The sequence below is a fragment of the Aplidium turbinatum genome, chromosome 6 (assembly GCF_918807975.1).
Source record: "Aplidium turbinatum chromosome 6, kaAplTurb1.1, whole genome shotgun sequence".
NCBI lineage: Eukaryota > Metazoa > Chordata > Ascidiacea > Aplousobranchia > Polyclinidae > Aplidium > Aplidium turbinatum.
This window is the reverse complement of record NC_137477.1, coordinates 32,335,806-32,479,805: the sequence shown is the minus strand read 5'-3', so window position 1 is coordinate 32,479,805 and position 144,000 is coordinate 32,335,806. Positions and strand designations below refer to the sequence as shown.

The window sequence follows — 144,000 nt, the reverse complement described above, 5'->3', positions numbered from 1 at the left end:
GTAGCTGTGCAATCTTTTATTATTACAACCTAGACACGTTATACAGTAGATGTAAAAATTTAAATGACGTATGACATGGCATGAAAATGTATATTCTGAATATGCTGTTGCACCAACAGCAAATTCATTAAGACAAAAAATAACAAACCAATATACAACACTAAAGCACAACGGCGGGAACGACAGACTTATTTCCCAGGTAAAAGTCAAGCTAAACAAGCCACTAACATAATTTGTAGCTTTTCCACCATTCCATGGATGCAAGGTGTTTCTTTGTGGACAATGTAGTAGAGCCTAAGCCGTGATGGCGTTAGAGTTGCCATGAAACCGTGTTGAAGTATCGGTAAAACTGTATTGCTACCCAACACCTAACTCCATGTAATATTAGACTAAATAGGCTGTGCTTTATGAAATTGTGCGTCTTGGTTGTGACACATTATACTTATTTCCTAACGTAGTATGGACTGGACTTAGTACAATGTAATTTTACGTGTCAAAGTAGGCTATATCACAAAGCTGTTACAAATGGGAATTATGAAACATAACTCATCTGCTCGCCTGGAATCAGCAAAGTCCATCACACAAACTGGTCATGAACCAAAATCAAATGACTACAAATGCACAACACCAGAAAGTTGTTAGATCACTTGCTTTTGTTTAAAAATGCCACGTAGCCTATTCAACAGCAAAGATAGAAATGTACAATTGTACAACACCAACCATATTATGATGACGAACAAGTATTGATGACTAAATTCGCATAAATTGAAAGTTCGCTTTAATTTTCCATTTGTCTCAACATGTTCTGCTGGATTCAATTGCTAAAGTTGTGCGGTATTCGGTTGATAAATAGCCAAGTTTTAGACTGCATCTAATGTTCACAATCCTAAATACAGTACTTGTGAAGCAACGTTTTCTATTCCCATCACCCTTACTAGGCTACTGTATCCTATATGTAGCCTACAATATGTGTTTTACGCTATTTGCTCCATTGGTATGTACTTCCTTGCGCCAATGGCAGTGAAGCAATATTAACAGCTTGTAACTTATATTTCTGCTTTTACTTTCTTATTTATCAAATGAACATTTACAACTCTGCTAGTGAACGTTTACCCCTAATGAACATCTGAACTTTAATACTTATGGATCATAGATTTAAATGGAGTAGGCTATCTGTCGTGACTATAATAACATCGCAACCTAGCAAAGTTATCACGTTTACGTCAGAAACATTCCATGCGTCACAATACATGTACATGTATTACATGTAAATACATGTATTGTAATAAAAAGCAAAAAATTTCCAGCCGAGTGACGAAGGTGCTTAAAATACTTACATAACAAACTGATTGCAATTATCCCATCATTTTTTAATTTAGAAGTTTGGCTATTCCAATGAAGGTCTGCACAATGTACCATCCGCAGCCGCGGTCGGCAAAACTTTTAAATGCGGCCGTGAACGGTGAGATGACTCAAATATCTTTTATGAAACATAAAGAACAAACTTTCATGACATTTGTGTAAAACGCTTAAATTAGCAACAATTTTTCGTTTATTGCAATTACTTGGAATGTCACACGTCAGCAAATTCAGTTTGACAAGCGATGACCAAGCACGTCCGACGTGAGCACGTAAATCCCATTTGCTGACTTGGAAGCAGTTGAAATCTAATTGCTAAGTTGTCGCATGCCGAGTGGTCCGACGACCGAAAGAAGACATAACATTCTATGGTTGAACTCCCCCCTTTAACTTGCTAGTCGAAAACAACATCGACAAAGACTTTTTCAAACTTGTATCCAGGGCCGTGCGAGCACCATTTCGCGCCTCCAACTGAATAATAATAAGTTAATACATTGTTAATAAGTTAATACACAATCGTAACAAATTTAGTTAATTAACAATTAAATTGATCAACATCAGTGTTAACCCAATCTGTAGCGACACAGGGTTTTATGAGCCCCATTCTAGTAGTAAAATATTTTACAGAAGGAAATATGCTAAAAATGTGAAATTTCTTGATTTTTAGTTTTTATTCTTTGCGAATTTTCTAACACTGGTAATTTTTCTATCTTCCTGCCCTTCACAATAAGCATTTTGTCTCAGGTGGCGAGACATTTTCATGCAATGCTAGTTATATATATGTTAATGTTAGTGCAATTACTTTGAAATGTAAAAACGCTCAAAAATGCCTTATATTTATGAGCAAAAGTAATTTTTCGTTTAGTTTAGCATTACTCTATGTCAGGGATGGCGAACCACTGACCCGCGAGTCCCGAAGTGACCCATCACAGATTTTCAGTGACCCACTTGTCATTTTTAAAATAATAAAATTTAAACAAATATTTCAGCAAAGAATAAATGTTTCACTAAATATTTGTAATAAGGCCCCACCCTATTTTAATCTAGTACCGTACCTAATTGTCATATAGCAATCTGATACAACTAAAGCGAATTAAAGCGAATTGTTGGAAGAAGTACAACTTTTCAAAAATATCCAGAGTTAAGCTAAAGTACGTGGTTGAATGATTTACATCATTTCGCTGATTTCACAATGCATTATGATAAGTTAAATACTAAATTGCAAGGCTGTGGAAATATTGTATTATCCATGTTTGGGCACATCAAAGCATTTGAGAACAAACTCGCTATTTTTTTCTGTAGACCTTGAACAAGGTCAGCTGAAGTATTTTCCTCAGTTTTTGAAGCACTTTACCAGCACCAATTTAACTTATGAACAAAAGCAAACTGCACTCAACAAGTATGTTTTACTGACGAAAGAGGCCAAAAATGTAATGTCAGAAAGGTTTACCCAGTTCCGAAAGCTAGATACTACATTGCAGTTCATTCTTTTCTCGCATGCAATTCAATTTGAAAATCTTGAATTATCAAACTTCGAATGGCTTCGTCTTTACAATTTGGAAATGGAAATGATACACTTTCAAGAAAGTGCAGTTTGGAAAACAAAATTTGTAGACCTAAATCATCTCCTACAAAAAATTGAAATGAAAACGGATATGGATGGTTGTGACTTTCCTGCTGTTGAAAACCATGCTGAAAATATAATTCTCACACAGTGGAACTCCCTGCCAAATTCGTTTGAAACTATGAAAAGATTTGCGGTAGTTCTGTTAACGTTGTTTGGTTCTTCATTCGTGTGAATCTTTATTTTCGCACATGAATTTTATACAATCAAGCACACGGAATCGTCTCAGCTCAGATATGAGTGCTGCATGTGTGAAGCTAAAAACTACGGATTACCAACCAAGAATAATAAGACTTGCAGAGAAGATGCAGCAGCAAGTTTCGCATTAACATGTAGTTTCGCATTAACATGTAATTAAACGTATGACCCACTTTTGCTTTTTCAAGGATTAAGGTCTCTTTTGTGACCCATGCACTAAAAAAGGTTCGCCATCCCTGCGCTATGTCATAATTCAAAAATTTCAATTTTGAAGCTATTTTCGGGAAATTAGAATAAAAACCGACTTTCTGACGTTTTTTCATCTCAAACACTTTGTTTCAATAAATTTGTTGAGTAAAAATTTAATTTCTATCCGCATAATACACATGGCTATCATCTTGTAAAATATTTTGGCTCTGTAATTTTCATAACTCCGGTTATTAGCGATTAATTAGCACGGGGCTAAGATAGCCTATGACGTACTTTCCGCGTACGAAAACAGCTCGTACTAAGATAGGGTGAATTGAGATGGGTTATAAAGTGAAATGTGCCCTGAAAATATATATATACTAAAGGTGAAGATGGGGACTCCTCAGATACATTTTCGAAGTTATAACCGGCTGAAAGACTACACCACACTACTAGGTTACAAAGTTTCAAGAAAAAAATTAGTAAAATCTTGCAGTGGTCAGGAATGATTTCTTTAGATGGTAGTCTAACTTAAATTTTAGGCTAAACTTAACATTCTACCCAAATTCAGAATTAACTTGATGAATTTGGCTACATGCATAGCGACCTAAGGTTACAGCTATGATAATTACACACAAAGTACATCTTGATAAAAAAAAATATTGAGTCAAAATGAATGAAAAGTGACCAAAGCAAGATTATATTATTCATAGTTTTCCGTAGGCAAGCCTTCCCATTCCCCTTTAATCTTTGCTGCATCGGACATTACGTTTTGCATTGTCCATTTATTTTGTATCTTTTGTTTTGTTACAACTCTGGTCCTTCCCCAACTTTTTTCTAGATCTGCTACTGCATTGTCGGCATATCAATTACTTTTTTTAAATCAGAGAGCTGTTTACTCAGTTGCCAAAATGATAAATTTGAATATTTTTCTACATTGAAGAGTTTTCATCCCTCGCCTAATGCTTTCTTTAATGCTTTCTTGTGCTGTTTTTTAGCGTCATTACTAAACATAGGAGCCACTAGTGGGTTTCGGGGGGAGGCAAGATGGTGCTCATACGGCCCTGTCTGCAAGCTTTTCGGGGCACACAGTTGGAAACATCTGTTCAGGAATATAGTAAACAAATGTGGGCTACCTATTTAAATAGAAAAACGAATAAAGTATTGTCGACGGACAAAACAAAACGATTGGTTCAACATCAAAGTACAGTAAAAGACTTAGAAGCAATTGATCCAATTCACTTCTTTTTGTTGCTGCTCTTCTCAATGTAAGAAGCTATAGTCTCGGCCACAGGTTTACGTTTAAAGAAAACAAAGGGAACTGATTGTAGCAGTGTTTGTTTATTCAATTCATACTTTCATATTCATTTATTCATTTATCGTATTCATTTATTCATACAATAAATAAGAACTGCAAATGCGTGTTTGTACACTAACGAAGAAGAAGAAGTTCTTTATTTTGCATCATCAGCACATGTGAAAAAAAACAACAACAAAAAAAAAACAATACAGGATTATAATGTGTGCTAAGCATTTTGCTGATGATGATGGGAGTGGCAGAAGGACCGACTGGTCATCAAGTCTGCCACACCCGTGTGGTGTTTTAGCTTATTTGACATTGACTACTCAAGTGACTTTCCATTGTCGACGTATCATATAGCACTGGCCTACAAGTTTTTAGAAATCCACCCTTATCCTAAAGAGATGGGCTCAAAAAATTAATGAAATTGATTCTACTGAAAAGAAATCTATTTCTACAAATCCTGTGAAGCTTTTAGACGCTTTGTTGCTTTTCATGCACCTCAAAGTAATGCTGTGTTGACTTTTACTGGAAATATCTCACGACTCGCCATCCCATGACAGACACAAACGATTTGTTAGCCTTGATGACGATCTCTTGCACTATTATATTGCTGGCTACCCCGGGAATCTCATTGAGCTTGCATACTGAGCGTTCTCGGCCATTCCAGCAGAACATTTTTTTTAAATCTTAATCTCCAGCGTCAATGCAAAATTAAAGAAGTTTTAAAAAAATTCCCCCATTTTGTCGAAATGTCCGCACAAAAAGACGCTACCTGAAGCACAGAACATCACACACACTTAACAATGAAAGTAATTATGCTCCTGTTTTCTTTTGTTTGCATAGCGTATTTTGCCTCTAAGATTGCAAACACATTTTGACCATTTTCTATGCTTTTAACAAAATATTTGCTTTTTTGTGTTAAATCAGCATCTCTGTGATCAACAACCTTCCCAATTTATTTCTAGGAAACTTGAGATTTTGCAGAAAAAAAAAACTATCCAATTTTACTTGTTAAGATATTGCCCTCTAAGCAACTCTTGTATGCAAAAGTAATATCTAAACATTTAAAATTCAAAATCGCTGAGTACAAATCTAGACCAAGCTAAAACTGACTGAAAATAAAACACAATACTTTTCAATGGCGAAAATCATAATCGAGTAGCAAAATCATGGTGTTCTGCGATGTAGCCAAACACTATATGGAACAGGCGTATTAAAGACCGACATAACGATTAACCGTCTGCTGGTAAATGCTAGAAATATAATTATTGGTAGTTCAAATCACAGAAATTTGATGGGGCCATAGCCTCTATGCCCCTCTACCTCCCCCAAGCTCTGCCTATGATTTTGACCTTTATCATTAGGCTAAAGTGCTATAATGATAAAATCTGCTTCGTGGAGACAATATTTAAATGATAGTTTACTGGCAATTTCATATTTCTTTAAATTTCCTGGAAATGTAAGCTACTGCACAAGTTTAAGAATGTTTATTGCAACTGAACATCAACACGTTTCATTGAATTAAGCGGATCTGTTTCACTTTTCACAAGATCAGTACTTGATGGGGTTAGTTTCTCAAGTCGGACCTCTCCTGGACGACCGGTCTTAACTAGAATTCTAACAATCGAGCTCGACAGGCTAATTCATAGGCTAATGTGTTTCAGCCTCAATTTTTGTTGACAACGTTTTATCACAACAACAGTTGTCAATGTCATAATATCCTGACCGCTTTATATCCAAAACTTTTAGGATGCTTTGCCACTATTAATGTACTGTAAGTGCATTTTGAAATGACAGTATAGACTGCTAGCTGCAGGTTGCTAGCAGGCTAGAAAAAAGTTGTATTGTAGGCTCACAAAAAAAAGTCAAAAAGAAAAATCTAGACACTAAATTTCCCACCAAACGTAGCCTAATGCATGAGCTACCCTGTTCTACATGGTTCATGATATATTTTCCCATGACATTGCTCATCAGACAACTTTGCATCAGGTTAAGAAAGTAACTTACAGAGCATCTTTGCATGAGCTTGACATTTTTTTTCCATCGCAGCCTACTCACAGTTTTCAAAAAGGAGAAACAAGCGCAACGTTCCTCGCTATTATTTGGTACTACAGTACCCATTAGTATAATATACGATAATATGACTTAAATTTGGTACTACAGTACCCATTACTCGAAATCGATCACTGGGTAGTGGGTAGAGGCAATTACCATAAAGCTTCTCTATCTCTTTGTCCAAGTTTCTAATAGTAAAAACTAGTAAAAATATATTTTTGAGAGTATAGACAAAGACACACTATTTGCGTTCTAAGTTTCTCGGGCGCTTCATTTTCGTTTCGAACAAACAACGAAACGAAAATGCTTGAGCTCTGAAATGAAAGCGAGATAAGAGATCTTTTTGTGAAAATATATTTTGCACCAATCTCAAAAAGCTAAGTATCTCAACCCGAGACAGCACATTATTTCAATACACAAAACATAAATCGAACGTCTTCGAAACATTTCGTTTTGCGTGTGTGTGCGCAAAGATAATTTGAATTCGATTATGTTGCTTGGCTTTGGGTGCTTGTGGTATGTGAACTCTCAACCAAAATTCAATCACAAAAAGGGCGGTAACTTCAAAGTCGATTTTTGAAGTTTTTTCGAAATACTTTTGTTTGGACTACGCAACCTCCCATTGGCTCTTCAAGAATATTGATATGATATATGGGCTGCATATACACGTCAGTGGCCAGTGCAGTAGTTATCAAACCTGTTTCAAATTTTGTGCAACTTCAACTAGAACGTTTGTAAGCTTGACAATCATAACTGATCTCTAAAGCGAAGAGCACATGATATTTTTGCAAGCCGTTCACCATCCACAATAAATGAAACGTGTCCGGATTTGAAATACGCGTAGCTACCAACATGTATACAGACTAGTTCAGTTCAGTTGTTTTTATTTCTGACCATCATATCAAAACAATACACGTCAACATAGCAAAGGTCAAGAAAAGGGTAGAAGCGACAAAACGCGAACGTTTAAACGTGCTTGAGACCGAAGTAAGTTATTGATTTGAAAGAAATTTGGCACGGTCGCAACACCTTCAGAAAAATTTAAGATATAAAATAAAAATAAAAAAATAAAATGTTACAAAAAGAACAAACGAATAAACAACATATATTTAGGCTATAGCTTTTTTAGCCCACATAGCTTTAGCTGATATATTTAAGATTTGTATGGACAGTTGCTATGAAGATCAGCCATGGTGCGTTATCAAGAGTGCTGATGGTCGTAAGGGGAACACGTCTTGATGCGTTTAGCTCATAGCAAAGAAGAGCAAGGCAGGCAAAGAAAACCCCACAAAGAAATCCTACCACGGGCAAAGCCATTTCAAGCGCAACGCACCATAGGCCTTGCACGACTCACAAAATAGATAGGCTATAACTTGACGACAGGAAAACAATGACAAAAACAAATAAAACAAACTAGCAAAAACAACATCATCATCTTGCGGAAATTCAATTATACCCAGGGAAGTTATACCTTGAAGATATCAAGCGTGCTTTGATAAAAGTTGCGTTAATAAAGCGATAATTTTAGACCCCAGTCAGCTAAACTCGTCACCTCCACACTGATCCAACGTTAGCAAACGTTGAATTAATGCAAAAACGACAGGCATCGCCAGCTGGGATGTAGTAGTGGCGGCAGTGGCATGTAGTAGTGGCATGTCATACTTTAAATTTGCACTGTAGCAGAATAGGGCTCAAATGTATACTATATAAGATCGTGTTATACATTCATTTAAATGTAAGCAAATGTGCATGCAATAGAATGGCTCATCAATTTTATCACTTTTTTTTGGGAGAATATTATTCATCAAATTGATAAAATTCGGCACAAGTGCAACGATTTACAAATTGAAGTGGACCTACTTTGGATTGTTGAGCGTTGAAACGGAATATCACAATATAACAACATGAAACAGGAAAAGATAATTACCGTGGCATATACGTACTGTGTAGGATGGAATCCGTTAAACGCCTTATAACTCGTTGACTTTTTTTCGTGAACGTCTAGTGACCTATATATGTCTTATTAATCTCATATCACCTGCTTTAAATATTTATTAATTTAAAACAAAAATAATCAGGTAACAGACTCCTGATTGTAGCAGAATGGCGAATCACAGTCGTTGTTGGCTGATCGTCACGCATCACATGTTTCCTAACATAGACTATTCGATGCACAAGAATGCTGCGAATTCAATGTAAAACTTAAGCTCTAACTCAAACTCACGGCTGCGCTGTCTTCGGTTTGACATTAAGTGGTTCTACTGGGCAATTCTTTACACAATCTTCACGGTGTTGCATACCATCAAGCTAATCTGTTCCAACAATGCACTGATGGACATTTCGAAATGGACATTTCTAAATGGATTTAGAAGTTTTAAACCTAATGTTAAAATACTCCGGCATTGAGATGTATTGACAAGTGAATAGTTTATTTTACACCTTTGTTGATGGATCATTGGTATTACCGCAACTAGCACTGGGCCTATAAAGACATTTTTTAAATACCGTCAATATGGTTTTAGTAACGTTGATTTAAGCCAATATTGTGATGATTTGTAAACATAAACACATCTTCAAATAAACAAAAAACAAAACAAAGTTGGAACTGAATGATTTAAATTTTTTTCGATATTTTGTTGAAAGCAAAGTTTAATTTTTTTCTAAAATACAAACAGACATAGCTGAGCAACACTAAAACATTTAACATTATAACAACAAAAATAAAGCGAACGTTTTTGGCTACATATATAACCCTTATCAAGCCTAAAAGAAAACATTACATTTTATAAGAAGTAGGTTACTTGAAAAACATACAGTATAGGTAACAAAAATGTGGTCGGATCGGAACAACTGAACAAACTGCTTTTGTTGCTCACAAAAACTGGATTACGCTGCATAACGGGTCGAGTATTTGAAAGACAAAAAATTGAATGTTCATGAGTCTAAGCATATTCTGCAAGATGGACAGAAGCACAACACGAGATAGTTGCACAAACATAGCACAACCCGCGACAAATTAATTAAAGACGGTTAAGAGATAGGAGGCTTCGACGGCAAACAATTGCCTGTTGAAAGTTTATTATTTGAACATGATTGACAGTTCCGTATATGATGTTGAATAACACTATTTTTTCTAAAATTACTTTCAAGTGCTCTCCTATTCTGAGCATGTCAAGTGCAGACCCTCTGTACTCACACCCACATGCGTCATCATCAGGAACAAACCTGGTAAATTGAAAAAAAAAAGATTTTTGCCAAAACATCTTCCTGTCATAACTTTGTTGTACTGGATAACTAGACTGTTTAGAGCGAAAGCGCGCAACATACGACACGCGGTACCCATCTATGTGGCCCATCTTGTATTATAAAAAAAAACAATAAATACGTTATTTCTACTGCATAAATGTTCTTGTTTTTGTTTTAATGGTGTTTTTGACATTATATTTCATTTCCATGTTCTGAAGTTTAAACCACACCACCACATTATAAACACTCGCATTCTTTGAGCCAGCTGATAAAGCAAGTTTGGTTATGAAAAATTAAACTTCAACAAACAGGAAGGCGCAACATAATTGTTCCACAACATTATGAAGACGTAATTTACCTGATTCATCAAACTAGCCGAGCTAAAAAAGTACATTTCAACAAATTTGTCAAATATGTTTTCTCATTTCAAAGTTGTGTTTCCTGCAAATGCTGTTGAATAAGACATTTTGTATCAATACCTCAGGCATTTACAACAAGTTTTGTAAATTGTTAAGATTAAAAAGTCAACTTTCAAGGTTTTTCATAGAGTAGACGTTTACAGTAGGCTACCTATACAAAAGAATATTGGCCTGTTTGTTGTGAAGATTTCTGTTAATTAAAAAGGATATGTTTGCAATTAAATGAACAGCAAACAGCATACAATGAAAATATGATTTCTCACCAACTTCTTGCAGAGGCTACAGCACAGTGCAGCACATTTTGAAATATTTACCCTTAAAAGTGTTTGGTGTAGCTGTGTTGCTAAGGAAATTGATGTTTAGAAAGCTCCAGTCCAACCGTTAGCAACCGAATGCAAAGTTTGCAAAATGCGACCACTCAAGCTCAATCTACAATCAGCCCTGTCACCACTTTACAGGAAGATCAACAGAACGTTGCTTGTCAAAAATTTTAAAAACGTTGTGCAATGTGCATTTACTCACTCTTCCTATCTCTTTCCAATAGTTGTCTATTAATTGCGGTTAGAGCAATGAGTCACCGCTCAGCACGAAAGTAAAAACAGCTTCCAGTTTTGATATTAAACGATAAACATTCAGCTTTGTTTGTGAACACAATATGCGGTTGCTAATGCCAAGCAACATTCATGTTTTGTTTTCAGTTTGTAGATTTGCAATGTGTGGAGGAATGAAAATTTGTTTTATTTGACATTTACATACGGAAACCCAAACAAGACTTGGACAACACTCCAGATGTCATTTATTTTAAACCAGATTCTAAATAAATATTTCAATAAAATATTTATTACAGTTGGCAATCTATCTTTAAAGTTTGTTTACATTTCTGAAATACGCATTAAATTTATGTGTATTGATTAACGGTCACGTGGTATAATATTACGAGAGTTTGTTTAAATTAAGGACCAATATTAAAATCGTTTTTGCTGAAACATAAAAAGAAAAATCTGTGATGGAAACAAAGAAAATCGCAGGAAAAAAGAATAAAACTTCAAAAAGAAACGATCGATTGTCCTGTTCTCTGCTCCTGAACCAATGACGTCAGAAAGACAACATGTAGCCAATTAAAGGCCAATAAACAAAAGACAGAAAATGAAGATTGAGAATTAAAATTTTGAAAATAAAGTGGTAAAAAATTTAACGTTAAACATCAACAGACACCAAATCACAGTGTTTCGTGTCGTAAAAGCGAAAAATATATAATGTAATGAAAACGAGCAAAGGATCGCGACCCAAGACACGATTAAGATAAACACACCATGACTTCTGCACAACCAAATCGTAACAACAATATAAATAAATGACACGATGAAACATTGAATCTGATTTGAGCATATGTGTGGCGCTATATCTACAATATAGTCCCATGCCAAGTAGGGCCGGATTAACCAAAAGGCTATAGCCTTAGGCCCTGGGAAAATTCCGCTCTCAATTTTTTTACGGTTAAATTTTTGAAAGGCTGATAGTGATACATATCCAGTACCAGTACAGTACAGTTTTTGCTTAAAAACATTTCGAATTCAAAGATTTATTCCCATCAGTGATAAACGGATGCAGGAATTGTCGAAAAAGATTGCAGCTTATGACAGTATTAATAAAGTATTTGGGATCATTGGCAACTTTACAATAAATATGGCTACTGAAGACATTGCTGAAGTTGTTCGTAAATGAAAAATACACTGATGCTTTTAAGGAAGACTTCTCACAAGAATTTATTCAATTGGTGGCATATAGAAAAAATTGCTCTCTCAAGAAAAAAGATACTGAGACAAAATCCACGTGGCTATATAGAACCCATTGAGGCCAAGGCCAATGAGAGGTTTGCAAATGTTGAAATAGCTATACGCTTGTTTTTGACTCTCATGATCACCAATTGTTGTGGAGAACGATCTTTTTCCGTACTTAAACGAGGTAAGAACTATCTACGTTCAACAATGTCAGATGCATGCCTCTCTGTGCTATCACTGAAGCATAGAGAGTGGTGTTGTTAGAAGTTTGAATGTCGATGACATCATTCATACGTTTGCTAGCTCTAAGGCTAAGAAAATGTAATTTTAAATATATAGTGTAATACATTATGAGTTTATGCCACTTTATTACATTTAATACATGTTTTTATGTTGTGTTTATGTTATTTTGCAGTAAATAATTTCAATTTTTTATGTCGACTACATATTTTTATTACTTTTTGAAGCTTGGTTTGCAAAATTAGGCCTTTCTCTAGTAAACAGCCTCAGGCCTACAGTACCCTTAATCCGGCTCTGATCCCAGGCGCTGTACACAAATTAATCGAGTAATTTGAATAAGTTTGTCCTTCATGATTGCTTCGGAAAGTTAGGTAGCAATTGACTTGTTCGGTTAATTTGTGCTGCAATTACAAACGGCTTTGCTGTGATGCGTAGAGCATTTCTTGTGCTTGCTGCATCCCACTTAGTTAAAATAAAAAAGCAACTTTTCAACCCTTTGTATTTCCCGCTTCCTTTGTACAAATACAAAAATAGTTACACAAGAATCATATTTCCAAAAGACAAAGAAGAAACACTTTCTGGCACTATTTTGTGCAAACCCAGATATTTCTCTGTCAAGTGTCATTGTATGGTTGTAGGTTTAATAAACCTTAACGCAACTCTCCCTGCCACGATAATGCTTTGGTATTTTAAAATCTTCAAAGTTTAACATTAAAATTCCGTTAATGAACTTAATGTGCGTTTCCCTCGTGTAACACTAAGATCAGCTTCGCTTTATGCAGTATTTTCATTCTATTGCTTTGTTTAACAGTGGGCTAAAATCGTCATAGTAATTTCAACAGCAACTTTCAACTCGTCTTAGTCATTTCAACCACTCCAGTGAGTGGGGGGGTGATCAACCCCCTCACCCCTATCTCCCCCCTTGGATAGAGCTCATAGATATCAGCGTACATTTACTAAACCTTGTGTTTTCTTTTACAAAGTTAATAGTAAATTGTTTGTATGAATGGTATGAGCTACACGATATGTAGGAAATCCTTGGAGGTCAAAACTGCAACGACTGCTGATATTTTTGATTCAAAAGTTACACAAGTTCCCATATCCACAGGGAGACAACGAGACAACCATACGGTCTACTGGTCAATTGCCACCCTACGGAAATGACGATTTTGCCATTTAAAATACAAGAGAAAAAAAAACGTTAAAACGTTCCCGCGCTTCAACATACGCACCAAAATTTAAGCATATTTGAGATAACGTAAACACAAAATTCCAGAAAGCAAGCACTTTTGCTTCAAAATTGCTACTTCGAAGGTTTGCTGCATTTTTAGTAGCATTGCCTCACATGATACTGACCTCTAAGCACTCGAAGTCCTTCCTGATAACTTATCGAAGTCATGTCGGTTTGCTGAACGGACAAAATGAAGTCGCCGGCTTGCAGAAGTCCGTTGTCCTCTGCTGGACCACCTGTATACAGCATAATCAGTCTTGGTCAGCGGTTACAGAATGTCGGTGCACCAGTGTGCCCATCAGCAACAAACGAACAGGTAGAATGATTATTATGTTAGTCCATCACTAGAAACTTGAACAAAGCAAGCAACACAGTTTAATTTTAAGTGTTAACACGTAAAAAAGTGTTAAGCGGAAAATTTCTTGAGATTGTGAAAAGCATAACCTACTTCGTCTGTAAACCTGCCAACTTAGGTATACATTGGGTATTTCTGGAAACTGGATAGTGGATGAGTCGCTCATGTACCATCACCATGCTGTGCTGGCATATGGAAGTAAACTCTATAAAGTCAATTTTTTGGAGCTTTCTTGTTGAAGTATTTTACATTCGACCCGGCGTCTTATTATTATTATTTTTATGTTCAAAACAAGCACTTCTCTTTTCCCTGCTTTAGTGTGTGTATTTCAGGAGTGATACAATTACATGTTTTAGAGACGACGTTTTTTATTGCCAAACCATCTATTTTAGTTAAACTCCATAGCCCTTTGCATTGTTATGCAGTTAAAGATAAAGTCCTAACAGATTGTGGAGGTCTGATAATTTTAATCCGAATTCACAACCTATGGTTTGAAAACATTTTAGGCATCGTCACAAAAATAAAGGTCCACTAGACGATTTCGAGGGGGCGAGATGGTATCACACGGCCCTGGAGGGCTTCTTTTTCGTTATGTATGTTTAGAGTGCGATGTTTTTTGTTTAAAGTACAGTAATATGTTGCATTCGAAGTTTAAACTTTCACAGAAAAGTTCGATTCATGCTTTGAATAAGCTAAAGACATTGCCTGTCAATCAAACTATGCAGTTTTTCCTTATCCGTTTAGGACTACCGCTTACAACAACCATGCTTTTCATATCCACATATCTAATCATTCAATGCGTAAATAAAGTGACATACGTAAAGTTTGTAAAAGTTTATACTTTACCAACAGATAGCCTCAGCTATCTTAAACCTTATTTAAGCTATAAAGTACCATTAGGCTACTTTTGATCAAAAAAGGTAAAAATTATATCGAATGCTCTCCTCTCCAGGTAACCTTACAAAATCTTGCGTACGCCACTGAACGTGCCCTCAATACGGGTGATTTATTGGGTCGAGTAAGCCAACTACGTCGTGTACGTAAAACATTATATGCGACGTCAAGATTTTGACGAACATTCGACCGGTTCGTTAACTAAACGGACAACTACCGAAGTATCGAAAGAAAATTCACAAAACTTCAAGGTGCCATTTCAGGCGTTGTCCTCTATTCCATCGGATAGTCTCTACCAAAGCATAGTCTAAGAGCATCTCACATTGCTTGTAATCTCATCTCCACAGTTGCAGAGTCAGCGGAGAAGTATGTGCGTTGTCCGGTGTTAAGAAGAGGAACGTTACAAGCTCTCTTCAATTATGAACCACCCAAAACCATGCAAAGTGAGAACAGAATTCAAAGTATGTTCTTGATTCAACGCCAGTAAATATCTGTGTCGCAATAATTGTGCACCAATGAGCAATGATATCTGCTCGAAACTTCCGGCAAGTAATAACGCCAACGATCAAGTTTTGACCTTAGTTATAAGGTGTTTAGTTAACAGTAGCATAGGCTTTCCACAGAAGATCAATAAGGCAAAGCAGTGTATTGAACAATGGGAATCTCAATAACAAACCACCTCCGTTCCATCTCAAAAGTTTTCGTTCACCTGCAAATTTTGCAATTTTTGCACTTATATAACTTGTGAATTAAAGTGAAACTTTTCTATTATAGTGTAATTGATGAGGTGTGAATGTTATCGACTTCTCGTTCTTCAAGCTGCTTTGGTTCAATACGATCCGAAAATAGATTTGTTTTTATACAGTTTTAGAAGCGTAATCAAACGAAAACTTTTATTTTACTTATTTTACAAACTTTTAATGCTTTGACACGGTGCTAACACGTTCATGATGGAATTGAGATGAAAATGATAAAACACTGTCTTCCATCCAATCAGCCAAGTATTTCATCCCTTGACATTTTCTATCTTCCATCCCACAATCTATCTTTCATCGCTTTCCCTGATCAGCATCGTCCACCTGGCTCTTTATATTAAAACAACACCGAACAGAGGCAACTCCTCTAACAAAGCAATTCTCGTTTTAAAGTTATCTTGTATCTTATTTAAGTATCTTCCAAGCATTGTCCAGAAATGCTCTCGAAACACCAAACTTGATCAATTTGTTCTCTACTGCCACCTAGCGTTAAAAGTTGAAGCAATAACATGATAAGAGAATAATAAAAATCAAATCAATAATTTAGCCTATTAGGTCTACTTATTTTCTGGTTTAGTTCAATCGGGACGATTACGAAAGATCAACAGGTAGTCACACAGTAAGCAACCACTCTATATAATTTAGTTTTTTGTTCTCATACACTCATGAAGCTCACAAAGACAACAGTTTTTGACAACAAAAGGCTTGGTTGTTTTCACAGCCAATGACTTTGGAATAATGACATTTATTGCCAAACAAATCATCATGCGACGCCATCGATAGACATTTCAAGATAGTGTCCAGACGCAAGAGAACTACTGGGATAGATAAATGCGGAAAAATAAATAACAATATCACATAAGACGGGCAAAATAAAACTGTTTTCAGAAAATAATAATCCGTCCGGTACTAATTAAACCATGAGCTACTCTCATACGATACAAATTGTTGTATGATGCTGAAAATTCGCTTTTTTGAATGCCTTTTTAATATCGTATTGACAATCTATTTTGCAGAATTTTGATTTTACACCAAATAAATTACTAACACCACTTGTGCCTCAACAAAACCAGAATAAACAACGCGCAGGCGCAACTCATCAACAACATCGACGAAAAACAACAACAACCATGCCAGAATGCATATCGCCATCTCCGCTTGAAGCAGATTGTGCATCAACATGGGTTATCTGTTTCCATGAAGCACGGTGTTTAGCTAGTTCGCCCAGTATCGTCAAATTGAGTCCGGTCCATGCCTGGGTGTTGTCATGCCATGGCCTTGGTGGTCTGCCTCTTGTTCTCTTTCCGTTAACTACACCTTCCATGCAGATTTTGCTGACTCGGTGTTTTAATCTTTTAATATGGCCGAACAGTTTTAGAACTTCTGATTTTGTTTTATGGCCGCAATACGTGATAGAAAAGACAATACAAAAAGAGACTCTATTAAATAGATTATTAAATACAACTAAATAAAATATAACAAATTTTGTTATTGCCAATTTAAAGGAAGCTTGTTAATTAATTATTTACCAGTGAAAATCCTAAGACAATTATTCTCAGCAAAGCATAAGCTATATAATGAGCTCGTACATAGTTTGTATTATTGAATATAAGTAACAAGGTACCCATTCCTAAGTTACCTTTAATAATTTCCGAAACTTTAACATGAGGATTCGTTGGCGATTCAACGACCAGGAATCCCAAACCAACATCTTTCCACTTCTCCAGGGTGATCGATATTGCATCCGAAATGGATTCAAGGACCGTGTTACGTGAGAGCATTTTGAATACCAACAAACTTATATTCCTTATATATCTGCAAAATAAAGTTTTTACCTGTTAGGAGCTGTTGAAATATCGCATAACGATGTTGGGGAAGAACTGAAGGTTAGTTACAAGAAACTAAAACCTGCAGCTTCGAGCTACCATAACCAACCTTCTACTTGTAATCTTCAAGTTAATCAACTCTTAAAAAATACTTAGAAGTTATAGGCTAAGTTAGAAAATTGGAGAAATAAACGCCAGAGCTTTTTTAACAGCTTTGGTTTGTGAAACTTAAAAAGTGCAAAGAAATCTAGTGTTGTAGCTACACCATTTGCCAATCTTGGCCACTACACAGACGGTTTGTTCACTTTTCAGAAATATTGCAATGACTGAATCTTCTTGCCTTTTGTGGCAAAACAATCAACTAAATCAACAATCAACTTCAACACTTCTCTCTAAAAACAACATTAAGTTTAAACCTGTTTCGTAAGATTTGGCAAACCCATAAAAACGTCTTGGAATCATCTTAGGAGTGGAAATTTTTATGGTGAAAAGAACTCTTCCGAAATGAAATTAAATACAAAATTACACAACCACCAAATCATATATTGTAGACTAGAGGTATAAGACTTTCCTTTCTTGCATTATTTTCGAACTGGGATAATTCATACAGCTTAGACAATGTCAAAGCGGATTCTGGTTTAAACCGCCCAACTTCATCCAAAGCTTATAACTATTATTCCTTTCAATTCCATATGGACCAAATGTACCGACCAAATTATATCGACCTGTCATCGCATACATACTTCATCGCCAAGCTGTCAGATTATATCAGCTCAAGAAATTTGAAAAGGTTATTGAATCCAAGATTGCTCTATTGGAGAATTACATTAAGACTTATACATCAAATTTAATTAAGTTCAAAAGTATTCAAAGTCAAACTCAAATTGAAACACTTTGCTTTGTTATTATTTATTTATGATGTCAACATTTTTCCGTCAAGCGGTGGTCATAGCTTCGAAACACTCTCAAAGCTTCATAGCAGTACCAATAAAATGTTTGTTAGTTAAATTGATACACTATTTATTTTCTTAATTTAAAAGCTTTTGGAAGAGAGTTCGCCTTTTGGTTTGGTATGTTTTCATTAGGCCAAGTACTATTATTTCAACTCTGAAATTCAATTAAAATGCTAATATGAAAATGCAATGTTATTCAAAACCAACATGTAACAGAAATCATGCAACAACGCAACCTGACCATATCTGTGTGAGCATAAGAATTTAAGCAGTAAGCCTACATTGCAGGAAACGTTCCATGCACTGCAGTTTACCACTATAAGATGGGCTAGGATAAAAGTATCCCTATTCAGTATTCATCACATACAAGTTAGGTGGCTATAAAAAGAAGTTTTCCCTTATATGTTGACTACTCAGGGGCGTATCCTCAATGGAAGCAAGGGAAGCATTGCTTCCCCTGCTAAAATTGAAAAAAGAGAAGATGATATTTTTAAGTAAAACGATTTCGTAATTTCTTTACCTGAATACGAATTAGAACAGTTTCTAACTCACATCCCCGTATGATTTCAGCTCGGTTTTAATTTTAAAATAGTTGAAAGCTTATGGATGCAAAGATTGTATCGCTTCCTTTGCTCTCGTTTTTGCTATAAGGAGAAACAAGCGAGAGAGAAAGGGAAAAAAGCAGCGCAAAGTTTGCGAGATTTATGTTTCTTTTAACAAATCGATGGAAGCAATATTTAAATTGCTTTCAGAGTTGCCAGATTGGACGAATTCCTCGAATTAGGCTTTTTTTTAAATTAACTCTTCAAAATGCATAATCAATATTTCTCAAATATCGTAAGCTTACCAGATAAAACCATATTCACCATTGTTCAATACATGTTCTATACTTGTTTATACTCGTAATGTGGCCGATTAAAACTCATCCGCTACAGTCTTTTTATATTTGCTATTTTTTGGGCTACTTTCAGAATTATTTTTGCTACAGTTTATTAAAATCCGCTACAAGTCATAAAATATATGTAGCCTACATTTTATAATTTTTAATAGAATCAGGTAAATAGGCCTATATCCATTTGGCCTTTTTGTCTAATATTTTCCTTGTTTTGGCCTTTTTTGTATTATTTTGGCTTTAAGACCTTTTCATAGTCTGGCAATTCTGATCTGTTGGATATTGTGTCAGTGGGCTAGGACGCTAGGTAATGAGAAAATCTAAGGCGCTGTTATGGTAATAATATCGGCCTAGTAAGCAAAAGTTTGAGCCAAATCTTGGCTGGGTAGACTTTGGCATAAGACATGATATGTGAGGTCTAGGCTAGAATTGACTTGACTGAAATGAATTCTGGCTTAAGCTACTTCAGCAGTAGGTAGCTGTAGCTGAGTTTTTGGTGTTCTCTAATTTTAGCAGCATATTTTGCTCGTTTGTATGTAAGAGCTACCTTTAATAAGTTAATAGCTGTTTATCTGCTAATAAATTTCATACAAATATTACCCTAAAAGTGTTTCTAGAAAGCATTATAATCGATTATTTGAGTGTAATTTTGCAAAAAATTTCCGGGGGGGCATGCCTCCGGACCCCCCTAGAATACACATGCCTTCGGCACGCTCTAACCCCCACGAGTTATATTGCTTCCCTTGCTCAACCAACCAGGATACGCCACTGTGACTACTGGATGTGGAAGGAGGTGTTGACCCACTTGGTCTTGGCAACTGGAACTTGTTGGGTTATCTTAGGCTAGGCCTACACTAACCATGATTGACGAGCAAAGCTTCTATTGTTTCTTGCATTTTGCCGAAGTTGAATCAATTAAATCTGTTACGGAAAAGCAAATCAACGAGGTTCTTGTAATTAATAGAAAAATTAAAGCATTTAAAAAGGAAATTGTTTATCGAATAGACATGTTTTTGTACCAAACAATATTTTTTTTAAATACAAAGTAAATTCTGCCTAAACTTCATACAACATTTTATCACTAACCACCTTCACGGTCTTTTTCAATGGTTTAAAGACTATACTGTCCTAAAAACATTACAAAAACATGGAGATGTGAATACATAGACTATGCCAACATACAAGCTTCAAACTTGAATGGGCTGAAAGCAAAATCAAAATCGCTTATTTACGTAAGTTGTTAGTCTCAGTAGTTGATAAATATAGTTTTTGTGTAATATGTAATTTTGGAATTCTTTACTTGTGGTGGTGTTACCATGCAAAAAGTTAAGCAGAGTTTGGCGCTTGTATTGGAAATTCAAAAAGCGGATGGAAACTCTGTTAAAGAAAAAGGCTTCATCATTTTTTTAAAGTGAAATTGGAACGATTGTAGTGATTTGAGGTTCAGTGATCTCACTTTGGCAACATGGTTTCTCGTAACTATTATTTTAAGGAGATATACAGTAAAATACATTTAGCCATGTTCCGGGGGTTCATTTGCCTAAAGTGCTATACGTCAGATCTGCTTGTTGGCTTTAGACAATATAGACATCATCTGTTGTGTGCTCGCGCCTTGCTTAATTTTTGCTTGAGTCTTCACCTGCAGGAAAGGCGTTTTCTCAAAGGAAAGGGAACACTTTTTAATTTGTTTTTTTTTTCAATTTTAGTGTAATGTTAGATGCCATCCGGATGGTTGCGACTTTATGTTCAATAACTTGGTGGTGTGAAAATCTTTTTTGAATTCCAGTCGAAGTGAAATATTGTAGTCGATTGCACTACAGTCGTAGACTCATCTAAAGTGATGTTATATTGAGAAAAGAACGCAAAAATGTAACTGAGGTGAAGAGTACGAAGCGTTGATTCGGTTGGAACGCCATGCGAGTAAGCAAATCAGGCGTTTGTACCGTTGTGCTGGAACTGCGGTTGCTATTCCTAGGGAGCAGCGAGCTAACTCTCGACGTGTAACCTATAACTTATTTGTTATCTTTTGTGTTTGTAACTTCAACCGACGAATGAACTTGTTCAAAGTCCATTTTATTGCTTCAGCTCCTTTGCTATGCACTGTGACTATAATTTTGTGTCTCTCAGTTATTTTTGTATCCAGGCTTATGCCTAGTGGTTAAAGATTTCAGTAAGCAGACGAGAAAATATGGAAGATCAATCTTCCTATTTATCATCACGTATGCCATTTGATATTGCTGTATTTATACTAGACTTGTATTTAAACAAAACACAGAATAAGACAAAGACAGACAAAATAAGTCGAAGCGAAATATTGTAGTCGATAGCACTACAGTCGTAGGCTCACCTAAAGTGATGTTATATTGAGAAAAGAACGCAAAAATGTAACTGAGGTGAAGAGTACGAAGCGTTGATTCGGTTGGAACGCCAAGCGAGTAATGAAATCAGGCGTTTGTACCGCGAAGACGAAAATGTTACGTTTAACTAACGAAAGACCAGAACACCTCGCCGATACACAAAAAAATGAAGACACCTTGTTACAACAATAACAAATCAATGTCGGAAACGAGCTGGAAGTGTGCGGCGGCGGCTCGACCTCTGTGGATCATGTGGCCTGTATTTAGGTACAGTAGGTGTCTCGTCGGGATCGGTCCGAGCTGAGGAGAATACAGTGGAGGAGTCGACCGTTGGTGTAGAAGTTTCACCCGGCTCCTGGTCCTCCGAGGATGCGTAGCGGGGTTGTAGTTGGTCCATATGGCGCCTCTAAGTCGGACCATGTGGAAGTAAACGTACCAGGAAGATTCGGCTGCCGTGGCGCTTGATTAATTTTGCTGGAACCCAGCAGCAAGTGTCTTGGCTCCGTCGTGGAGTGAAGGATAACGCGTAACAGGGAAATCCCGGTTTGAAGTGTTTTGTACTTTTGGCGGTGTCCGTATTGCGAGTGTTTTGTCTGGGTACCAAGAGACGATGTAGAAAGAGCGTGTTGATCTTGGTTTGAATCTGACGATAGTTGAGTAGTTGGCTTGGAGAGTAGCCACCCAAAGTGGGCATGCGTCGATAATGTTGTAAGAATTCCAAGATGCCTTGTTTTGGAGGCAGGGAAGACTTGCAAAGTGCTTGCTTAAACGTATGTACGAGGCGCTTTGCCTCTTTATTGGTTTTCGGATGGTAAGGAGCACCCGTGATGTGTACCCTCTCCTTACAGATAGTTTGGAACTCTGTAGATTTAAACGTAGCAGCATTATCGGTAGGCTAACTATAGTATGGGAATAGCCAGAATGAGCAAAATTATTTTCTAACAAGATTATTGTAATTGTCGAAGATAAGGAAGATGGATATTTGGAAAAGGCATCGATGCTGAGTAACCAATGGTAACGCATGAATTCTACCGCAAGATCTATGTGTAGGCGACTCTACGGTGCTTCTGGAATCGCCCATGATTAGACTCAAATTTTAGATACCGATTAGTGTTCGCCACAGGTGTTACACTTGTGGCAAAGTTCAGTTACGTCCCGATCGATATTTGGCCAGTAAACGGAAGTTCTTGTTAAGTGTTTTATTCTCTCAATGATGAAATGTCCCTCGTAAAGCAACTGAAGGATGAAGTTTGGACGGGATGACCACTCTGGAACCGTAAAGTAGACATCCATAACAAGTACAAAGAGGGTCTGCCTACTTACGGAACGGTTCGACCGGGTCTTGTGGAGAAGGCTTGTCCACCCATTCTTCATGAATGAAATGCATTACCGTAAAAATTACAGAAATTTTAGAAGATTTTTTACGTAGTGAGGCAGCATGTAGGATCTGGACCTGCAAATCCAGGGCATCAATAACATAAAAGATACCAATGTAATCCGTACTTTCCTTTTCATTGAAGACATGATCCCCTCCTGCTGGTAAACAACTCAGACCATCAGCATTTTAATGCTACTTCGTTTTCCTATGCTCAATAGTATGTGCAAATTGCGAAAAAAAGAGTGCCCCACGAGCCAAACGATTCACTACCAAAGAAGGTGTCGATTTGGTCTGACCAAAAATACTAGGTAACAGTTTATGGTCAGTAACCAAAAAGAAAGATTTACCGGTAAGAAAGAATCCAAGAGATATTGATAAAAAAATTTAGTGCAAAAATAATCGACAATCTTTTTCTGAATTTGGCACCAATCCATTTCTCTGAGAGGTTGTTAAAACCTTTAAAACGATTGCTATAGACCATTCTGCGCCACCTGGGTAACGGTGGAAAAGAGTAGCACCAACATCCACACCATAAGCATTAAAAGCGATATCTACCGGAAGTGATGCGTCAAAATGTGTAAAAACCTCATCAGTTGAAAGATAATGTTTGCGTTGAACAAAAGAGCGTTTCTCTTGCTCCCCCCCATCTCCAAGGAATGGCCTATTTCGTGAGACGATACAGTGGTTCGCTACCGGTAGAAACTTTCGGTAACGGTAGAAACTTTAAATAAAATTGTAAAGAACTTATGAAGTAGGGGAACGTTCAAATATTACGTAACGCTTTTTTCCCGAATTTTTGACCCCCCCTCCCCCATGTAACGCCAACGTAACGCTTTTTTCAATCCCCCCCTCCCCCATGTAACGCTTTTTCACTACGAATTCAGCACAAAAAACTACCATTCCGTACTCGAAAGCGTTACGTAACGTTTTGCTTAAACCCCCTCCCCCCCGATGTGACGCTAACGTAACGCTTTGCATAAACCCCCCCCTCCCCCTCGAAGGCGTTACGTAATATTTGAACGTTCCCTAGTCCACACAAAAGTAACAACTGCGCCAAATAGGCTACAGCCAGAGGTGGGCATCTTCTACTCAAAAAGTATCGTACTATCGCTACAATATGTCAAACGAGCAGGGCTTCCACTACTCGCTACAAGTTGAAGAAAAGTAACGCGCGCTATTTTTGTCGTAAACTGATACCGGAAACCTCTATTCAAATACTAGTCCAGAGCTGGTGAGGTTGACCTATACTGAAATACTAATTTAGTGGAGCTGTTTTGTAGAAATAGTTAGAGGGGTCCTATAGGAACAGTTTTAGAGACCTTTCAAACCCTAGGCCATACCCGATTTCGTTCGGTTCGAGTATTGCACGTGGTGTATGGACACCAGTTCAATTTTGCGATTGGGGCAAACTAGCTGTTCCCGTCCTTAAGCCTTTAAACTCTTCAGAAGCGAAGACCAAGTTACGCGTATGTGGCGATTATTCTGTCACAGTGAACCGATGGACTTGACTGTTGACTACAATCAGATTCGACTTGGTTCTGACAGTAGAAAACAACTCGCATTAAGCGCTCACCGTGGCGTATTTTTACAAAACGTTTTACTTTTAGTATATCTTCTGCTCCAAGTTATTTTCAGAAGATAACATACGACTTTACAGCCGACCTTCCAGGGGTCGCAGTCTACTTAGATGTCATTCCTATCAGTAGCACTACTGCTGAGGAGCATCTCCAGAATCTGACGACTCCTCGATCGACTTCACTCAAAGGGCCTCTTTCCCTCTACTAAGGTGTAGAAAAAGATAAGTGTAGGCCTAAATTTGCACAACCTCAGGTAGAGTACCTTGGACACATCTTGTCCAGACAGGTCAGCTCCAAAAGTCCCAAGGTAGCCTAAACGCCATACTGGAGATGTTTGCTCCCACTGACGTTTTTTCTCTTTCTTTGTTTTAAGGTTTTCTTTTCCAAGAAGTAAATTTTCATTTAAAAACATGCCTTTTTTCAAGACCGAGTATAAGGAAGGTAAAAGTGTTATGGTAAAAAAAATGGAGTTATGTTTGGAGTCGGAGTGGAGTTTGGAGTCAATATCGCCAGAATAATTAGAGCAAGAATGGAGTTTAAAGTAACAGACTTTGGAGTCGAAGCAGGGTTCCAGAAAACCTGTCTTTGTACACCTCTGCTGTAGCCTACCAGCAACTTCCACAAGTGAACGTTTGAAATGGAACATCGATGACATTGTCACAGCAAATCGAGCAACATTTGAACTCTTTCAAAAGTGACCAAACATAGTCGTTATCAGGACAACCACTATTTTGAATCTCCTACAAGCCAGCAGCAGTTCTGAACTAAGCAAGTGAGAATTGAGCTAGCAACATTTAAATAAGTGGTTGTAGTTGTTAAATAAATGAAACTGAGTAAGTAACAACTGAATTAGCCGAAGCTTGGCATGTCACAAGTCAGCAAATTCAGTTTGACAAGCGATGACCAAGCAAGTCCGACGTGAGTGAGCACGGGCCTAAGTCTCATTTGCTGACTTAGTAGTAGCTGAAATGTAATTGCTGAGTTGTCCGTCGACCCACTATTTTGAGCACATGCCCTATTACGACTTCTCAGCCCAACCAATTGAATTGCTTTGCAGACAACAAAATCCTTCATTGATTTAAGTACCGTCTGTAAACTTTGAATCAATGTGAAAATGACCGAATTTCAATGACCCATCTTTTTTGTGGGCTTAAATCTAAGGAACATCATTTTCACCAAAAAGTTTGTTTTCAGCAGCCTCAGTCTCAACTGCATTATTGGCAAATCTTTGATATGAGTTTAGTTTCGAGTTTCAAACAAAATCTATTTTATTTTTAAGACAGAATTTTAAACCAAAACAAAATATTTTTATGTCAATGTATGTATTGTCTGCCTCGTTAGCTAAGTTGGTTACGCGCCGGACTCAAGATCACGCAGCGCTGGTTAAACTTTCGGGGTGTGCGCTTGAGCAACGCATTTCTCTCCATTCAGCGGCACCTAGTGAATGGTAATGGAATAATTCCCCGGCAATAACACTTCAACAGTCGGAAAACTTCACTCTGTCAATCTCGGTAACCGGCCCTGCGTCAAGAGCCTCTACAAGTAGGCTATGCGAAACTACGCGAAACTACCATAGCTGAATGCGAAACTACCAGAAGAACTACCAGAATACCAGCCTATCAGGGCTTTGTCAGTCTGAGGATAAAGATTCAAAAACCAAACCAACCAATAGGGTTGCCAGATTGGGCGCTTTTACGCCCAATACTTTTGATTTCTCCAGGCGCCAAAAATTCGCGTTGGGCGCGCTTTTTTGGTTGGCGCCCAATTGGGCTACTTTTTTTACAAATATAATATAACTTTTTATGTAAAAATTGTATCATGTTTAAAATTTTTACCTAATTCATAATTATTTCATTGAGGAGTAGCGTTTTTGGAGGCCTCGGTCAGGCAGGGTTACCAATTTGGTACGTATAAAAATGCTAATTTTCAAAAATGTGCATGTTTAGGCTTTAATATCTGGCAATCCTGGCAACTTAAGTGATCCAGGTTTTCATGGAAATGCAGTGGACATCAGTTCAGCTTGTTTTTATTTCTGACGATCACAACGAAAAACAATATATTTCAAACATAGCAAGGGTCTAGAAAAAGGTAGAAGCAACAAAACACGGACGCTATAACGTGCATGACGCCAAAGCAGGACAATCAGTTATGGCATGGTCGCAACACCTTAATAAAGTTTTTACAAATGTAGAAAGATGAGAAAAGAAAGGCTAGTGAAATTTTTTTTAACAATTTATATGAGTAAAAAAAAGATAGTTTCTACGTTAATCGACCAAGGTGGGTTATCAAAACTGTTGATGGTCTTGAGGGGAACACTCTTGATGCGTTAGCTCATCACGAAAAGCAATTAAATCATTTTTTGTGTTGCTTGGTGTGGAACCGGTACTTGTTTGTAGTTATTTTAACAAACAGTTGAGTGAATGCATGGTTGCCAATCTGTCTGAAAGATGTGAAGAACTGGAAAAACACTTATAATTTGGGACTGATGATCAAGCGCTCTTGAAGAATTTTGTATAATAGCCTATTTCTTTGCTTGGGCTCCAATTTGGGCTCTATTTTAGAACCCCCAAAAAAATTGGGCTACTTTTTGCATAAGCTTGGGCTCTTTTTTATATTAACCTCTGGCAACCCTACCAACCAACCCAAACAATCTTACTTACCAAGTAGGAAGGTGACCATAGTTGTGCCATTTTTTACATTTTAATCAAAAACTGAAGCATGAGTAAAGTTAGCAAACAAACGTTATGATGTGGTTATAGTACAAGCATTTACCAACAAAAAACACTACAAAAATCAAGTTTTGCAGATAAACTGATAGGTGCTTTTGACGTTTTAAAACAGTGACTAAAATTGCACAACTATGGTCATGGGTGTCCATAGTTGTGCACTCTGATTCCTTAATTGTGCAACGGTTTTGTGTATTAACTTTAATATTGCAGTAGAACGGTGTGCAGGCAATGCAAGCTCTATGAAGCTCAAGCTCCACAAATAAGCTCACTTTCTTAGAGAACCAACATCTATTCAAAATGACAACATATCTGAAATCTCAAAAACTAGGGAACAATGCAACAAACTAACATTTACAGCAACAGCTCGCAAACAGTACGCACGAGAAATCTGTTACCTATTAGAAATTAGCACATTACTCAGAGGCATCACATGAGGGGTGTCATACTCATACTTGATCAACCATGCATAAAATAGCGGGAAATGGCACATGCACAACTATGGAACCTGCACAACTATGGTCACCTTCCGCTACCAACTCAATCTTATCCGCTTGCAACATAAATCTGACATTGCTAATATCCTCGCTCTAGCGATTAAAAAGAATTGGCAACTACAGTATAATGTGTTGGAAGCCATCAGCCTACACGCTTTCACTGCGCAAATAACAAAGCTGGTTGACATCAAACCTTGCAGGCTACTGACAGAATGGATTGTAAACTTTTATGAACAAGCAATTGAATCTCGAGCCTAGACCAAACGAACAAAATTTTATAAGCTTTTAGTTAACATTTCCTGATTGATGGTTTGTGTGCTCTTGTTCAATTTCCTCTGCGTCGTTTTTACGTAAACACGAGAACCAACAAATAACAGCGTGTTGAAAGATTAATAAACTTTGTTTAAATGCGAAAGTTGTGCTTTTATGACTTTTATCTTGGACTGTTTGTGACGACATCAAAAATACGTTTCAACACATAAATTATACTAGCCTATCAGTGGTGAAAAGTAAACTAATCTTGGTCTTTTGAAAGAAAACGTCAGAGTTCAAAGAAAAGCCTTGATGTCCGAACAAAACAAGTTGGGATCAAAGATAAAACATTGATCTAAATGGGTTAGTACCGTAACGAGGTTTCATGTAAAGTTGTTTGTCTATCCTGGAGAACGTTGATTAACGACTTTAGAAACTACACAGTAGCCTAATCGCCAGGGCTGTAACTTCGTCAGTTGGGGCTCCTGTGCCAACATACAATATAAGCTCCCTATTTTTGCTGCAGAGTAAAGATTCGCGCAACGCTTTTATTGTTTTACCGGTTTCTCCATTGCTTAAGTGTGACACACGCCTCCGGCATGATGAGCGGAGCTTTCAAAATCTCAAATTTGCAACCATGAATGTCTTCAGTCTTAACTTGCATCCAGGTTTTGAAGTGTGTTAAAAGTCGGTGTAGAGGCTTTTTCATAATAAACCAAGTAGCCGTAGTAAAAACGGCCAATGCTTGGAGAGTAATATGACAAATACATTTGTAGCCTAGAAAGTTGAACTATCTGTACCCAGGCCTGGATTAACCATTGTGCTAGGGTGTGCTAAAGCACAGGGGCCCCGCAGACAGAGGGCCCCACTTTTCCTAAAAATGAAATAAATAAAATAACAAATTTTTCCTGAAAAATTTTTTCAAGAAAAAAAATTAAGAAAAGTGGGGCCCCTCTGTCTAAAAAAAGTAACACATTTATCAATATATCTTCCCCTTCACGTGAAATAAAAATAAGGTTCTTGTATTTTTTCTTTGGCAACAAAGAAAGCCAGGAAAAAGTCGTTCGACTGAATTTCACGTTAGTTTTCTAAATCCTATTGGTAGTTAGTAGTGAATGAAAGAGCAGTTTAGAATAGAAATTCAGAATAACCTTTCATTGCAATTTGCAGTGTAGTGTGCAGTACTAACAGTGGTCCCTTGCTACAATGTTTTCCCTTGCACGGTTTCGATGATTTAATGTGTGTGATTTTGCATCCATTGTAACGTAAACATTGTTGACTTAATTTGCACATGCTTATTTAATCATCGATCACGTGCTATTTCAAAGTTATCTAACTTACCTAAGCAACGCTGTTTCCTCTGCAAGCGAAACCAGCTCACTTCCATTACGCTCCACGTAAGCTGGTAAGGGGCCCCATAAAATTTATTAGCACAGGGGCCCCATTTGACCTTAATCCGGGCCTGTCTGTACCAAACCACTTTTTTAGATAAAATGTAACTCGAATTGGATTTCTGAAAAAGTGTTGGGGAGTCGAAACCCTCCAGTAACCAGGATAATCACAGTAAGCATTGCTTCCTACAGTAGAAATCTGTTTAAAGAAGCCCTGGAACGTGGCAATTCTTCCAAAAGCACAAGGTCCACCATCAGCACCGAGAAGGTCCGGATTCGGACCGCCAGTTGAGTTGCCTTGATTTATAGCCTATCTGTAGTCTATCAGAATTTTCTTCACTGGTGGGCATATATTGTTGAAACTGTGAAGTCAGCAAGCAGGAGATTAAGCTAGTTTTCATCTCTAACGCTGACGTCTTACTTGTCCGCCTGGTTAGCTCAGTAGCTAACACTTTGTACCAGAAACCTCAAAATCAAGCGGCGCTGGTTTGGCTCTCGGGGTGTGCGCTTGAGCAACGCATTTCAGGACTGCTCTCGATTGAACGGCACCTAGTGTGGGGAATAGTTTACTGACCAAAACACTTTATGTTATAGATTCAGTCCAAAAAGTCCACCCGGATAACTTAGCTCAGTTGGTTAACGCCAGACTTTGTACACGATCAAACCGTAAGATCAAGCAACGCTGGTTCGACTCTAGGGGTGTGCGCTTGAGTAACACATTTCAGGACTGCTCTCCATTCAGCGGCACCCGACAGATACCATAATTTACAGACAACACTTCGTCAATCGGAAACGTCTCTATGATTTGATAACTTTTAGACTTCTAGGCCGCAACACCTGTTTAGCATATTCTTCATGTTCTCTTGCTCACTCATATTGAGATGCCAATCATTATATAATTATTATCAATCTTTTGAAGAACAAGGTGCAAGATCACATCAGTGTAGCCTATGTTTAGTGTATCATGAGTTATCATGCGTTTCGAATGAGAAGCGAAACGAAAAGCTTTGATATTCGGTACAAAACGAATCGAAATTTTTCATTAAGAAAATTATTTCGAAACGAAAACAAGATAATTCGAGATATCAAAATTCCTCGTTGAGAAGCGGATTTCGAAATGAAATTATGATAAAAAATTTTGTTTCGAAACGAAACCATTTTGATTTAAACAGCCCTAAATCGACAAGACAAAATGTTTAGCTGTCACGCTTATAGAATGTCGACTAAGGCTGTTCAAAAAAGCAATAATTTATTGTCTTCGTTTCGAAAGACAAGTAATTTCATTTTTAAAGCTCTTTACATCTTTTTTTTAGGCAAAAGCTTTATCTTAGCTTCGTCTCGAAACACGTTTCTTTACCAGGAAATTTTTTTCGAAATCATAGCAATTTATATTCTCTTTGAATTTGAAACAAAAATTTTAGAACGTAAAAGTGTTCAAATAAAGTATAAATCTGACTGAACATCGATGTCTGAAAACTGTTTGGAAAAAACAGTCATTGTAAATATCGTGACGCGACAATTCATCGAAAGACAATTTATCGAACGACAGTTCATCGAACCGACTGTGTATCGAAACGACAGTTCATCGACCGACTGTTATCGAAACGACGAATCTCCCGAAACAGATTTTATCTAAAATTTTAATGCACATATGCAATGGAATAGCCTACTCAAGGGTTAGGTTTAGGTTTTCGATTAACTGTCGTTCGATTAATTGTCGTTCGGTGAACAGTCGTTTCGATTAATTGTCGTTCGATTAATTGTCGTTCGATAAACTGTCGTTTCGATAAACTGTCGTTTCGATTAACTGTCGTTTCGATTAACTGTCGTTCGATCAATAGTAGTTCTTCGATAAACTGTCGTAGTACCGTAAATATGGTGATATACCGTAACTCAACAACATTAATAAATATGAAACGCACAACAAACTTAAACAATCTTTTGAAAATAAATACTTGGCAGTGAGACGTATAATAAATATGATTCACGTATTTTAAAAGAACGTCGCGGCAATATACAACAATAACATAACAATTAAACCAACAGATTGAAGAGGTCAAAGGTAACAATCGATGCAAAATTAAAGTCGGAGCCGATTCACTCTCGGGAGCATTTCATCCGATACCAAATGGACCATAGAGTTGACGTTACCAGGTCAGGCTTCTGATCTTATTTCTTATTCAATCTTTAAAACCTTTGGACTCGGCTTCAAATAACCTTCGGGTACTGCAGGAATCGACATTGCGATCTTCGTGGATCCAAAAACCACTTGGTCTAAACATCTTCCAATATATCTGAAACAATGTTCGTGCAGTTGAAAAACCACCAGTCAAGCTAACTTAGCGTCAAGCTATCTTATAATCACTCGTTAAAAAGCAAATCTTCTTATAAAAATATATAAAATTACAGTTGATCAATGAAAATTTATGGATCAATCAACGAGAGTTTCTACTGTATATTCGCATATAAACGATCTCGAATATCGTCAAGTGCAAACCTGATCAAAAGAAAAAATGGAGATGAACTGAATCCGCCAGATCCACGAAACCGTTACCATGAAAACGACCAGTTGCAGATAAACTAGATCGAAACTCACGATCAGAAAACTTGAAATACAAGCTCGTACAAACAACTTACCACCAGCAACATGTGTTTGATCAACGCTTATAAATAAGACGCTCTTCTTCTAATGCAGTGGTTCTTAACATTTTTTCTATCAATGCCCCTTCAATAATGATCATGTGCCTCGCGCCCCCCTAGATTTTAAATAAGTATCATACCACAAAAATTGCATTTTTGTCTGTTTATTGTACACATCAGTGAGATACTTGACACTGCTTCTTAGCGACTAGATTTTTAATGCGAGGTTTAACTCCAGAGAGTGAACAACGTAAGTCTCCTTCAACTCTCAGCCTGTTTCTGTACTTGGTCTTGATAGCAACGAGAGCAGAAAATGCAGTTCACAAAGATACATGGACCCAAACATTGTTAGAATTCGAAAAGCCCGAGTTGCGATAAGAGGGTAAACAGGAAGGTAATTGGCCCAGAACGTCTCAAGTGCCAGTTCTTTGAAGTCTTCTTTAGCTGTGAAGTTCAACTTCATCTCAAGAAACTCCTCTTGTCCTTCTTCGAAAATATCAACTACTTCGCATTGAAACGGGTTTCTGATGAACTTCCAGGTTTCACGCTTCTCATCCAGATCTGGAAAGTATTTGATGAACTCCGCTTTCAATTTATTAAGGTGATTTGCTATTTGTTTCTTCAACTCAAACTCAAAGTTACCATCTTTATGAGCAGAATCCAAGTTACTGAAGCTCGCTGGATTTCCTTGTTCAATTCGACTCTTCCAGAGGTCGAGCTTGGCTATAAAAGTTCGAATGATGTCATGATGCTTAATGATGTTGATGTTTTTCCCTTGAAGATTAAGGTTGAGAGTATTCAATGCTTTGAAGATGTCCACGAGGTACGCTAGTGCTACTTGAAAGCCTTCAGACTGAAACTTGGCCAAAAGTTTCGCCTTCTGTCGTGATTCCAAAAATGTTGTTACTTCTTCTTGTAATTCATGAAGCCTTTTCAGCATGTTACCTTTGGACAAACATCGAACATTTGTGATGAATCTGAAGGAGTTCAGCGCAAAATAGTTTTGTAAAGTTCTGGTCTAACTAATAAAGCAAGAATTACTGAATACAATACAAAATAACATAAAATACAAAATATGACGAACAGCATAGGTCCTAGGACATTAAAGTAATTAAAAAAAAAAGGAAATTGTTGTAGCCTAGAGCTCGCGCCCCCCCCGGTTAAGAACCACTGTTCTAATGCAATGTCGTGTATGCTACAGTAATCTTAGGTAGATCTGTAACGTAGGACCAATGCATGTTTGACACCGCAAATTGAATGCTCATAGACCTTTCAAACATCAGCAAACTAGTCTAACATGGCGGCAGTGCAGAACTTACAATACACCGACCTCACCTTGCACACCGCACAGTCGCCGCCATGTCTTGACGCGCCTGACGTGAACAGATCGGTCGGGAGTATTGAACTGAAGGTCACCGATAACGTCAGCGATGATGACGCTCTTGTCCTAAGTATGACAACATAAAATTAAGGGCACGTTGGGATTTGTAAAGTCATCAAGGCCCAGATCAAACTAAATGGAAGACGCCATACTCGAGTTTAACACTTGTTTGGATTATCAGTAGTGTATATCCAAGTGTCTTTAACGGGAGTCGAACTTCAAACTTTGATGAGAATTTTGGACGTCCTTGACTTGAGTTAGAATCAAAGCTCCATCGAAGTTGAACTACGGTGTCCAGTACGCCGTTTTCTATCACTCGGCCACATCACTAGACAATGAAACTGTTGTTAACGGCAGTCTTATTCCGTTCAACGCAAGGAAGAATAATTGGAATTTTCAGAGTACGCAGAGACGCATGGATCCACAATGCTGGTAACCTCCACGCGAGGAACTGGACACCGTAGTACAATCTCGATGGAAATTCGATTCCCACTCGTTAAGGACGTCTAAAATTCCCATCAAGTTTGAAGTTCGATTCCCGCTTAAGACACTTGGATATGCACCACCGATAATCCCAGTAAGGGTGAAATTCGAGGATGGCGTCTTCCATTTTCGTTCGATCGGGGCCTTGTGACAAAACAGTTTAAGAAATCCACCGTTCCACGTCATACGGCCCGAACGACATCATGGACGTATAAAGCAGTGTTCTCATGAAACAATACCAAATCGCTACACCAACCGCGAAGCGGCACCAAGAGCTTGATTACACAATCTTTGGTACATCCGTGTCGGTTAAAAGAATTAACAAGAAACAAAAGTCTGGATTACTTGACTCGTAGACAACGATTTGTAATAGACTGGTTTTGATTGAATGATCGAATCTTTATCCTCGGACTGGGAAAACTTTTTTTGCGTAAGTTTTATTGGTAACATCTGCAAAGTACTGACGGGGTGGAAGCTGAGACCTCGTAAGAACTTTCGTTTATTTTTTCTCTCATTTAGTTATATAAAGCATAAGTGTATTATCGTAATAATTTGAGAAAATGTAAACAAGCGATTGAATGATTTTGAGAGCTTAATCCTGGCAGTTTCGCATACTTGTAGAGGCTTTGAATCACTGACGTCAGCCTGGTCACCGAGATTGAGTCACTCCTGCCCCGCTCTAACTCCAAAGTGTGTGACTTCAAATCCACTCCTGCTCCAAAATCAATCAATTTGGGAATATTGACTCCAAACTCCACTTCGATTCCAAACGCAAACAATTAACCACAAACCAGACTTTTTTTATACCATAAGATATAGCCTGCCTTCCGTTTTCCATGTCATAAAAAAAAGCATATTTTGAAATGAAAGAAATCACTGCTTGGAAAATAAAACTATACAAGTACAGAAAAATAACAACTGTACCAAGTACAACGTAAATATTTGTACGTTAAAAGTATCCACTGGCAAAAAAATAGCCTCCGGCGAAACACCGAGACTCCGGCTCTTGAGCATCTCTATCGCAGATCCGGTCAGCGAGACTGACAGAGTGAAGCTTCCGCTTGTTGTTAAAGTGTTTTCTGTGAATTATTTCATCTACTAATTGCGGTTGAATGGAAAGCAGCTCTTGCAATGCGTTTCTTAAGCGCACACGCTGAGAGTCGAACCAGCGTGGTTTGATTTCGAACGTTGTTTGTTCATGAACTTAGGCGCTAAACCTATTGAGCTATCAAGGAGGACAGCCTATCTGCAGCCATGTGATTAACAATGCAATAATGGCATTTGTTGGTTTTTTCACCTAATATGTTGACATTTTCAAGCAAAGTGCCATACTGCCTAGTTATGACGTGTACCAATTATAAGAATCATATATTTTATAGTTTTTTAAATATTCAAAAATTTAAAATGTTATTATGTTTGTACTTGACAACACTTACATGACGTATGCACAGTGACAAAACGTTTAATGCATGAAAACTCAGTATTGTTCTTTAAAGGTTTCTAATTTCACTTCTTAGAAGTAGAGAATGTGAGAAATGTTGGTACAGAGGATAAACTGCATAGAGAAACAAATGAACAAGAAAATAAGATTAATAACCTCTACATCACGCGCAGGTGATATTACGCGACCACTCGATGATGTGCACGATATGTTGACTCTGCCTTCCACCTCCATCGCTGCTGGTTCATGATTCCACGGCTTTACATCTGCATGCAGAGGTGTGCAATTCACATGTAAGAAACAAACACACAACGTGTTGTAAAACTATTGACTCTCTCTTCTGATTGGTTGGGTATAATTGATCTTGAGTGCTCTGTGCACAGTCGACGTGTTGGCTTCTGGCGTGATTCGCGAAGCTCTTGTTCACATTTCTCTTTGTCCACTTTCCAGTTGTGTTGTGAGGGTTGTGTAAAGTTTAGGTGCTAACTTTATGTTTATGTTTAGTTATGTTTTATAAAGCCTTTGTTATGGTAATCTTATTAAATAAATAAAATATGTCACAACGTAATAGGTTCACGATGTGTTAATGCAAGCAGGTTAGCCGAAGCGTTCGTAGCTACGACGCTAGAAAACATGTATATTCGACAACAAGAGCAATCGGCTACAATGAATGCGTAAAAGTGGACGCTAAGATTGGTTATCTGGCATTGACATATGCAAGTATTCAACAATCGGGCATGAGCCTGGACCTCAAGCAAATTGTTGATGTCACGTCTTGTTGTAACGACGTCGGTGAACTACAAAATAGCCTAGGTCTAGGCGGTCAAATAAACATTCAGAACTAAAAGAACAAAACATCCAAAACAGAACACCTTTCCAGATTCGACAGGCAGAACAAATAATGTAAGCTCAAAAGTTTGTTACTTTCTAGTTTCCGTTTGGCTTGTTCCGGTTGAACAAAAGTAATGGAGTCAATAAACTGCGATTCTTACCACTTAGGGAGGAACTGCAGCATGGAACTATCTCATCGCTATTGACAGTGCCGGGAGTGCGGGGTCTAGGAACAAGTTCCAGGCTGTCATCGATAAACTCCTCATCGGATATTGAGGACAGATCGAACTAAAATGTGGAAGATCTTTGTTGTTTAGTTACCGAAATCCAGAGGGACGGAGCGTGGAAATAAAAGCTACGTTTAAAATGTCTCTTTTGAAATGGCAAAGCTTTCTCCTAAGTGTGAAAACAACTACTGTGGTAATTTTTATGAAAAACACCGACAATTTGCATTTTCTGTTCTTCGTATACACCGGATAAAGGACCCAGAGGATTCATAAAAAATCAGAAGTTTGATTTATCACATCAAGCACTAGTTTCAAACAGTTAGTTGATTAGTAAACGTGCATCAGGTCATTAACAGCCAATAGCGTGGTAGTGCGGCTGCCTTCATGGGGTTACCTTCTCCATCATGGATCGTTTGGCTTTGCTGGATTGGTTGGGGGTGGTTGGACTGCTGGTGCGAAATGGTTGCTTGCACGGCCGTTTCAAAACACTCAAAGCTACATTTCGCTGCAAGAAATTACAATTGATTAGCATGATGATGATGAAGCATCACGCGAAGTCGAAAGCGTCAAGCTGAATCTTCAAGTTATATTCATTCATGAAACAGAATGTATTCGAAATGGTGGGAAACAAAGTCAACAATAACAGTCGGGCAACAAATCTTTTTTTTTTTTTTCTTACATATATATATTTTTGATGTTCGTGTATGTTTTTTGGCGCTGAGTGAAAAAATACATTAGTCTTTGTACAGGCTGCGCTTTTGTGTAATTCGCAAATCTGTTTTTTAACACATAAAAAGAAATTCTACAATGCAATATGCATCAGATTAGCTGTAAGGGTTATTTGTTTCTCGGCAGCCGATTGTAGCAAGAATTGACAGCGATAGACACGCGTTTCGCCCATTTGGTGCAGACTGCCAATAAGAATGCTCCTTTCTACACAGTGTAATGTTGGGAAAAAGAAACTTGGTACGTCAGTTCATTTTGAACGAACTCTAAAAGATCAGCAAGGTGACACTTGGAGCACAACAAAACATCTTTTAGTCTGCAGCACACGTCCAGTAATCAATATAATAAAATACAAAACACAGTACAATTGGAGATTTAAATGGCATTTAGGAGGCAAATGGAACGTCTGGTTAATCTAATCAAAAAGTAAAAAGCACAAAACGTCAAACTCATGTTTAGCAAACGTTTCGATAACTATACTATCTTCATCATCAGTGCTATAAATGAAAGCAATGGTTGCTTGCACGGCGATAACGGCAGCCGCAATTTAACTTAAAACTAAGCTGCATCAAGAAATGCTTACATTTATAGCACTGAAGATGAAAACAGTAGTTTTCGAAAGGCTTACTGAACATGAGTTTAGCTATCTACACTTTGAACTCTTTATTATTTATTTCAATGGCATTTTGTCATGTAGTTTTAGTTATTACCGCGAATCAAGGCCACATATAATCCCCACAATGACCTCACATCTCAATCTGGGTATGAATGTAATTTGTGCATTTTCAGTGACAAACCCAGGCAAGCTCAAGTTTTCCACCTGATACTCATAGTTATCCGCTTTATTATTGTCTAAAATACATTGCAGTAAGCTACAAAGTTTCTAAATCAGTGGTTCGTAACCTTTTTGTTTTGGCGGACCCCTTTTGGTACCTTCGAAGCGGCCGTGGACCCTTAAAAAATTTTATCTGAAATTTTTGGTATATCGCTTCTCCTATAATCAAATCAAATATTTTAGAAGTTTCGAAACGATACACTAAAAAGAATTTGCTGAACTTGCGACGCACTTATGACGATTGATGACATTGACGAAATTATGTTATCACTTCAGCTTTATCTTGGCAGACAGCATCAAAAATCAGTAATCTATCATCAAAAATCAACAGAATTTTGCGACCGTTACAAAGAATTTCTCTCTTTTTTCATTTCCAATCAATAGTAATTCGTTATAATCTTTGTCATTGCAAAACTGTGAGTGGTGATAGAAATGCAACGTTCGTCAGCAGTCTAAGTTGAGCATTGATCAATAGATTGCTGTCTTAGCAGAATTAAGTTGAACATAGCCTTATTAAAAAACTAATTCATTTATGTGATATTTTTTAGTTACAGTTAGGAAACCAAACCTTTGTGCAATGTCCTTTGAAGGGGGTCTGCTACTATTCGGCGAGTCCGATTCGGCGAGTCCGATTCGACTAGTCCGATTCGGCGAGTTCCCTATTCGGCGAGAGCCTTTTTCGGCGAGTGCCCTATTCGGCGAGTTTTTGAAATTTGTGAAAGGAAATTATCGGATACCGTAGCCTAATTACAATTGCCGTTTTTACATCGTTTTAACGTCGCTAAACGTTGAAATCGTGCAGAAAGGAATAAAAATAAAATGTTTAACTATTAAATTACAATTCGTCATGTCAGTTCAATTGTTTTTATTTCTGACCATCATATGAAAAACAATACACGTCAACATAGCAAAGGTGTAGAAAAAGGTAGAAGCGACAAAACACGAACGTTGAAACGTGCTTGTGACCGAAGTAAGTTATTGAGTTGAAAGAAACATACGCGCCGACTTCCGGGGGGCGGCGCCCCCCGTAAATTTATGGTTGAAGGGCAACAAAAACGGTGATGACCAGTGGTGTTTCAAAGATAAAACACTTCGTGAAAGAGATTTAGATAATTTAAACGGACTTAAAGAATGCCGAAAGCAAGAAAAGCCTACGTTGCTCTTGCCCGCAAAACAGCAGCTGATCGCATGGCTTTCTCATACGGTATGGAAGTTTCAAAGTAGATGGTAGAGTAACTTGCACTGCTGGAATAGTCACGTAACTATTCACTGCAATATTAAGTAAACCGGCTAAATTAGACGCGCTATTTTCAACGAGGTCTTCCCGCTGTGAGACAATTATGATTCAACAGAACGCATTGTTTTCTTCGCAATGTGTGAGAATTAAATCGAAAACCGATAAAAGAAAAGGTGTTTAATGGTCTTGGTCGCAGATATTGCCTGCATTAACGACGTCTCTTACCGCTATTATCACCTAGCTAACCTGACATCATTGTTTTATGCGACCGCTAAGGTTTGACATCGACTTCAACGATCATGGAATGTTACGTTATAATAAGAACGATTATATCCTACACGCAAAAATAAAAAAATGATCTCCTCTTTCTGTTTTGTCTCGTGAGCTTTGCATATTGCTCAACAAGTGCATAAAGTTTAGAATTGACAAGAAATCATTGAATTTGAAAATTAAGTTTGAATCACTGCAAATAAACGTATTCAAAAGTTTTACTTAGGCCGACGCGATTTCACACTCCGTAATCTACGTCGACAATGATTTTTAGTGCGTTCATTTTGAAAATTGCGGAGCTGGAGACAACAGCTTGTCCCGTGTTAGTTGAACTTGTCTTTTTGAGGTGAAAATCACTTGCGAACATCTCGACCTTTACTCGAGTATAGCCTACTGTATTCAATAAAAGACTATAAAGACTTTCGATAAAAAACAGAAGAGAAAACACTTCGCCGTTGTCAACGCTTTGAAAGTAATTAGCGAAACGAGGTTAATAAAACTGATAGCGGCTTTTCACTCTGCTTGAGATCACGATTTTTTGCGTTTTATTTCGATAACTTCACTGTCTTGATCGTTGTTATTCACTCGCACGAAAAGGAAATGAATCGGCTTGTTTTCCAACAGTTCCAATTATGAGCTAACAATATCAAAATTTTTACGACTAGGCGTACTGCATGCGTAAAACTAATCCTTTCAAGCAGCGCTTCTAATAAATTCGGTTTGCGACCTATTTGTTAATATAAACAAGACACTAAGCTTAATCAAAGACTATTTTAATTGAGTAAAATAGCGTTATGGTTATGACGTCATCACCTTTCTCGCCCCCCAAGGTTTTTTGAAAAGTCGGCGCCTATGGAAAGAAATTTGGCACGGTCGCAACACCTTCAGAAAAATTTAAGATATGAAGGGAAAATAAAATAAAGAAAATAAAACAAAGACAATGTTACAAAAAAAATCATGTTTATGTCTATAAGTTAGTACTTTTGAATAGTTAAAATGATTAGTTTGGATCAACAAATGTGTGGCCTACAGCTTGGATTGAAAGGAAATTATCGGGTACCGTAGCCTAGCTATCCCGACCAGCAAAAATTTGTTCCAAGAACACAGTTCATTTTTACATTGTAGTAACAGAATGAAAAGGCTAACCAAATGTGTGGCCTATCGTGTTAACGTCGCTAAACGTTGAAATCGTGTAGAAAAGGGAGCTTTTGCTGACTAGGATACTTTGAAACTGAGAAACATTCACAGAAGCCTTTCGATTTGTTCCAAGAACCCAGTTAGCCTAACAGTTCATTTTTACATTGTAGTAACAGAATAAAAAGGCTAACCAAATGTGTGGCCTACTGTAGGCCGCCTACAGCTTAGATTGAAAGGAAATTATCGGGTGCCGTAGCCCAGTTATCCCGACCAGCAAAAATTGCCGTTTTTACATCGTTTTAACGTCGCTAAATGTTGAAATCGTGTAGAAAAGAGAACTTTGCTGACTAGGATACGTTGAAGCTGAGAAACATTCACAGAAGCCTTTCGAACTGTTCCAGGAACCCATTTAGCATAACATTTCATTTGTACATTGATTCAACGTCTGAATACATTATCTTAAAAATGCAACGTATCGTAGGGCTTCTGTGAACGTATCCTAGTCAGCAAAGTTCTCTTTTCTACACGATTTCAACGTTTAGCGACGTTAAAACGATAGGCCACACATTTGGTTAGCCTTTTTATTCTGTTACTACAATGTAAAAATGAACTGTTAGGCTAACTGGGTTCTTGGAACAAATTTTTGCTGGTCGGGATAACTAGGCTACGGTACCCGATAATTTCCTTTCAATCTAAGCTATAGGTCACACATTTGTTGATCCAAACTAATCATTTTAACTATTCAAAAGTACTAACTTATAGACATTAAACATGATTTTTTTTGTAACATTGTCTTTGTTTTATTTTCCCTTCATATCTTAAATTTTTCTGAAGGTGTTGCGACCGTGCCAAATTTCTTTCAACTCAATAACTTACTTCGGTCACAAGCACGTTTTAACTTCGCGTTTTGTTGCTTCTACCTTTTTCTCGACCTTTGCTATGTGACGTGTATTGTTTTTGATATGATGGTTAAAAATAAAAATAACTGAACTGACATGACGAATTTTAATTTAATAGTTCAAACATTTTATTTTTATTCCTTTCTGCACGATTTCAACGTTTAGCGACGTTAAAACGATGTAAAAACGGCAATTGTAATTAGGCTACGGTACCCGATAATTTCATTTTAAAAATTTCAAAAACTCTCGCCGAATAGGGCACTCGCCGAAAAAGGCTCTCGCCGAATAGGGAACTCGCCGAATCGGACTAGTCGAATCGGGCCATTCCGCCTTTGAAAGTTCAAAGGACATCGCACCAGTTTGTTAGGAAGTACAGTTTGAAAATCACGGTAATACACAAATAAAGCACAACCAACCAATTTTTAAATTTCGTAATTTATCAATCATGCTGCAAACTCGCAAACTTTCAAGGACCCCTGAAATCGCTTCGCGGACCCCTAGGGGTCCGCGGACCCCCGGTTGAGAACCACTGTTCTAAATGATTGTCAAGCAGTTGTTACTAAAGCAAACATTTTGCTTCCTAATCTATTGGGCCAATTTTGGGGCCTTTTCTTCTGAAAAATTGTGGAACAGAGCCTGCACGTGCTTAAAAGATTCGCTGTGTGATCTTAACACTATAATGAACTGCGCTACAAGCCTTACTTACTTAATGTGGATTATTATACTCAATGAACAGAGATTGGCAAAGCATATTGTGTGGACCATGAGTTCATCATTTTTTTAGTTGCCACTAAGTTTCTTTTGTAATGTTGACTATCAACTCTGCTATCACATGCCGTAGATAGCGCAAGCATAAATACAATCTCCTTGCTGACCCAAGTAAAAATGTTGACATCTTAACAGTCCCGAACAACTTTCAATCATGTTTAGTATATTTGATGATGTTTTCACGTTGTCATATTTTTATTTCGTGAGCTGAGTAACCCACATGAAATTTGTTGCCGAGTTATAATCAAATTTCACTAAACAGCCCAAACATATCCCATTGTGGCCAGCAATTGGCAATAGCACATCGAATGAGAGCGCAACTTTCAGCTGAAGAGAAATTTATCAAACCAGCGAGAGAACATCGGCCCTCTCCTAACGCATAAACGCAACACAGAAAGCAGCAATGCATCAAAAAGCAAACTTTTTAAATAATGGAACTTCTCCATTGTGATTTATTGACCGGCTTTCGAAAATGGATACCTTGGAAAGAGGAGTGTAGGTCTTTGGTGGGACGGCGGAGAGACTGGGAGTGGATGTCAACCAGGCTGGATCCCCACCTGCAAAGAAAAACCAATGAACACATCAAAATTAGCAGCTTTTCTTTTTAGTTGACAGCACAAAGTTGATGCTTCAGTGTTCACCTTGACAGGATGTTAGTCGTTTTCTTTACGCTCGTTTTCAATGAAAGAAAAAAAACTGAAATAATGAACTCTCAAATTCAAACGTTCGAAAAAAATTCGTACTTTTGCTTCTCTGAAATATCTGTGCTGAAGATTGATATGTAACTATTCATCGATAAGTTGACCGGTATCAGTAGACGAGACAGCAGATTCACTAATTTGACTTTAATTAAAGAACATTTACTTATACTAGTATAAGCATTGAAAGATATAAACCAATTAATAGAGAAAATTAAGACAAATAACAAAAAAGGTTATTTGTCAACATGGTCGTCCCTTGCCATATAAGACACAGTTGAGTTCTTCACAAATACTTTATACTGAATGGGGCCAAGTGGTATCTCAACAATCTTTTCCACACCATTCATCACCACTTGCTGAGCATGCGGCCACACTTGTGACATATAGAACCAGTCAAAACTACAGTAAACTAATTTATGATAAGTTATTGACTATTCAGCAACTACAATTTTACAGTTTCTTTTTGCAGTTCTTCATTATAATCAAAGAAAACAGTTGTTACTGCAAAACATGTATGAAATGTTTGGAAATAACATAAAAACGAAAAATAACGTATCAAAACGTAACAAAAACAACCACAAACAACGTTTTTGTCATCCCTAGTCACTCATAATAGCGATGAATTTCGACAGCAGCACGGCGAACTAGAGAATACGGCCAGATATGCCACATTAAACAGGCCAGTTCTAACAGGCCGACTGCATTCAAATTGCATTTTAAGTTACAGTGGCCAAATGCACTGTTGGAACGTAACTATCGCTCAACAAATCACTGGGATGGTCAAAATGTTTGTTTTGGAACCATAACACTTCATATATAATACAATATATTAGATATAATAACTTGAATATAGTTTAAAACAAGATAAAAGTTCAGCAATACTGGATGACAAATGTTCTAGTTCGCCGTGTGTTGATGCAGATACAATCTGAAAATAAAACACCTTGCAAAATACACTACTATGTGAAAACTTTTTAACACTAAAAATTGTTGCAAGATTTATTTCCCCGACTAATGCGGCAGTTAGTCACTTTGTCCTACAAATCGCAATCACGTGATTGTCTGAGCAAACAATGCAGGAGCGCGCAGGCGCAGTTCTTTTGTTTTCGCAATTCAGTAGCATGTGTCATTGTCAGGGAGGCCAGGTTGGAATTTTGAATTCCAAATTTCACAAATTTGGCATTTTTTTATGTTGTTTAGCATGAAAAAATCTTGTTTGGCATTTTTTCAAAATTCTTTTTTCTGAAGAATACGGTACTCTCAGGAATGAAGATAGCTAGGTTGTGCAATAGCAGCAAGTGCAGGCTGAGCTTTGTTGCAGTTTTATCTATTTTTTACCGAATTCATTGCTTATTAATGAAGAAACCTTCGATTTTGCAGCGTTTTGCTAATTTGGCATTTTTTTAGGTCATTTGCCATTTTTTGACCAGTTGTTTGGCATTTTTTTCCATAGTGGACCTGGCAACTCTGGTCATTGTGACAAGAGGTCACAGACATCTTATTATAACTAGACTGCGCTTCTCGTATTTCGATTGAAGAAATTGAAAAAAGGCGGCGGCCATTGTTAGTGTCTCAAACTCGCGTGAAAGCTGCGCTGTTAACGATAACATTTCTGAGCTGGTTGCGCTTCTGCAGAAAACTAACTTGTTAACTATAATTTAGAACTTTGGTGTAATAGAGGTTTTATTCATCTATGAAATGAATAAAAGCATGTGTTAAATTGCACAGAATTATACATACAGTCTATAATATAAAGCAAAAACACTGCGATGCGAGAGCACGTATACGATACACTGAATGCATCATTTCCAGCAGTTCAGCAGAACTCTTACCGTATTCAATTTGGCGTTACAGCTGAGCTGATGATTAGCCTATTGTAAAAACAGCAACAAACAGTGTATTACATCAAACCTAAGCAAATGATACGCTATATTATAGCGGCTATAACGTAGGCCTATAGCTCAACAAAATCAAAACAAATTAAATATTCACCAATACTGATGTGATGTCGAAAGGAAGTAGTTTATTGGTGTTTGAAAAGTACTGTTTTGTTAAGCGTTTTACGAACCAATTTGCCTTGTATTTGCTTGCAGGTTTCCTTACCAATGTGGTAAAACCTAATTTTTAAATAACATTTGGACACAGTTTTGACTAGCGTAAAAATGTGATTATCGGTAACGGTGCATTCAAACACAAGATCCGTGAGATTAGTAAATATCTTGGAATGGTTTATATTTCCAAGCACAGCTACCGCAATAGCTTCCACAATGCCTGGATGAAGAGGTAATCTCCCAGCTGTGGTAGTTAGTAACCGTTTAATGCATAATTCAGTTTCTTCACAAATATATACAACACTGAAAGAAGGTTTAAAAAGTCCACTTCTATCTTTAAATGATAAGAAGCTGGGTTGAACAGGTAAAGTGTGTGAACTCAGTTCAAAGCGGCACCTTGCACATAACGTTATCTTTGCGCACATTTTGGCAGCATAAATTAACAAATTCTAACAATATGTTTGCGATTGTAGAACAGCAAAGGTGAAATCATATAAAGATTTCGTCATACTAGGTGAATTGCGGAGATATTTATTAGTTGTTATTTCACAGCAACTTGAAACTGAAGCTATTTCTTTAAAAGTTATTGTTGATGAAATCACACGAATTTACGTCATAATGCAACGTTTTGCTACAACGGAGAAAATCGAAAGCCATCAATCTCTATTGAACAGAATCCTGGTAAAAGCTGCGGTTGTGTTGTTGCATAGAAAACTATTTGTTTTGTCAATTATTTGTTCACAACAACTGAGTTTTTTAAGAAACGCAAATATTATAGGAGAATTACATTTTGTAGAAAGTTAAGTTGTGTTCAGTCGTGTTCTCATTGCTTTAAGAATTGGCGCTCCAGTTGTTTCAGGAACGAGGAGGCGACTGATTCTTAACTAATTAATTCATCTACTTCTACTTGTTTTAAAGTATCAGGTTTGGTGGCCGTGCTTAACTACTGTATATTTATCGATTCATATACCGCAATATTAAATCCGTTCATGCACGTCTTAAACCATAATAGTTTTGCCACCTTTTCCTTTTGTTGGTTTTGTTCCTGTATTTCTTTTTCACAATATCATTTGTTTTGCATTCTGACAAGGAAAAATAAATTGAATTGAATTCAAAACAATGAAAATTCATTACGGGTCCCTACAAAAGCATTGGCAAACGCGCGGAATAGGTACACTAATAATGGCTGACGTCTGAACCTGCTTTCTTCAAAAATCGTAAACGAGAGAAGTGACGATGCGCGGTCTAGTTATAATAAGATGTCTATGCAAGAGGTGCACTCGTCAGGGTTGCCAGATGGCTTTTTTTTAGGCCAAATTCCAGAAAACTGGCCTTTTTAAATTGCAGTTGGCCTACAAAAATTGATGCAAATAAGGCCAGAAAATCTGGCCTTATTTGGCCCTTTTTATGGCTGCAAGTTTTGACCGGTTTAGAAAGTATTATTTTAAGGAAATTCAATTTCAATGGTATTATAAAAGTATCACTTATCATCACTTAGAGGCTGACCTATATTCGTTTTAATTTTAATTAGTGAGTAGAGACATTGGTAGAGAGTAGAGAATGTGTTAGCGGTGGACAGGGCGGTTCTATTAAGTTGCACCTGCCGTAAACCGTAAAGTATACACTTGCCTTGTTTGTTAATGTGATGTGTTTGCATTCCATTTGTTCAATTTTGTCGTATTTTGTTTGCTGCTAAATAATTTCAAAACCGAGTAGGCTACAGTATTAGTTTTAGTTCTTATGACATCTTAAACGTATTGATTTCGTACTGGGTTGGTCTGTGAATAAGTTTACTATAAAAGCCTACGACAACACATTTCACTGATTTTTGAACACTCCACGTTTACCGTACTTCTGATCCGGTTTGCAATACGCAAAATGCTACAAAACGACAGAAAATCTTTGCATTCGTTTATTTTTGATTTTTTAGATTTGTGGTTTTAAACTTCTATACATCAAATAAGCTGGGATTTTTTTTTTGCTGAGACTTTTCGGTCATTTGTCCAAAATGACTTGAAAAAATTCGGTCAATTTTTATTTATTTCGATCATTTTTAGTCATTTTTGGTCATTAATAGTCAATTGACTATATTTTTTTCGGACATTTTGCTAAAAAATCGGTCAATTGAATTTTATACATTCTTTAGTTGATACAAACAGTGTTTTATTTTAATAATTCTTCTGTATTCATGTATAGCCCTGCAAATAGTTTCCAATCCTGTAGTTGTAGACATCCCTGGTACATATACTCAATAAGACAAATTCATGCTTTTTGCTTAGCTAGATGTTCCGAATAGCACTGTTCATGAATTGAAGTAATAGTGGTTTCTAGTTTATCTGCTACTACAGTAATTTTTCATTAATCAAATTATGCAAACGAACCGGTCATTATGCTCTGACAGTGCTAAATTATTATCTGTCATATTTGATTGTAAAATGGCATTTTCAAAAAATTGTTTCAATTAAGTTGTTAGCGTTTATTTAGCCTTAGAAGTAAATAAAAAATTTGGCCTTTTTTTGGCCTTATTTTATAATGGATTTGGCCTTACTATAGCTTGAGTATCTGGCAACCCTGGCACTCGTACAGTAGTGAGTAGAAGCTAGTTAGCAGTTAAAAACTGAAGTTTTGCAAGTTTTGCTACAAGTTTTAAAATTATGAATATGTACTGAAACTGGACTCGTTGAAAGCTAAGGCCTAATTGCTTTGATAGTTCAAAGTGCCTAGTTACTGGTGTGCATAAGTACAATACAATTTAGTGCAATTATCTTGCACTTAAAAAAACTGAAAATGTGCAAATTCAAAAATGGTGTCCATTCTCAGGAATGGATTGGGTAACATTGCAAAATCAAAACATAAAAAGGGTAGGCTAGTGTTAACAGTATGCAGTGGTGTCACTGAAATTTACAAAATACTTGTTTAGGATTAAGCCAATGAAAATGTGCAGTGTGATACAGTCCGACCAGAACTCTGGGCTGACAGTACGCTACGGTACCTAGACAAATCAAGTAGTGAAATGATAGGGTGCTGGGATAAGCTTGAGATTGAGGAGTTTTCACTGGCAGTTGTACGGTTAGGCCTATCTAGTCTGACTGGGTCATAAAATTAAAAGCTTCTACTCTAGGTTTTCATAAAATCACCTTATGTTGTTAAGAAAATCCACAAAAAGTTTGGCTGTACTGTTTGTCATCTGCTGTTACAAGAATGCTCAACTGACTCCACATACTTCAATAATCTTTCCAGAGGAAATTTAACGATACCTTCCCCACAGTTATCAGATTTTGTCTGCAAAGCTTTTGGATTACTGGACCATTTTGAAGATTTCATACAAAGCCAACACTGTAAGTCAGTACGCCTGATTAGTTCTGCTATTTTGCACCACATATTAAGTGTTAATTTTGCATGTGATTTGCATAATAAGAAAGTGTGCTTCTTCTTCTCTCGTATTGTCGCTATATGTCAGGGCAGCCGTTGGTTAGCCACTGCCTGGTGTCGTCATCGATTTGGGGACGAAAGCAAGTACCTCCACATGGTCGTCCCCGCAAGTACCTACTTTGGGAAACTAAACTTGCTACAACTGTCGCTATAAAAGTCATCATGCGAAAGAACAGAAAGTGTGCGATGTGATAATAAGCATCATTGTGAACGTATTTTTTAATAACAAGCGCCGCCTTGTGGATGACAGTATTGTCAAAGATTCAATTGTAGGATTTAAGAAAAGGCAATGAACCAAAATGTAAAGGAGACCACTTCCAAAGTAATAATTTATTGGCAGTGGCTATTTGACCGGCTCCGGTCTTTGAATCTGAAACACTATTTGACCGGTCATGACATCACTACATAAACGCTTTTTCTTTTTCTCTTTCAAAGCAACAGACGAGAAGCGCCGATATAAGTTCTAACTTCAACACGTATTCTTCAACTCAGTCCGTGGCGCGAGCGATACGTCTCCGGCTGCCAATCTAGAGGGGATGAGTTTGATACTATCCGGAAGCATTCTTTTTTTTTTATCTAAATTTTGACCCAAAGCGCATTTTTGTGGTCAATTTTTAATTTGAGTAGCCTACAGCCCATTTTTTATGTCTTTTCAAATGTGAGTAATAATGTTAGAGTTTTTTTAATTTGCTGGAATTTGAGAATTTCTCTTGGTAATTTTCCGATCGTCATAAGTGAACGTGTGTTGCCGAACAACCCTACATTTTTCTCTCAAGTTAGTTATATACAATACTTCTTTAAAAAATGGTTTTACCAAATGTTATCATTTCTTTTAAAAGAAGTATTGTATATAACTAACTTGAGAACTATTAACTAACTTGGACTGTAGGCTACTCAAATTAAAAATTGACCACATAAATGCGCTTTGGGTCAAAATTTAGATAAAAAAAAAAATGAAAAAAAGAATGCTTCCGGATAGTATCGAACTCATCCCCTCTAGATTGGCAGCCAGAGACGAACCCTGCGCGCCACGGACTGAGTTGAAGAATACGTGTTGAATTTAGAACTTATGTCGGCGCTTCTCGTCTTTTGCTTTGAAAGAGAAAAAGAAAAAAGTGCTTAGCCTATGCAGTGACGTCATGACCGGTCAAATAGTGTTTCAGATTCAAAGACCGGAGCCGGTCAAATAGCCACTGCCTAATTTATTTGCTATTTGCTTTTTCATTAATGATTAAAAGTGTTTTTACCTTAGTGCAATTAGTGAAATATTAGTTGTTTTTTTATCTCACAAGTTGACTACATAATTTCAGGATAACAGTTTTTAGAATTTTACTCAAGTCCATGATTTGCGAGTTCTGTCAACGTAATTTTAAATCATACCAGCTTTTTACCAATCTTACTGATAGCTTTACTTTCTTGCATAGCTCATTGCAAATAGTATACTTATTACCTTTCCAACACTGTTGGAAAAGCACGTTGTTTTGTTTATTTCCATGATAACACTGTGTAGGAGCACTGTTGTTGAAACATTTTTGTAATTGCTAGGCCTTGCCATTGTACAGGTCAATATAGCTGTGATAGTTGAAACCACGTCGATTTGAAACCAGTATTAATATTTGAATAATTTCTTAACCAGAACCAAAATGTCACTCAACATTGCATTGCTAGAAAGTTATTGTTTTTTAATATGTATTCCTTGCCACTGTACAGGTCAATGTAGCTGTGATAGTCGAAACCACACCGACTTGACTAATTTCTTGACCAGAATGCAAGTTATTCTGGTAAAACTCATGGTACAAATTCATACCAACCTCATAAAAGCATATGAGTTTTTTGCTATTAACCATTATATTTGTTGCCAGGAAAACACAGCGTCGGCCATGATTCATCTTTGTGTTTGTGTGATGATATGTCCAAATGGATTTTTTATTGTCATATTAAGTCACTTCGAAATTTCAGTTTAGCAATTAGAATGAACAATGAACATTGCTTTCAATCTTGTACTTAATACCAATTTTTCTTGTTAACTTCCTAAATAAATTTGATCTTGATGGTTATCAACGTACTAGCAATGTAGCTTTTGAACATTGCATATAATTTGCATGTACTTTCATCGTAGGTACCTGGTACCAAATTTGGAATTGTATTGTAATGATATGTGAACCAGTATGGAATGAATGGAAGATGAGTGTGGTGATACCCATCTTCAAGGGAAAGGGTGATGTAATCGATTGTGGGTCATATAGGGGAATAAAACTGTTGGAGCATGCAATGAAGGTAGTGGAAAGGGTGTTGGAGAATAGAATACGATCTGTGGTGAAGCTGGACGAGATGCAGTGTGGATTTATGCCTGGGAAGGGAACGACAGATGCTATTTTTATTTTGAGAAGGTTGCAAGAGGAATATCGGGACAAGGGTAAGAACTTGTACATGTGTTTCGTGGACATGGAAAAGGCGTTTGATAGAGTTCCAAGAAGAGTGATGGAATGGGCAATGAGAAAAAAAGTAATGCCAGAAGCTCTCGTTCAAGCCGTAATGGGTCTTTACGACGGTGCAAGGACGAGAGTTCGCGTTGGATCTGCCCTCTCAGGTGAGTTTTCGGTGAAGGTCGGTGTACACCAGGGTTCTGTCCTCTCTCCTCTAATCTTTGCCATTGTGATTGATGTGATTACCGAATGTGTAAGAGAAGATTCATTAATGGAGATACTGTACGCCGATGATTTAGTTTTGTTGAGTGACACAATGGAAGATCTGAGAGGGAAATTTGAGAAGTGGAAGGAGTCGTTTGAATGTAAAGGTATGCGTGTGAACATCAAAAAGACAAAGGTCGTAATAAGCGGAACGGAAGGGGAAATCACAATGAGCAAAATTGACCCATGTGGCGTCTGCGGAAGAAGAGTGATGGCAAATTCTGTTACATGTACGAAATGCAAGAAATGGGTGCATGGAAGATGTGCAAAGATGAAGAGAGTGACATGCAGATCTGGAGATGGTTTTGAATGATGTGAAAGATGCAAGAAGATTGAGGAAGGAATGATTGGTCCTGTTGAAAAGCTGAATGATGAAGTTGAATCAGTAAATGCCTTTTGCTATCTAGGAGATAGATTGAATGCCAGTGGTGGTTGTGAAGCGGCAGTGACTGCAAGAGGAAGGTTTGGTTGGGTGAAATTCAGAGAGTGTCGAGAGTTGTTATGTGGTAGAAGATTTCCGTTGAAAATGAGAGGAAGAATTTATACTAGTTGTGTGAGATCTGCAATGCTGTACGGAAGTGAGACATGGTGCTTACGGGAAAACGAATTGGCGATTTTAAGAAGAACTGAGAGAGCGATGGTGAGAGCAATGTGTGGTGTAAAGCTGATGGACAAAAGGAATACCGAAGAACTTATGAGCTTGCTTGGGTTGAATGAGAGTGTTGATAAGTTGGCAAAAGCGAATGGAGTGAGGTGGTATGGGCATGTTTTGAGAAGGGATGAAGATGATGTTTTGAGAAGAGCGCTGGAGTTGCGAGTGGAGGGTCGGAGAAAACAAGGAAGACCAAAGAAAACATGGAAAAAGCAAGTTGAGGAAGAAAGCAGCAAGGTGGGCTTGACAAGAGAGGACGCGTTAGACAGATCGATGTGGAGGCAGGGTGTGAAGACGATTGCGGCACTTGGAGGTGAATCCGGCCACCCTCGGTAACGGGGACATCACCGGATTAAAACTGGACTACTACTATTAGATTAATCAGTATCTAACCAGATTTGAACACTACTGCCATGAGATTGCAACAATTTTTAGTGTTAAAAAGTTTTCACATAGTAGTGTATTTTGCAAGGTGTTTTATTTTCAAATTGTATCTGCATCAACATTAATGTAAATTTAAGATTTGGACGATGCTTCCGGCAGCTGCTGCCATACTCTAATTAGTGCATTAAGTATTATTATTGTGTTACAACGCCGTGGTTAAAGTAGTTAGGAGTGCAGCATTAATACAGTTCTTTGCTAATAAGTGTTTTTGTTTTTCAGAAACATAGGATTGAGTACTGATTCGGCCTTTACCTGTTCAATGTTACTGTAAGTGTAAATGGATAAATATAATCAAGACTGGTTCAACAATCCCCAGTGAAGAGAAATTTGTCTGCGCAAGCTGAGAAACTTTAAAGAAATCGCAAATTTATGTTTGTTACTGCTTAGTGCTGTATTCTGCTATCATGACTGGACCTGAGTTTTCAAACTGTATGATGTCTTGAAAAAACTGATCTATGGAAGCAAACTATCACAGTGACAGAGGATGCCAATGCAAAAGCATTCAATGTCTATCTCAGACTCTGCATTCAGCACCCAATTTGGTATCTTGAACTCAAGATAATGCATCGTCAATATCATAATAAAATTAATACGGAAAACTGGCTTTCCCAGCAAGGGCTTTCGATAAACTGGAACAAATACTGTATTATATATTACTTTAAAAGCGGTGTAATTTTGACTCTGTTAGGACAAAGTAAAGGGAATAAAAGACTGGTCTCAACCTACGATATTTGAACATTTGTCATCCAGTATTGCTGAACTTTTATCTTGTTTTAAACTATATTCAAGTTATTATATCTAATATATTGTATTATATATGAAGTGTTATGGTTCCAAAACAAACATTTTGACCATCCCAGTGATTTGTTGAGCGATAGTTACGTTCCAACAGTGCATTTGGCCACTGTAACTTAAAATGCAATTTGAATGCAGTCGGCCTGTTAGAACTGGCCTGTTTAATGTGGCATATCTGGCCGTATTCTCTAGTTCGCCGTGACAGCAGTCATACACAAAATTATCTACGACCATCAAAATGGGAAAAATTGAAGCCGTGGATAGATATGAAAGACATATAGAAAGTATGCATGAGCATGACAATATGTCTCAATATGTGCAAGTGTGCACTTCATGGGCAAGTATCCACTCCGCAGTGAGTATGTGACACTGCCAGAAATAAGCTTCCACAGAATTTTGTTTCATCAAAGGATTTTCTATAATAAACCAACTCACCGGCATCACTGAGCCAGCCTACATCAGAGTCGCTGGGTACTTTCAACTTTTCTGGACATTCTGGTAAGACATAACAAGTTTTTAAAACATAAAACACGTAATAATAGACTGCTTCCATCCTGCAAAAAGGTCATCGTAAAAAACGTTTTCTCAGCGACCTTTTGGTTGTTGTGAGTAAAGTCTTGCTGGTTGTGAAAAAGTATGCACTATGCAGCCTTGCATGGATGATATAAATACATCATCCCTTCTCTCGTCTTGTCGCATTAATTAGTAGAGCACCCATCACCATCAGTTAGCCACTGGCTGGTATCTTCATTCATGGAGAGCAGGCTTTTCCGCCTCCATACCCCATATTTGTGTGTACAATGGGCACTGGGCAGGTAGTGGGCAGGCCTTGCTGATATGAAATGCCTCTGCACTTCTCCGCATTCACAGCCAAATCTCAAAGCAGGATTGCTGCACAAAAGCGACCAACACCAATTGGTTGCGTTTGATAAGGCAAGTCTAAAAACGGTAAGACACAATTGACTTTCAAATTCGAATAGATATGCTACCTTCCCTAGTATGCTTCACACCATGACACCACTGTTTGCTAGAGAATCCACCAGAGAATACCATATCATCCTTGTTTCTAGCACAAATAATTTCTCCTAGGTCAATACTAGTCTTGACAAGTATCGTCAGATGACATTTAACGAATTTCAACTCGGGAATTAAATATATACAACCTGAAATACGCTTGTAATATTGTTGGTGCTTCGCTCAATTACAAGTAATCGTTAAAAAAATAAAGTTTCATACAAACAAATAGCCTAGTAGCGTGACATTATTGAGCACTAACCAGCATCAGGTTCGTTTCCAACAGAAATTGATGCCTCTTTATCTACAGGACTGTCTGCAATCTTAACTTGTGGCGCTAACACTGAAAAACATTGGAATGTCAAATCCTGCGAATGGAACGAAAGTTAAATCAAACGTTAAAAACAACGTTAAAGCCAGCAAACGTTAAATCAATGTAAAATAGATGTGATTTGCGACTGGAAACTTTAGCACGAATTCTTGGAACAACTTAACTTTGCTTAAAAAATTTTTTAATAACTGAATCCAGTGGCTTATTATTATCGCTAGAACGTTGACAAAACAGGGAAGCCAGATCTAAAGCATGACAAAGTGTATGAATATTATTGTAAAAAATTGCAATAAAATTGCAATCGAAGTCCAGCAAGACCTATATCTAGCATTTGTAGATTTTAAAAAAGCCTTCGATAAAGTTCGTCAGTCACGAACAGCTTTTTGAGATGCTGAACAACATTAACGTTGATCACAAGGACCTGCGCATAATTAAGAATGTGTATTACCAACAACAAGCTGCAGTTCGCCTACCGGAAGGTCTGTCTAGATATTTTGAAATTCAACGTGGGGTCAGACAAGGCTGTGTGATGTCACCAGATCTGTTTAACTTGTATAGTAAAATGATTCTCAGAGAAATAGAAGGTATTGATGAGGGAGTTTTAGTGAACGGCATCTCATTAAACAAGATTCGCTATGCTGATGACACTGTGCTCATAGCGACATCCCTGGAAGGTTTACAAACACTAATTAACAAAACTTCAGACATCAGTGCAAAATATGAAATTGAAATTAATGACAAAAAAACAAAATGCATGACTATCTCCAAACATAGTCCTGAACCCCACTTTGTACTTCACCAGGGAGGCAACACAATTGAACAAGTGTCTTCTTTCAACTATCTTGGTTCTCTCTTAACAGCGGACGCACGATGTAAGAAAGAGATACGAAGAAGAATAGGCCTAGCTAAAGACGCTTTTAATAGACTACGACCTATTCTATTGGATCGCAAGCTTTCTATTCTTCTGAAGGTGCGGCTTCTCAAAGTGTTAGTGTGGTCTGTTCTCCAGTATGGTTGTGAAACATGGACCTTCAACACAGAAACTAGGCGTAACATTGAAGCAGCTGAAATGTGGTTTTACAGAAGAATGCTCAGGATTTCATATACTGATCACATCACAAATGCAGAAGTTTTAAACCAGGTACATCAAGATAAAGAACTATTGAACAACATAACTCAAAGGCAACTCAAATTTCTCGGTCACATTATCAGAAAAGAAGATTTCGAAAATCTCTGTCTAAGCGGCCGCCTTCTCGGGAAACGTGCTCGTGGCAGACAAAGAACAACATTTATATCCAATTTCAATACATCAATCAGCCAACCAAGAACACTTTGGGACACTGCGCGACAAAGGGAACACTGGAAAAATTTACGAACTGAGCATCTAGTTCATCAAAGGCCGCATCGGCTATGATACTGTTGATTATTGTAAACTCCAAAAAATAAGAGTTTTGGTGACCAGAACAATAACAAAAAAGAACAAACATGAAACAATACATACCATAAATTTGTGAAATAAAAAAAATGATAAAAGAGAAGCAAACCTGTAATGGGGGACAATAGTGGTTCATCACACTTTTTGGTCAAACCGACTCTAGCACTTTCCGTAAACGTTGAATTGTAAGGAGGAAAATCTCCGTTAACAATGAAGCAGCCATTCCACAACGTTCTGCGATCGAGATCTACCAATTAAAAAAACTGGGTTGCCAAAATGTTGTCATGTCACAGCTAGTCAATCGCGTTCAATTCCACGTTGGCTTAATCAGCTTTATCAATGAAATACTTTCTTCGGGGTTTCTATAATAAATGACAAATTACCAAACCTTGTTTAAAATCAAAACACTACTATTTAGTACTACAACATTTTTAGCAGCCTGATAGCAAGATGATTGCAACCGTTGGTCACTGGCCAGCCGGTCCAAAACAGAAAGCTTAGGCTCATGACAAGTAGCGATCACATTGAGTTTCCGGCGAAGTAGGTGATGACTTATTTTATCACATGATCATTTAGGTGCTACTCCGGGTAAAGCGCATTATATCTTGCGTTTGTGATCGCACAAGCATAGTATATAATTATGTTACTTATAAACAGGTAACAATCACACGTAACAAGTAGGCCAAATAATGATACTTAAGTAAAAAACTGCTGTCAAAGATTTTCTATTTTAATGCTTGTTAGGTTGGTTAATGGTTAGACATTTAGACAATGCCTTCTACATGCAATAATATACAAAAGGTTCAAGCCATCGTTCTATATCAAAAGTTATGAGTTTGGTGTCTGAGGATCCCATTAGTACTGGGCCCAAATTATTCTCTCAACGGCCTTGCGTTTATAACGTCATAAGAGGGTAAATGTCACAAAAACATTCAATCAAAAGATATTTTTTCAGTTTCGTCCAAACAGTTTCTAGAAAAACAAGTCTGGATTTCTCTAAAAAAATAGTTCAACAGACTGCGTCAAAATTTTCGGGCCGAAATGTTACGTTTAGCACAAAATAAATGATCACCACTACAAAACAAGGGCACTGCCGCAGTTAAAATATCACACAGTTAACCTAACCACACAAAATTTAGCATGCCCCCTGGATTACCCCTTATCGATTGTGACAATGCGCATTACTGTTACATGTGCTCTTTTCCTCTTTATTAACAAAATACACCAGTTACCACAATCACCATGCACGCAATAAAATAATCATATACTAGTACTAGGAATCACGTTGATACATCAGATATCCGGGCAGCTACCAGCGCTTTCACACTGGATTTTATACGTGGCTTAAAAACAAAACAAGTGTAGGGCAGGCTAAATAGATAAATAAAACACTTTTTGGAATTCTGGTGCAGAGATAAACCTGACAAAGTGGTAGGCAGCAACCAAATGGTCAGCTAGGACGTAAACTTTAATTTTCCGATATTTAAACTTACACAATGACGACGTGTCTCTGGCTGCCTCAATCGAGCTGGTACTGCTTCCATCCAATTCTGGATCTAAATCAACACAACAATACATGATGTAACCAAAGAAACAGGCCTATTGCTCAACTAGAAGTTAGACGAAAAAAACGGACATACACTTGTACAAGTATGAAATTTAGTTCAAACTCAAAGTAAGAGTGTCGCACTTTTCCGTTTATCCAAAACAAGACAATGCAAGCTATCGAACAAACAAATTAAAATGCTATGGACTGCGTCAACTGGTGCCGTACGCTGCAATGTACTGTAGATTACTTTAAAATGGTCTGAAAGTAATCAGTAGTGGTGTGCAAAATGAACATATAATAAACAAAAAGTTTCCTTCAAGCACGGCACAACAAAACACACAAGAATCTAAGAATGAGGAAAATGAAGCGAAACTTTTGGATGTGCTTTGACGCATCTTCAAAAAATTATGAACTGCGCGTGTTGAATACAAAAATATGCTAAATATAATATACGTTTGCATGCTGTAATAGATAACTTGGTAAATCTTTCGAGAACAATCTTCATGAATCTTCTCCTTTCCACACATTTCCTTGGTGCTTCCTAGACATCAGACCAAATAGTAACTTAACAAAACCATCCGAAAAGAAACCTCACATACCACGTTCACTGGTTGACAGGCTTTCATATGAGAGGCCAGTGGCAAAGTAGCTCTCAATGCTGATTCTTTCAAGGCTAACAAATGGATTCCATTGGATTCCCAGTTTCTAGAAAGAAACAGGTTATCTGAGTAGTAACAAAAAACTGATTCTTATAAGAAAAAACCTGAAACTACAAAAACTAAAGATCCTGTTTATAGTGGGCTATATACACTACATATCAATCAAAGTACCTGATAAAATTATATTTCTTTTTTACAACAGCTGTGACGAAATGTAACTCCATATACCATACAGTACAATGCATTAGAACAGTAACAAATGCAACAGCAGAAATTACTGAAAAATTGTCTCATAAATTACGCAAGTGTGACCAAAGTTGTTTAAAAGTTTTATACAAAAAATTTGATGCATTAGGAACAACTTGACTTAATTCCTTACTTAAAAGTTGAAAACTCCTGTCAGTTGTAATAATTTTAAAAAATAGTTTTATTTTTTAGATTTCATGCTTGAGTGATTACAGAAATTCTTCATTTTCAAAGGGCCATAACTCAAAAAGTACTGACACAATTTTTCTCAAACTAGCACCGCTTTGCTCAAAAAACTGAGCTCTACAACTGCATAAAATTTGATAAAAATCCGTGACTGCGAGTGACAAAATGGGAAAATTATGGATGATTTCACAAAGAAAGACCTAAAGAGATTGGCACTTTTTTAATAAAATTAAATGAAACAAAGAATGTGCTGAGGTCCAGATACAGACCATCGTTTGTCAGCTAAGTAACCCCAATCTATGTACACTGTACAGCATACACATGTATTATATATATAAAAATATCAAGTATGCAAGTTCAAAATTTATGTAAATGACACCACAATTCAAATTACCGTACTTTTTTCTTACTCTACGCAGTTTAGTCAACCTACCTTGTCCACATTTTGTTTTCTTTTTCCACCAACAAGCTTTAAACTATCATTGGTTTGATGTACTTGTTTGTTTAATACATTAAGATTAACATCAAGGCTCTCACCCATGGCTAATCTGTGTATTACATTAGAGCAGGGGTCACCAACCTTTTTTGCGTGCGGGCCACTTTGGCACTAAGAAGAGCTGTGGCGGGCCGCACTAATAAAATGTTAGGTAGGTTGACTCTTATGCTAAAAAAGAACGCATTTCGTACCCAATATCCAGCGTTACATGTTGTTCATATTTATGTTAGAATACCACAGCAACAAAATTAATCGAACAACGCTACTGCCAGGCCAAGCTCCTTTTACAACACTTTTGACTTTTTTAACAATGCCTAATAAACGAGGCCACTTGTTTTGCGCACTTATAGCGAGGCGAGCGGTTTCATCAGAATATTCATCGCCAAGCAAGAGTGGTGTTGTCACTTCACTTTACAAAAGATGTCTTGCAATTAACAATTTTAGTAAACAAGGAAATGTTTGACACATCGCAATATAGGCAACAATAGTGACCTACAAACATATCAGCGAAAAAGAAACCAGGCACCATGAAACAAATGCTTGTAGAAACCACCCAAAAATCGTAATTCTACCGTAATTCATGAACAGTCTTCCCTTTAAAAAAGCAATGAGTTGGTTTTTCATCCTTTTTGTGAAAGTCTATAAAACCGTTTTTCTTTTGTTATAGACAACTGTCACTTGCGATGCTTATCAGCGTGGCAAGAATTTGTTGATTAACAACATTTTGCAGAACTTGCTTCGGCAGTAGATATACTAAAATTGGAACGATACAGAGAAGATTAGCATGGCCCCTGCGGCAAAGATGACACGCGAAATCGTGAAGCGTTCCATATTTCTTTAAAAAAAAAGAAAAAAAAAACATTTTGCGTAGGCCTACTAAGCTAAATATTTTCATAATACAATCAGAAAAAGTTTTTAAATTTATATATAATATTTTGCCAATTTATTATAAATTGAGTTGGCACACCGATCTATTTTGCCAACAAAAACTTGCATAAAAAGAACACTGGTCGTGAAACACAATAACGGTGAAACGCACACTAGTGTTTACATGGCATTTGCAAACTTAAAATAAGCAATCCTATGCTCGACATTTTCGAAATTCGAAAACAGACGTTTTAATCAACCACTGGGACAGTGTGGCTGGACATCGCATTGGAATAGCTTTAAGCAACCCCCACCTAGAACTATAATCTGATTGGTCGGTAGGTGGAATCGTATGCAAAGCGAAAATATGCTTCCCGGAAAGCATTTTTTGCCTTCGTGCTCTTTAACTCCTCAAGAAAAGTAATTTTGGTTATACTTGTACGCTGATACCTTCCGCGGGCCGCAGCGATACAGCGTGGCGGGCCTCATGCGGCCCGCGGGCCGCCATTTGGTGACCCCTGCATTAGAGCATACCTATTACCTAGCCAAACAATTTAAAACTGAAGTATAGAAAAGCTCCTAAAAACCTGAACAATCTATTTGAATAAGCCAACTTTGAAATTGCCACTTCAAAAAAGTACCATTTTTTAAATCACCAATAGTCATACATAACAAGTGGACACAAACGGGTACTGTACACAAATTTTAAAAAAAAATAGACTTTTGGAAAGTCAGCAAGAAATGCAAACTATGCTCTCAACCATGCAAGAGGAAAAAGCTATGGCAGTTCCACCAACTGGCACCCAGGGCCCCTGCCAGACAAAACAACTTTAATATTCATAAAATTACTTCTGCACTCTCTACTGTAAAAATTTTTTTTGCCAACAAAACTTTTTGCTTCATGAAATAAATAGGCCAAATTAGGGGTCACTATGACATTCACAAGTCCACTTTTAATCCTATTGAAGCAGATGTCCTCAGACTTTAACGTATGTTGCAAAATTGTAGTAAACAGTCCAAAGCTTTGGAACGGAGATACTTCCATGATTTCATAGCCAATTTGAAAATTTTCTGCATGTTGTGCTTCCTATTTACATTATCTTTTTTCTTATGGATCTCACAATTCATTCCCTCTTTTCGATTTTTGTTTAAGACTCTCAATTCCCACATCAGTTCAGTTGTTTTTTATTTCTGACCATCATATCAAAAACAATACACGTCAACATAGCAAAGGTCAAGAAAAAGGTAAAAGCATTATTATAGCCCAAGATACCCGTTTCATCAAGCCGTCCAATAATGTCAGGTAACAATAAGGAGAACAGTGAGTTGAACAATGATCAATGAAACACTACATTATGTTATGAATTAGAATTCATGATAATAGCCAAAACACGAACTTTGTGCAATTAGTGGGCTGGGTTAAGTGGGTTATAGGTAGAGATGGTTAAAAACATTTTTAGTCGTTTTTTTTTTATCATACTTTCAATCGTTTCATACATTTTTTCAGGCAACAACTGTTTTTATTTATAACAAAGAACTAACTGCAAGAGAAAAAGTTGAAATATAGCTTCTGAATAACTTATTATATATAAATTAGTTTGCTGCAATTTTGACTAAGTTCTGTAAGTCAGAAGTGTAATCATGTGCTCAGCATATGCTACCAATGATAAGGATGACCACGTTAACAGTCAACCTCATTTGTTTTATTTCTGTCATTTCTTTCATTGCACATAGCCTATTATAATGAGTATTACATGGAGTATGATGATGTTCTTTAAAATCCCAGCCTAAGTTCTTCATGGGCGCCAACCAAAACGTTATTGTCTTTATTCTTGCCAATTGAAAAGCATCCAATAAAAAAAGTTATGAAGAAGGTTCATTAGTTTATAAGCTAAAAACTATGTACCTGGCCCGAAGTGGTTACCGGTTAAAGTAATTAAAACGTAGGGACATGTTCTGTGCAACAGACGAACAGAACGAGTCATTTGGAGGAAACACCCAAATCAATTCTAGCACAGGTTTCAAACTTTAAAAAAAGTTCAAACTAAAAATATGAGTGACTTTTGTGACTTTATGAGTGACTTTTGTGAATCTAGTAAAGATAAAATTGCACCAAGTCCAAAAAAAAAGTCTGAGCCGATTGATACCAATAAACACTCTTGGCATAGTAAAGCTGTCCGCAAAAACACTATCCTGTTCAAAACAGACACAAACCTAATTTCTATCAAGCTTAGCCAATACCCTTGTTAGTCATAAAGAGTCCACGTCTTTTAGGCGCAGACAGCTAGGCGCCGGTCAAATAGGTGGCAGGCGCGCACACTCAAATAGGCGCGCACACTGTGCTATTCCTAGTAAAGTCTGCAGATTGTATCAGCTTGGCAAGTAGGGCAATGCTTTTCAAACAAAATGTTATGTTGACACAAAACAATGTAAATGTAATGCAATTAAAAAAGTTGATCATGTAATTATAATGTTAATGAACTGAAACTATATGTAATTGAGCAAACGCTGCTGTACGGTATACCAAGTTTTGTAGTTGCACAGAAAAAAAGCACAGATATAGGTCTTCTACAGTAGTTGTAAGTTCGAACACCAGACGCCGCATAAACCTTAAAAAAACACTGCTCTTAAATTTTCAGATTAAACTTAGTCATAGAATTTGCAGATGGAACAAATGATTGTGATGGAAGAAAATCTCCAGAAGGAAGAAAAAATCACAGTGGCATACTAGTGAAGTATTAAATGGAAGTAGTGAACCATAAAACCATTAGCAAGAGGTGATCTGCTTCTTTCTATACCCAACTAATTATTTGAAGTTCAAAAACTTTCAAATCAAAAGCCAGTTGAAAAGTTATAGCCTATAATAATCAACAAAACTAGACTATCTTGGTTGTTTGATTTGGTTATCAAACTTTATCTGTTTGAAAGTTTGACAATAAAAAACCATGAAGGAAATTTGGAGCTAGTTTAAAAGTCTTCGCCCTGGTAAAACAATATAAGGTGAAACTACTTCACTGTTCATACACTTTCCCTATATGTCTTGGTCTATTCCAATCTTTGACATCAGCATTTACGACGAGGGCCAACTCTTGTACACCAGCTCAGGAAATTCTCAGTGGTAAATTAATACAACCTGCCGAGATTAGCTGTGACAGGGAAAAAGTTATTAAGCCTGGCCTAGTCACTACCCAGTGCTGCAACTTAACTTTTAGTGCAAGAAAGTACACTAGCTTACAAGACATCTACTGGAGAGGATTTTTTGATATCATTAATCAATCCTTTCTTTTTTCATAAAATGCCGTATGTTTTCTGAACACCACAAAACTTCACGTTGGTAATTCTTGTCTAACTCTATGTCTCTCCCACAAGAGAGAGAGAGAGAAACCTTTTATTTCGTCTGTTGCGACAAGAGTACGGTACAATTATAAACAATACGAATAAAATAGTACCATAGCTATCTAAATACCACAACAGACAGGAAGCAGCGAAAGACTATATCAGTCATCGAGTCAGCTGCTTCCCAGTTCTTAATGTGACAAATGTCAAGCATCGGCAAATTACGTTGAAACAAGATAGGCTGATGTTCAGTAATATTAATGAAAGAAAAAAAAAATCATGTGCTGCTGCGATCCTTAAGTGAAGTCCTGTGGTTTTATTCAAATATAAACTTTATACCGGGTGATTAAAAATAGGAAAAACTTTTGAAATCAATAAACTCTTGTAGCAAGGGCGTTTAAACTTCAGTGCAACCAAGAAAAGTTCAAGCCAATAAATAGTTCAAGGCTACGAGTAAAAACATTTTCAGTAACAGTATTACAATACAAAAATAATCACAATTTAAAAAAAAGGTATAGCCTAGGCCTATTGTTCTGTCATAAAAAAAATGGCTGAGTGACTCTCAGTGGTACCTGTTAGGCTGCATGAAACTAGCGCAATGTGACCATATAATTTGACAAACAAATTGAATAGAATGTAAATGAGAAATAATTGAGTGTAACCGAATAACACAATAGGTCAATAATGTTTTCTTCAGACGAAATTTAACAAAAATCAAATCCAGACGAGGTATCATTACAAAGTTTGAGCCCAAAATAACAATTTTTGTCACTTTTCCACTGACATAAAGCAACAAAATTTAAATTCAATTAAAAAAATCAAACACTTTGCATTGAAATAAAAGCAAGAAAAAAAAAGCATTTTTGTCGATTTAGGCTAAGTGCGATTGATCCAAACTTGTCTGGCAGCCCTGCTTAAAACTGACTAGGCTTGATTGCTGGCCAACGTTCGATTTTTATGTCAAAAATTAAGTAAATTATCATTAAAAACTCTTGCGCTGGTTTAATTAAATTGATTTATACCGATACAACACACACTAATCCAGAAAAGTTTAAAAACCAACTGAATTTAAAACAAAAAAATTTAGGACAAACTTTGAACCGATTTGATAATGGGCAGCAAACAAGATGTTACACAATAGAATGTAAAACAATTAATCCACATGGCTTACTAATGGTTGTTTGATAAATTTTCTACCGTACTGTACTTCAATTGCTTCACTGGATAATAATTCACTTTCCTCATCCCTATTCTTTCAAAGCTGAGGCTGGCGAGTCAATTGCTTGTTTGTTACATGCGGCAACCGCAGACTTGGATTCTTGATATGGGTTTCTTTGAATTGTTCTGTCTTTGCGAATTCTTTATCGATTTCAAAAATTTTTGGACTAAAATGACCACAATTAAATTCCTTTCTAAATTTGACTAAAATTTGCTATTCTCCAGGCCTAAGTTTTTCTTTAATCCAATTTATATATTTAGACCTGGAGAGCAAAATCTTTGCTGCTTACTTTGTAAAAGCGCGGGAAAAATCAAGCACTCACAGTAGCCTACTGGAGCTCACTTTAATATCCCAATGCAAATCAGAATTCTCAATACCCACTGGTTGTTCAATCTCAGTACAAAAACAACACACACAATACTCAACAATCAATGTTCCAATTTTATCGGATTAGGCAACTTTTGTGTTTCACAATTCACAAATCACAAGTTGAGAACAGCGTTGCCATTTTTTAAATTTATTTTCAGTATAATTGCCATACGAAAGTAGCCCATCGTAAAAAGTCATCAAACAAGCCTAAAATTTTAAAAAATTAGCGCAACTTAAATCATCAAAACCAAAAATATGGAATTAAAATACATATTTATTCTATGAAAGTCGCTTCGAAATGAAAAGACATTAACAAAACAACCAGATCACAACTGGACCTGAAATTTTCCCGCGACCTTCAAATAAGTCCAACCAAATTTCATAGGAATATAAAGCAACTGGAAACCCTAATTAAAAATCTTTTAAATTGAAGTCAGCCGACAGCCACTTCATACGTCACTGAAATTACAGTTTTTGATTGGTGTTTATACGCAGTGTTTCCACAACAATTTTTATTCATATAATTTTTTTTCTTCCAGTTTTTTTATTGAACAAACGCAATTTGAAAGCTACAGCAAAATATGCATGAACGTGGGGGATTTATTTATTGCGTTGTGTCACGCGTAACCATCTAGATTCTTTGATTGATCCGCGCCTTTTATATTCCAGTTGGAAGCTTTGACGTCTTGACGCTCTGCTTCCACCCGATATTTCCAGTTGCTTTTGGTACTCTCTTCTTGTTTGGCTTAGCTCCAAAGAATTTCGTAGGCCTATCTTCCTGCAAAAATTTCGTTTCACCTATTGTGCAGGTTAATTACCGCGATTAATTACCGCATAAGGTTGTGTTGTAATTGTATTAATGTATTTTCCCCTTCCTTCATTATGCCCCGATACTCTGCTAGATGACAATTGCAATATTGACTGTAGCTAAAAGAATTTTTGCTGTTGTAAAGCGAAAAAGAAAAACAAACCATTACAAACAAACAAATCAGTTTTGGCGGTGTTAGATGCCAAACCTCCTTTAGTCACTTTAACATGAAAAAATTCTGCCATTATTATTTATGTGCATCAGACAAAGCTGTCCATATCCAAACCAACGAAATAAAACAAACTGCAAGTGCATAAATATCACAAAGAAACACTAATGATATCGTCAGTTTAAGAGCTTATTGATCATCTACTGTTACAAATACAAGGAGCGTTGGAAGAAGCGGGAAAGCGGACTTGAGCGATATGCATCGGTGTACGCCTTCCGACATGGCCTACACCTGACCCACGCTGCAGCCGACGGCAATGTCTGTTTCCGGTTGTCTACTCTACTTATGACTTAAATTTGGTACTACCCATTACTCGAAATCAATCTCTGGGTAAATTATCGTAAAGTTTCTTGCCCAGAGAAACAACAGCAATTGCGGGTGGCTGGAGTCGAACATGAAGGCTCTCGACTGCGAGCCCAACGCGCTAACCACTCGGCCACTGCTGCCGTTGAAAGTATGTATGCTCCGTTATGTTATATATTGAAAGTTATATATTGTTGTTATATATCTCTCGTTATAGCCTATATATAAGACACAATAAGTTATACAATAAGTTATATATCTCCGTTATATATTGAAAATATGTCAGCTCCGTTAGCTCAGTGGTTGCGCGCTCGGCTCAAGATCACGGCTCCACGATCAATAGTAAAGCTATTCTCAGTGGATTTACAAGTGGTTCAAATGACTTAAAAGATCACGAATTCTTGTGCTGAATTTTATACGTTATGCACCGGGGTTATGCAACGTTGATTTAAAATAAAACAATTTCTAAAATTCCGCATAATATAGCCTATGGAACCTTACTCTTCAATACGTTTTTCTTAGTGGGCTACGTATCTTAGTGTTAATGAGCAACGATTTTTACCATTGTGACATTAACACCAAATGGACAATTCTCAACTGAGACAATAATAACGAGCAGACTGTAAGATTTGTTTCGAGCAGCGTTTAACCGAATATCTAGTTGATTTCAACAAAACAAAAGCACAAGAATTTTGTAACAGTGCCAACTGTAACTTCATATGATAAGCGGTGGTTGTCAACCATGATTTTGTCGCTTGAACAACCTACAACTTGAAATTTTACATCGTAAGAAATGCTTAACAAAGCAAAGTAGGCTATGACAAACTGCATCTGTTAGAAATAACAGCGGTCATCAATTTCGAAAAGAAAGTGTAAGTGACGGAGAGTTTAAGATGGAAAAGATTTGGTCAAACAGTAAAGAGGAATCTAAATATTTATTGGGCTGCAGTGTCATCCACCAACGCAAGGAATATCACTTAAAGTGGCAATTTCTTTGATAGTCCAAGAACTTTTCGGCAAAAGTTTATAAGGGTAGGCTACATGGTTAGTCCCAGCACTGACAATGGCTGAATCATGTAGGATATTGCAGAAACATAAGTAGGATAGACAAGTAAGATAGGTGTTGCGACCGTGTTATATTTTAAACTGATTGTAGGCTAATGGTTTGGTATGATACACGATTGCACATTATAGGCTCACGTCCGTGTTTTGTCGCTTTTACCTTTTTCTAGACCGCTGCTATGTTTGTCATATATTGTTTTTTTCGTTGTGATGGTCAGAAATACAAACAAACTGAACTGAACTGACAGTACATAAGTAAGAAAGAAACATATAAGCAGTAAAAACAAATGATAAAATGGAGTCACCAGACATCACTTGTGGCCGAGTGGTTAGCGCGTTTGGCTCGCAGTCGAAAGCCTGCATGTTCGACTCCAGCCACCTGCATTTGCTGTTGTTTCTCTGGGCAAGAAACTTTACGATAATTGCCTCTACCCAGTGATCGATTTCGAGTAATGGGTAGTACCAAATTTAAGTCATAAGTAGAGTAGACAACCGGAAACAGTCATTGCCGTCGGCTGCAACGTGGGTCTGGTGTACGTCGGAAGGCGCACACCGATGCATAGCGCTCAAGTCCGCTTTCCCGCAATGCAGGATAAAAATAATAAAACAAAAAAAACATATCTAAGAGACTTGGTGAACTTTTCTTCTCCAAGATCTCGACTGCAACTCATTACGGTAAGTCTCGTAACAAACCATGAATGAGCTTATTGTATTGCTTCACTGCATTTTCACCCGCACTCTCGAACACCGCACCATTCAATGACGCTGGTGTTTCGAGTCTCTCCCCGTTTGTCGACAAATAAAAAAGGCATTAGCCTACTTTTGTAGTAGTGCACGCTTGGCGGAGCTAAAGAGCTTCATTAAGAAAGGCAGTGTGGTTACTACGCATGGCCTGTGTATTTACAGTAGACTGCTATGTTTGTTTGTTTCTTTGTTTGTTTGTTTTTGAATCTTTATCCTCGGACTGACAAAGCCTTGATAGGTTATTCCTGGTAGTTTCGCATACTTATGAAGGCATTACCCGGTCACCGAGATTGACAGAGTGAAGTTTACGATTGTTGAAGTGTTGTTGCCGGGCAATTATTCCATTCACTAGGTGCCGCTGAATGGAGAGCAGTTCTAAAATGCGTTGCTCAAGCGCACAACCCGAGAGTCCAACCGGCGCCACGTGAGCTTGAGCCAGGCGCGTAAGTAACCACTAAGCTAACGGCTAATCTTGCAGTTTCTTTGTGCACAAACCCGTGTGCTCAAAACCAACTATCTGGACGCGAAGGATAAGGTCAAAGCAATAAATGATATTATCTAGGGTTGATAAAACAGTTTGCTTTACTGGCGTATAAAACATATAGCCTAAGCCTACTAACAGCGCATCATAATAAAACGTGACAATTTTATCATGACGTAGAAACAACAGATAAAAATGTTTTGTCTTTTAAATAATGTCTGTTGATTAATTGCCAAATTAATTGACTTTAATTAAGCTGACAATTATGCAGCAAAATAAAGTATGTGACAAAACAACACTTGCAAACAAAAGATAAAATGACAGTTGTTTTCTTTGATGACAAATTCGTGTGTTAACTCCGAATTGGACTCTTAGGAAAAGTGATCAGCTGACTGTCCCATGGTTTTGACAAGGCATGGGCAATCCATGGTAGCCTATAGCCTACACACAGCAGCGATGACAAGAGTGTCCAAAGGATACTTTTGGACCCGGGAGCATTTTATGTTTCCTAAAAACGAAGAAAACACCGCGTATTCTGTGGAGTTATATCTTTTTCTTTAGAGGCCTTCTGTTTAAAAGAGCCGGGGCTTTTCATCTGTATCGGTGCCAACTTGTTCTCTCAACGGCCCTGGGTGCACAATACATGGTCCCTGGGAATCCAACATGTTTTTTTGTCCTATGAAAAAGAAGCTGAACAAGTTGGATGCATGAAACCAACGAGATATAACACAATGAGTGGAAACTCCTCTTTTTGCTTCGTTTTACGTGTCGGCCGTCACGCTTCACTACAGACACTTGCGCAGTAGATTAAACGGACATCACAAGAGTTTTAGATGGGATGTTCCTTCGATTTTATGTGCGTTGAGCTCTACCACTGAGCTATCTCACCGCCTAAGGTGCTTGGCTAATTAGTAATATAGTTTTGTACCATGGGTAAGGTGCTATCCACATGTTAGGCTATTTTCCACCTATTATTTAACATTATGTTATTGTCAGAAGCCTAAAATTAAACTCTAGTGCAGCCCTAAAGTTAACCCAGCCAGGCTACTGTTAGCCTGTCAGCAACTTAATCAATTTTGAAGGACCTGAATTTCTAATAAGCCGTCTAGACTAGCGTCGTAAGTCTTACAATGTTTTTAAAACCTTAGGCTATAGTCTTGCACTGTTGCTAGTTGAATCGTGAAATTATAATGATAAAAATAATGATAGCATTTATATCTCCTTAAACACAGTCTGCATTGTATTACAAAAGCTGAAATGTTTTCGAAAATCCACTTCCAGGCTCAGCAAAATTTTCATCAGAGTAGGACTTGGCTTCAGTAATGTTCCGTATTCGTCGTTTTGTAGTGTGTCAATCATAGATGAACCCGCTGTGCAACTGGTGTCACTTTCTAGTTTAGACAAAATGCCTTGTTGTTCATCTGTGGCACTGCGCTTCAATTTTCGTAACACGTATCCCCCAATATATTCTATTATGTGTATTTCATCAGTTGTAAGCACCGTATTAGTCGTTTGTTGTTGTTGTGAAACTTTGCTATTTTCATCTCTGAAATGTAAATTTCAAAACGTTAATGTTTGTGTATTGAACATAGATGCTGGCAAGAGTATTTAATGGTACGGCATACAAATTGTAAATTCGTGCTATTTTTTACGGTAATGTAGGCAAAGTTAAAATATGCATCTTGCCCCGTTTTATGCATCTTGAGTATGTCTCATTTACTGGCTGGTATAGACAATTGCGTTATCTAGGCTATTTGGCGACTTTATATGAAGTTTTTGGATATCGACCAATAAATACAGACTGAATTAAGACAAGTTTCGTACTTGAAGATAAGACGGAGAGATTGGGATTGGCTCAGTCAACAGCAATCCCACGAGATCACTGGATAAGCATATTAATCATTGAAGGCAGTTTCTGAAATCTGGCAGAACTGTCGTTCGTCGTACCAGACATGATTGAAATAAATGTAAATCACTGTTGATAAGCTACATTGGTTAAACAAGCTATAGCATCGGTATAGAATGAAAATGCCACTATATGTTTGGTTTTTACCTCAGAAACACATCAAACAATTTTCTTGTTTGCTCCACTGCTTCCATACGTTGAAGTTTTCCGTGAAATAAACCTGGGATCACTTCAATTGCATCACAGCTAAACTTGTGAAAAAGTTCGCTCCCATTTGTGGTGGATTCGAATGCACGAATGTAATATTGAAGAGCTGCATCAGTGAAGTTATCAATTGAACCACCAATTTGTAACCACATCTTCTGTCAACCACATCTTCTTTGTAGACAAGTTTCCTAAAAGGAAACTTTTCTACAAATTCCCAAATCAAAGACATCTTAACCAAAATAGAGGATTCAAACCAACGACCTCCAGTCTTCTGGCCAATAGCATACTCTCTACGCCATGTTGGTTGGTCGAAAACTCGATCTTAGCAACTATATTATTACTATCCTTTTTCCTAACCCTCTGATTGGTCCATTCCCTCTATACACCTATGTAATGGTACATTTTCAAAAGATGCGTCCCGGTAGCTTATGTTTCCATTATATATTGGTGTAATGACGCTATTCAGTAGAATCAGGGCTCCCGAGAGGGGGGTCAGGGGGACCAATGCCCCCTCTGCAAACGAAAACGCGATATATGATGTCTTAGTTGCAACCTGAAGGGGGTATGGGCCTCCGTTTCAAGAAATTAGGGGCCTCATTTTGCTATTTTGACGTCTGGAATGTGGTCTAACAATTTCCCCTTTTTACATCGATTCGACGTAGGCAGGTGTTGAATAGATGCAATATTTGCGATATGTTTTAATTTGGCAGGCTGGATATGCCTACCACAGCAATTGTTACACACAAGTGGCTGACTGCAGTCAGATTTTAACGTTGATCCGTCGTCGCCAGACGTAGAAACAATGTGTAAATGGACGATTCAGGCTATAAAGTTGTCTTGCCGGTCTACAGGCAGGTAATATGCGGAACTGTAGTACCATACCTTTTCTGGTGTTATTACATGTGTTTCCAGCGTGCTTTGACTTGACATGAAAACGCAATCCCCCGTTGGTTTTGTAAGTTTTCGGACATAAGTGACATCTGCAAAAATACCGGATAATATATTCAAACAATTTTATTCAGCTTTCAACACACAACTGCACAATTTAATTAGAGGTGCGAGGTCCTTTGAAACGCTTTCTTACCCAAATTCACGTTGCACTGTAGACGCGCTCGTTGAAATGGGAATACTTTGAAATTCTTCATCTTCGATTATTTCCACAAGATACTCGACGGTTAAATTATCAGAACTGTTTTCCATTGCACTGTTATAAAAAGCCAAACTTCTTCTAGCCCTGTTGGTTGTTTATAGCTGGATAAGATAAACTTTGATAACCATATAGCCTACAGTCAGTCGTTTTGTATCGTATTTCGTAGACCTTTGCTACCCTATACTAATTTAATATTGTTGTTAGCAAGAGCCTATGTATTTACCCTGCTTATTGACCTGTAACATCCTGATTAACCTACTTCAAAATTTCACACAATAATCTGAAAAGACAAGCGGTAACGAAAATAAACTTTTAAACCACCTAACAATAATAGGCTACTATGGTCGGAACAGTCCAATTGCTTCGTGGTATTCGCCGTCACTTTAGCCTTGCTTTAGTGCATTCTTAGCACGCCGTACACCCGTACGGTCGCAGTCTGTAGCCTTCCATGTGCAAGCAGTGAACCATGAAACGAACGACGTAGAGAAACGAGAGAGATAAAAGAGAAACACTAAGAGAAGAGTGAGTTTCCACTCATTGTGTTATATCTCGTTGATGAAACGTATCAGCATATCGTCATTTCCAAACATACCAATACACGGCTGCACAAAGAAATTACCACGTTTTTACTATTTCCTCATTGTAGCTATTATTGTATGCTTACGATTGTACATGTAGCCTATAGGCTATGCATAGCATATGTGTCATCATTGCTGATAAATTTTATGCTGATTTTCGTTTGATTAACTGTTTCAAAAAAGTGAAATCCTTTGGTACCTTTATGGTAGTTACAGTTTTATGTATTATAAGTGGTTACATTTCTGAAAAGCTAGCATTTATTTCTTGAGTGAATTGTTCTTCATTCATACTATCGAATTCAGGGGGTTTTAGAGCACTCTGAAAATATCGAAGTGGAAGATCAGTCTACCATACATAGTCTAGATCTAACGGTAGGCTAACAATTAGTGCATATATTCTTTTCCAAAATTAAAACCAAGTTTTTGCAACCATATTTTTTGCAAATTGAAAGAGTAGGCTAAACATTTGTAGACATTTTTATGATTTATCCAAGGTGTTAAAATTGGTCACAGCAATAGTTTTGTCTGAATTCAAGTTTCTCCAAATAGTGGTATTTGTGATGGAAACAGATTGAAACAGGGCCTCTTTCAAAGTGAAAGTGGGGGGGGGGAGCAATAGAGTGGCTTCATGTGACGAACCTCAGGGTAGCCACTTTAACAAGTCGAAATTCTGCCACTGCGAATGACTACAATGCAACCGCCAACCAATCAGAACATGTTATAAGAGGCTACCGTCCAATTGTGACCTTTCTAGCACTCATCCAGAGAGTTAATGCTTGTTTTGAACTTTATTTGGTAATTACAGAAGAAAAAGAGCAATAGCAGTGGTGGAAATCGAACCCGCGTCAATGAAATGACTACTTTCTAGCCCTAACCCCTAAGCCAAACAACTGACAAAAAATCCATCACTTAATTTGCTTTCTATCATCTTCTTTTCGCCATTTTTTACGTCACTTAAACCGTAGCTTATGATTGGTTGTCGGTTTCATTCTAGTCAAGTTTAGTGGCAGAATTTCGACTTGTTAAAGTGGCTACTGAACCTCAGCGGGTTGGATGCCAGCAAGAATGGTAAGATTGTCCAATGGTGTGCGACGCAGGCATCCGGTTGTTGCAATGTGGGAACTGCATCGAAAACGAGCGCATACCCTACCTTTTAAAAACGTAGTGGTTACGTTTTTACCTATTTTTATGTGTAAGCGACAAAAAAGTAGTTGCAAAGTTATTTTTCTTGCTCTACAACTGTGATCATTCATTTATTTCAAGATGGGCCTAATTTTAACTTCTAATCTGATAACTAACTTACATTATGTAAACGTATGAATGCACCCTTAACAATGTTGTGATTACGTTTTCATTAATGTTGGTATGATAAACTCAGATAAGCAATACTTTCTTTTTACCATTAAAACAAGTGTGTTAAAACCTTTTATATGATAGTTTTTTAGAAAAATTCAAAAATGTGTGGGAACTCACTCAGCCGTGACCAAACTTGTTTGAGTTTTGCATAGGAAAATTATGATGCACTGGCAACAAGTTGATCAAATTCCTCATTCATAAGTTCAAAACTTCGTCTGTTATAGCAGTTTCAAAACTTCTTTAAATGTTTTTTAATTTCATGCTTGAGTGAACACAAATATTTTCTGTTTTAAAAGGCCACTACTTGAAAAGTAGGCTACTGACCCCATTTTTCTCAAATTAGTATTATTTTGCTCCGAAAACTAAGTTATACAATTGTGTCAAATTTCATAAAAATCTGTGGCTATGGGTGACATGGCCTGGATGCTTAAAAAATGACCTTTACGCGAAACTACCACAAATTCTAACAAGGCTTTGTCGGTCCAGGTAGGCACTTTATCGTATTATTCTGTGTCAAAGCAGTAACGCAATCATGCGTGACATATGATATCACAGTCATGTGACTCAGTAGCCTACGTGACGTTCCGAGCATAGCCTATCTCTCAAAAAAACTTTAATACAAAGTATTGAAAGTAACGCAAATGCATCACAACTTACAGCGTGGCCAATGGGTTAGGGAATAGTCATTTCGATTCCCGCCCCCCTGCTTTTTTTTCTGTGAGTGCAAGAAGGATCTTAATGACTGCAATCAGTTGGGTTCACAAAGGAAATTGTCCTACCTTTCTTAACCATCATCACAATCTGGCACTAAAGTCACGTGATTCTGTGATATTATAGCCTACAAGTCACACATGTTGCGTTACGGTACTGCTTTGGCACGAAAGAATAGCCTACGATAAAGTGCCTCCCCGCTTTGTTAGTCCCAAAATAAAGATTCAAAACCAAACCAGACCTATTACTATAGCCACAGTCAGCGACCTCAAAACTGTTTGAACATTTTATTTTAAATCATCTGCTGTCTTTCTTGAATACCAGTGACAATCAGCTTGGGTTTAGGTCTGGTCATGGTACTGACATAAGTGTTTGTAACATCATAGCCTACTTGTGCGAAGCCTTTAAGCTTTCTGCGTTCAAGAACACCGCAATAAAATTTACACTGAACAGTTCAGTTCAGTTGTTTTTATTTCTGACCATCATATCAAAACAATACACGTCAACATAGCAAAGGTCGAGAAAAGGGTAGAAGCGACAAAACGCGAACGTTAAAACGTGCTTGAGACCGAAGTAAGTTATTGATTTGCAAGAAATTTGGCACGGTCGCAACACCTTCAGAAAAATTTAAGATATAAAGGGAAAATAAAAAAAAGAAAATGTTACAAAAAAACAATTAAACAACATATATTTAGGTAGGGATGCGAAACTTCATCCGCTTTTGGCTTATCCGCAACACTAGAAGGGTTACGTTTTTTTGTAATTTACAAAATATTTTACTTTTTATGGGTTATTTATATAAGAAGAGTGAAGTTGGTTTTAAAGTAATTTAAGGTTTTTAGTTGAAAACAAGCCAGCAGTAAAGCGTAAAAAGAATGTCAAATTGGCAATTGACCCTTCTAATGTTGAAGGAACAACGGAGTTGCGCGTCCCGTAATGTACCGTCCCTAATTTAGGCTATAGCTTTATTAGCCCACATAGCTTTAGCTGATATATTTGTGTTGTAAGTGTTAAGTGTAAGTTGTAAGTAGGCTAAGTGTAGTGTGTATGTTGTAGTGTAGTGTGTAGTTGTAAGTGTAAGTTGTAAATAAGTGTAAGTTGTAAGTGTAAGTATATTTGTGAGTAAGTGTTGCAATATCAAGCATTGCACTTAGGTTTGATAAAATGTGCATGGAGCAACCAGCTCATGGCTCAACTTAAAATACTTTCAGTATTTTGCATTTTGAACAAACATGAGTTTTTAATGCCGTTTTTAATAGAACTTAAAATTTGCAAAATTTTGAATTCATTGCGGCGCCGCGAGTGTTTATAAGTTTTCAAAAGGCTGTGTCATCAAAAAAATTCAGGAACCGCTGGTAGCCTATATACAAAGGTTTACTTCTTTATGACTAACACTAATGGTTTTTCAATCTTTAAATGGCTCTACTAACCAAAAAAGATTGGGACTTCAATGCGGCTTTTGTCATAGGGGAGACTGGGGGAAGTTGGGCCATTTTTCACATTTTTGAACGTAGATCACTCAACTCTAATTCGATTGTAGAACGCTATGCATCATTATGATCTTGATTCTTCGAGTAATTCTTTCTGAATTTATTCTAAGTCTTTTAGGAAAAAATGTGTGAGGGTTTAAAAAAGGATAACTTTTCGGCCCAATGTGCCCCCACCCCCGGGGTACATTGGGCCGCACATGGGGCACGTTGGGCCGGTATGTAAAACAATAAGAAATAACCATACTAAGTCAGTGTTAACTGCAAATAATGAATTAATATCATAAATGATCACTGTCCCGAAATACTTTCCCGAAAGGACACTTTCCCAACAGGACACTTGCCCGAAAATAAAGTGTATTTTATATGCAATGTTCCTTCAGGGAAGTGCAATTGCGGGCAAGTGTCCTTTCGGGCAAGTATCATGTTTGAACAAGTGTCCTTTCGGGCAAGCGTCTTTCGGATAATTGTGTACAGGTTCTCATAACTACAACAAAATATTTTTAAACAAACAATGCAGAAATAGGTAACTTTTTTAACTTTTCAAAGTGGCCCAACTTACCCCAACAGCAGACATATTGCTTTGTACAACTTGCCAGATTGATCTATAAAAGATTCGACAGAATGGAGTACCATAAACTGACACTTAACCTCTGCAGTTCTGCATGCTTACGTTTCAAGTAGATAATTTTTCAAAAAAACACAAAAAAGTAAACTTTCCTACTTCACTCATAAACGCTGACCACAATCAACTTCACCTCACCATTGTATGATCTGAGAACGAAACGGCATCACATGACGCCATCACGTGACATGCAGCGATTGTGTATCGCAAGATATATGGGATTATGGGTGGCCCAACGTGCCCACCGGCCCAACTTCCCCCAGTCTCCCCTACATATATCATCAGTGGCTTGATGTGAGTAGTTCCTTACCAATTATTTCGAAAAGTACGAATTTTAAAAAATGTCTGTAACTGCAACTTAAATTCAGAAGTGATTTTGATCTTATTGATTTTCAAGATCAAGATTACACAAAAAAGTGATCTCAGCTCAACGTCATCAAAAGAAAAGTGATGTTGAAAATCAAGATCACGCCCAGTTCTGGTTACATAAAGGCTGGTTGAAGCGGAGATGAGAACAACAGAGAACAAATTATATTGCTCCAAGATTAACTTGGTAGTGTGTCTTTACTCTTTAGTGTATGTAATTCTAACAGGTTTAACATACATAATGTATTACACATAAAAAAATTAAAGTGCAACTGCACGATTGAAATAACATAGGCTAGAATCCATTGCCAAGACATCTGGAACCTGTTGAATAACTCACTTCCTTACAATTGAGGCCCACAGTCGAGAAACCGACCCTTTTCTCACGCTCTCTAGCGCTTCTCTCTCACGCTACCTGGAAGTAGCAAACTCGTCAACGCCACCTAGCGATATGACGTCAGTTGGAGTCGAGACCAAACTAGCCGAGATAGGTTTGGTTGCTACTGAATGCGCAAATTTATAAGGCATCCATAGTGAAGACGCATCTTTCAGCCAGCATTATACAAATTTAGTTGTTCATGCTTGTATGCCAGGAGTGGTTTGCGAAGCCCATCGCCGAAGGCTAGTTTCGTAGATTACAACAGCCAAACTTGGTTATATCGAAAATATGTTGTATTGTACGGTGTTGCAGGACATAGTACAGTCGACTATCATGCGAGAACGCTTTAGCATTCATTGGGACTGTCTTCGGCGGTGTTGACATCTCCGTTCTATAAAAATAATCTAGATGAAGCTAAAAAAAGACTAGAATAAGCCAAATTGAAGCAGAAATAAAGTAAAAGGATAAACCAACATACAATACTGATGACAAATCACATTACGACACACAAATCGAAAACAAACCAAACCAAAAAACACCAAATCGAAAAATAAACGAAACGGTTGCAATAAACCAAGACTAAAATGTTAACACTGGTCTTTGGAACCCAGCATAGTCTCCATCGTCACTGGGATACTTTCTGCGGATAAATGACACAATGCAGGATGGCAGCACGACTCTTTTGGACTTGCCCAGAACTTCTCCATCCAACAGCCACTCCAGCACCTGCCTATAGGCGACCAGCCTGAATTGCCTGGGAAATGTAACAGCAAGTCGTTTAATAATGAATGGAACAATTACGCAACCAGCTCTTGAAAGGCTGTTGAACAATGAACAGTAAACAAGCTCAAGAGAACGCACTCATAAGAAAAAGAGATGTCAATAGAAATGTAAACCTAATAGCCTACAAGGCGATGAAGGAATATACTTCATATACTGGTTCCACCCATATGCAAATGGATATGTTTTAAGAGCATACTAGATATGCCGGTTATAACATGCAATTGTTACACAACTAAGGTAACTCTACAATACTCCACCAATCTTTTTGACTATTTTATTTCAAATATTGCTGCCCTTCAATTGTTGTGTCCCACGACTTCTCGGATAGTTCATATTCAGATGACAGATAGAAAAATGAAGAATGAGCAGATGCATGTCTATTTTTAAGTGGGGTAGAAGATGCAACTGGCTTAACCAGACTGGAAAGCAACATTGTTTCAGTGTTCGTGCCCACGGTATTTCGTCCAAACCACGTTTGGGTACCTGTTGAGAACTGATGCTGTAGTAGTGGCACAATAGACTGTTATGAGTAGTTGTAAATAAGCAAAAAGAAACACTTTAACATTGACTGCAGAATCAATCAAACTTTAAAAAAAAGATAGCAGATAAGCACTTATTGATAGGTGACTCACCAACAGATCGCTTTGTAGTCTGCTCCTGTTTTAATGAAACCTGACAAGCCTTGGATTGGAAAGATGCTGTTTCACACCGGGTGGAAACATCCGAATGACTCACTTGAAAACTCGCAGCTAACCATTTGTTTGTCAACATCCGCATTCCACAACCTCCAATACCTAATATGTATTGTAAAGTACACTTTGCTTTATTAACAACCATTGAAGATTATAACGTTTTGAAATTGGTACCATGCCAGTATTAGATGCACTTGAATTGTACATAAGAGATTAATGCAACAGCATTATGCGGTGACTTTGACTACTGGGTAATTTACAAAAAAAGAATGAAATATGATAGAACGATAAACCCCTCGGCCACCACCAGAGATAAAAGAGGAGGACATCACCCGTAACTGAATACAAGCAGCACATTAGATTGAACCTGTAGCCTATATTAATTATGTTGGTTCATCAATACAACAATGCAAGGCTACATACTGTCATCTCATCATGCATAGCAACGTCAATGGAATCTTCAGCAGCAGTCGGCACAGCTTGTTGAGATGCAGTGGTTTTACTTTTCTTGGTCGAACCCGCACCCATTTCATCATTCATAGCCTACAAAAAATTGACAATTAATATCAGATTACTGTATGTCTCACACACCTCCTGAACACATATGAAGACCTGGGTAGCACAATTGTAGTTTGGGCAACATTGAATCATGATCAGATTATGAATCCCACTAGCTACATTCTGTAAAAGTTAAGAAAGAAAACAATCTGGACATCAAATTTGTATTAAAATTGCTAAGCCACATATTCTGAGCCAAAAGTTGTTAATCCCAATTGAGAAATAAAAGGTGTTCTGTCAAAGTAAGTACCGTAAGCAACACAGTAAGTTTTGCAACCTTGCTGTTTTGCAAGGTTGTGATCTGTTGTAATTAGACTATAACAGTGGTACCGGCATTACATAACTACTTAATCGTTTTGAGCAGATGGCACATTGTATGCTCATAAAATTTAAAACAAGTAGGCCTAAAAACATTACATAGGATATGCAGCCTATGATATAGCTTCTATTGTGTAACTACAAACCTTCACTATTGTCCGCTTTTGCATTCGATGATCTCTATCCAGCTTAGATGCAGTAGCATCAGACGTACCGGTAGCAGAAGTAGGCTACATTTTATGGTGGGAACAGCAGATTTCTTCAGAATGTAACGTTTGCAAAATCCCATATTAACTTCAAAATAACTTTCAAAATCCTGCTCAAGAAAGTGATTTGAGCAGATAACACTGGTAGGGAAGGGTCCATTCCATTTGCAGACTTGATGAGCAAACTTGCACCAGTTAATTCGCAAACGTTAATCGTTAGGGAAGGCAAAAAATGTCACCTTTGCACCAGAAACAAATTTTGTGTGATAGATAGAGCAAATTTTCACCATTTTAAATGTTTGGCTCAGAACTACAATAATCTAAGAAACGAAGTTGCAAGAGAAATGTTTTGTTTTAAAAGTTTTATATATTTGAACTAAAGACTTGAAGCTTACAAGAATGTCACATAACATTGGTTAAGATGTACCGTACCTTACCTTGCATGGCCTATGACAGCTTTGGTCTGTCCCTTCACCAACAATTTCAATGGATAAGTCAACAGACCTGGCTTATTTTTTTCAAACTCGAGATTGCAAAGAGCCTATACTACCTGCCTTCACATAAAAAGCACGTGCAACAAGATCGAAGCAGCGAAAAAAAAACTTCCTTCCTCTAGGTCTAGGACAAACACAACTAGCTAAACTAAAACTAGTAAAAGACTTGTAAAACCAGTTGTCGCTTCGATCTGACTGACTCCAACTGACGTCATAATCTGCGTGTTGCGCAATGCAGGCGGAACGTTGCCAAAAATACAAGCGCGTGGAAAACCATAGTTTTGATAATTTTTATTGAGATAATTATAGCCTTAAAAAGTAAGGGCGAGGTTGGTATTTATAGATTGAAACATGCTCTTTCAGATAAAGTGCGGTCAAAGTCATCGTGCAGTAGCACTTTAAGCTCCACAACTGTGTAAAATTTCATAAGTTAGAAATTTGTGTGTAATGCACAAAAAGTTACTTTGTTTTGTCTGCTATTGGTTCATAACTAAGATTATTAATACAAAACTGATACCGGTAGCTCTGTTGGTTAATGCAAAAATATTTCGCTCCAAAAAAAAAAACATTTTGGAAAGATACAGCAAATCGCATATTCAACAGCACTCAGTGAAATGGTTTGAAAATTAGTTTATTAAATAAATTTTTATTTGTGGATATGCTTTCATCATAATATGTACAATTTGTACATATTGTACAATATACAAACAATCTTCAAAATAAATCATTGATAGATCTACTTATGTTCTTGACACAACTTTTCAGGTGATGAACAACAATAAAGAAAATTGAACTGTGAAAATGAAGACCGGGAAAGATGTACTTAAAAGTAGCATTGTTTTAAATGAATATCCCCATTCTACATACATTTCCGTCAAAGAAAAAATACATAAATACGAAATGTAATCAGGCAACAAACCGTTTGCTCTATCAACTATGACAAAACAGGAACAGTTCTGTTTACGAATATGGGAATGCAATTGCAAACTCTACGTTGATTGCCAAGGGTACTACAGTAACATAACTTTTCAATTAATGGCATGTCAGAGACGGCTTAGCACTTCATACAAACATGGCTTTACTATTCAACGTAACTAACAAGTTGTGCAACAAAGCAATCATACATTAGATGTTGCCGGTTAATCAATACGAAAGCAAATCATAATCTGTTGGATTCTAAATAATGAACAGGTAGTATACATACGAACAAGCAACCAATACGACGGAGCATAATTATACAAGGGAGAAATGAATTTTATACAGTCAAAACAAAACCCAAAATAAAACCATAACAAAGAAATTTTGGGTAAAAACAAATTTTCATTTCGAAATGTTTTTTATTGGCCTCTGTGTCTGAGTTTACTGTAAATATTCCAACATTAGAAGCAAGAGATGGTTTTCTGTTTTCCTGAAAGCTTATTAAAATGTAGGTGTTCAAAGCCAAATATATGTAGCTTACTTAGTCATACGCGCCGACTTCCGGGGGGGGGGGGGGCGGGGGGCGGCGCCCCCCGTAAACTTATGGTTGAGGGGCGACGAAAATGGCAATTACAAGTGGTGTTTCAAAGATAAAACACTTCGAGAGAGATTTAGATCATTTAAACGGACTTAAAGAATGCCGAAAGCGAAAAACAGCCTACGTTGCTCTTGCCCGCAAAACAGCAGCTGATCGCATGGCTTTCTCTGGAACGTGAAGTACTACTAAGATGCGTACGGCAGGCACGCTCACAGTCACACACTGCTTATCTTCCCACGAGTGAGGAGCAACTTCAAAGTCAAAACGCGTGGTAGCGAATGCGAGGTTGAATGTTTATTCTCATTTCACGAGTAATCCAAACGTCCGTTAGATTTTTTGTGACTTCAAACATGAAATCGATTTTAGCAAACTTTATCGAGTTGAAACTATGCCACAACGAACAATTACGTGAATACAGCTTGGAAATCATAAGGAATGGGAATTTCAAAGTAGAGCGTAGAGTAACATACGCTGCTGGAATAGTCACGTAACTATTCATGGCAATATTAAGTAAGCCAGCTAAATTAGACGATTTATTTTCAACAAGGCCTTCCCGCTTATTATGATTCAACAGAACGCATTGTTTTGTTCGCAATGTGTGAGAATTAAATAAAAAACTGATAAAAGAAAAGGTGTTTAATGGTCTTGGTCGCAGATATTGCATGCGTTAACGATGTCTCCTACCGCTATTATCACCAAGCCAACCTGACATCATTGTTTTATGCGCCGCTAAGGTTTGACATCGACTTCAACGATCATGGAATGTTACGTAATTAGAACGATTATATCCTACACGCAAAAACAAAAAAAATGATCTCTTAAAACAGCTCTTGTTGCTGTTTTGTCTCGTGAGCTTTGTATATTGCTCAACAAGTGAATAAAGTTTAGAATTGACAAGGAATCATTAAATTTGAAAATTAAGTTTGAATCTCTGCAATAAACGTATTCAAAACTTTTACTTCGGCCGACGTCATTTCACAATTCGTAATCTATGTCGGCAATGATTTTGATGCAGCAAAAATGCGTTCATTTTGAAAACTGCCGAGCTGGAAACAACAGCTTGTCCCGTGTATAAGTCGAACCTGTCTTTTTGAGGTGAAAATCACTTGCGAAATGCGAACATCTCGACCTATGCTCGAGTATATACGGTATTCGATAGAAGACTATAAGACCTTCGATAAAAAAACAGAAGAGAAAACACTTCGCCGTTGTTAACGCTTTGAAGGTAAGTAATTAGCAAAACGAGGTAAACTGATAGCGGGTTTCCACTCTGCTTTGGAACATGATTTTTTGCGTTTTATTTCGATAACTTCACTGTCTTGATCGTTGTTATTCACTCGCACGAAAAGGACATGAATCGGCTTGTTTTCCAACTGTTCCAATTATGAGCTAATAATATCAAAATTTTTACGACTAGCCGTACTGCATGCGTAAAACTAATCGTTTCAAGCAGCGGTTCTAATAAATTCGGTTTGCGACCGAGTGTCAATACAGTATAAACAAGACAGTAAGCATAATCAAAAGCTATTTTAATTGAGTAAAATAGCGATATGGTTATGACGTCATCACTTTTCTCGCCCCCCAAGGTTTTTTGAAAAGTCGGCGCCTATGTACTTAGTTACTCTAGTACTATAACAACTTGAAGATCATTTAATATTAAGTTATCGCATTTGATTACATCCATCAGCGTATAGCTACCAAAAGGAGTTTGTGAAAGTAAATTAATAACCAGTGCAGGAACCCTTTCTGCAACAACAGTCAACACTTACATTGAAGGTTTTGCAGCAAAGTCTAGGTTTAGCCCAAAAACACACAAAAAGTGTGAGTACGACGTTCCTACACAGTAAACCTCTGGTTGAATCGTGTGCAAAGATTATCTTCTTTGTTGCATGTTTTATACATTAATTTCTAGAAGAACTCGTAATTGTTAAACTGAACCTCCTGAACAAGCAGAAGAGTTAATTCAGAGAGCAAATATATTACATGTAAATTTTTGCCCAACTGGGTGCCTGATGTTAAAAAATACAATTTGCTGCTATTTTACACCCTAATACGTTTTGAGAAGTTTGAAATGCCCACACAATTGAAACAAAACTTCATTAAAACGTTCTCAATTTGAAATATGTAACCCACATGATATGAACATTCACTTCATTTATTGAAGAATTAATCAATCCCATCCATGACTTCTCAAAATAGTTCACTGGTTTGGTACCGTTTCTATGGCTTATGATAAGCATGGTAGAAATTTGCTGGATTCTGCCAAATGATGCAATATCTACATCAAAAAGCACAAGAAATGATGAAGATCAAAACAATTGTGCTTATTCAAAACCAAACGTTCTTATTGTGCAAAAGATACAACACTAAATATTGCAGACTGGGAATGAGAAAATTCTGCTCTGTTTTGTAAGTTGGGGGGATTCAAGTTATGATTGTTTCCTATCTCTCCATAGCCATGAACAGCAAGAATAGGTAGAGATGGAAACATTTGTTGAAAAGTATGTGTTTCAACACTTCCTTCACTTTGGATATAATCTGAATACCAAAACTTATTGTGCATTCTGTCAACACACGACACAAGTATGCCAAAGCTATTTTTATCAGGTGGAACGTCTATTGATGATCTTAGGATATCCAGCTTACTCGTGAGCTGTGATATTTTGTGTATAGTTTCATCAACAAGAACGGACGCAGTCGATACAGATTCTCCACTTATAGCCACGGCAAGAAATTGCACTTTCTTTGATGAACCATCATATCTTGTTCGTTTCTTTCCTTTTAGTTGGTTACCTACCAGGCTCAACATATGATCACTACAGTTTTTGGATATCTGAACATCATTATCCAAAGCACAGCCCAAAATAACCACATTGTTTCCAAGCATAAGGTCATTTTTTAAAATTTGCTTAAAGTCAACATCGACCCAATTTTGCATTGATGGATTTTGGGTATTGAAAAAAAAGAGAAGCATTTTTAAATCTTTTTGGCACAATGAGAACGTTTTAATGGCGGATTTAAGAAGTTTTCGGTCTTTTGCTGTGTTAACATTTGACCAGGACATGACATTTATTTTATTACTTTGTGATGACAAAAATGACAGTGCCTCTGCTCGCCAACTGACATTAACTTGATCAATCCGACAGCACATTGTTCCTCGAACCATCACTACAACACAATCTTTGGGCAAATACTTTCGAAGTAAATCATAAAATTTAAATGAAGTATTATTATGATTAACTGATTTGTACACAAGAATAAGAAACTTTGGAACTTGTTTCCACTGTTTTCTCCATGTTAAAAAGTTGTTCTCAAACTCACACAGTTTTGAATCAACATCGCCTGATAGTTTCAAACGTTTGTTCTGTGATGTTAATCTTCTATCTGCACAGCCAGGACCTTCAGAAGTGCTAAATATTTGCGAATCAAACGACTCATCCTTGGAGCGTTGCTTCAAAATGTTTTCAATTGATCTTTTCCATGCATGACATACTTGCTTCTTTTGCAGTAATTCTACAACAGGAAGAAAATGAAGCACATTTTGCAAAATTTCTTGTACATGAACCAAACAAAGTTCTGCAGGATCCATCACCATTGGTAAGTTACCTACAGATTCAAAACAACGCTGAATACAAAAACATGTGTGATAAAATGATTAACATACACGTTGGAATAATCATTAAATCGTAGTTTACAATAAAGCTAAACAACCCATGAGTTACTGTAGCTAGTATAGCTACATTTGCAATCAGCCTACTCAAACAATGTTGGCTCAAATACATAAATCATTCTTCATAATGTTGAGATGAACGAATTTGAACATTTACCATACCTTACACTAACAAAAAGTATGTTAATATAGAAGAACAAATTTGACAATATACACACTACTCGACATGGCCCGTTTCGCAGACTCCGATTCAGAAACACTGATTCAGAAACACTGAGAAAGCCTTTTTTGGAGATTTTGGACAAATGACCGGAAAGTCTCAGCAAAAAAAATGTTAAACACATAAACAGAGTTTCATGATTAACGCTCTGTCAATTAAAATACAATTGTTTGTATTTAACTGAATAATTGCCTAACCTATAAAACAATCGTTGCTAGATGTACCAGCAAAATATCAGCTAATTTACATCTACCTCACTGTGATACAATTACAACATAAAATGCTTCGTTTGCATGGGTATTGGGTATGGGAAGGTAAACACAAAAACGGCCTACCTAAATGATCCCTACAAATATAAGCTGTCGCAGTGTCGCTGGATTTTCAAAAAATCACCTACTCGGTGGTCTCCGAATTGGAGTCTCCGAACAGTCCCAAACCACACACAAGTATCATTTCAAGTGAGGCTATGGCTGAAACATTGTTTGAGAACTCTTGTTTGTTCACGTCTTTCAAGAGCTCTCACAAACTAACATCTAAATATATTCCAGACAACTAGGTGACACCAAGGCATTGTGAAAAAATATTATTCTAGTGATTCTCAACCAGGGAGAAATTTGGTTTTAGGATTATAAAGCTTTTTAAGCCTAGTAAATCGGCCTATACTAGAGCTTTAGAGAGTGTTCAAATCATTTTTGAAATAACATGTTTTCACACACTAAACCTTTGCGACTTCATATGGATCACTCAAAAGTTGAGAGCATCAATAGGTAATGAAAAAAGTAAACAAATCTGTGATGTCACACATACTATGCACTAACTCAAAGAATTTTAAGTAGCTGATACAGTGATACAGTCGGAGAGGAATTTTCATGCTATGAAGATATTATAGTGCTTCAACTTGCGATGCAAAACAATTTTTTATTGTGATTTAATTATTTTAGTATGAAATAGGATATTAGAGTCTAAAGAGCTTATTACTGGTGAAAGTTTAGTTTCTCTTCTAAGATTTAGATATAAATATTAATGTAAATGAGTTTTTAACAAACTAAATTTGTAGGTGGTGGAGGGGGAGAATTTAGATTTGAATATCGACTTAAAGGGTTCACAGAATAAGGTTGGGAACCACTGTAATTTGATAAAAAAAGCCATATATTTTAATCAGCTTGGCATTAATGCAAGAATGTAAAAAGTTTGATGCAGTCAACTTGATGTACAACAAGCCACATTCATAGCAGACAATTTGCACAAGGCTATAAAGTCACAAGACCACAACACATATAGTACATTCTATTGGCCTAGTTCATGGGAAAGTTATTTTTAAACCCACGACATGAATTAATCATACTATCGGTTGTAGATTTTGTTGGTTACTCATAACTTCACATGTGGCATTTCAAATCTAACACTTAAAAGTATGTGTGGTGAAAACATGCAATTATTTTGAATGAAACATTGTAAAACAGTAGCTTCTTTGATGAAAGATAACTTAAAATTAAACGAAATTCTTTCTAGAGAAACTTTATACAGCATGACATCACCACTCAAAATATGTCCATGTGTGGAGAAGTTCGGCCGCACCTCTCCAGTGTCCATGTGTGTTGAACTGTTGATGTGTTGTGCATATTACATCATAAAATCCTTATCATTTGGTAATTAGTATCATTCATGACTACCAAAATCATTAAGATTTATTGGTGTAACAACTTTTAAATCTACTTTAATTATCAAATACCTTTATATAGTTCAACAGATGTCGCTAATTATGCAAAAACTCATAAAACATAAGCAAAATGGGTAGTGGGTACCAATAATTGATTTTTCACCTCTGTGGACAGTGGACACTGGACACATGTCTGACAGGCTAATGACATAGCTTAATTTATGAATCATGAACATGTCAGGCTTGCCACAATTATTCACGTACCTTCTACTTCATTAACAACATTACGGCTGAAGTCATTTGAATCATACTATAAGTCATGGACCAACAGGCAACGTCAAACTAAGGTGGAGAATTTTTTTTCTTTTGAAATCAAATATAAGTGGTGTATAGACTTAAAAGCATCTTTTAAGATAGCTTGGGGTTTGTGCCACCTACACTACAGACTGCACCCATGTGGTCAGTTATTTTCTAAGGTCATCCGGAGGTAAAATTTCATGAAAATGCCATAGGCTAACCTGGAAACCAGTTAAGCTAGAATGGTTCTCAGTTAAAAATGCTCAGAACGTCCATGTTTCTATTTTCTCCAAGCAACGGTTGTCACTATTTTAACTAAATAAACCAGAAATTGGCAAGATGAAGTTTTTGCCCTATTTTCATGATAAACGACGTAAACGTGTGATCAAAAAGCATTGCAAGAAAGAATGAACATAGCGGAAGGTAATTGTTTTGTTTTTCATATCTTTATCCTGCATTGCGGGAAAGCGGACTTAAGCGCTATGCATCGGTGTACGCCTTTCGACGTACACCTGACCCACGCTGCAGCCGACGGCAATGTCTGTTTCCGGTTGTCTACTCTACTTATGACTGAAATTTAGTACTACCCATTACTTGAAATCGATCACTGGGTAGAGGCAATTATCGTAAAGTTTCTTGCCCAGAGAAACAACAGCAAATGCGGGTGGCTGGAGTCGAACATGCAGGCTCTCGACTGCGAGCCCAACGCGCTAACCACTCGGCCACTGCTGCCGACTCGGTAATGTCGTAGCAAGACGGCAGTGCCCATAAAACTTCACAACTTTTTCATGAAGCTAATTACAATTTACAGGTCATACAAAAACAAACAACTGCATGAGCAGAGAATCCAACTGTTGAAAAAACATATCATAACATGAGAAGACAAAATGTATTTCACACGGAAATAAGTTGTGCAATGCTGATTCCAATGTTACAGCACTTGGTTTCATGTTTTAAAAAAATCATCCATTGGTGAATACATCTAATATCACACAGACATCCATTTCCCATACTCTTGCTCAGACACAAAAGTCTATATCGTCCAAATCTAAAAGTCAATTGGCTACAATGGCTGTACTACGTTGCACACTATCTCCAGTATATTCGGTGGTAGTGGTAATAGATGACTTAAGACTCTATTGGTATATCAGATTGAACTTTGTCCACCGGTTTCTCTGAGTCACCTCCAAAGACTTCATGGCTTTTACCATCTGATAAGTTTTCACTTTGCTGCAATGCAGCCTGCTCTTTTAGTGGAGGCGAGTTCTCTGAATCAGTATTTTGTGATGCAGCTTGCTCAGCAGTTTCAGATTCTAACTGACTATCAGAAACCACTGTCTTATCTTCTTCAGCAAGCTGATCACTTTCTGTGGGTGCACTGTTTGGAATATTGTCAGACAAAGCATTGGAAACTGATGGTGTCCCTTCCACCACCGTGTTGTGCACAGCTGCTTCATTCACTGTCTTTTTTGCATCGACTTCACCAGGCTGTAATGCTTCTTTCTGACTTTGCAATTTAAGAGCTTGTTGCTTCTTTTTTTGTTCCAAATAAAATTCTTGTGGAGTAATTGCCTTTAGCCTTTTAATTTCTGCAGCAAAATTATCAGCACTCTCTTTCCATTTACGCTTGGTAACTGCATGGTTTTCCTCTATTTCTTTTAATTCATTCTGCAACTTTGTTTGATGGCGATCAAGAGACTGAACTTGGTTACGCAATACATTTAATCTCTGATCAGTCACAATCCCTCTTCCAGATGGAACCATAGTTGACTCAGAAAGAATTTCAAGCATCAGTCTGTGGTTTCTCTGAAATCGAGCAGCTGCAACATGTTTAACAGAAAATCCTTCATCTGTGTCTCCTGCTCCGTCATCTGCTGGTTCAATACTCATACTGGAGTCATCTCTTTCAGCCAATCGATTTTCTGCTTCAATTGCTTCAGCTCTTCCTTTGGCCTGCAAGTAACCCTGATATGCTGGAGAATTATGATAAGATTTCAATAGATCCTGATACTTAGACTTTTCAGCTTCATACTCATCCATGTACAGTTGCTTGTCTGAAGATGGCAATTCACGCCACATTTTACCAATGATCTTCCCAACTTCCCACAGCTTCAATTCTGGTTGATTAGCTTTAACATCATCCCAAACTTTTCTACTATAACGCATGTATGGCATTAGGGGCTTTTCTGGAACTTTGGGAGGCTTGGGAGTGGCACTTGCAGTTCCATGATTTCTTCCACCATGCAAAAAATTTGGGCCCAAATAAAGTTTATTGAAAGCTGGGTGATTATATTGGTTAGTCATATACATAGCAGTACTGGGTGCAATGTGATTTCCTGTGGATGGTTGTGCTAATATTGAGGTCAAAGCTTCAGCAGCAGTTGCACGAGTGGTTCTACGACTCATATTTTTAACTTATCTTGGAAATATCAAAAAAACACAAGTTGCTATCAGTACTAATGAAACTAAACAAAAAATATATTCTTAGCAATCTATCAAAACATGAATAAGATAATAAACATCCTCGTAATGTAATTTATTCAAACCTGGAGAAAGCCCGACTACAAGGACTAGTATTACTGTAAGTGTTTTAAATCAGCTAGTATATTACAGCTAGTATTTATATCCATCGTTCCATTACCTTCTATATCTATATAAAAACAATTGCTGTTTTATCAGCAAGCCGCAGACCAATAAAAAATAAAATAAAAAGTGAATGAAGTATTCATTGCATATATATTGTGAATGGACTCATATCACCTTTCAATAACGTAATATCATTAAGAACACTGGATCTGTATTCAGTGTTGTTAATGATATTGTAAAAGAAATAAAGTAGGCGTTGGACGTTGGTTGTTGATGTCTCTCAACCTTTGTTCTGGTTCCTCGATGTTATTTAGGAATAGGATGATAAGTTATTTAAAGATCATTCATTTAGGAATTAGGATGCGACCAAACAATCTAATATAACAAGTAAATAAAATCAGCCAGTTTTGGAAACTTATATAATTCATTGATGAAGCTTTCTCAGCCGCATAGGCAGCTTTTTCAGTATCTTATTCAAACAGACAATACTTTGAAATTGTTACCAATAGTTATCATCACTTTTTCGTCATTACATTGATGCAAATGACATTGCCAGCTTTGGGTCAGAGAATCTTGACGATGCCTACTGCTATAGAAATGACCGATAAAAAATCTAACCACTTATTTACTTTTGCTGACATTGTTAACAAAGTTTTTTGTCTCTGGGTCGACTCCCCTCGACGGGCATTGAAGCCCAACTAGCTTCACGACCCAAGATCTCTGCTCTTTCAAACGAGCACCCCATCGACTGAAATCATGACACCCTTTCATGCCAGCTGCCCAACTTCTTAACAAAACTGGTGAAGAAAACATTTCTGTGGCAGATCATAAATGAAAGTCAAGCACCACCAGACTGCATTTGTTAAGCCCAGACGCTGAAACGTGCCCAACTGCCCATTTGGCCTGATGTTACAGACACAGGCGTGTGTGTGCGTCAATCGTCTTTGAACGGGCATCAGGCTCTTTTGCTCAACTATACACCAAGAGAAAAGGCCTCTTCCTCTTACTGTGAATGTGGTGCTGAGAAACAGATCGCAGACCATATCATCAATGATTATACCATCTTCAAGCAACTTAACGAAGTGGAAGGTCTGCGAGTCTTGGATGAAACAAAAGACTGGCTGCTCTCTGGTAGACTTCCAGCTTAGTCCGGGATCATCGTAAATCTGGGGTGATAAAAGGAACCCTCTGCCCCAGAGGCTCATACAATGAACAAGTTCTCATGCGGCCATATTGTATTGCAGCAAACTACAAGTTGAAATGGAAATGGTGATCAAAATTAATTTGCAGCTCTGATAAAAATGTGCCATTCAAGAATGGAGACTTGGCAAAATTGTATCTAGTCTTTTTGAAAAATTCTATGCGGTTGTAATCAGATCATTATTATGGACTCTATGGAGATGAAGCAAAAATTCAATGTTTTGACCTTGGAAAGTTTGTGTTCAAAGAAAATGGAACTGTGAAAACTGTGAAACATACGTAGAATTCATTGATGTTAAATGTTGTTTTTTGTGATGTTAGGCTACTGCCAATAGGTGTTCAGTTGCCTTTACATGAGGGTGGGGTGAAACATAGGTAAAAAATTTAAGTTGATAGAATTAATCTGTAATAGTTACTAAAAGTTGTGATGTGGTAAATGTATGCACATGCTGAAATATTTCCGATTTTGATCAACGTTTACGTCTGCCCAAAGTCGATTGAATTTTTTTCTGGTATTTTGGAGCTATATATATATAACGTCATCAAAATTAGCAGATTGTCATTTTTATCTCATTTCTACCTTTGGTACTTCTATCTAACAATATCAGAGTTATAAATAACACATAAATTGTTGCAATGCAAATACGTCTTGTAGAACACTTGTTGGCTGTATATTATCAACTGACAAGAAAAAACACAGATTTTAAGACATTTTCTTCAACGTCAATTGAAGGCAGTTGAATATCAACAGTCTCAAACTCAACGAGTGGTAAACTGTCACAGTCTTCAAGTTTTTTACCAATGGAGCCAGAAAAACTTTCTGGCTCCATTGTAATATAGATTCACTGTACATTCATTGTAAGGGTCTGCTACTATTCGGTGAGTCCGATTTGGTGAGTTCCTAACCTCTAACCCTAAAACGGCAATGATAATTAGGCTACGGTACTGGATAATTAAAAAAAAATTTGAAAAAATTACCTAATAGGGACCGGACTCACCGAATCGGACTCACCGAAACGGGCCATTCCGTCATTGTAAAGTAATACAGATTCGCTTTCTCCATAGTTTGCTTCATGCACATCATATGGAGAAGGAGTTTCCCCTTTTTTGGCAAGACTGTGTAGGCAGTGGCGTATTTAGAAAGTTTGTTAGGGGGGGGTCAAGACATTGTGTCAGTCAGACGCGTAACGGCTGACTCGGCGACCAATGGGGGTCTGGAGGTAGTACTAGTACACACGTCACACGGGGTACTCTTAACGGTAGTAGCCTACACAGAAAGCTCAAATTTGGTGAAAATGGCTGTTACTTGGTTCAAATGTTTTAAACTTGTGTTAAAATTAGACTTATTTGACCCTTTAAATAGGGGGGACTATACCAAAATGTCATATTATGCATTAGAACGGGGGGAGAGGATTAGCTGAAACCGTCAGATAGGAGGGGGGTCCAAAATTAAGAGCAAATCTGCAGAATTAAGTTACTGTTCCAATCAATGAAGCAACAAAAGATATCAAACACTTCAGAACATAGCCTAAACAATAAGTTAGTTTTTCCGACCTCAAATACCTTTTGAACATTCTCAGCGATTCGCAAGACAGTTTACAGTTTAATGCGGTGATAGCGCTAGGCAAACATATCAATGACTGCATCATACTCGAGTAGCCTACAATATCCTAGTTTAAATACTGTACATCTGGGCTAGACCACCCAAACGTGGCTTTTCAGGTACTTTAGCGTTCACTGAAACGTCGCTCATTGGAGGCAGTTGTAACTGGAAGCGTAGCAAAGATTCGATGTAATTTATGGATAATTGCGATAAGTGCTGAGTTGTTCAGCAGCTTGACACGCATCCACAAGAGTCGCAGGTGGTTTATCCACAGAAACTGCAAGCTAATTCGCTCTCCATCTTGGCAATTCGGGTCTGCTACTATTCGTCTAGTCCGATCGGCTGGTCCGATTCGGCTAGTCCGATTCGGCTGCAGTCTTTTTCGGTTGGTTTGTTAGATTTACGGAAGGATTTTGTTGGATTACAGAAGGATTATGGTTGGATTTTCAAAAATTTGGCAAATAGGGAACTAGCCGAGAAAGACCGTACCCGAATAGGGAACTAGCCGAATCGGACTAGCCGAAACGGGCCATTCCGTGGCAATTCAATAGCTGCACAGCAATTGCTTGGTTCAACATCAAGCATTTAATGGTAGAAGTTGAAAATCTCGTCGATCGGGCAGTCATCATCTTCATGAAAAATCAGGTGGACAATCAGTGTTATTGGCTGCTGAAGAGTAGGGATGGGCAAAATAGAATACCGAATATAGAATAACCAGTTGTGAAGCCTAACCGGTTTCAAAGTGCATATAAAATCGGATAATTGAAACCGCTTTAACGATCCGACTTCGTACCACTCCGTCTGGTCGCAACAAATTCGCTACAGCAAAATTAGAATTGTTTATTGATTTGGTGCAATCCGGCGCAAGGAAAACGCACAAGTTTCGTTGTTCGCATTAAAGAGATCTTTCTTGTCAAACGCTTTGCAGTCATCACAGTCTTGCGAAAGTACATACGGGTAGTTGTCTTTGTCTTAGTTTTTACTATGCCAGTACATGGATGACTTGTAGAGCTGTGAGATTGAATATTAGGGTGGATCAAAAAAAATGAATTTTTGAGTTCAGCTTAGTGCATCTGCTAAAAGTTGCAGTTTGGGCTATCTTTTGCATTGGTACTTGAAAAAACATTTTTTGACCCCGTTTGACCCCTATCCAAGAGCTCTCTAGTGGCCGCCGAACCAAAATTCCTTAAATTGGCTATAATTTTTTTTCTAGTGGGTGCATGCTAGTGGTTTTGGTGTCTATCCCCACTAAATCAAGTCTTGGGAAGTCATTTCTGCAATCTAAAATCATCTATGGGCTAGCAAAATGACATCAGAGCCCTTTTTTAGCAAAAACGCTTAAAAAAGTTGGAAATTTATTGGGTTTTTTTAGAAAAAGGGCAAAGAAAAACAAATTCATAATGCTGCTAAAGGCATTTCTGTTAGTACGCTGAAGCAAACATATAAAAGCAAACAATTACCATATGAAGTTTTGCAAAAATGCTGCCTTTTTAATTTGTACATCCAATTATCCATAGCATTACAGCAATTATCCATAGCACAAAATGCATTACAACGGGTTCAGGCAAAATAAGTCTGTTACTATTTTGTTGCTCAGTTCACCAACTCATGGCATGCATAACTTTTTTTGTACATTTATCATGTGCAGAACTTCCAGCCAGCATGGTTTGTTGCTTTTGTAGATCTTGTACAACTCTGTACATATGACCTTTTTTCTTCTTCAGACTTGGTTACTATACCGGAGTGATAATTTGTTACCATTTCCAACGCTCGCTTATCTGCATCGTTTGTGACAAGGAAGAAGCTGAGTTTCTGCTTGATAGAAGTAAAGTTTTCATTTTGTTCCAATAGCCTTGGAGGAAAGTGCAAAAAGTCTGGAGAGGCCTCCAAGAGGAAAAATAAAGTAAATGAATCTGGACCAAACAAATCTTTTAAACTTTGTGTCTGTGGCTGTATAATAGTCTTAAGTAACTCTTTGGATTGGAAGGTTGTTCGAGTTCATTGATACCAACTCCATTGATACTTAACCATGATTTGCGCAGCAGATTTTTTTTCAGTTATGGAAACTTCTTGGCTAAACAAGCTAAAGACTACAAGTCTCTCTGCCAGGTACCAAAGATGGTTGTCAAGCTTAGCCTGGAACAACTGTGCCAATGGTTTAAACAATTTAGGATACTTGCCTGTGTTATGATCCATCATCAACATTAAATCATTGCTGGGTGAGTTAACGTCAAAGGAACAGTGAACCATGGTTTAAAGTAGAAAATACAAAGAAATACTGCTAACTCTGTTATTCTTTGTAGCTGCTCATCACTACAGGTTGCAGAAGCTTGGATTGGCACAGTTATCTGCTCTTTTCTTTTTCCGCTTGACTTTAATGCTGATTTCGACTTCGAACCAGTACTGGTTAATACATTTCCAGTTTATTTTTAGTACAGTTATCACTTGTCAGTTGTTAAATAACCTTCATTTAACTGGTTTGATGTTAACCTTCATTTAAATAGCCTCTAATATTAATTTCGATACAGCAGTCAGATGCTTCGGATAAAGGGGTTACATGAGAAATCTGAGACTTGTTTTTTATTGCAGAGGGGGTTTTTGCTAGATGGAAAATACTTCAAAATGAAAGCTCCAGGTACCTACCGCTACCATCATGCTCGATGGATGACAAAAATAATATAGCCTACACACTGAAGATAGCCTTGTTGAGAAACCAAAAGTCGAAGTCAGCACTAAAGTTAAGCAGAAAAAGAAAAGAGCAGAGAAAAAGCAGATATCTGTGCCAATCCAAGCTTCTGTAATCTGTAGTGATGAACAGCTGCAAAGAATAACAGAGTTAACAGTCTTTCTTTGCATTTTCTACTTTAAGCCATGGTGCACTGCTCCTTTGACCGTTTAGTCACCCAGCAATGATTTAATGTTGATGATGGATCGTAACACAGGCAAGTATCCTAAATTGTTTAAACCATTGGCACAGCTGTTCCAGGCTAAGCTTGACAACCATATTTGGTACCTGGCAGAGAGACTTGTAGTCTTTAGCTTGTTTAGCCAAGAAGTTTCCATAACTGAAAAAAAATCTGCTGCGCAAATCATGGTAAAGTATCAATGGAGTCAGCATCAATGAACTCGAACAACCTTCCAATCCAAAGAGTTACTTAAGACTATTATACAGCCACAGACACAAAGTTTAAAAGATTTGTTTGGTCCAGATTCATTTACTTTATTTTCCCTCTTGGAGGCCTCTCCAGACTTTTTGTACTTTCCTCCAAGGCTATTGGAACAAAATGAAAATTTTACTTCTATCAAGCAGAAACTCAGCTTCTTCCGTGTCACAAACGATGAAGATAAGCGAGCGTTGGAAATGGTAACAAATTATCACTCCGGTATAGTAACCAAGTCTGAAGAAAAAAGGCCATATGTACAGAGTTGTACAAGATCTACAAAAGCAACAAAGCATGCTGGCTGGAAGTTCTGCACAAGATAAATGTACAAAAAAAGTTATGCATGCCATAAGTTGGTGAACTGAGCAACAAAACACTCACAGATTGATCTTGCCTGAACCCTTTGTCATGCACTTTGTGCTATGGATAATTGCTGTAATGCTATGGATAATTGGATGTACAAATTAAAAAGGCAGCATTTTTGCAAAACTTCATATGGTAATTGTTTGCTTTTATATGTTTGCTTTAGTGTATTAACAGAAATGCCTTTAGCAGCATTATGAATTTGTTTTTCTTCGCCCTTTTTCTAAAAAAACCCAATAAATTTCCAACTTTTTAAAGCATTTTTGCTGAAAAAGGGCTCTGATGTCATTTTGCTAGCCCATAGATGATTTTAGATTGCAGAAATGACTTCCCAAGACTTGATTTAGTGGGGATAGACACCAAAACCACTAGCCTGCACCCACTAGAAAAAAAATTATAGCCAATTTAAGAAATTTTGGTTCGGCGACCACTAGAAGGCTCTTGGATAGGGGTCAAACGGGGTCAAAAAATGTTTTTTCAAGTACCAATGCAAAAGATAGCCCAAACTGCAACTTTTAGCAGATGCACTAAGCTGAACTCAAAAATTCTTTTTTTTGATCCACCCTATTGAATATGCTACATGCAGTAGTGAAGATAAATCAGCAAACTTGGCTTCCCCCTTCAGAAATAGCTACCTATCTCACGTTGTTGAAAGCATCCACTACATCTGTAGAAAAACGCCCTTGTTTGGTGGAAAGCAAATAAAAACCAATTTTGTTTATATCAGTTAGTTTCAAAATAATTTTGAGTACCGGCCACATCGGCTTCTTTAAAGAGATGTTTTTTAAGTGCAGGTTTAACTGCCACCAAGTTGAGATCCCGTTTGACTGGTAAACATTTAGAAAGCCTAAATTTGTTACACTGCAATAAGCTATTTTTGTGATGTTCATTGTTTTTGTAAACTCATAAAAATTATTAAAATGTGTGGATAGTAAAAACGTTCAATTATTCTAGAATACATATCTGTATGTATATATTCAAATCAAATATAGTTATTACTATCTGAAGCCTTTACAAATTGTTTCACCTAACGGATCATCAGAAGGTCTTATTCAAATCTGTATATATATATTCTATATTCGGTATCAGTATTCCAGAATAACTAATTATTCTATTTTGCTCATCCCTACTGAAGACTGAAGAGACAGCACTCGTAAAAGTCATCAATCACATAACTGATCGGAAATTTCCATTATCGTCTTCTGACATTACCTTGTACAAGATTATGTTAATCGACAAGGTAAAACCATAAAAATCTTCCGAGAAAACCTGGCTGGTTGGGACTGGCTTTTAAAATTTAAGGAACGTCAACATTTTACACAACAACTTGCTGACAATGTGAAGCCAAGCCATGCTGAAATTAGTTCAACTATCGTGAAAGAATATTTCAAAAACATTTATGAGGAACTGCTTTTAATCGGGGGGCGGTGGGGGTGAGCCGGGGGGCAGCGCCCCCTGTAAATTTATGTTTGAGGTAGGCTTACCATACGTCCCGTTTTAGGCGGGACAGTCCCGCTTTTTAACGTCTTGTCCCGGCGTCCCGACCGGTCAGCCAAACGTCCTGCTTGGGCGTTCAGCCAGCCAGCATAATACACAAACATTACCAATTAGCATGTTCTCGTTACTGTTGTTGCTGTGTAGCGAACCGGTAGCCTACTTGCTGAAGGTGAATGCGTGATTTTGTTTGTTTCGTTATGCCGACAACTGCAACACTAATTTTGAAGGTGTGAAAAGAAGAGGGCAAAATAATGTTTTTTTCAAAGTGAAAGAAAAGATTGAAAGAGATCTCACAGGGATCGGATGTGCAGCTCATATTGTACACAACAGCCTCCATTATGCTGTGGATACTCACCCTGTATGTATTGAAAGTCTTGTTGTGAAAATCTATAAATTTTTTCACATTTACACCGTTCGAGTTACTGAGCTGAAAATTTTTTGCAACTTTGTAGATATTGAGTATCAGCGTATCTTGCAACATGGCAATACAAGATTTCTCTCTTTGCTACCAGCTTTGCAAAAATACTTGAAATGTTTGAGAGATTGAAAAGTTACTTCAACTCCCAAGAAGGTTGTCCTACTCTCATCAAAAAATGCTTCGAAGAACTAACACAAGAGCTCTATTTGAAATTTGTTCATGGCAGTTGAAATACTTCAACGAGACTATTCTAAAGTTAGAAAAGGAAAACGCTAGTGCCGTAGATGTAGCACATGTTCTGTCAGAGCAGGGATATCTAGAGAAGGGGATATGAAGGCTTTTATTACGTCTGACAATCGAAGGGCTTCTATTTATCTTAAATAATCTCTGTTTATGGTAAAATAACAATTGGCACCTATAGTAATTTAATGAACTTTGTTATGACAACCTGCATTGCACTATTATCACCAGGTATGGATATTCAATGAATGCTCATAATTACTTGTTAATTCAACTACCCGTGTACTTGCTTTACACCTAGCCAACTGCAAAGGTTTTGTCAAAAAAAACCCCAGCTAACTGGTGACCTTTTAACTGTCTTTTCAAACAAGTATTCTTTAAATAATGCTACATAACACATGCTAACTGTCTTGTGTAGCTGAGTGTACCAGCTGCACTACAAAACTTTCTACAATTTAAAAAAGAACCGCATGTTTAACGCGGTACCAACTACCGCCCTTCTAGTGTCATAAGAATAAGGCAATTGCTCTGAGCCTTCGTATCCCCTTCTTTAGATATCCCTGTGTCAGAGCTAAAGCTAAACTTACTTGAAAAGAAAGAAAACAACTTCATCCCATCTGCAGCATTGACTCTCTTAGGCAAGCTAAAAGAAGCAGGCGAAGTAAACCTAAACTTGTTTTACAAAGAAGCAAGAGATTTTTACGATAAATGCTTATCGTATCTGGATCTTTATAATGGTTCTTATAAAGATGTGCTTCCTCATTTTTAGATCGATCTAAACAAAGAAATATCCTGGGTGCGAGTGTGTGAGTCTGCGGAAAAGATCAACATGATGTTTGGGAAGCAGGTGATCAACAGCGACTCTCTTTTCGATGAACCAGTAGACCTACTAGTGAAACGGCACATGTCTGAACGTTGTAAAGAAGAGAGCTGGCAAAATGCGTCTTTGGAATAAAAGTGGGTCGAGAGGTTCAAAGTATTTGAAAAAAATGCATATGCCTACGGCCTACGCGTTTCAAAATTTCAAAAGCTGGTAAAGTTCATATTTTGTTTACCCGGAACATCCGCACCCGTTGAAAGAATTTTTTCCATCATGAAGAGCATGTGGTCTGAGAGCAGAAGCAAGATGCTAAAGCAGAACGTGAAAATCGTTATCAAAAATACTGATTGGTCCTGCTCTGACTTTTACGAGAATGTAAATATGAACAATGTCTTTTTGAAGAAGGTGTTATCTACAGAAAGTATAATTGGGCGAATAAGTAAATTCGCAAATGCTTGTACGCAGTGTTGGGTAAATTCAGTGCAATTGGGAGATATTTATCGACTTGAAAACCGCAGGCTATTTTATTATTCTTTCTTCCTTTTACTTTACAGAAAAGATCTAAATTCAAATTATTTTGTATCGTTAACATCAATTTCTTTCTATTTTTCGAACTGAAACCGATATTTAGACAGAGAATATGAGCATGAACTCTCGATGACAATACGGTCAATGAAGACAGCCGGGATGGGTTTAAATGTAGGCCTATGTAGGGGTGTTCAATTTCGATTATTTGAATATTCAAAATTCAATTTATTTTCGATTTTTGAATTTCGATTTCGAATATCACAACTATTCACCACACTGCAAAATGTGATTTTATTGAAAGAAACGACATGAAAATTCGCTAGAAAACGTGAAAAAAAGCGATAAAAATTTGCGAAAAAAGAACGCAAAATAACGTCTACAGCTCCAGGCCCATGTTGGTGTTTATGAACACAAGCTGATCGACATGGTCACCCGTCAGTCAGGATCTCAGCTTAGTGACGGTCAGGCCAGCTTTTGAAAACGATTGCTCCGCTGGAGCCGAGGTCGCTGGGTTCCCAAACACTTCAAGTTTCTTTTCACAGCTAGTGATTCACTGCCGCGACATTTCACTGCAGAGTGCAGAGGTTTCGACTGGAAAGCGACATCGAGTATGTTTGCAAGCGCATAAAGCTAAACGCACGCTCCGTCTACGTAGCAAATTATGTTGTTTTTGGGTGCATTCAACATCTGATGACATTGAATCGACACAAAATGGTAGATTTTTGCTATGTCCCAGGCAGCAAAATCAGTCATTTTTATATTGATTCAACGTCTGCAGACATTAAATCAATGTAAATATGCCATATTTTGTTGTCTGGTGTTGGATTGTAGCATCGCAACTCGTTCTAGTGATTATCGCGAAGCTGTTGCGGTTTGCATTCACAAAGTGTTTGCCTGCTGCCGATCGCTAGTTCATCTATTGTTTTAAGTATCAATACAGCATAAAAAGTTTCCCCCACACAGAAATATGTGTGGGGGTCTGGCCCTCACGCAGGCCCGTAGCCAGCTGTGGGCCCTCGATCCCCTGAAAAAAAATTCGCCCCCCCTTGGCAAAATCTCAGCATTCTCGAGCAACAGCTACAATTATAATGATTTTACCCATTTAAATTTTTTCGGCCCCCCCCCTAAAAAAGTTGCCCCCCTTGTTCTGCGGTCTGGCTACGCCCTGCCCCACGGCTTAGGCGCCTATGGATTCGGTAAAAAATGGATAAAACTGCGACAAAGCTCAGCCTACACTTTCTGCCATTGCACAACCTAGCTATCTTTATTCTTGAGAGAAATTTGTGAAATTTGGCATTAAAAATGCCAACCTGGCGTCCCTGGTGCAGGACTGGCCGTTGGACCCGCGAGAGCATGTGATAGTCACGTGATCGACGATGCGCATGCGTCAAAGTCTTTTTTCGCTTGCAAAATGCGACAAGACAGATTTCGCCCCACTCGCGTTACTTTCAACGAGTTCAGCCGAAAGGGCGGCTCTAATTTCGATTTGTCCCATACGAAAAACGAATTTCGATTATCACCTTAATCGAAATCGAATCGAAAATCGAAATTGAACACCCCTAGGCCTATGTAATAATATCGGAAAATGTAAAGTTAAAAAATCACAGCTAAGTGGTATTGGTCTTTGGAGTCGTCCCGTTTTGAAGTCACAAAAATATGGTAAGCCTAGTTTGAGGGGCAACAAAAATGGCTATTACAGGTGGTGTTTCAAAAATAAAATACTTCGCGAAAAAGATTTAGATCAGTGGTTCCGAACCTGGGGTTCGCGGACCCCTTGGGGGTCCGTGAGAAAGCATTTGGGGGTCCGTGATTACCTTGATGAATTTTGGAAAAAAAAAAGAAAAGCGATCTTTTTACTTTAATTTTTCTGTTTAAATGCAAATGTGTCAAGTACACCGTACTTTTAAAGCGCTATGTCAAGAAGTAGGGTCAGATTTCGAAGTAGGCTACTTTTGTATCATTTTGAGGTGCATTTGTTATCTACAGAAGAAGTTTTAAAATGACTGCAGCAGCTAAAAAATGAGGTATCAACTCTTTTGAAAGCGAATAGAAGTCCCCTCTCAAAATTATTTAAGAGTAAAAGTTTTCTATATGGCATGGTCTACTTAGCCGATTTTTGGGTCATATTAAAAATGTTAATCATGGCATTGCATGGCATAATCAAGGACCAGGTGTGACAATAATTGAGGCACCTGAAAAACTGAAGGCGTTTTTAGCCAAGTTGCCGGTTTGAAAACGCAGATTGGAAGCAGGTAATTACGCTAACTTTCTAATGTTAGAAGATCTTATTTTGATGGATGAAACTCAAAGAGAATGTACTCTTTTGATCTCTATGAGAGAAAAATTTTGCGCACACTTGGAAACCCTGCAAATCTCATTTTGACGTTATTTTAATTTAGAACACCTGCCGCACGAAGTTGAAACATGGATTCGAAATCCTTTTCTTTTTGACTTGAACAACATCAGCGATGACGATCTCAGTAAAGATGACCTAATTGATCTAAGATTAAAAGAGTTATTACGCATTGAATTTCATTCAAGAACTGTGGAAGAATTTTGATGCTCACAACTGCAAACCTACCCATTCTTGGCAAAGCAAGCGATTATTGTTTTGTTACCATACATAACCACTTAACCTTTGTAAATATGAACGATTATATCCTGCACGCAAACATAAAAAAATTGATCTCTTGAAACAGCTCTTTCTGCTGTTTTGTCTGGTGAGCTTTGCATATTACTCAACAAGTGCATAAAGTTTAGAATTGACAAGAAATCACTAAATTTGAAAAGTAACTTTGAATCCATGCAAATAAACGTATTCAAAACTTTTACTTCGGCCGACGTCATTTCACACTCCGTAATCTGGGTCTGCTACTATTCGGTGAGTTCTTAACCTCTAACCCTAAAACGGCAATGATAATTAGGCTACGGTACCCAATAATTTAAAAAAAAATTGAAAAAATCCCCCGTTAAGGGATCGGACTCACCGAAACGGGCCATTCCACCGTAATCTATGTCGACAATGAATTTGCCGCAGCAAAAATGTGTTCATTTTGAAAACTGCCGAGCGGAGACAACAGCTTGTCCCGTGTATAAGTTGAACCTGTCTTTTTGAGGTGAAAATCACTTGCGAACATCTCGACCTATACTCGAGTATAATTATAGGGTATTCGATAAAAGACTATAAAGACTTTCGATAAAAATACAGAAGAGAAAACACTTCGTCGTTTTCAATGCTTTGAAGGTAAGTAATTAGCAAAACGAGCGAAATCAGGTTAATAAAACTGATAGCGGGTTTCCACTCTGCTTGAGATCATGATTTTTTGCATTTTATTTCGATAACTTCTCCGTCTTGGTCTTCGTTATTCACTCGCACGAAAAGGAAATGAATCGGCTGGTTTTCCAACTGTTCCAATTAGAGATGTACCGATATATCGGTATCGGTGATATCGGCCATTTTTTTAGTATCGGTATCGGCAAAATTTAGCCGATACTAAACATGTAAAAAAAGGTGTTTGCTGCGGATTTTCTGCAGAAGCAAAGATATATATAGATTTTTTAAAGTAGTAACTAACGTCACATTGATGTAGAAAAATAACAACCTGTTCAAATTTTTGATACCTCACACTCCCATGACTTCATACGCGCACCTTTTGGCATTGTTTGCTTTGTGATTCTTTTATTCAAACAAAACGTTTCGTTTCAGCAGTTTTGCGTTGTTCGATTCTTAAGTTGTGAAGGAGACTCAATTTCTCCAATATTTATCATTTGTGTTTCTTTTTTACTCTCAGCAGAGGATAAAATCAGGCCCAGACTACCCTGGTAGCAAAAATGTATAATTTTGCATCGTTTTTACATTGCTAAACGTTTAAAAAACCCATGTAACTTGGTTGTTTTTAGTAAGCTGGTTCTATCAGTTTGTGATTTAATTTCCACCTTTCGTTGTAATAAACTCACCAAGCTTAAACAATGTCATGGCAGAGTAACGAGTAAGTAGGCTCAAAATGAAAGCAATGGGACTACGAATCCTCACTAAACTAATCAATAAATGGTATTGTTGCCCCTAAGATGACAACCTGATTGTAAACAAAGGAGCGTTCTTTCAGGCTATCAGCACAAGGCTGAGCTGAGCACTCACCAGTACAGCGAGCTGTTGCAATTCGCTAACCATAACGGTGTAGCTTCCACGCTAGCCATTATCAACTATATGTTTCTCGGCAGCCGTTTTGTAGCAAGAATTGACATCGACAAGAATAGAAATGGCTAGCGTGGAAGCTACACAGTTGTGGTTAGCGAATCGCAACTGCTTACTGTACTAGTGAGTGCTCAACCTTGTGCTGATAGCCTGGAAGAACACTCCTTTCCTCACAAAGAGGTTGTCATCTTAGGCGCAACAAGACCATTTATTGATTAGTTTAGTGAGGATTTGTAGTTCCATTGCTTTCATTTTGAGCCTACTTATTCTGCCATGACATTGTTTAAGCTTGGTGAGTTTATTACAACGAAAGGTGGAAATTAAATCACAAACTGATAGAACCAGCTTACTAAAAACAACCAAGTTACACAGTTTTTTTAAACGTTTAGCAATGTAAAAACGATGCAAAATTATACATTTTTGTTACCTGGGTAGTCTTGGCTTGGTAAAAGCTTTTCAACCAAATGACAAGTGCCCTTAGGTTGCACTTTACTTGTCGAATAGTTTTTGTACGACTACACAAATCACTTGGTTTACATTTTACATCTTGTTATCAATTATTATGATAGCCTATTTGGAGAGTTTGCGCAAACCCTTTATTAATTTTTCAGAAACCCCAATTATGATGTAATGTTTCTTCCCTTATACCCCAGTCCTCAATTACGGTGGTCTATCATTACTAAAGCCTACTACTATGACACAACAATGAGGCTGAGATTGGATTCTTGAATCTTTAATAAATTATGCCAATTAAAAGCTTTTTTAACAGTTTTATGCAAATAAGGTAAAACTTAGCATTTGATATAATTCTTTGCAAATACCAAAATTGCTTCTTTTTGTAACACCAAAGTATCGGCCAAAATATCGGTATCAGTATCGGTATTGGCCTAAAAAAGTGATATCGGGATCGGTCAAAATATTGGTATCGGTACATCTCTAGTTCCAATTATGAGCTAACAATATCAAAATTTTTACGACTAGGCGTACAGCATGCGTAAAACTAATCGTTTCAAGCAGTGGTTCTACTAAATTTGGTTTGCGACCCAAGTGTCAATATAAACAAGGCAGTAAGCTCCGTGTGCTATCCGCCACTCCGTGCAAAAATAAAGGGAGCAAGTCTTTTAGGCGCTGACATTTAGGCGCTGGTCTAATAGGCGCGCACACTGTGGCGTCTGGATATTTAGGTGCGGAGCACTGTGGCGCCCGGTCATTTAGGTGCTATTCCTAGTAAAGTCTGTAGATTGTATCAGCTTGGCAGCTTGCCAGAAAATTATATCATGGCTTCAGTGAGTGAAGCTGCTAAAACCGGCAATGCTTTTCACACAAAATGTTACATTGAACAGAAAAATATATTGTTGTTTTATTAGTTGATTTATTATTGTTTTATTTGTTGTTAGACCAGGTTTGCTTTGGTGAAAGCTTTATCAATAAATTATTGAAGCTTCCGAACATTATTGAGTTCATTTTTAGTTAACTCTTTCGCGACCATGGACGTATACACACGTCTTGGGATTTTTGCCATGATGACCAAGGAAGTATCCCTACGTTCAAGGTTAAAAGGTAGCCTATTTCAAGCAAAAAAATAATGTAAATGATGGCAGATCCATAGTCTTTGCCTGTCCTTTTTTGGCTAATTAAAAAAAATATTTTGGCTGTGCAGTTATCAGATGAGGACTTCTTAAAGATGGGGACATAGTAGATTTTTTTTCTTTCACTCATGGGAATTGGCAGTCAAAACTGGCTAGGCAACCCCTTACTTTGGAATTTCTCGATCAAAAAGACTGTAGGCTAAATTACGTAAACTTTTTGATTAAAATTTTCCAAATTTCTCCATAATCATTCTGCTGTACCTCCTAAAGCATTGCGCGCAGAAACGAAGTAAATTTTTTCTTATGTGCAGAATTGTTTTGGCATTCCATTAAACTACATATATTTTCATATTATTGTATCATGCTTGGGTAGTAAAAATTATAATGGAGTACACTTTTCTGCCAATTTTTAATTTTTTAAAAAATTAGAAAAAATACCTTTTGGAAAGTTGCTAGTTGTACATAGAATGTTTTAAATTTTATTGCAAAGCTTTGCATCTTCGGATAGCTGAAGATGTATGCTTTCATTTGATGTCAAGATTGTGCGTCTATGTCAATCACATGACATGTTTTTACCGCGTAAATACAACAGATTTGTGTGAAAAATGTCTGGTAATTTAGATTAAATATAAATTACTTCTGTTCGGGATGGATTGGCCATGTGACGAGAACGCGTAAGACGCTCTACTACTGTTCACATGAATACATTTCTACAGGGCATATAGGCTACACCTTGGCTACAAGTTGCAAGCATAATGGTGAAACTTCGCTCGTTAAACCTAGTCCGGGTTTTGACGGAAAACTAAGTTACTCTTCACTCAAGCCTACCGCCCGCTTGAGTACAGCCTACGGTACATTTTTTACTGATGTTTAGTTATTATTTGACCTAACTAAAAGTGAACTCAATCTCACACATTTTCGGAAACTTGAATAATTTATTGATAAAGCTTTCGCCGGCGCAAACCTGCACTAACAACAAATAAATGCTGAACACGCGCATTAAAAAAACAACATATTTTTCTGTTCAATATAACATTTTATGTGAAAATCATTGCCGGTTTAAGCAGCTTCACTAACGGAAGCCATAACATATTCTTCTGTTCAATATAACATTTTGTGTGAAAAGCATTTCCGGTTCAAGCAGCTTCACCCATATATTTTTTTGTGTAATAAAACATTTTGTGTGAAAAAGCATTGCCAGTTTAGGCAACTTCACTCACTGAAGCCATGACCAACAACGCACACGCATTAACAAAACAATATATTTTCCTGTTCAATATAATATTTTGTGTGAAAAGCATTGCCCTACGCCCCTACCTGCCAAGCTGATACAATCTACAGACTTTAGTAGGAATAGCACCTAAATGAACGGGCGCCACAGTGCTCCGCACCTAAATATCCAGACGCCACAGTGTGCGCGCCTATTAGACCAGCGCCTAACTGTCAGCGCCTAAAAGACGTGGACCCAAAATAAAAGTGGGTGCCTATGGTCATAATCAAAGACTATTTAATTGAGTAAAATAGCATGATTATGACCATAGGCGCCAACTTTTATATTTGCACGGTAGTGGCGGAAAGCACAATATGGCAACCTAAAAACTTTCAAACTGCATGTTTTTGCTTGATTTTTACTAAGCGTGTTTCGTAGATGCAATTGTCTTTTCACACCTGATTTGTAGCTCGATAATTTACAAAGCAACTTTAAAACAAAGCACAGGAGGTATGTTGTGAATTTTATTGTTACGTTGCTGCTCTGACACTTAACATTTAGTAAAAGTATTTTTGCAAACAGCAGCTCTGTCAATCCAACTGTTAATCAACTGGTCAAGTTGTAACCGTGAAGCTTCAGCTCGATAAACATTTAAAATTAGGACGTGGTTCAATCGCTGTTGCATCATAGTAGATCGCAAGTAGGTTTTTATGTGCCTAAGTGCACTAAACAATCGCTCCGCCTCGCAGGCGGTGGAAGGCAACGATAAGTGTATTTTCAATGCAGACCACGTTTGGAAGCATTAATGAAATTGTTTCATTGCTTGCAATAGATCAAGCAGTTGCGACATAGTTGAAATAAATACCTGATTTCTGTACAAACTTTTACAGAGTTCTGAATTAATGGAGTTACCGACGCCAGATTTATTTTGTTGTGCGAAATTGCCCATTTGCAAATCGGATAGAATGCTCTAGCTTTGCATCTATCGTATTCTAGCGACGGAAATTCGCTCTTTCACGATTTTTGATAGCTTCTCCCTTCAACAGTGATTATCCTGCTCATGCTTGGTTCTTCCACCTCCCTGATCATGCTAACGCCTTTTGGCAGTGGCATACTATCGTTTCGTTGAGGCGTTTGGTCACTTTCATGCTGGCTGAAATCTTGACTAGACGCAACAAAAAATGACTCAATGGAGGGCTGCAATTTTGAACGCTTTTTCGGTGGCATCTTTAAGCTGAATGAAACTGGAATGTCGGCGAAAACTTTTACTGGACGACTTTTTGTAATTTTTTCTATGATGTAACAAGCAACTCCTATGTCAGACCAATGAATTCCCGCCTCATAGTTTGTCACGCATTGACACGCAATATTACTGCATGAAGTAGATAACAAAGTAGATACTAAAGCATGAAGTAGATGACAGTACACTCCATTGGAATTGGAAAATACTTCAAAATGCAAAATCTTGAGTAATTGAAAAAGGTTGCTTTTATTATTGGGAATTAAAACTGCTACTTTACTAAGTGCACTTTTTAAATAAAACTCATAAAGTTTCAAAAATTGCATTTTTTTAATGAAATTTGAAAATTGATATTCATTTAGGGGGTGTAACTATCAATCATTGAGATAATTTTAGGAAGTGGCTGCATTTACGGCGCCGTAAATACAGCCGTTCCATGCCTAATCTTTACGTCGCTTTTACTGCGCATGCGCGCTGGTGCGTACTTTTTCTTCTTTCTCAAAAGAACAAATGAATAAAAGTGCATATATAACTTCTAAATTCAACTGCTTTTGCCAAGTGAATCTGTGGCGCGTGCGATCTTTGTCTGGCTCGTACTTCCAAGGATATGAGTTCGATACCACCAAGAGGTGTTTCTTTTTTTAAACTAAATTTGAACCCGAAGTGACTCAATCGTTAGGCTACGCATTTTTGTGGCCGTTCAGTTTAGTTTGTTTTTAGTTCTGACCATCACAACAAAAAAACAGTAACAAACATAGCAGAGGTCTAGAAAAAGGTAGAATCGACAAAACGCGGACGTTATAACGTGCATGATGGCAAAGCTGGACAATCAGTTTAAAATATGGCACAGTCGTAACACCTAAAAATTTTATGAATTTAGAATTTTTTTTTTACTCATATTAATTGTTAAAGAAAAAAACTCACTAGCCTTTTTTTTCTCTTTGTTCTCAATTTATAAAAATTTTATTAAAGGCGTTGCAACCGTGCCATATTTTGAACTGATTGTCCTGCTTTGCCATCATGCACGCTAGCCTATACTGTCCGCGTTTTGTCGCTTCTACCTTACTCTGCTATGTTTGTCATATATTGTTTTTTCGTTGTGATGGTCAGAACTAAAAACAAACTAAACTGAACGGCCACAAAAATGCGTAGCCTAACGATTGAGTCACTTCGGGTTCAAATTTAGTTTAAAAAAAGAAACACCTCTTGGTGGTATCGAACTCATATCCTTGGGAGTACGAGCCAGACAAAGATTGCACACGCTACAGATTCACTTGGCAAAAGCGGTTGAATTTAGAAGTTATATATGCACTTTTTTTCATTTGTTCTTTTAAGAAAGAAGAAAAAGTACGCACCAGCGCGCATGCGCAGTAAAAGCGACGTAAAGATTAAAAAAAAGGCATGCAACGGCTGTATTTACGGCGCCGTAAATGTAGCCACTTCCATAATCGTATTTCCAAGTATTTTATAGCTGTCATAATTTATAGCGATATTATGAGCAGTTTAAAATTTTTCAAAAAAGATTTTTGAGGGAGACAATGGAAAGATTATATTTTATTGATTAATAAATCCCATTGTAAACCTAACAAATGTAACAATGACTTATGCCAAGTAACAAATAAAACGATCGCAACAACAACAAGAAAAAAGCTCGTAGCCACGTGTTGCGTAATCTTCACGTAGCTTGCTTGTTGTTACGCGAGTATCATGCTTGTGTAGTAGTAGTAGTAGTCCAGTTTTTATCCGGTGATGTCCCCGTTACCGAGGGTGGCCGGATTCACCTCCAAGTGCCGCAATCGTCTTCACACCCTGCCTCCACATCGATCTGTCTAACGCGTCATCTCTTGTCAAGCCCACCTTGCTGCTTTCTTCCTCAACTTGCTTTTTCCATGTTTTCTTTGGTCTTCCTTGTTTTCTCCGACCCTCCACTCGCAACTCCAGCGCTCTTCTCAAAACATCATCTTCATCCCTTGTCAAAACATGCCCATACCACCTCACTCCATTCGCTTTTGCCAACTTATCAACACTCTCATTCAACCCTTGTCTTGTGACAAAAACAATCATTTTCTTCGCAATACTGCATTGGTTCACCTCTTGCTTTACGTTGACTTGAAGCGAAAACCAATGATCAAAAAAATATTTAAACGTCCGTTCAGATTACATTTATTTGCAGTAAGTAATGCAACTTAAACGGGGTGGCTGCCACCCCACCACAGCTGTTACGGGGTGGCGTTGCCACCCCGTAAGTCGGCACAAGTGATTATGACATCATCACCTTTCTCGCCTCCCAAGGTTTTTTGAAAAGTTGGTGCCTATGTCTATGGCGTCGTAAGCATAGTCACTTCCTTTCAAAAAGTATGAAGACAAAACCTGATAAAAAGGTTGGAGCTGGTATACAAGTCCCCCTCCCTTGGTAACTTATGACAAAGACAGGACTCAATCAAACATATAAGGTGAAACTACTTTACCTTTGCTTTACTGTTCACACACTTTAATCCACATGTTTTGGTCAATTCTTATTTGTCATGAGTTGCCAAGGGGGAGGGGGACTTGCATACCAGCTCCAAAAGGGTATTTGGTATATTGATAGCCAAGAGTAGGATTTTGTATGCAGACGACCTGGTCTTGACAAGTAATAGTATGGAGGGAAGGAAGGTGAATCTTGAAAAAACAAACGTGATGGTGAGTGGAGCAGAAGGAACAGTTGTTGAGAGCAAAGTAGATCCCTGTGGAATATGTGGCAAGAGAGTTATGAGAAATTCAATGCAATGCAAGGAATGTGGAAAGTGGATACATGCAAAGTGTGCTAATGTCAAGAGAGCCGCAACAAGATTGGCGAAGTGTTTTGTTTGTGGGAAATGCAGTAAAGGAAGGAATGAAGTGGAAGGCCATGATGATGAGTTCTGCCATGGCATCGAAAGAGTGACAGACTTCTGTTATCTGGGTGATCGGATAAATGGAAGTGGTGGATGTGAAGCAGCGGTGACAACAAGGACAAGATTGGGCTGGGCAAAGTTCAGGGAATGTGGGGAAATGTTGCATGGCAGAAAATTTTCACTAAGGATGAAAGGAAAAGTATATCGGAGCTGTGTGCGGCCTGCAATGCTATATGGTAGCGAGACATGGGTATTGAGAGAGAGTGAACTGGCAATCCTGAGAAGAACGGAAAGGTCAATGGTGAGAGCAATGTGTGGGGTGAAAACGAGAAGGGAAAAAAGGACTGAAGAATTGTTGGATATGCTAGAGATGAGAGAGACCATAGACCAACTGGCAAGGGCAAATGGAGTAAGATGGTATGGACATGTGATAAGGAGGGAGGAAGGAAGTTTTCTTAGAAAGGCACTAGATCTAAAGGTGGATGGGAAGAGGAAACGCGGTCGTCCAAGAAGAACGTGGAAACAACAAGTGAAGGATGAGTTTAAAAAAGTCGGACTGAAGGAGGAAGATGCAAGGGACAGGATTAAATGGAGAAAAGGGATTAAGACAATTGCTGCGCGGAAACAATCGGCCACCCCCACTAGTGGGGAACAAACCGACGATGGATTATGATGATGATGAAGAGCCACATTGTTACTAGTTCAAAGAATCAAGGATGAAAAACCCGTTTAACCTACTCAAAACGTATCAAAAGTGCCAAAAACTATCAAAGTCACCCCGATTGACGGTAAATCATTTTCTTTAAAAATTAAATCATTTAAAAATTTAATTTGTTCAAATTTAGGTTCAAATTTGGAGATAAAATCAAATTCAAGAAAATTACACCGTTTCATCTTATTTGATCTTCGTCACAAATTTTCTTAACTATCAGCAAGTGGAATTTCAGAAAAATGTGAAAACAAGAAGTAAAAAAGAAAGGAAGAAAAGAAAGTGAAGACAAGAAGTAGGCATGCAAGAGCGGAAAGTGCATCATATAAACAAGTAGACTGGTCTGGAATGAGATATATACAATTAATTATTATTGAAATGCAACTTTAATTTGTATTAAATAGTTATTTTATCTTTAAATTGCCACTACAATTAACTGTTGACTGGTAATCTAATCTGTATTTCTAAAAGAAGTGCTGCCACACCTTATTGGATGTTTGTATTGAAATTCGTATTATCATAAAACTGCTTCATTTATGTGGCTTAATTTATTATACAAATTGTTACAGTTATATAATAATTTGCATTTAACCTGTTAAGTGCGTATGACGACAATTGTCATCCGAGACAGTCGCTCTTGCTGTGCGTAAGACGACAATTGTCGTTTTGATCGCAGCTATTCATGGCACATTTAATTTCGCTTTCGAGGCATTCCATTATAATTCAACAAATCCAAATAACCACTAAGTCTTCAATTTTGATGACTAAAGCATATGCTATAGTATGTGAAAAATGAATCTCGGCAAAAAAAAAAATTTGAATATTGGACAAGCGGTTTTTGAGATATCGAGTTCTGAAGTTTTGTGGCTGTCACTAGGTGGCACTGTTGATGTGCCCAATGTTTTTTGATTTTAGGGTTATATTTGAGGTAGAAAGTCGGTTGAAGTGTCTATTCCACCATTTTTCATGATGCAGAATTCAAAAATGATGTCAATTTTAGTCTACAAGAATTAGCTAAGGAGTTGTGTGGCATTTAAAAAAAATTGGGGGACCAAATGCCAACCCCCAAATTTCCATGTGGGCAACAAGAAACCCCAAAAAAAATTTTTGTTTTTTAAAGTTTCTTGAGTATACTTCATGATAATATACTGTTTATTTATGAGACTTTTCTTGTTTTTTTTTCACAATGCAACCTTTTATCAAAGACTTGCATGAGAAGTTATATGATCTATTAATGCAATATTTGAATGATGCGTGCTTATGATGTCACAATAACAAATTACAGATTTACCCAAAAAACTTTTTTCTTTGTGAAAATTGCCCAGGAAAACCAGCCCTTGTTTCAAAATTGCAGTCAAATTTTGTTCTCCCGGTCAATTTTCACAATGAAAAAAAGTTTTTTGGGGAAATATGTATGGTGAATCCCCCAACCGCGAATTTTTTTTTTGAAGCACGAAATGTTTTTCATCACCCACTCTTTAATTCTGAAGATATATTATTTTGGTGGTAATCCACTTCTAGCTAGTTGCGTCTACCTTACAAAACAATTTATTTCAGGCGAAAACTCCATCAACTTCGGATAGACGGAACAAAAGCGTCACATGGGGGAAGCATTTTCGAGGAAGGGGAAAAATCCCTAATGCGTAAATGCGCAGTTGGGGAAATTCGTGGATACAACAAATCTTTCAATTGCACGTTTATTTCGTAATAAATTTGCTTCCATTTGACATGGTTAGCTCCTGCATACCTACTGATTATTTTCACATAGTTTCATTTGAAAAAAAGAACAAACCTTGGCGTAATGGATCCCGAAAACGATGTTGGTCGGTAGGAAAATATGCATAAATTTCCTCGGATCCGCAATTTTCCTAATTTTTGTTTATTTAGTGAAAAAATATCAATCCAAAGATTTTAAAGACTTGAGAACACAATAGCAGAGTTAACATTACTCATCAACTGATTGATTGAATGTTTATCCTCGGACTGGGAAAGCTTCTTGCAGAGCTTAATCCTGGCAGTTTCGCATACTTGCAGAGGCTTTGAATCACTGACACAGGCCCGGTCACCGAGATTGGCAGAGAGAAGTTTCCGATTGTTGAAGTCATGTTGCTGGGAATTATTCCATCCAGTAGTTGCCGCTGAATGGAGAGAAGTCGTGAACGTGCGACGTGCGTTGCTCAAGCGCACATCCCGAGAGTCGAACCAGCACCGCTTGATCTTGAAGCTTCTTCGTTCCAGAAGTCACGCGCTAACCAACAGAGCTATCGGGCGGACGCCACTACACAACGCAACAGTGGAAAAAAGAAATTTATTAAAGAAATTAAAATGAACACAGCATAAGAAAAACAATCAATCAAAATCAATCAATCAAAAACAATCAATCAAAATCAAGCAATCAATCAAAAACGGTGTCCGACGTTTTCTTCGTAAACAGTTCTTCGTAAAGCAATTGTTTGTAAGCAACTTTTCGTAAAACAATTCTTCGTAAAGTTAATTCTTTGTAAAACAATTCTTCCCAAAGCATTTATTCGTGCATGCATGCAACTTCCTCACTTTTTCTATGACCTGATCAAAACGGATATATTTATATAGTCAGGAAGAACAGCTCATACGACGAAGAAGAAAACGGATATGACAAAAGCAGGGTTGCCAGGTCCACTTATGGAAAAAATGCCAAACAACTAAACAAAAAATGCCAAATGACCTAAAAAAAAATGCCAAATAGGCAAATCGGAGCAAAATCAAAGGTTTCTTCATTAATAAATAATGGAATTGGTAAAAAATGGGTAAAACTGCAAAAAAGCTCAGCCTACACTTGCTGCTATTGCACAACCTAGCTATCTTCATTCTTGAGAGTACCGTATTCTTCAGAAAAACAATTTTGAAAAAACGCCTAACAGGATTTTTTTCATGCCAAACAACATAAAAAAATTTCAAATTTATGAAATTTGGCATTACAAATGCCAACCTGGCATCCCTGGAAAAAAGCATGGTCGCTATTGCGCAGTGGTAAAGTTGCTCTAACCGCGCTTCTTGCTATCGCTATGTAGTGGTTGCTGTTTCGAACTTTATTTGCCGCAAGGTGGTAGAGTATTCTTTTCTGATTTCATTAATCTTTCAATGGTCATTGTAGGTTCACTAGAAGAGGTTTAACAGCAAAGTTAGTGCAGACGGTCAGAAAGTTTTAATTTTATTAGGGAAAGGGTTTTGGGACTAGGCCAAACATTTGCTGATTGCTAAAATCTGAAAAGCGGTTTTGGCCTAATTTTTAGTGCAGAAATAGGGATAGCAATCTTCTTGCCTGTGCCATTTCAGTTTTTGAGTTTGAACAAATATTAGCCTGTTTATTTTGAAATTCGTGATTGGGGTAATTTTACCAAAAATTCGCGGTTGGGGGAATCACCATAATTTGTTATTGTGACATCATAAGCAAGCATCATTCAAATATTGCATTAATAGATTTTTGATATAAGGTTGCATTGTGCAAAAAGGACAAAAGTCTCATAAAAAAATATTATACTATCATGAAGGGCTGTCTTTAAATGTAGCAAACCTAGCAAACCTCGCAAACCTAGCAAACGTAGCAAACCTAGCAAACGTAGCAAACCTCGCAAACCTAGCAAACCTCGCAAATCACAAGGTTGCCAGATGGTATTTTTTTTAATTGTATTTTTTTTATTTCTTGGCGTTTTATTTATCGAGTGCATTTTTTTTAAAACCCTTTTGATTATGTTATTTGTTTAGTGTTGATGTCTTATTTTTATCAGTAAAAAGATATCAAAATCTCTGCTTTGTTGGTTATGGTTAGTTTTGATATAAATACGTTTAAAGCAATGCCTTTGCGATCAACATTTGTGAGATGTTGAAACTTGAAAGGTAATATTAACGCAATTTATATTTGGTAGTCAGACATTCGAGAATCAGTACTTAATCCCTTAGACCATGGTTGGGTGAGTTCACTAATCAGTGGTTCTCTAAAAACCGGGCTGCAGACGATAAATAAAACTTAACTTTTGCAGGTGACCGTAGTTCCTGGGCTACGCCGTGTGACACAAAAGGAAGAAGTTCCTAATGACAAGTTTTTGTGTGTGTTTAGAATGTAAGGAATATTTTGTAAACGAAACCGGTTTTTCCAAAAGTTTTGGTCATTTGAAGTGTGTTTAAAATGCCTATATGCTTTGGCTCCTTTTTGGGCTATGGTACTTGCAAAAAAAATTGGTTTGAAACGTGTTTTTAGCTGGGTAATTTTGTGGAATCTGGCAACTTTACAAAGTTTGCTTCTTTAAATATAGCCAACCTAGCAAACCTCGCAAATCTTGAAAAAGGTTTCTACAATTGATGGCCGATGAGGTTTTCAACTGTTCATAGTTTGCACCAAATAGATAGGCCTAGACTACAGACAACCTTATCATTACTTGCTGCTAGTCTAAATCTATCATCTTTAGGGAGACTATGAAAACCTATTGCGGTAGGCTTTCAAATGCAGAAACCTTCTCAAGCTTTGCGAGGAATTCGGAGTTCGCGACATTTAAAGACGCCCGCTGAGAAAACCTCATAACACAAAAAATATTTTCCCGTAATTGTACAAATGTACAAACCTTGTGAGGTTTGCGAGGTTTGCTACATTTAAAGAAGCAAACCTTGCAGAGTTGCCAGATTCCACAAAATTACCCAACCAAAACACGTTTCAAACCAATCCCAAAAACAAACCATTTTTTTGCAAGTAGCCCAAAAAAGAGCCAAAGCATATAGGTATTTTAAACACACTTCAAATGACCAAACCTTGGAAAAACCGGTTTTGTTCACAAAATATCCTTTACTTTCTAAACACACACAAAAACTTGTCATTAGGCACTTATTCGTTTTGTGTCACACTGCGTAGCCCAGGGCTGGAAGTACGGTCGTCTGCAAAAGTTAAGTTTTATTTATCGTCTGCAGCCCGGTTTTTAGAAAACCAGTAATTAGTGAACTCACCCAACCATGGTCTAACTAAGGGATGGAGTACTGATTCCCGAATGTCTGACTACCAAATATTGCGTTAATATTAACTTGCAATAGGTTATCTCACAAATGTTGATCGCAAAGGCATTGCTTTAAATGTATTTATATCAAAACTAACCATACCCAACAAAGCAGAGATTTTGATATCTTTTTATAGATGAGAATAGAACTTCTGCAACATCAACACTAAACAAGTAACTTGTTCAAAAGGGTTTTAAAAAACATGCACCCGATAAATAAAAAGCCAAGAAATTTAAAAGAATACAATAAAAAATACCATCTGGCAACCTTGTGGTTTGCGAGGTTTGCTACGTTTGCTAGGTTTGCGACGTCTGCAACATCAACACTAAACAAGTAACTTGTTCAAAAGGGTTTTAATAAACATGCACCCGATAAATAAAAAGCCAAGAAATTTAAAAGAATACAATAAAAAATACCATCTGGCAACCTTGTGGTTTGCGAGGTTTGCTACGTTTGCTAGGTTTGCGACGTTTGCGAGGTTTGCTAGGTTTGCTACATTTAAAGACGGCCTCATGAAGTATATGGGGCAACACTAAAAGGCGGAAATGCGGAAGGCGGAAATAAGCCGGGCATGAAATGGCGTATTGTCCGCAGAAGTAGCGATTTAATGCCGATGTAGAAAACGCGGAAGTACGATCTTGGCGTCCATATTGTTTAACATAGCGATAACTTCATCATGAAAGAATGAAATGTTGCAACATGGAAAAAGGCGAAAGAGCGATTTTTAACAACTCATCACCGAACCTACTTTTATGTTGAAATATCATTGAAAGATATTGTTTAGAAGCAATTGTGAGGTCATTAAATACTTTGACTGTTTTAATTCCACAGTTATTGGAGTAAATTTCGAAATTTAATGGAATTTATTGAAATAGGAAAAAGGCGGAAATGCGATTTTTAGCCACAACTCAATACTGAACATTTTCTTATGTTGAAATATCATTGAAAGATATTATTTAGAAGCAATTGTGAGATCATTAAATACTATGACTGTTTTAATTCTAAAGTTATTTCGGCTTATTCCGCGTTTCCGTATTTCCGCCTTTTAGTGTTACCCAAGTATATGCAATTGCAAGAAACTTTGAAGAACAGAAATTTATTTTGGGATATCTCGTTGCCCACATGACAATTTGAGGGTTGGCATTTGATCCCCCAAATTTTTTAAAATGCCCCATAAATTTAGTTCAAAATTTAGTTAAAAATTTAAAAAAAAAACGCTTCCGCGTAGTATCGAACTCATTCCCTCTGGAGCACCAACCTGAGACGTATCCTACGTGCCACCCAATCAGTTGAACATAATTGTCGAATTTAAAACTTATATAGGCACTCTTGTCTTTTGCTTTGAAACAGAAAAAGAAACAAGTGCCTACATAGTGACGTCATGTCCGGTCAAGTAGTGTTTCAGATTCAAAGATCGGCGCTGGTCAAATAGCCACTGCCAATAAGAAATGCATTTAAATCGCCAAATTTGTTATTTCATTTTTAATTTTTGTAAAATCTTGATAACTTTCAACTAAAGTTGATTAATCAATTCTTATCTAAAAAAATAAATAGTGCGTGGCCTATGATCCCTGGTATTTGATTGTACTTAATTGTATCTCGCGTTGGACTTAATTTTTTCCCTGAATTCATTTGGTCACACTAAGCCGGTTTCTTGAACTTTTCACTTTGCTGAATCTTTATTTTGTGGTGTCATAATTTCGTTAAACTTTCAAAGTGAAAAGTTTTGGAAACTTGTCACTGCCCTTGTTGCAAGTGTTCATTGTACAGCAATATTCGGCCTATTTTATCTTTTGTTAAAGAGAGGGATTAGGCTTGTTTTGTTTAACTTCAGCTCGTGTTTAAAATCGCCCTTGTTGCACTGGCAAGTGTTGATTGTAATTGTAGCACTATTTTTGTAGCCCGTTTTCACATAAGATTTTTTATCTTTTCTATCTCATTTCCAGGTTTTGTGGCTGTGCAAATTAAAGATAGTGACATCCCAACATTGTTTTTGCATATTTTAAACCTTTTGGTTTTGCCATCTTTCCCTTTTGTTGTGCTAAATTCATGAGTGTACTTTGCCGTTTTCTACATGTTTGCGCCAGCAATGAAAAGTAAATTGAATTGTTTTGACAATTAGATTTTACTCTGCTTGTTTGTTAATACAGTAGGCTATATGGCGCTATTGAAACAAAATAAATTGACTTCTACCCAATAACACAACCGCAGCCTTTCACCAGTGATTCTGTTCAATAACGATTGACGGCTCAATTTTCTATTCTTCAGCAAAAACATTGCATTATGAGTGACGTCCAATCCTGTGATTTCATCAAGAAAAACTTTATAAGAAATAATGTCTGTTTCAAGTTGCTGAGAGATAGCAACTACCGGTATTCAATATCTCCGCAATTCACCTCTATAACGAATCTTAACATGAGTTCACCTGTGTTGTTCCACAATCACATATTGTTGAAATTTGCAAATTTTAAATTACGTAATCACTTGCTTTTCTTTTATTTTGAAAGTGCTTTATATAGTGTACTTCCACACAAACAAGTTTTACACATTATTATTATTTGAAAATTAATTTTATTTTCCAAATTCAGAACTCTATTCATTTTAAAAAACGCTACTTCAAAAATTGGTGATCTAAATTCTGCAGTTCGAACTCACAAATAAAGAAACTCCTCAACGAGATTATAAACTTTCAATAAAAAAAAAAAACCTAAACCTCTGCATTGGTGTTGGTGTCTCGAGTGTTGCCCCAGTGTTGCCGTGGAAAAAAGTTATCTTAGATCAAGATCAACTTTGTGATCTGCAGTACGGTAACTCTGTGATCTTCAAGATCAAGATCACGCCCATCTCTGACTGTTACGCCAAAGAGGCGAGTTATGTGCGTTTGAAATGTGGCAATCAGTTTCGTCATTTCGTAGATTGTTGATGAGAAAGTTGGTCAGAAATTAAACAGTTCTGCTTTAACGTAGCCTACTAGCTAGACGAAATTTCCGTTCTTTATCCAGAAATCTGTTTTGTGGTGACAAGTTATTTTGTGCTTTCTACTGCGTACCGTGTCACGCTTTATTTTTTAACATCCTGTGGCTATTCTTCGCTGAAATACAATTTGTGAAAAGATTTTTTCAGAAAAGTGTTTCTTTCGGCCTCGCATACAGACGAAGGATTTAGGAATTTTATCCTACAACTTTCCCACGGTCCACGGAGATATGGTTTACCGCTAAGACCACATACGAAGTTCAACTTCAGCAAAGTGTCATCCTTCAGTTGTGGTCAGATATTTTGGTTCGTGTCAATCAATCGCGTTAGCCAAATGCGTGTGGGTTTGTCTTCGTTTCAATACTCTACATTGTTTCAACGTTATCTTGCTAGTTTTTTTCTGTCCCTTTACCTTTTCCACTTTCCAGACGGTACGGTAGGTCTATATCTAAATTATTTCTACCAATAATTCGACTATTTGTTTTTTTTGGGGAGATAATACGTCCTACAGTGAGTGCTGCCTTTATTTTTAACGGCTCGTGTGTGAATGATGATCCCATCTAAGTATTACATCTAAGTATTACATGATCCCATCTAAGTATTACATCATGCACCAAACATACTAATATTTTTTTTTTTTTCTTGCCCAGCAATGATTAGCCAATGTGTGTAGATTTATTAGCAAAATAGTAAGATTGTAAGTACTCCTACTGGCCTTCTGGTTCTTGTGTTTTTTGTCCACAGAAGTTCTACAGAGTCTGCAGAAGTTTTTCCATCCTTTTTGACCAATCTCCATCTTTCGGTGAAGCGGTGGCCATGTGCTCCAAGTCTCCAACCAGTTGTTTTATTTCAATATCTTGGACTGGATCGTCATGCTATTGTCTGATTGTTTATCTATTTTTTTTAACGTAATATGCCAAATTGGATATTTTTTGTCACTTTAATATGGTTTAACGTGTAAAACATACGGTAACCCAAATTTATCATAGCCTATTACTGGGACATACCACTACTACATCCCAGCTGGCGATGACTGTCATTTTTGCATTAATTCAACGTTAGCCAACGTTGGATCGGTGTGGAAGTGGCGAGTTTAGCTGACAGAGGTCTAAAATTATCGCTTTATCAACGCAACTTTTATCAAAGCACGCTTGATATCTTTAAGACATAACTTCCCTGGGTATAATTGAATTTCCGCAAGATGATGTTTTTTGCTAGTTTGTTTTATTTGTTTTTTGTCATTGTTTCATGTCGTCAAGTTATAGCCTATCTATTTTGTGAGTCGTGCAAGGCCTGGTGCGTTGCGCTTGAAATGGCTTTGCCCGTGGTAGGATTTCTTTGTGGGGTTTTCTTTGCCTGCCTTGCTCTTTGCAATGAGCTAAACGCATCAAGACGTGTTCCCCTTACGACCATCTGCACTCTTGATAACGCACCATGGCCGATCTTCATAGCAACTGTCCATACAAATCTTCAATATATCAGCTAAAGTTATGTAGGCTAATAAAGTTATAGCCTATATATGTTTATTTGTTTTGTAACATTTTTTATTTTTTTATTTTCCCTTTATATCTTAAATTTTTCTGAAGATGTTGCGACCGTGCCAAATTTTTGTCAACTCAATAACTTACTTCGATCACAAGCACGTTTTAACGTTCGCGTTTTGTCGCTTCTACCTTTTTCTTGACCTTTGCTATGTTGATGTGTATTGTTTTGATATGATGGTCAGAAATAAAAAAAACAACTGAACAACTGAACTGATTCGCTTTGTAATGTTATGATTGTTTTTTGCTATAGATAGGCTATTATTCCTGTAGCCTGTATTTTTATAACTTTTCAGGAGAAGTCATCAAAGCATATTTAGCTTCCTGGCAGTAACGCATAAAGCCTACTTCGATTCGGAAAACTCGAAACGCAATAGAAGACTCTAATGAATTGAGAAACGAGAGGCCGCTTCACAACGAACTCTGAAGCAGTGGCGTAGCTAGTCTAGTTACCCATTGGATTTTGTGGATAAATCCAGGGGTGGCACGTTGCAGGAGGGAGGCAAAATATGATACCGTTTTAAACGAACAAAGATAGTCGGCAGCAATGGCGAGTGGTTAGCGCGTTGGGCTCACAGTCGAAAGCCTGCATGTTCGACTCCAGCCACCCGCACTTGCTGTTGTTTCTCTGGGCAAGAAACTTTACGATAATTGCCTCTACCCAGTGATCGATTTCGAGTAATGGGTAGTACCAAATTTAAGTCATAAGTATAGTAGACAACCGGAAACAGACATTGCCGTCGGCTGCAGCGTGGGTCAGGTGTACGTCGGAAGGCGTACACCGATGCATAGCGCTCAAGTCCGCTTTCCCACAATGCAGGATAAAGATAAACAAACATACACATAGTCAAATTAATTTCAGAGAAACTCATACTTAAACGACCTAAGCTAGCACCTATCTAAGTGAAGCCCAAAAACTGCACAAGTTATGCCTTTAAACTAATTTGCAACTTTTTTAAGTTGTGTCTCACTGTGTGGTGTTTGTGACGGTATAATGATGCTCATGCTGTTAACGTCATCAGTGGCGTAGGAACATATGCTGCCGCCCCTGGCTTTCGTTGAAAATGCCGCCCTAAGTAGACTGCAGCAAATTTTGAAATAGTTTCATGTTTAAGCAATCTTTTCAATGAAAATAATTACAAATAATGTGTCGCGTTTCAGAAGTTCTATATTGCTTGAGAAAGAAGCCTAACTGTCTCAGCATTAAGGCCAAAGATAAAAGACAAAAACTGGACAACAAATGTAGTAGGCAAATAAAAGATCAATAGCCGCCTCAAAATTGAACTTTTTGAGTTTTCGCCGAAGCAAAATCAGCGATAATATCTTCAAAATCAAGTTTTTGAACGTAGTCTGTTTCTATAGATTATAGAAAAAGTATTCAAGTGAGTGAGGATTCAAAAATAAAATACAATACAAACAAATACAAAATACAATACAAACAATAAAATACACCAGTCTCTCAGCTTTACTGCACACGAGGTCTGACTACAGAAACTTCTTCTTCTTCAATTGCCTTACCTGAACCAGGCATCAACAGCCTCAGATGAATAATAATTAGACCAAATGTTCCTATTATATGTTGCATGGATGATTGTTTCTGTTTTGTCGTTAAATTGTTCCAGATGTGTTTGTCTTTGTCTGCCAGGTGCCCGCTTTCCAAAAATTTTACCAGTTAAAAAGAGATGCTCCAGTTTTTGCTTTCTTATTAGGCCTACATGGCCGAGAAATTTATATTGTCTGGTTTTCATACTTTTTAACAGAGTTTTGGTTTGGTTCACTTGGTGTAGAATTTCTTTATTTGTTTTCTTTGCCAGCCATGAAATGCGTTGCATTCTACGGAAGCACCACATTTCAAAAGTATTAATCTTTTCTCCCATTTTTGTTGAAATATTCCAGGTTTCAGAGCAGTGGCGTAGCTAGAAAATGTGCCGCCCGGGGCAGATTCAGATTTTGCCGCCCCTTCAAGAAAAAGCATGTGAAAATGAATTGCGTTTTTTTATCAGCATGGCAATACGCAACGTGCTATTTTCAATTTGCGGTGCAAAGTCAGACGAACGTAGCCTACCATTATCAGTAGCGTAGCCAGGAATTGTGAAAGGGAGAGGTTTTGACGGCCGGCGGGCGAAGCCCAACGGTGTACTCGCCGAAGACGACACTTATCGGCGGGGGGTCTGGGGGGCCTCCCCCAGAAATTTTTGAAAAATTACTTTGAATTTGGTGCATTCGGAGAGCATTTTCAACAAAAATGTGGGTATAAATATTCCTGTAAAATGGTGCTGTCCGGTGGCATAGCAAAAGAATAAGATCATGTTTTCTTTGGCATTTTTCGAAAATAAAGCTGAAGTCTTTATGTTTTCTTGTTGCTAATTCCTGACTGAGATATTTGAATGTTTGGTATTGGAAAAACTAGCTCTTTTAATGCAGTTTCATTTAAAATTAGGCAAACTTTTTTTTAGAGACATAGGTTGATTGCTTTTTTTTTGCGAAATTATTACAGTTTTATTATTTATCAATTTTCTCCTTAGTTGATCCAAAAAACGATCTTACTCCGGTAAGTCACTAACTTTTATATTTTAAAGTTAACCCAAAGTTTAAAAAATGTAACGTCATACACGTCATACATCTTAATGAGTGTCAGACAAAAAGCTTTGAGACAAAGAAGTTACTTTATTTCTGATATATTCAAGTTTTGTATAATGAATCACTGGAATCGGGTATAGGCTATAAAAGGTTAGTGCAATTTTTCACAGCTGTAGATATTGCGGTGTTTCCATCGACTGCACGAGTTAGCTGGATACCATGGATACTGAACAGTTGTAGAGCGGTCACACCCTGCTATATGAATTATGAAAGGTCATTCGAATTATAAAGCATAATATGACACACAAGTTCTTACTCATTTTAAATGATAAAGCACCAGAATTGCTTTAACATGTCGAATTAGTAGAATCATGCTTAGGCTACAGCTAACAGCTATGAAAAATTCATCAACACAAGCAATAAGAATGCAAAAAATCATTGATACTGATGAAACTAAAGAGAAAAAGGAAGTCGACGAACCTTTTCACACATCTTGTTAATGATTAATAGATTACTGCATCTACAATGATTTGATTTAGAAATCACTAGGTTTTTGTTTTGTTTGTTTTATCTTTATCCTGCATTGCGGGAAAGCGGACTTGAGCGCTATGCATCGGTGTACGCCTTCCGACGTACACCTGACCCACGCTGCAGCCGACAGCAATGTCTGTTTCCGGTTGTCTACTCTACTTATGACTTAAATTTGGTACTACCCATTACTCGAAATCGATCACTGAGTAGAGGCAATTATCGTAAAGTTTCTTGCCCAGAGAAACAACAGCAAGTGCGGGTGGCTGGAGTCGAACATGCAGGCTCTTGACTGCGAGCCCAACGCGCTAACCACTCGGCCACTGCTGCCGAGTGTTTGTTTATCGTATCCAAGCTTACACCTGGTGGTTGAAGATTTGGATTAAGTGGACACGAAGGCAATGAAGCCAATCTTCGTGTCCACTTTCAGGCATGCCTTTAAGTGTCCTGCCAAAGACACAGCCGCATGCTCTTGAACGGTATCGAACCCGGTGCCCTTTCGATTGCTTTTCCAAGTTCTCACCACTCGGCTATGCAGCCGACCTCACCACTCGGCTATGTAGTAGGTATCAGTTAATGAAGAATAATTTGTATTCTCTGAGCACAACATAAACTTCTAAACATTTTTTCAGCAAATTGAGTAGGATGCTGCGGATTCTTTTGCTATATTCAGTCTTTAGCTTTTACGTAGAAAAACAAGTATCCGCGATCCTGTATTACCTTTGTCATTTCGCAGAACGAAATACATCGAACTTTTTTGTCATTAAATTCCCAAACTACATTGGCTCCTTCTAGACAATAACAAATGTAATGGCCGTTTTCCTTCCCTTCACCAAAATGTGCAATGGCACTTACGAATTTGTAATTACATTCAACGCCATTTGCATCCTCAAGAGTAAAAGTTTCATCTGCTGTGACACATCTTTTGGATTTGATTACACCAGTATTTCTACCTAAAGACAGAACCAAAACTTTGGAGAAACTAAATATTTGTTTACTCGCAGTGCAGTTCACACTTGTACATTTACAACATGGTGACATTTCGTTGTCAACAAGCAAGTTCTTTAGATATAAGGATAAAAGATTATTTTCTGAAATCCAGTGGTACATTGGTAGAAATAATACTTTTTCGTTATTTCTATGAAGCTCACTTTTTGAACCGCATTCAATACACTGGTGATACGTGACGTATTCCAGTGCCAATGTTATATCAGACCGCTCTAATAACAATGGCAATGACGATTCGCTAAAAAATTCGGCAGGGTCATGTTGCAAATCCAGTGGAAATTTACTTTTTATATCATTCAACGTGTTTTTAAGTAGTTTTTCTTCTACGTTTTTGTTAACAATAAGATTATGTTGTTGCTGTTGTTGTTGTTGCAGAGAATATCCGCTGTCATGCAAACGGCCACTCCACAAGTATTGTTGTCTGGTTGCATCAAGATGTGTTTAGTGTCTACGGCACAATCGTCCTTACATAGCCCGTAATCAACCAAGACATTTAATAAACAATCTACGCCGTCACGAAAGAACTTTGAAACATCACTGGACATGCCATTGTTTAATGAATCATAGCAATGTAACAACTCCTTTTGGATGGAAAAATGTAACAAACGAAAATGACCATTGCACAAGAAAGGCAGAAGAACGACGGGTCGCAGTTTGTCCTCGTTTTCTATCATGGCCGTTTTGAAAAATTTTATTGACTTTACGGGTGTTCCTTGAAGAAGCTTGCTTGTGGAATCGCAGTCTAAAGCTCCTATGGCGTTAATGTTGCTCGGTTCATTGACTTTTAGCAAAATGTAAGCGTCTACCAGACGTTTGCTTAGCCAACCAACGGCCGATGGATTTGTATAGTGCTTTTCCAATTCGCTCTTGATTTTCCTACAGGGGTTATTACACGCCGTAAGTAAATCTAGCCAAGACACTTCGTGGTTTTTGTCAATTACGAGAGCGGTATCAGATAAACAGTTACGATTTATTGCCAAACCGTGCCACACCTTTGGTGAAAATTCCTTCATGTACTCGAAATCTTTTTTTATAGCAGTCCAAAAGTCATTTATCCGTTTGTCATCACACATAGAGGTTGCAAAAGCAGTGTTTTTATAAACAGCCGATGTGGACATGGAGTCACTTATGACATTGCCGTATCGAATATGCTTTTTTGATTCATTGTTAGTGTAAAACCCAGTTGAACGACGTTTTTTTGGTTTTCTAAATTTAGAAACTACCAGACTAGTGCAATGGTTTGACTGATCTTTCAATGTTTGGTCGCTTTTGTTTTTGGAAGAAATGTGAGGTTTTCTGTAACCTTGGTGGATATAATGTGCAGAGTATATTTTTTCACTAGTTCTGATTTCATTTTCATATTGTTCCACAAAATTATCGATACTTACAACTCGCTTTCCTTTTAAATAAATTTGTTTCAAATCCCAAAAATGCTGCTCAATGATTCCTTGAGTTAAGTTATCTCAAGAAATATTTCTTAATTCGGAAGAAATAACATTTTTAAACCAAGAGGAATACCGAAAGTAGAGTTGATCATTTGGGCGTTGATGATGAGACGAATGCCGGGATAAGTCTCCCAGAATTAGCTGCGAAGTTGTACTAATTCGACTTAAAACAATTCGAATGAGTTGGGAACAAAAGGTTTTGTCCATATAAACATTTTCGTGCTTTAGCTTTGAATTGCAATGGTTAAGGTGATACGAAAAGTTATTGGAATCTAAAAAAGCGACAAGTCGGTTATGGTAGCGTAAGTAAAATGGAGATTTCAATTCTTGTTTTTGATCCTCACGCATGCTGGTATGAAAATGGTCAGTCAGGTCGTTTACATCGGTTTCTTCAATTTCATTTGTTACTTTTGATTTAGTTTCGTAAGGTTTAACGCCTTGATGCAGTCTGTTAAAATGATAGTCTACTTGAAAAGACGTTCGTTCGCAATTGGTTACCCAAATAATGCTTTCCATTATTTCGTCCAGTTCACGCAGGGTTGTACATGCAAATAACAACGAAATCCAATGCATTGCAGTCAATCTGTGTTGTTTATGTTTGTAATGTTTTTTTGCCATAACTTTAGCTGCACGCATGGCATGACTCAAGCAATTGTGAACGAACGTTTTTTCTAAGTCGTACGTTATTGCCTCGCCTGTAACTACTCTCCAGCATCTGTTGTAATAATCTAACCTTGTCTCATTGCACATAGCACTTAATACAGCATTCCACATAGCCATGGAACCGTCAATCATCATCAATGCCGGCTTTTTTACTTTCCCGCAAATTTTTACAGTGTCCATTAAAAATTTTCCCAGAAAACTCCGTATACTCTCAGAATTATGAGTTGTTGCGATGTTTGTTGCCACCGGGAGCGCTGGACCCCCGGTATATGGGCTTCTCACTAAAAGCGAATAAATTTGAAAGTCTTTTTCACCTTCTTGTTTTCTGACTATACTTCCAGTTGCGTCGAAATAAATTACATCAATGGGGCATAAATCCCGATAAAGTTTCACTTGTGCATTTGAATACATTATAACGCCTGGTGGATGTGTAGTTATTTGTCTTACAAAGGTTCGATTTTTCTTTGCAAACTCGTATCTCAGGCGATTGATGTTATACATCCAATTTTTTGAGTATCTATTGCAAAGCTTACCTTCACTGTTTATATTTCTCAAAACAGACGAGGCAGGAGCAAAGTTATACGCTCCGTAAAATATTTCATCTTCAGTTAAGTCATCTACCAACTTTCGGCCAACTTCGCTAGGATGTTTACATTGTAATTGTTCCATAAGTAATTTACGTTGTTCTCCTGCGACCGGCCTTCGTTTAACGCAATGCGATTCATGGCTACGCTTCCCCTTCACACTTACGACTATTTCAACTTTATCAACGTACGAAAATATACGAATGGTCCCCTTTACTGAGCATTCACAACAACGCGAGTGCTTGCAATACATGTTAGCATGGCCATTGTAAAATTTGTATCGCCGCTACTTAGAGATTCAACTGCTGCTGGTTCTACCAAATAATGATTTCTGAAACAAAAAACACATCTGTCATAAATTTTTCTAACTTTTTTGCATATAATATCGCGATATAAACCAGATGAAAATCTATGCGCAGTGCGACTGGGAGTCATTTCTTTCCATTCATCTAACGTGAGGAATAACGACTTACTATCTATGTTAACCAATTCACAACGTCGTTCACGCTTTTGCGATACTGGCTCTTTAAAATCCCCTAACTCCTTCAATGTTTCATCAGAAATCCAAGGTTTCTGATTTTGGGAGCATCCAAAAATGCTACCTTCATTATCATTTACTCTGTTTGGGTCATTATTTTTGTTTTTTACATCAGTAAATATTTTTTGGCGATCAACTTTTACATCATCTTCAGCTTTGTCATCAGGTTTTAGATTATCTATTTCATTTAAGGTTTCATCAACTTTGACTTTTACATCAATAAATTTTTTTTTATTATTATTAACTTTTGCTTTTAGATCATCAATTTCGATTATTTTGTCAGTTTCGGTTTTTAGGTGATTAGTTTCGGTCTTTACCAAATTGTTGTCGCAGTTAGATAGAAGTAAGTTTGATCTATTATCAGACAATTGTAAATCATCAGAATTAGTTGGAGAGGCAGATTTACTAACGTTACAAAGCAAATCAGATTTCTGCTGGAAAACTGGAGGTAAGACATTTAAATGTTGAATGGGTTTGTTGCTTACACCAACAAGTTTATGACAAAACACGGAATTTGAAGAATGCAACACTATCTGTTCACCTTCGCATACAAGATGACTATTAGCACAATTCCATTGTTTTTCTGTTATAGCTAATGCCGGACTATTTGGTGAGAATATGCAGCGAGGGTGAAACCATTTCAAGCAAGTTCCGCAGCACACATATAGGGATCCGTCATTAGGCTTGTTACATATGCAGTAGAGAAGATGTTCTTCATGATTTTGTAAAGAAATGTCACTTCGATAGGCAACAGAAACAATTGTTTCGTTTTGATCTGGGTTATTCTGTTGACCAACATCGCAAAACTTTTGCGCACCTAGCGTTGAGGAGATATGTTGAGATGTCACGCCTTTCGCTATATCTTTTTGTTTAGAAGAAACATATAGTAGTTTTACCGATTCTCTAAAAGAAGAATCACGACGCCATCTAGATTTAATTGTTCTCACTTCAGAGCGAAAAAAGGAAGCAGGCCAATGATTTTCCTTTAGCATTGCTGCGACACATGAACCAGGAAGGTAGTCATCGCGAGGGAAGTCGTCCATATGCTTGCTGATGGAATTTGCTAATTCAATATCTAACTGAGAGGGCACAGTTTGTGATATCGAAGCGGAATTTGTTTTAAAATGATCTATTAAGTTTTTATTTTTTCGACAAAACGTCAACAAATATTTCTCTCGTTTAGAAGCAGCACACTTTGCACGAAAACTCGAAGACGTTAAAAACTCTACACGGTTTGATTTGTTGCTCAGGGAATGCAAATTATTTTTCGCTAAATACCTACCAATTTCATTTGCTGTTTGACTTACTAAGTCATCAGAAGCACCTCCAAAATTCATTGTCAACACTTTGCTGTTACGTTTCGGGAAGGTGCTCTCTTGGCAAACTTCATCAAAATGAAATAACGTTTCAAGTGGAGAAAACCGATTTTGCGAAACAAAGCTTCGAGTAGGATTACAACTGGCACCACGCGTCCCTGTAGCAGACCTCACACCAGGACCGGCACCACTCATGCTTTTAGCAGACCTCACAACAACAGGACCAGCACCACTCGTACGTGTGTCAGACTTCAAAACAGCACCAGAATAGGCACCACTCGTACCGGAAGCTGACATCACAGCACCAGGACCGACATCACTCGTCTTGGTAGCAGACCTCACAACAACAGGACCGGCACCACTCGAGCCTGTATTAGACTTCATAGCACCAGAGCAGGCACCACTCGTACCGGAAGCAGACATCAAAGCACCAGAACAGGCACCACTCGACCCTGTACCAGTACTCACAACAACAGGAACGGCACTACTCGTCCTTTTAGCAGACCTCACAACAACAGAACCGGCACCACTCGTACATGTGTCAGATTTCATACCACCAGAACAGGCACCACTCGTACCGGAAGCAGACATCACAGCACCAGAACAGGCACCACTCGACCCTGTACCAGACCTCACAACAACAGGACCGGCACTACTCGTCCTTTTAGCAGATCTCACAACAACAGGACCGGCACCACTCGTACATGTGTCAGATTCCATACCACCAGAACAGGCACCACTCGTCCCTGTACCAGACCTCACAACAACAGGACCGGCACTATTCGTCCTTTTAGCAGACCTCACAACAACAGGACCGGCACCACTCGTACATGTGTCAGATTTCATAGCACCAGAACAGGAACCACTCGTCCCTGTACCAGACCTCACAACAACAGGACCGGCACTACTCGTCCTTTTAGCAAACCTCACAACAACAAGACCAGCACCACTCGACCCTGTATTAGACTTCATAGCACCAGAACAGGCACCACTCGTACCGGAAGCAGACATCACAGCACCAGAACAGGCACCACTCGACCCTGTACCAGACCTCACAACAACAGGACCGGCACTACTCGTCCTTTTAGCAGACCTCACAACAACAGGACCAGCACCACTCGTACATGTGTCAGATTTCATAGCACCAGAACAGGCACCACTCGTCCTTGTACCAGACCTCACAGCACCAGTCCTGACACTGGTCACGCGCTGACCGCAAAGTGCACTACTGACCGAGCCCCATACAAGATAAGAAAGCTTTCTTTTACCAACATGTTTGTTTCTACGTTGATGACTCTCCGCAGTGGGCACGTTGCTGACTTGTCACGGTGGTGTAAGTAGAATCGCACCTAATTGAAGGCGTCTATAGACGTTAAAATCTCTATTTATTTTTAAATACGTAAGACATTTCTCCCATTTTTAAACCATTCTGCTCGCGTTTCCTTCGTCTGCCCCACCACGTGCTTGCCACCCTTGGAAAGGAAATTTAATTCTGAACACGACTCAAAAATAAAATTCCGAAAAATATTTCGGGAAAATATTTTTATAGACGCCTAATTGAAGGCGTCTATAAACGTTAAAATCTCTATTTATTTTTAAATACGTAAGACATTTCCCCATTTTTAAACCATTCTGCTCGCGTTTCCTTCGTCTGCCCCACCACGTGCTTGCCATCTCTGGAAAGGAAATTTAATTCTGAACACGATTCAAAAATAAAATTCCGAAAAATATTTCGGGAAAATATTTTTATAGGCGCCTAATTGAAGGCGTCTATAAACGTTAAATTTTATATTTATTTTTAAATACGTAAGACATTTCCCCAATATTTAAACCATTCTGCTCGCGTTTCCTTCGTCTGCCCCACCACGAGCTTGCCATCTCTGGAAAGGAAATTTAATTCTGAACACGATTCAAAAATAAAATTCCGAAAAATATTTCGGGAAAATATTTTTATTGGCGCCTAATTAAAGGCGTCTATAAACGTTAAATTTTCTATTTATTTTTAAATACGTAAGACAATTCTCCCATTTTTAAACCATTCTGCTCGCGTTTCCTTCGTCTGCCCCACCACGAGCTTGCCACCCTTGGAAAGGAAATTTAATTCTGAACACGATTCAAAAATAAAATTCCGAAAAATATTTCGGGAAAATATTTTTATAGACGCCTAATTGAAGGCGTCTATAAACGTTAAAATCTCTATTTATTTTTAAATACGTAAGACATTTTCCCAATTTTTAAACCATTCTGCTCGCGTTTCCTTCGTCTGCCCCACCACGAGCTTGCCACCCCTGGAAAGGAAATTTAATTCTGAACACGATTCAAAAATAAAATTCCGAAAAATATTTCGGGAAAATATTTTTATAGATGCCTATTTGAAGGCGTCTATAAACGTTAAAATGTCTAATTATTTTTAAATGCGTAAGACACTTCCCCAATTTTTAAACCATTCTGCTCGCGTTTCCTTCGTCTACCCCATCACGAAATTGACACCCCTGGAAAGGAAATTTAATTCTGAACACGATTCAAAAATAAAATTCCGAAAAATATTTCGGGAAAATATTTTTATAGGCGCCTAATGGAAGGCGTCTATAAACGTTAAATTTTCTATTTATTTTTGAATACGTAAGACATTTCCCCCATTTTTAAACCATTCTGCTCGCGTTTCCTTCGTCTGCTCCACCACGAGCTTGCCACCCTTGGAAAGGAAATTTAATTCTGAACACGATTCAAAAATAAAATTCCGAAAAATATTTCGGGAAAATATTTTTATAGTCGTTTTTGTGATGCTTACTTTTCTTGCCATATCACATATCGCAGTCTTAATAGATACGATTTTATGTCTAACTTTTCGCAATTGCAGTTGCTTTATCTTTGACAAGTTGAGTTTTTTATATAAATTTCTGTGTTCATTGTTCATTTGGCTATGGAAAAAATATAACATTTGTATTGATGTGGTGAGGAGAAGTGATTTTATCAGCTTCCGAATGTTGCTGCTTTCATCGCATTGTTAACCGCGCAATTTTTTACGGATCATTTTTTTAGGCGGATTACGCAAAATTATTCTGCCAGAATGACGGTGGTCTCCGGACCCCCCTAGAATACGCGTGCCTTCGGCACGCTCTAACCCCCCACCAGCTTAATTGCTTCCCTTGCTTAGCCCACCAGGATATGCCACTGCACATCAGGTGGCGATGTCTTAAATCAAACACTTTGTCGTTCTCTTCAATTCATCAAATATTTGGCCCCCCCAAATTTTTTTCTGGCTACGCCACTGCTAGCAGCACGTTAATGAACGGGAAAAGGTGCCAAAACCTTGAAAGGTTTAAAACGTGCCTGATTGAAAAATCATGTACCGGTAGTAGGCTGTATATCAGGAGTAAGCATGGCCACAAAACCCAAAAAACAAATAGCAAAAAATAAAACAAAAACAGAGAGAAGCACACATGTAGTAGCCATGAATGGCAGCCTAATGAAAAGTGTTGTGGATTGAATTTTTCTGTTCCAATATTGATGTAGATGAGCAGTCATAATCACTTAGATTAACTCAGCAAATTTGCAATTGTGGCTATTGTTTTTTAAATATTGTGCTGCAGATTCCAGAACAAGATTAAAGTTGCAAATTTTTTTAGGTAATTTTTGCCTATGAAGAGAGTAAAAGAAAGTGGAGAAATGGAACTAAAAAAGAATGAAGGAGTCATTTTGAAGTTTGTAAAAATTACCTCTGCTCTGCCTCTACACATGTGGCCCCCTTTGGCCTTTACATGAGGCCTCTGTAGCTCTGCCTTAACTGCGAGGACAATTTAAGTGACAGCTGGGGTTTTTTTCGGTCATTTATCAGTCATTGACCGACTTTTTAGCAAAATATTCGAAAAAAAATATAGTCAATTCGGTCAAAATGTCCGAAAAAGATATAGTCAATACGGTCAAAATGTCTGAAAAAATTATATGTTGTATCAGCTACTTGAAAGGAAATATTTTCATCAGAAAAAAATGACCGAAATAAATAAAAAATGACCGAATTTTTTCAAGTCATTTCGGACAAATGACCGAAAAGTCTCAGCGAAAAAAAACCCCAGAGTGACAGTCAATTTTGTACCACTTTAGCAACACTGCATAATAGCTACTTCACTTTGTCTTGTTTTGTATGTTGATTATCATTTGAAATCGCTATTTTAAATCAGCGAAATCAGGAACTCTATTCTAGGTTATATGCAATGATTACTAGCACCGAATAGATGTTATTCTTTATCACTTACAACATTGATATAAAATCACCAGACACTGCAAAAAGACTAAATAATGTTGTAAAGTTTGTGCGTCCCATGATAAATGATTGATACCCTCCTTGAAAAGCACTGCTTGAAAACAACACTTTGGTCTTGAACTTTTGCAAATGACTTCATTTTAGATGCCATTTAAGCCACTTTGATTGTCCATCAATAGGTTTTATAAAATCAACAATGATGAAGGCATAACAAGTAATGAATTCGAATAGAAAAGCTGTAGAAGTAGCTTCATCTTCGCTATAGGACTGGGTCTGTTTAGATGTTGTCTAACCTATGATAAACATCGATGAAAATAGAGGCTGCATGACAGGGCTGCGGCTCGTTCTGACGGTTGGTTCTGATGAACGGTTGACAGATTTTTCAACCAGATTAGGCCTATAACACTAACAGTTTTAACTTAAAAAGTAGGCTTTATCTTCGTTCGATCATAGTGTGATGAAATATTGATCCCTCAAGTCACTGCTCAAGACAGCAAGCTTTGCAGAAAGTCAAAAGAATTTGTTTTCCAAATTAGCCATAGATAGGATACAGTTTTAGATGAAATTAGTAAGTTACTTTTTAGGAAAGTTTGCGGAGTAAGGTAAATATGAAGTATCGTAATACCTACCATAATTCAGTGTTTCTCAAACTTTTTTAGTCCATTGCCCCTTTTTGTTATTGAAATAAAATTGTGTCCCGGGTCATTCCATGCCAAATGAGCAAATGGGTTACACCACATGTCATAGATTTTTTTGAAATTTGGCATACTTGTAGATGTCAAAAAAATATGAAGAATACAAAAAAAATTTTGAAAAAATTTAAATATTAGCAGAGTTATGGTCATTAGTAAAATCACCATTTTTGCCTGTTCCGCTTCAGTGATGTTGTCCAATTTCCTATAGTATTTCTAATTTCTTAACCTATGATCAAACAAAATGGCTGAACATTGCTAAACAGACATTTTAAGATCCAAGGAAACCAAAAATGTAAATTAAAAAGTTGACAGAGAACTTCTTGATATGATTATAAAGGTTTCAACTTGCTACATGCATTTTTCGGAGGCCAAACTTTGAGGGCCTATAAAAAAAATGGGTATAAAAATTAAGAACTGAAATTCACATGTATTGGACTTATACCAATACTCTTTCATGTCAAATAAAAAAATTGAATTAATTTTGATAACTACTATGATAAAAGCTAGATTTTCTGACTTGCAAATTTTGACCTTTTTTACACTCATTGTTCAAGATTTTTGTCTATGACATCACAATTTACATTATTGCTTGTGGATGACATCACAATGTATATATTGTTTGTCATAATGTAGCTCATGAATGAATTGAATACTGGTAATACACTAAGGTTTAACGTTGTAGGCCATGCACTATAGTAGTTATCATATTATTAGTATTACATTAGTTTTACAATAACACAATTGTTATGGATTCATCACAGCATTATGACATTGGAACAAAATAAGGTATTGTACCATAAAAATTCACTTTGCTAGAAGCATTGGGTTTTTGGACATTGGTGGACTTGCAGAAACAGATGAACATGTTTATTATGAACCTTGACATTTCTCTGCTTCAAGCAGGTAGACGGGCTTTGAACACTTGAACAGTGGGAAAAGTATCTTTTCTAGTTGCAAGATCTGTGGAGCATGTTAGGAATAATACATTGCTAATAGGACAACCTAAAATTGAAATCACAGTTAAAAGAGTAATTAACTCAATAACTCTACAAGTTACCACTACTATGGTGCATGGCCTACTGCACTAAACCTTAGTGTATTACCAGTATTGAATTCATTCATGAGCTACATAACAATTGTCATGACAAACAATATGAAAATTGTGATGTCATCAACAAGCAATAATGTAAATTGTGATGTCATAGACAAAAATCTTAAACAATGAGTGTAAAAAAAGCCAAAATTTGCAAGTCAGAAAATCTAACTTTTATTATAGTAGTTATCAAAATTAATTCAATTTTTTTATTTGACATGAAAGTGTATTGGTATAAGTATAAAACATGTGAATTTCAGTTCTTAATTTTTATACCCATTTTTTTTATAGGCCCCCAAAGTTTGGCCTCCGAAAAATGCATGTAGCAAGTTGAAACCTTTATAATCATATCAAGAAGTTCTCTGTCAACTTTTTAGTTTACATTTTTGGATTCCTTGGATCTTAAAATGTCTGTTTAGCAATTTTCAGCCATATTGTATGATCGTAGGATAAGAAATTAGAAATATGACAAAAAATTGGACAAAATCACTAAAGTAGAACAGGCAAAAATGGTGATTTTTCCAATGCCCATAACTCCACCAATGTTTGAAATTTTTCAAAAATTTTTTTGCATTCTTTATATTTCTTCGACATCTACAAGTATGCCAAATTTCAATAAAATCTATGACATGTGGTGTAATTTTTCCAAAAAAATTGCTCATTTGGCATGGAATGACCCTCCCCCTAATTCTGTCAAGTAAAATAAACATTGATAATAGAGTGATAGACAAATTTAGTTTTGAGAATTTAATCAACGAAAAATGGTTGGTGACGGTTTCGTAGGATAGAGTCGAAGATCACCCCTTTTATGAACTAGCAAGCGATTTCTTTGGTTTGAAAGCATCAATCTCACAACCGAAAACCCCTTTTCAACCATATATAAAGTAGGATTACGACAGAATCCATATTCTAGCTTCTTTCCAGAAAAGCTAATTTTTGCCAGCAACCTGGCACCAAAACAAATCTTATCAATCGTTTCTGAATTTAACTCTTGACCTAGGTTTTTTTTGGTCATTAATTGGTCAGGTCATTGACCGATTTTTTAGCAAAATGTCTGAAAAAAATATAGTCAATTCGGTCAAAATGTCCGAAAAAATATATAGTCACTTCAGCCGGGTGTTGCAAGGTTGAGTGTCGCTGATGAACGTTGAAGAAACGTTTGTCTGTTCTAACTTTTCTTAGTTAAAACACGGCAAAGTTTTTCAGCGAAACTTAATGTTGTAGCTAGTCAGGAAGTGCAAATTTTGGTTTGTATCAGCTCATTGAAAGGAAATATTTCCATCAGAAAAAATGACCGAAATAAATAAAAAAATTTTCAAGTCATTTCGGACAAATGACCGAAAAGTCTCAGCAAAAAAAAACCAGCTTTTGACTCATTATCTGTTTGCAAAAATTGCATTGAGATTAAAGCCCAATCAACATCTTTTCAAAGATGCAATCCTCGATTGTACTTCTTGAATTACCGGTAATGCTCTATCGGAAATTAGAGACAGGAAAAAGACCCCCCCTGGAAAACCAAAAATGCGATACAGGGATCAGCTAAAAGTATCCCTCAACCAAGCAAACATTGGTCTGAAATCGTTGGAACAACTTGCTGGTGACAGATCAATTTAGAGGGAGATCACTGGGGAAGGCACATAAATTTTTCAAAAACAGATACAAAAACTAAGCAAATGGCTTAGAAAAATAACATATTACAAAACAAAAGCTAAAAAACGCATTTCCCACCCTCTTTAGAATGTGACTTTTGCCCATGTTTTTTCCATTATACTAGACTAAATTGACCTCCAAAGCCAAATCCGACTTGAAGACAAAACCAATGCCCAGACACAAGCTGAAGTTGACGACATTGCAGTCTGTAACTTTCTTTTCAAGATTTCAAATCCTTTGTAGTCCATAAAAGCACTTCACAAATAATTTATTTGAAATAATTCATGTAAGGAGAAGGTCATTCAAATTACAAGCTACCAAGATTGTAAGCTATAGACCAGATGCAAGTTCTCAGCTCTTATGAAATCTTGTAAATGCTTTAAAGCATTTAATAATGCTCATAATATTGATTCAAATTTTGTACAACAATGGTATTCCTTATTTTGCTTTATCAAAGAAGCATGCTTTGTTAAATTATTTTTTCTCAACATAACACAGTTTACAGAAAGCTTTACTGATATATATCATGATATGTTTCAGCATTTAAAAATTGTGTTGAATATTGGATATATACTTGAAATGCCATTTTTTGGAAAGAAATCAAAACCTGCAAAAGCTGCCCTTCCCGTGTCTGGGAAATATGTGAAAAAGGAAAATACTAAATATATAAAAAGTAATGGTGCTTTTTCAAGTGTCAATACTAGGCTAATTTCTTCCTTGTATTGGATAGACTGTGTAGTGTGTAGCCTCTGAGATATCAATTGTGATTTATTAATCTTTATTAAAGTGTTCAGTTAGTGGTGATAGTCAATAGTCGTGTGTAATGACTAGGGAACTTTTTCCACAAACTGGTAACAAACCGCTACTACCACAGCAAACCTGCAACATCAGGCTAAAACATGTCGTTTGTATGCCGGGCTGGTGCGTCCTTTAAGCAAACTGGGCAGCGCCTAGGACACAGCCTTTTGGCGAACTAAGCAGCCGCCTAGGGTGCATTTATTAGTTTCGTAACTTTTTTTTGAAATTATTTTTCTTTACAAAAATGTTTTTGTGGTTTGAATATTGTCTTGTTGCATGAACTGTTGGCCTATACTTTATATATATACAAATTGATAATAATTACAAATTGAGCAAGTTGCATGGATGGTTTAAACTGTTGAGATCCTGTACAACCACATTGTAATTGCTAGTGTCAAGGGCGATTAAGTGGACCAGCTGGCTGGCCGGTAGCTACTAAGCATAAATTTTGGGCCTTCTCTAAAAAAATACATCTCTGAAAAGTTTTTATTCGAAGAAAATATAAGTATAGGCCTAGTTCTGCCTTCCAACAAGGTTCTGGGTACCTGAAGCGATCTCAGGCCCAACCCAGGTCCAAAAGTACTTAGATCTAATTAACCACCCATGTCGATGCTAGCAGCTCCAATCCACCCAGCCTCACTAATCATTATGCTTCCTCGTTCGACATGGCAAAAATGAAGGGAGCAAGTCTTTTAGGCGCTGACAGTTAGGCACTGGTCTAATAGGCGCGCACACTGTGGCGTCTGGATATTTAGGTGCGGAGCACTGTGGCGCCCGGTCATTTAGGTGCTATTCCTAATAAAGTCTGTAGATTGTATCAGATTGGTAGCTTGCCAGAAAATTATATCATGGCTTCAGTGAGTGAAGCTGCTAAAACCGGCAATGCTTTTCACACAAAATGTTATATTGAGCAGAAAAATATATTGTTGTTTTATTGATTTATTATTGTTTTATTTGTTGTTAGTCCAAGTTTGCGTTGGTTAAAGCTTTATCAATAAATTATTCAAGCTTCCAACATTATTGAGTTCACTTTTTAGTTAACTCTTTTGCGACCACGGACGTATACACACGTCTTGGGATTTTTGCCATGATGACCAAGGAAGTATCCCTACGTCCAAGGTTAAAAGGTAGCCTATTTCAAGCAAAAAAAATAATGTAAATGATGGCAGATCCATAGTCTTTGCCTGTCCTTTTTTAACTAATTAAAAAAAAATTTTGGCTGTGCAGTTATCGGATGAGGACTTCTTAAAGATGGGGACACAGTGGATTTTTTTTCTTTCACTTATTGGAATTGGCAGTCAAAACTGGCTAGGCAACCCCTTACTTTGGAATTTCTCGATCAAAAAGACTGTAGGCTAAATTACGTAAACTTTTTTCTTAAAATTTTCCAAATTTCTCCATAATCATTCTGCTGTACCTCCTAAAGCATTGCGCGCAGAAACGAAGTAAATTTTTTCTCATGTGCAGAATTGTTTTGGCATTCGATTATACTACATATATTTTCAAATTATTTTATCATGCTTGGGTAGTAAAGATTATAATGAAGTACACTTTTCTGCCAATTTTTAATTTTTTTAGAAATTAGAAAAATACCGTTTGGAAAGTTGCTAGTTGTACAAACATACAATGTTTTAAATTTTATTGCAAAGCTTTGCATCTTCGGATAGCTGAAGGTGTATGCTTTCATTTGATGTCAAGATTGTGCGTCTATGTCAATCACATGACATGTTTTTACCGCGTAAATACAACAGATTTGTGTGAAAAATGTCTGGTAATTTAGATTAAATATAAATGACTTCTGTTCGGGATGGATTGGCCATGTGACGAGAACGCGTAAGACGCTCTACTACTGTTCACATGAATACATTTCTACAGGGCATATAGGCTACACCTTGGCTACAAGTTGCAAGCATAATGGTGAGACTTTGCTCGTTATTAAACCTAGTCCGGGTTTTGACGGAAAACTAAGTTACTCTTCACTCAAGCCTACCGCCCGCTTGAGTACAGCCTACGGTACATTTTTTACTGATGTTTAGTTATTATTTGACCTAACTAAAAGTGAACTCATACATGTTCGGAAACTTGAACAATTTATTGATAAAGCTTTTGCCGGCGCAAACCTGGACTAACAACAAATAAATGCTGAACACGCGCATTAAAAAAACAACATATTTTTCTGTTCAATATAACATTTTATGTGAAAATCATTGCCGGTTTAAGCAGCTTCACTCACGGAAGCCATAACATATTTTTCTGTTCAATATAACATTTTGTGTGAAAAGCATTTTCGGTTCAAGCAGCTTCACCCATATATTTTTCTGTTTAATATAACATTTTGTGTGAAAAAGCATTGCCGGTTTAAGCAACTTCACTCACTGAAGCCATGACCAACAACGCACACGCATTAACAAAACAATATATTTTCCTGTTCAATATAATATTTTGTGTGAAAAGCATTGCCCTACGCCCCTACCTACCTGCCAAGCTGATACAATTTACAGACTTTACTAGGAATAGCACCTAAATGAACGGACGCCCTAGTGCTCCGCACCTAAATATCCAGACGCCACAGTGTGCGCGCCTATTAGACCAGCGCCTAACTGTCAGCGCCTAAAAGACGTGGACCCAAAATGAAAACAAAAGTAAATTTTGTGATAAGTATTGCGTAAATTTTAACTAGCATTTATCTTGGAACTGCCATTCATTACCGCAACGCAATATACTCCACAACAATTTGAGTTACTGAAACTGGAAAGAATTTATATATTCCTTTTGTTGTTTACTTATCACACTAAAATGTTAACCAATGGAGTGCCGAAATTAAAACTTGCTTAGGGTACAAAATAGCCTTACGTTGGCTCTGTTTGTATGTATACTTTGTAGAGTTGTACACTTGTGAATAAATAACAATCATGCTCCTAAAGGCGAAACTCAATTCTTTAAATATATTTTGATTGTAACTCTCCATTCCAGGTTCATCTAACCAGACAGGATTTCGACATGGGCCAACTTTGCAAAAGAGAACACAATCCACCACAGTCAGTGTCACATCAAGCACTTCATTAAATACATCACACTCCAGTTCAGTAGTTGATGGAAGACCCATTCAAACCGCTCTTCATTATAATGAAAAGCTTGTTGGCCGACCTATTGAGGCTAGTGTACCACCACATCACCTTCAAAGCCAACCTCCTCTTGTACTTCAACAACGACACCATGGTGGGTCCATGCCTTCTATACCAAATGCAACAATAACTCACAATAACAGTTTTACGAGAATTCCACCTGAAACCTATCAGACACGATCAGTCATGAGTGTTCCTACTGCTGTGGATAATGTTCACATCCCTCAATCTGATGTTTATGCTCGTTCATCTCAGCAAACCTTGCCTTCTCAAGACTTTATAGCTGCCCATAATGTAAACCAGAGCAACAGGTCACCAATGCACCAGCAAAATGCTCCATTACGACAATATGGAGCAAGAGATAATCTGCAACATGGAATACATGCAGCGGTTAAGCAGCAAATGCAAAATCAACCTCCTCACCACCCCAACCCATACCATTATCAAAGCAATCCGGTCATGCAAAACCAGTATGCGGTCAGCACATCACAACCATACAACAGTAGTATGAGAACAAGCACAAGTTCTAATGCGCTTTCTGATGATCACCAGAAACCTCCAATGTCTCAGATGCAGATGAATCTCCGACAGTCCAAAGAATCCCTCAACAATTTCCCTCATGCTGGAACAAACGCTGACAGAAATAATGATTATATAACTCAGGTAACTCTTGAAATGGTTGTAGGTTTTGCTTTTTTCATTCGATTTTTACGCAAAAGATGTGTCAAAATATTTTCAATGTTCATTATTGGGTTTTTAGATTGAAACACATGTCCAGTTTCTAACGAGTGCAGTGTACTGTACATGCAGTCTTTGTTGTATGTGGAAAATTACTTACATATATATTTTATTATACTTTCCGTTGCAAATGTATTTCAGCAAAACTTTGTTCATTCTCGCCCTACAATGCCCAATCATCAAGTGATGCATGGGCAATCAAAAGAAGCCTCACATCACTCTTCAGTCTATGCCAATCCACAGCTAGTTCACAGTCAAGAACACCTTGACCAGTCCGTCGTACAATATCAGTGTAAGGAAAAAATCTGTCGACCTGAAAAAAGGTTTTATTTTTGAGTGAAATGTTTCTATGTCGGATACATTATGAAGCCAACTTAGTGTTAAAGTAGTGACTGCAACTGATTGTCGCTTGTACAACTCGCCGCTGAGTAATCTCATTTTAAGACTATATGACGTTCCCACCGGGTAAAGTTTCATTGATCACATCTTGTCTTGTGTAGATTTAGGTGTTTTTTTCACCATTGTTAAATTTCTATCACTAATATATCTCTATCCATACAATTTAACGTCTCGTGTTCCTCATATTGCAAGGGTTGGATGCCAACGAATGTCTAATTTGTCTGATCGGCATTTCTCCATGCCGCCCAATCACGAGGGTCTACCGAAATTATACATATTCTAATCGCAGATCTCTCCGAATGTTGCCGAACCAACGTTTCTTAGAATGTCCTTGAGGGTTATTTTATTAATGTCAAAGCACATTATTTATGTCATGCACGTCAAAGGACTGGATTTTCTTCTAATATATTTTTTTTAATTTGATAATTTGACTGCCATATTTTATATAACTTTAATTTGCATGACCATGACCTGCAGTTGGATGCTTATCTTGCAAAGTATCATAGATCACTTTTAGGTTGCCTAAAAGTAACTGGTAGTGCTGTTTGAAACGAAAGTATATTGATCAACACAAGGATTTTCATTCACACAAATTTTCCCAGTTTCGTTTACCTCATTCAAACAATTTCGTTATGCGCTGGAACAACAATCTAAGAACGCATATAGTGTTGAGAAATTGAAACTGCCCGACCTCGTCACATATTCTGTGAAAAGTTAGAAATAAAATATCAAGAATTTAGAACTGCTGTTGATCTGTGGGCGGCTAGGATGGGTTACAAACCTTGGCAGTTTTGTGGAGACTTCTCCATTCTTGCATTGGACGTCATAGACGTCAAGCAAGCAGTTGTTCAACATTATGAGATGAAAAGTAGTCAATGGTGTCAATACAGTGCGTAACAATTGTGCTTAGACAATGGACATGTAATATATTATTCAATTGTCGAATGTCGATTAAATTTCACGTTCATTGGTCAAGTTTCAATCCTTGCGTTTTCTTGTTTTTAATATTATGCTCCATTTGTGATACAAACTTTGTTGAAATCCAATTTTGTTACACTAAACATCTGCACAAGGCGAGATATGCTCAATTGAAAATATGCATTGCGTCAAGAAATATCTCGGTGAAATGCATCGTAGAAAAGCGTTTGCAGTTT

General features: G+C 37.4%; 6 protein-coding genes and 1 non-coding gene across 7 annotated transcripts in view; 2 read left to right on the top strand and 5 right to left on the bottom strand.

Annotated features, from left to right (window-relative positions):
• Positions 1 to 30,389: 30,389 nt before the first annotated feature.
• On the bottom strand, positions 30,390 to 59,102 carry LOC145772072 (uncharacterized). Its single transcript, XM_082583887.1, has 12 exons — positions 58,992 to 59,102; positions 58,067 to 58,172; positions 57,412 to 57,474; positions 56,028 to 56,165; positions 54,415 to 54,495; positions 53,574 to 53,633; positions 42,854 to 42,930; positions 36,896 to 37,006; positions 36,436 to 36,562; positions 35,600 to 35,709; positions 33,474 to 33,585; positions 30,390 to 31,792 (listed from the first exon to the last, which is right to left on the bottom strand). Exons 1-12 carry the CDS (start codon positions 59,097 to 59,099, stop codon positions 31,773 to 31,775), a joined length of 1,113 nt encoding a protein of 370 aa, XP_082440013.1. The 5' UTR covers positions 59,100 to 59,102; the 3' UTR covers positions 30,390 to 31,772.
• A 685-nt stretch (positions 59,103 to 59,787) lies between these two features.
• Positions 59,788 to 59,891, top strand: LOC145773068 (U6 spliceosomal RNA). The gene has a single exon (XR_014289483.1). It is a non-coding gene; the product is annotated as a U6 spliceosomal RNA (small nuclear RNA).
• A 9,793-nt stretch (positions 59,892 to 69,684) lies between these two features.
• LOC145772594 (uncharacterized) lies at positions 69,685 to 72,046 on the bottom strand. Its single transcript, XM_082584455.1, has 4 exons — positions 71,670 to 72,046; positions 71,468 to 71,565; positions 70,526 to 70,691; positions 69,685 to 70,018 (listed from the first exon to the last, which is right to left on the bottom strand). The coding sequence occupies exons 1-4, from the start codon at positions 71,783 to 71,785 to the stop codon at positions 69,685 to 69,687; spliced, it is 714 nt and encodes a 237-aa protein (XP_082440581.1). The 5' UTR covers positions 71,786 to 72,046.
• A 5,494-nt stretch (positions 72,047 to 77,540) lies between these two features.
• On the bottom strand, positions 77,541 to 80,338 carry LOC145772691 (uncharacterized). Its single transcript, XM_082584563.1, has 5 exons — positions 79,735 to 80,338; positions 79,136 to 79,255; positions 78,653 to 78,814; positions 78,314 to 78,503; positions 77,541 to 77,991 (listed from the first exon to the last, which is right to left on the bottom strand). Exons 3-5 carry the CDS (start codon positions 78,795 to 78,797, stop codon positions 77,817 to 77,819), a joined length of 510 nt encoding a protein of 169 aa, XP_082440689.1. The 5' UTR covers positions 78,798 to 78,814; positions 79,136 to 79,255; positions 79,735 to 80,338; the 3' UTR covers positions 77,541 to 77,816.
• A 571-nt stretch (positions 80,339 to 80,909) lies between these two features.
• Positions 80,910 to 85,399, bottom strand: LOC145771734 (F-box only protein 22-like). Its single transcript, XM_082583462.1, has one exon. The coding sequence runs from the start codon at positions 85,397 to 85,399 to the stop codon at positions 84,149 to 84,151; it is 1,251 nt and encodes a 416-aa protein (XP_082439588.1). The 3' UTR covers positions 80,910 to 84,148.
• Positions 85,400 to 85,429: 30 nt separating this feature from the next.
• Positions 85,430 to 90,057, bottom strand: LOC145771733 (SWI/SNF-related matrix-associated actin-dependent regulator of chromatin subfamily E member 1-like). Its single transcript, XM_082583461.1, has one exon. The coding sequence runs from the start codon at positions 90,055 to 90,057 to the stop codon at positions 88,780 to 88,782; it is 1,278 nt and encodes a 425-aa protein (XP_082439587.1). The 3' UTR covers positions 85,430 to 88,779.
• Positions 90,058 to 138,365: 48,308 nt separating this feature from the next.
• LOC145772619 (uncharacterized) overlaps positions 138,366 to 144,000 on the top strand; it is an 8,812-nt gene continuing 3,177 nt past the window's right edge. The window contains exons 1-3 of the mRNA XM_082584483.1: positions 138,366 to 138,459; positions 141,558 to 142,372; positions 142,589 to 142,739. Of these exons, the coding sequence (XP_082440609.1) occupies positions 138,366 to 138,459; positions 141,558 to 142,372; positions 142,589 to 142,739 (1,060 nt within the window). The remainder of the gene's footprint in view (positions 138,460 to 141,557; positions 142,373 to 142,588; positions 142,740 to 144,000) is intronic.

Coding starts and splice junctions, on each gene's coding strand:
- LOC145772594 (XM_082584455.1), bottom strand. CDS start 71,785: ATGGAAAACAGTTCTGATAATTTAACCGTCGAGTATCTTGTGGAAATA. Junction 71,566..71,669: donor ACAGTGCAACGTGAATTTGG/GTAAGAAAGCGT, acceptor GTATTTTTGCAG/ATGTCACTTATGTCCGAAAA. Junction 70,692..71,467: donor ATGTAATAACACCAGAAAAG/GTATGGTACTAC, acceptor TCACTGATGCAG/CTCTTCAATATTACATTCGT.
- LOC145772072 (XM_082583887.1), bottom strand. CDS start 59,099: ATGGGTGAGAGCCTTGATGTTAATCTTAATGTATTAAACAAACAAGTA. Junction 37,007..42,853: donor CCTACACTCCTCTTTCCAAG/GTATCCATTTTC, acceptor AATTTCTTGCAG/CGAAATGTAGCTTTGAGTGT. Junction 35,710..36,435: donor CTGCAGTTCCTCCCTAAGTG/GTAAGAATCGCA, acceptor CTCTGCATGCAG/ATGTAAAGCCGTGGAATCAT.
- LOC145771734 (XM_082583462.1), bottom strand. CDS start 85,399: ATGGTGATGGATCCTGCAGAACTTTGTTTGGTTCATGTACAAGAAATT.
- LOC145772691 (XM_082584563.1), bottom strand. CDS start 78,797: ATGCGGATGTTGACAAACAAATGGTTAGCTGCGAGTTTTCAAGTGAGT. Junction 78,504..78,652: donor GACTACAAAGCGATCTGTTG/GTGAGTCACCTA, acceptor AGTTCTCAACAG/GTACCCAAACGTGGTTTGGA. Junction 77,992..78,313: donor TGGGACACAACAATTGAAGG/GCAGCAATATTT, acceptor TACATTTCCCAG/GCAATTCAGGCTGGTCGCCT.
- LOC145771733 (XM_082583461.1), bottom strand. CDS start 90,057: ATGAGTCGTAGAACCACTCGTGCAACTGCTGCTGAAGCTTTGACCTCA.